The sequence below is a fragment of the Manis pentadactyla genome, chromosome 5, assembly GCF_030020395.1.
Source record: "Manis pentadactyla isolate mManPen7 chromosome 5, mManPen7.hap1, whole genome shotgun sequence".
In the NCBI taxonomy this organism is placed as follows: domain Eukaryota; kingdom Metazoa; phylum Chordata; class Mammalia; order Pholidota; family Manidae; genus Manis; species Manis pentadactyla.
Window position 1 is genome coordinate 167,741,397 of NC_080023.1, and position 108,688 is coordinate 167,850,084.

Genomic DNA, 108,688 nt, shown 5'->3' on the forward strand with positions numbered 1-108,688 from the left:
TGGTTCTAAACACTTCATGAATGTTAACTCATTTAATCAAAAAATAATACTCCGAAATACATACAGAGAAACTGAGGCACTAGGAGTGTAACTCACCCAAGATGACAGAGGTAGTAAGTGGTATTTCTAGGATTCAAACCCTTGATATCTGTCTGCAGTGCCTGGGTTCTTAGCTCCTATTCTAATGGGCCTCTCTGTCTACCCCATGACCCAAGTGAGCCAGCCACCTATGGGCTCCTCAAAGCAAGCCTACCTTCAGCTGGGGACTGAAGGTAGCAAGGTAAATATTTTTTCTTTTAAACAACATCTGGCTTAGAGTTCTTAGGTCCTAAATCCATGCAGGCTGTGCTGTGTTCTATGCTTAGGGTCTCACAGGCTAAAGTCAAGACGGCAGCCTGTTTACATCCTTATCAGGAGGCTCTAGGAAGTACCAGGTTCATTCAGGCTGTCAGAATTCAGTTCCTTGCAGTTGTAGGACTGAGGTCCTAGTTTCCTTACTTGCTGTTGGTGGAGACTTCTCTCTGCATCTAGAGGCCTCACACATTCCTTGTCCCATGGTCCCTTCCACTTTTTATTTAAGGTGACTATCTTGACTGTCCCACAGATTTTTCTTGAATAAAAACCAAAGAGACAAGGGAAAACCCCTTAAAAACAGGTGCTCAATGAGAGTTTTCTTTGTTTCAGTTTTGGTAGGGGCCCCTGTGCTGGTGTGAGATGTCTGTTTCTAGAGAGAGCTGGACCATGCCTGCTGGGCCAGGAAAGGGTAGACTTTCCCAAATTAGCCCACTAACCCTTAGCCTATCACATGCCTTGGGGGGTGCATATGGGGAGACTTGAAGATTACTGATGAAAAAGTGGAGGTTAGAGAGCATTTCCTTAGAAAGGTTTTTTTTGTGCAACTGTGCGCATAGCCATGATAGGTGCTTAATTCATATTTAATGACTTACATGGGCACTATTCTAGGTATTAGAGCTCCTGAGATCTAATAGGGATGACAGAGCATAGGGAAGTAGATTTTACAAAGAAACAGATATTATGCAAAGTGAAAGAAGCCATACAGAACACACCACATATATGATTCCATTTCCATGAGATGTTCAAAACAGGCAAATGTAAAGACAGAAAGTAGATGCGTGCTTGCCAGGGGATGTGGGGGAGGGAAGAATGACTGCTAACTGGTGCAGGGTTTCTTACTAAGGTGGTGGAAATGCTTGCGAATCAGAGTGATAGCTGTACAACATAATAAATATACTAAATGCCATTTAATCATATACTTTTAAAAGGTAAAGTTTATGATATGTGAATCATATCTCAACATTTTACATGGTGATATGTACAATGGAGATAAGAAAGTAAAGTGTTGGAAGTGATAGTAACTGGACAAGAGGGCAGGGAGGTTCCTGGAGGCAGAGGAAGTGACAATTGTAATGGGACCTGAATTATGACTAGGAGGCAGTAATATAAATATCTAGAAGAAGGTAGATGAAGAATCAGCACTTGCAAAGGTCCTGAGGTAGGGAGAGCTTGGCATGTTTAAGGAGCAGATAAGTGAATGTAAGTGGAGCCTGGTGAGTTGGGGTGTACTGGACAAGGTACAAGAGGAGGTCAGAGACCCCTGCAGGGGTAGGAAGCACAGGCCCTGCAGATCACTAAGAGGAGTTTGGGCTTTGTCCACAGTAAAATGGGGAGCCAGGGGATGGTTTGGAGCAGAAGAGTAATGTGATCTGAGAAATGCTTACAAGGGACCACTTGGACTACTGTGTAAAGTCAGTATCAGGTGAGTAAGAACAGAAGCAGAAAATATAAGCAAAGCCCTTTGACACCATGCCTGTGGCTAGCAACATTCAGTAACTGCCAGTTATCTTTCATAAAGTAGAAATATGCCAGTGTGTCATATGTATTTAAAAACAGGAAGTAAAAAGAACATGGTTATTTGACATTTCTGTCTTTGATACTGCCTCACCTCCCTATTCTGAGTCACTAAGCTCCGTCAATTCTTTCTCCCCCGCCCTCCACCCCTTCACCTTTGTATCCGTCCCAATGTCCCCATTTTGAAGCCTGGTGACAGATGGAAACGCTAGTTTCCAGGCTGCCCCTGGCTAACACCTCTTTTCTTTCTCCCTTTAAAAAACATCATATTTTTTCCTCATTTCACATTGTATATCACTTTCAGATAAAAATCACTTAAAGAATAACAAACGATCAAATGGAAAACACAAATATCCATGATCCACAATTCAGACACAACCATTAACAAAATAACATTTTAATATGCATTATTTCTGTCCTTTTTATTTTTGGTTTTAGATTTTATTTGTCCCGAGGTTATGCAGGCACATAAATTAGAGAGTGAAATTTTCTAAAAGCAGAAATCCCATTTCACTCCCTCCCCCGATTTCGTCCTCCCAAACGACGGTTACTTGGACCACTTTTAGCTGACTTTCTGATTTTTAATTCCATGTCTCTAAATAACATGCTTCTAATTTCCCTTCTAAGTGAAAACTCAATTTTCAGTATAATCTGCTTACCCACTCTAGGATTTGAGGGTTCTGCTCTCTTTCCTTCCCCAACTTGGCCCAGCACATAGACACACCCTTCCCATCCCCCCATCCTCTCAAGACAGCTATATGGTAATTTTGGTGAGATCAATATTTACTATTTACATAATTGTGACTATGTAAATGACATTTCTAGCTGAGCTCCATGGTAAACTATGATGTCCTTTGTTTTTCTGCACAGCTTTTTATTTTCCTTTGATTAATAATTATCTTGTTCTCTAACCCCTCCCCATGCCAACCTAATATTCTCAGTATTTGTTGTCAGCTCAACTTCAAACTCTTTGCCAGCGGTTCAAGTGTCCTCTCAACACCTTCAAATGCGTCAGAAATTCTATGCATTTGCCTTCTTGAAGAAATCTCCCTGGAGCCTTAAGACCTGCTGGAGTCTGGACTGGCTACCCCCTCTGGTGCACAGCTGTCATCCTGGGATCTCCAGGGGGTGCACAGCTGTCCCCCTGGGATCTTCTTCCACCATCACCGAGGGATTCTGTTTGCTTCTTTCATGTGCTGGGTTTTTGTTTCCTGGATCATCTGTCTTGTTCTTTCTTACCTGATCGTCACCACCCCCCACCCCCTACCTTTTTTCAGTAGCACAGTCTTCGTGGCTCCCTGAGAAAGGATGTGGGAAATAGACATTTGTTGGCTTTTCATGTCTGAAAACGTTTTTATTTTGTCTCCTTGAAGATTGTTTGGCTGGGTGCAGAATTCTAGGTTGGAAATCATTTCCTTCAGAATTTTGAAGGCATCACTCCATCACCTTCTCGATTCCAAGTTTGAGTGGACAAGTGGTTATTTTGCCTCTTGATGCTTTAAATGTGACCTATCTCTGCCCCTCCCACCCCCACCTCTCTGGAAGTTTGTTCTTGTTTTTTAACAATTTCAGAGGGACGTTTCTTGCACGTTCTATTTTTATCTAATGTGCTGGGCACTCAGTAACTCTTTCAATTTGGAAACACATGCCCCTTTGTTCTGGAGAATTTTAGTGAATTATTTAATCAATGATTTCTCCCCTTCTGTTTCTCTTCTTTCTTGATAAAAATGACTATTTTTCAGATGTGGGACTTTTTAGACTGGCACTTTAAACAACTTACCTTTCTCTCCTATTTTCCATCTTTGTCTTTTCATCCTGCTTTCTGACCCATTTGAGAATTTTTAAAAATTTCTACTGTTATGCTTTTCATTTCTGAGAGCCCCTCTTTGTTCTCAAAATATTCTTTTTTTTTTTAGTATCTTGTTTTGCTTCAAGTTAGCTCTCTGAAAAGTTGCTTTTGTTTTTGTTTTTTTTTCCTCTTTTATTGTCTGTTTGCTCTAGTTATTTTTCTATTTGTTTTAGTCTCAGTTTTTCATATAAAAGGGTATCCTCAGATATCTGCTATTACTTGGTTTTCTGCTCATATATAAGAGCGCAGAACTAAGAAGTTCATCACTGTGTATGTTGGGAAGGGGGCTGTTGACTTAGAGGAGGTCTGTTTTGGGGGGACTCCCTGAATCAACTTTAGGTGATTCTTCTGAGTCTAGAATTTTTCCAGTCTCTGTGATGCAGGTGTCAGTGGGACACAGGCAGATAGAGTTTCGAGGCCCCCGGTAAGTTTCAAGTTGCAGTCAGGAGGGACCTAGGGTCAAGGCTTCACAGTAAACAAGAAGCCACATCCTAGACACCTGGAAAATTCAGCCTGAAAAACAAGGGAGTTTTTCTTTTGATCTCAGCTCGGCCCTAGCAACAACACTCCTCTCCACCATCATATAAATTTCCCTGGACACTGCAGCCTTAACAGCATCCACCTTAGAGCCCCTCCTAATTAACCAGAGTATTTTTCTTTCCTTTACACTCCTAATTAAAAGCTTGGTTGGTTGCTCTGTACCCTTGTCTGCTGGCTTCATTCCTCCTCACATCCAAAACATGATCCCGGAAAGAACAGTAACTCCTCCACTGACAACATACTGCCTGGAATGGAACAGACTGCCTGCCTGGTTCTGGAGTCATGTGGGTAAGACCACAACATACAATTTGCCTGGCCATTTAAATGTGAGCAGTGGCACCAGCCCTGCAGATGTGGGAAAGGACTGGAACAGGGTATCTCAACATGCAGGCCAAAAAAATGGCCCCTGAAACATATCCATGTCAGATCCCTGGAACCTGTGAATGTTACCTCATTTGGAAAAAAAGTTCTTTGCAGCTGTGATTATCTTGAGGAGATAATCCTAGATTATCCAGGTGGGCCCTAACTGCCATCACAAGTGTCCTTTTAAGAGAGAGGCAGAGGGAGATCAGAGACACGGAGGAGAAGATGACATGAGGATGGGGCAGGAAGAGCTACGACCACTAGCCAAGTGATGCCAACAGCCACCGAAAGCTGGAAGAGATAAGGAATGGGTTCTCATCTAGAGCCTCTGGAAGGGCCACGGCCCTGCTGACACTTAAGTGTCAGATTTCTGGCTTCCAGAACCGTGAGAGAATACATTGCTATCGTTTTAAGCCACATAGTTTGGAGTAATTTGTTACAGCAATCCCAGGAAACTAATACAACAAGTGCTCTCTTAATTCTCCTGTTTCAAATTGTACCACAATCCTAAGGTATGCTGGGGTCCCCAAGGCCAGACACACTCTGTCCTACTGCCTCCAAAGAATAAACCTCCAGCCCTTGCCCAGGGTAGGTGCCCAGTTACCTAGAACTGGGTAGGGGCTGGGAAGATACAGAGATCTCACCACTGCTCAGACTCCTAATCAATTTCCTTTCTTTGTCACCCCCCTCTCTGCCACCCACCCTACTCCTCCATTTCAAAGTTACTTTCAGAGGTAGGTAGTGCCACCAATTCCTGAACCTTCTGGAGAAATCTCTGGGGGTAAATCAGGCTGGCCTTGGCTTTCCCCACTGATGCCTAAGGATTGGGTTTTCTCAGCTCTGCTTATTTACCCATTAACCTGTCTGCTTTCTGTTCGGCAAAAGGTTATTATTGTCTCCTCTCCTGGTCTCCAGTCATTGAGGGTTTGCGCTTTTAAAAAATAAAGCCCTTTATTGTCAACCTCGTGGGGCCATGGGTATAGCAAAAGCAGAAGTACATGTCTAGTCTGCCCACTTTTCCCCCAAAGTCTCAATGGGCTGATCTTAAAACGGTGCTCTCTACAGCTCCTGGAATCCCTCTTCCTCCTCCCCTAGGGGTCCATGGCTGACCCATCTCTCCATTCCCCCTCATGCCGAGAATGGGGTCTGCCACAGCGTAAGCAGCGGGATGTTTTTTACCAGTATCATCCTTAACAGTAGTTAGCAATTGTGATCACCCTGAGAAATTATCGAGGGGAGTGTCCTAGTTTGGTTTGCCCAGGTGCAGGAGCAGAGAATTAAGACAGGGAAGAAAGAGAAGTCAGTGTAAGTGTGTTGTCCATTAACTATATCTATATACACATTTATTTTAAATCTGTGAGGAGACCATAAAAAGTCTTAAATTCATGAATTCAGAGTCCTGGAATCTATATGATTATAAACTTGTTCAGAGTTTCATTTATGAACTACTTCCAGCATCCATATTTTTTATTAAAATATAATTAGAAAGAATGTTGTTTTTGGTGTTTTCTATTATACTGAATGTTAATGTTTATCAAAGGTATTGTTTCATTTCCTATGCATTCAAAGTGTGCTATAATCTAAAATACAACAAGGAAGATAGAGTTTAAATAATATACATAAGTTACTAAATAAACATCAATATACTTTAAAAAAAGATAATAAACTTTTCCATTCCTCTCTGTACTTTACAAAAATTATTCATGAGTTGCACAACAAAGTAAATCTCTATGAAGTCAAAAAAAACAAAAAAAATGTTAGTATATATTCCCTGGTAAAATGTAAAAAAATTAGAAATAAATAAAATTTTCATCAACACTCAATAAGTAAGAAATTCTAAATCACTCCCTCAGTGAATCCTGTCTCAAAGAAGAAATTATGAGAGCATCATGGGTCAAAACTCATGAGATACCCTCAAAACAGATTTTCAAAACAAAGTCAGACCCCTGGATATTTTTATCAGCCAAGAAAGAAAGTAAAACAAACAAAAAGGTGTGTTGTCAAGCAGGTCACCATACTGGGCAACTGGACCTTAGCCCCACAGAGGAGGTCTGGGAAACTGTTTAGAACACACCTCAGACTTCTCCTTCGCGAGGGGAGAGGGAGTGGGGATATGTATCCTTCCAGTCACACCCCTCACTGGCTGAGGGCCCCTCTGGGAGTATTCGCTCCCCAGCACAGCTGGCTTGTGCTGTGCTGGGAAGAAGCCCGCAGGCAGCAGTAGGATCCTCCAAGAGGTTATCAGCAGGCACTAGCAGAGCCCACTGTGCGAGAGAGCCAATTAAACACAGATTCCCAGCCACAAACCTGAGATCCAGTAGTTTTGTGATAGGACTGAAATCTGTATTTTTTTCACAAATTCTCTCAGATGTAGCTGTTGCATCTGTGTTAAATCCTACGAGCCCCACCTTTTCACTTCTGTCTAAGAATTCTAGTGCCTTCTTACTAGTGGCCAGGGCCAGATTAAAACATTAAAAAATCTTGCCCAACTCCCCCCCATATGTAAATCCATATGAAACAATAATAAATGGTAAAAATAAGTAAAGGAAAGGCCAACACAGATCTTATTTTTCCTATAGTGTTGTAGGCAGATTAATGACCCCCAAAGATGTCCACATGCTAAGCCCTGAACCCTGTAAGTATGTTATGTTACATGACAGGGGCAATTAAGGTTGCAATCAGTTAACTTTGAAATGGGGAGATCATTCTGGATTATGGAAATAAACAAAAACAAAACAAAAGAAGAGATAAAGGACAGAAGAAAGGCAGGAGAGAGAGACAAGTCCCTCACTTTCAGGGAGCTTATATCCCAGAGGGGGAAATGGATGATAAACACAGGAAGGAAGGAAAGGAGGGCGGAGGGAAGGAGGGAAAAACATATCTGAGTGTGATAAATGCCTCAGAAATACTTATGTTTGAGACTTTAGGCCAGGAGTTGGCAGCCCACAATAGGCCCAGTCCAACCTGTCACCTGCTTTCATATGTCCCATAAGCTAAGAATGGTTTCCACATTTATAAATGGTTGGAAAAAAAATCAAAAGAATATTTTGAAGTGTAAAAATGATAAGAAATTCAAATTTCAATATCCATGAAGTTTTATTGGAGCAGGGCCATGCTGATTTAAATGGTCCATGGCTGCTTTCCCACTGCAGCAGCAGAGCTGGGTGGTGACAGATATCAGAATGCCCACAAAGCCTAAGATATTTACTCTTTGGCTCTTTACACACAGTTTGCTGACCCTTGCTTTAGACTGAGTGGTCAGGAAGGGCCTCCCTGAGGAGGCAGCAGTAAGCTGAGACCTGAGTGGCAAGAAAGGAGACGGAGGGTAGGAGGGCAGAGAGAACAGAACTGAGACAAGAGCTTTCTCTTTAATACTGGTACATCCTTCCAAAGAGGAATTCTGTCAAAAATGATGATGGGGACCTGAGGCTCTGAGGGGGCCTATGGGGTCCCAGAGCCCACAGGTCCCAAGCGGGGGTAGGAAACCAAGACTGCTTGTCCCCATATCCTGTGTGCCCTTTGCCAGACATGGCACAGGGGCCCAGAAACTGCTGTTGAATGGCTTTTTTTGCCTTTCTGGGGGAATGACTAGGAGTTTTAGATTTGTACCTGGAATAAGTAAGAAGGGCCTGGGAATTTGCCCACAGGCCTGAGAGCAGGTGTTTTGTGGCCTCCTGGTCGGCAGGAGGCCCATGACCGCCACAGAGACCAGCTTCGGCCCTGGTAACAAGGGCAGTGGGTGGGATGGCAGGTAGAATGGTGTGCCCTTGGTGGTTCAGGGCCCTCCTTTCATCCTGACTGGCCCACAGCCTGCAGCCTGGTGGAGGGAGGCCTACCTAGCCCTGGGGGGTCCGACTCCAGCCAGGTGGGTTTTCTGGGCCTGAAAGAAGAGTGACAGCCTTGAGCTCTCAGAGAACCCTGCTCCGCATCCGTTCTGTGCTAGTTCATTTCTGCCAGGCTCTGTGCTACTGGAGGAAAGTAGATTGTCAGCCCCATTGTGGGGTCAGAGAAATTAAGGCAGTGAAGAGTGACAGGGGGTGCTGGTTAAAAACAGAGACTCTGTGTCTGAACTTCAGACTCAAAATTTGCCAGCTGTTATGACTTCAGGAAAGTGACTTGACTTCTCTGGGCTTCAGTTTATGGATTATGATAGTATCTGCCTCACAGAAATGTGAGGAATTAAGGAAATGATAACCTAGCACCACACCCACAGGAAGAACTCAATAAATGTTGGCTGGTCACAAACACCTTCTCTCAGTTAGTTTTGACAACAGCCCTAAGAGTCCTGGAGTGGCAGAGAACCCTGGGTGTGAGCCAGACATCTCTTCTCTGCCCAGTTCCTTCGGGGCCAAAACCTTGACATCAACCTTGATACCTCTCTTTCATATGCCACAGTCCATCAGCAAATCCAGCCTTCAATACGCTCTCAGAGTCCAACCGTTCCTGCCATCTCCATGGTATAACCTTTTCCCAAACTGCGATCAACTCTCACCCTGCTAAAGGCCTCCTAGAGGGTCTAAGGGCTTCCATCCTTGCCTCTAACCCCAGCTCTCCACAAGCAGGCAAAGGGATCTTGATAAAAGTCAGGTCCTAGCTCCTCTTTTCTGTTTCTTAACACATCTTTATTTAATCAGTAACAACACTTCCTTATTCAATGATCATTTATTATTGCATACTTACTTCGTGCCAGGTATTGTCCTAGGCACTGGAGATACAACAGGGAACAAAAAAACAAAAACCTCAGCCTTCAGGAAATTTACATTCTTGTGGAAGAAGAAGGACAATAAACAAATATGTAAATAAAACATAATATGTTAGGTGTTATGAAGAAAAATAACTCAGGGAAGGGGAGGGGGCTTGGCTTGAATTTTAAATAGGGTCATCAGGGAAGGTATAATGAACAAGGGAAGGGTTCAACAAAAAGCTGCAAAGTGGGAAAGGTGGGAGTCAGGGAGTAACCTGGGAGCAACTTATTCTGGACAAAAGTACTCAGCAAGTGCAGAGATGGAAGTGTTTCTGGTGTGTTTCAGGCGCACTGAGGAAACCACTGTGACCATCGTGGAAAGTGTGCAGGAGGTGAGAGGGGACCCACTTTAGGGGCTAAAAGGGGAGGCGTCCTGTAGGTTTTCCAAGGTTCTCTTTCTTTGACTGAGACTGGAAACCAGTGGAAGTTTAGCAGTGACTAGTTTTAAAGGGTCACTGACGCCACTGTATGGGGCCATGGCAGAGTCAGAGACGGATAAGGCAGCTATCACAGCTGTTACAAGATATGAAGGCTTGGACCAGGAAGGAGGTAGCCCCAGGGGTGCTATAGAATATAAAGCCCTTACAATAGGGTACCAGCTCTCCTGATGGGGTCCTTCCTACACCTCTAACCTTACCTTGTTCCTTCTTGAATCTCCAACACCATAGATCACCGCTAGGCGCGTATAGGCACTCTGAGTGTTTATTGACTGAATAAATTAATGAATGATCCATCCATCCATCATCATCACCTAGTGACAGGCCTATAGTCAGAACTCAAAAACTGCTCTTATAGATAGAATACTGTACAGTTCTGCAAAGCCCAGGTGGCCGGCCCTCTTTAAAGCTAAGGAAAATGAGGCTCAGGCTGGAGAAGTGGGGGCCTCTGCACAGCCTAGGGTAGAAGCTTCCTTGACAAGTTTCAACAATGGTGAAGTCCTGGACACTGGGTGGAGAGCACTTGCTCTCCGATGAGTCATAGTGATCTCGCAGGAATTTCTCCCCAAACGTCCCCAGTCTTTCGGTGGGGAAAGGCCAGAACCTCGTGCGACCAGAGGGTCACAAGGCCCAGGCCAGACAGAAGTCCTCAAAGTGCCGGGGGCGTTCCTCCCACGCGTCTCCTCCCACTTTCGGGCCACAGAGACTCAGGGACAGAAGGGCCGCCCTCGTGCTCCGAGGCCCCGCCCCCCGCTCGGCCGCCCGCGCCTCCAGCGGAAGCCGGAAGCAAAAACAGGCCTTGCTAGCCCCCAGCTCCGAGCTCGGTGGTCTCGGAGGCTCTGCAAGATGGGGCTGAAGATGGCGGAAGAGGAGTGAGTGGGCTTTTCCTGGGCGGCGGAGGCGGCAGGGCTGGGCCCCAAGCGGGTGACAGCGAGCGCCCCAGGCCGCCCCGCGGACCCGGAACGCGAAACACCTGTGCCGGTTGGCCTGGACTGACCATGCCGGGGCCTGCGAGGAGGGCGGGAGGGACCGGCCTGGGCTCAGCCCGGCCCCGCAGCCTCCTTGAGGTTGGACCTTTGGTCTGGGGATCGGCCGCCCGGCGCAGGCCTCGAAAGCCATCTTGCGGAAACCGCAAACCAAATTTCACTTTCCCAATTTTCGGTCATCTGAGGATTACGGAGCGCTCCGCCGCCCCCACCAGGAAGTGTCCCCTCCCCCTTTAGCTAGTCGCCTCCACTATACCGATCGTGTTTTCTCATTTCTCTCGCCCACTGAGTTTTATTCATTCATTAACTGTTGGTCATCTACTCTATTTCAGGCCCTGGGCACATAGTAGTGAAGGAGGCCCCTTCAGGGAGCTCCCATTCTAGTGGGAAAAGAAGACCATAACTAGACTAGGTGATTTCAGTGCTCTGAAGGAAATGGAATAGTGCTGGGAGACGTCTACTCAGGAAGAAATGAAGTGCGAGCTGAAGCTTCAATGACTAGTAGAACGGATAGGAGCAGGAACAAGCGTAAAAGGCCAGATGCAAGGAAAGCCTTTGAGGGACAGGAAGACAGATGGCTGGAGCGTGGAAAGCAAGAGGGCTAGAGGGCTAGCTGTACAGGATGAGATAGGGTCAGGGGTCCATGACTTCCAGGTATCTCTGGGAAAGGACCATTCAAGTCTATCTCCTGATCTGCTAGGTGCAGTCTGTTTCATGTTACAGATGCCTGGTGTTTGTGGAATATGTAAAAATTAACCTCATGGCTGAAATTTGAGGCCCTCACACAGCAACTTTTCAGATAAATCTTTTGGCTGGGTGGTCATATTGGGTCAGCTTATTTGTTGAGGGCCTTTGCTGTCTAGACACTAAACTGGGCTTCAGCAGCACAAAGCAGAAGGGGTGGTATGGCCCAGTGATTTTAACTTTGGTCTCAAAGCTTGATTGTGCTGCTGACTGAGATACTGGCCAACTTCTGCAACCTCTCTGAGCCTCGATTTTCCTTGGGTAAAAAAGTAGGAAAGTAATAGTACCCACATTAGGCATGTTATGCCTGTTGACCACGGTGGTATGCTACCTAGCCCCTGGAATGAAGCAGCACTCAGTAAACATTAGCTATTATAATCACAAATACAGTGGTCATCATATCAGCATTGCAGTAGTTTATAATCCACCTGAAGGGAGGAGAGAGCTGTGAGGATCATACGTGGTAGGACGGAGTGGGGTATTACAGAGGAGGTTACATCTGAGCCTCTTGAAGTCAGGATTTTGTAAAGCAGGGTAAGGCATTCCAACCAGATCAATAATCGGGAAAATTCAGGTGGCTTTTTCAACTTGTGGATGTAATCCAAGGAAAAGATGTAAACTGGAGAAATAAAGGCACCAAGTAAATAATGTTGGACTTTAGAATGTGATGAAATTCCAGTTTGCCTGTTTATATACCCTATTCGGTACCAAAGAGTAGGCAGCATTTTATTTCTGCAATGGCCTTGATTGCTGCTTGTTCCTGTCCTCTAAGTGGCTTTGTTCAGAGCACCTGAGACCATTGGTACCCTCATGCTGTGGCAGGCAGGAATCTTTTTAATGAATTTATCTCCAAGGCCTTGCAAGGCTTGTGAATCCCATAGTGCTCTGTGCCATGTTCTCTTTCTGGTTTGTGTGTGTGTTGGTACCTCGGGGCCCTTTTTCCTTTATCTAATTCTGCTGCTTTTTATGTCCAACAGGTTCCCCAATACAACTCATGAAGGTTTCAATGTCACCCTCCGCACTACCCTGGTGGTCACTGCGAAACTGGTACTCCCGACCCCTGCCAGGCCCATCCTCCCCGTGCAGACAGGGGAGCAGGCTCAGCAGGAGGAGCAGTCAAGTGGCATGACCATTTTCTTCAGCCTCCTTGTCCTAGGTGAATGCAACAACACCATCTATGATCTTGAGTATCTGTGTGCGCTGTGCATATGGTTAACCCCATGTAAACCACAGTTTACTTTGTCAAGTCTCTTCCCATCTGGTTTTCACTTCAAACACTGAAGAGTCAACGATGAGTTCATAATATTATAACAGAGTACTCCTTTTTCTTTATAAAGTCATTGCACTTAGCAATTCTGAAGAGCCCTTTATGTAGAATCTTAGATGTCCTTTGGAAGAAATAGTTGAAGAATTTTTGACCTAGCAGGAACCTTGAACATCTTCCTGCTCCTAGTTGTGCGGGTGTCAAACTCTGTTCATAAGAGCTTCTGTGTGTATGTAGCAGGTGGTAGGAGGTGGGGGGAGTCAAATGGGGTGACATCCGACTTCCTGGCCAGAGAAGCATTTTATCTCTTTACCTATTTGGCTTCCATGTAAAAATTTTACTGAGTTAAAGGTTTTGCTTCTGAGTAAAAGATCAGATCCCTTTACCCTAGTACACTGTTTTCCTTAACTTCTGTTATTCCCATTAACTATGGCCATGACTTTTGCCATATCTGTGTACTGCCTGTGCTGTTATTTACCTATGTAATATTTTTCTTAAAATGGATTTGCTCTCTCAAATTTCAAATATCCTTGTGTTCAATCTCCTCCTTTAACAAGTGAGGAAAGTTAGGCCCAGAGAGTTTAGCAATTGATACACCTGCTTTTGGGGAGACTACAGACTACTATTCAGTTTGGCAGACATCAGTCAAGAAGTTGGATAACAGGTGGCAACTTAGATACTTCTCAGAGACTACAGACAGTAGACAACTATTTCAGACAAAAAAAATTCAGTTGAAACTGCCTAAGCACTTTGGATTAGCTGACTAAGGAAGAAATAGCTCAGAATTTGACCCAAGTCCAAACTCTGCGTTTGAAAAGTGAAGTTGGCACGTTCACATTTTCTGCTCCTCTTGAATGATACTGAGTCATATTTCTAATTAGATTAGATCTTTTCAGAAGAGTGAAAGGTGCAGCTGGATTGAAAAGTGCAGACTATTTGTCTATTAGAATTTACACATTTATATTCGGTCTCTGGTAATGGTCAAATAATTTTAATAATACAGTGATTTTATGTAAATCCCAGAACTCATCTCTGTCTCTTACAGATTTTTAAAGACTTTCAAACTGAACATTGAAAAAGTATGCACTACAAGTATGCAATATCCCACGTAGATTGAATATGCCCCAGTAATTTTTTACCCTGTAAATGTAGTTGAGGATTCTATTTCTAGGAGTTACTTCAACCACCAAGGATTCTGGTTTTGTTTTGTTTTGTTTTTCTTCTTTGTTTTAGTAGTTGAATACAAAGAAGAAAAGCAGTTCTTTTCTTGATCAGGAAATCTTCAGTACCTGAATCCTTAATCCTGAAGGAAGATTATTAGTCTATTTACATTGTTGTCAGCTTGCTATGTTAGAGAATATAAATGGCAGGCCTGGAAAAGCTTGTTTTGGAATCATTTTTTTCACCGGAGGGTGAAAAGAATAAGTAAGACTTTCAAAGTAACTTTCAGGGTGTGGAGCATTGAAGTTTAGTTTGTTCTAAGACCACAAAACAGTTTTTTCTAATGTGCTTTTTAATCCAGGCAAAATCCTGCCCAGTGTTAATACATCTTTGGGGCCAGAAAGGCCTGAACTGTGTTTAATAGTGCTATATTCTCTTGGGTGGTCTTCTCTTCAGACAGATCATACACCTATACTTTAGAGTCACACTAAGGTGGGTTCCATTTTCATCTAATCAGATTATTGACAATTTATGAGTTGTTATCTCCATGTTTTATGTGTAGGTCAGCATGCATTAGCAGAATGGAGTGCTTTCTTTTTAAGAACATTTGCAGGCATTTTTTTCTTTGCTCTTGTATATTTATTCCTGATTAGATGTCCAAAGCAATGTAAATCTGTTACAGTAAGAAAACAAAAATTTACTGTTAATAGGTAACTTGCGAACTAAATACATTAATTGAGGGAAATTAGTCCATAGTTTATTCTAGACTTTAGGAACTTGTAACCTGGAATGTATTTACCATTTTTGTTTAATATTTTAGTCAAGTCAAATAAAATTTTGACTTTTGTGGCTTATATGCATGTTAAAGGATTATACTGTTTTCCTCTTTTTTTGAGAGGGGAATGCCAAAACTCTAGTTGCTTTTGACTTTCAGAAGCTTGAAATAGTTGACTTACACTTAACCCTGGCTGATCTTCCACTCCACAGAAATAATGGTGAGTCCTTTTGACTTACACTAGAGTTAACAATTAGCATGATTTGACACATGCATTTTATGGGCCTTTAAATTTAATAGTTATTAAAATTGATGTATCTGTGTTTTAATATAGTTTCCATAATAATTACTTCTGGCATGAAAAATTGGAAGCACATTAACTTATGGCATACATATCCTTCATACCACACAGAAGTTTTGGTCTCTGCTCTTTTTTTTCCAAGTATACTTGAAAACATGTATGTGCATATACATATGTACAGTAATAAGCACATACGTACAACCACATACAGCTTGAAGTTTGAATATAGGTGGCGTCCTATAACTTGCTTTTTCATCTCAGAATGTCTTAGAGACCTCTCCATGTCACTGTTTTTTGGGTCTACCTCATCCCTTAAAAAAAAAAAAAAAAAAAAAGAAGGTATATGTGGTAAAATAAACATAACATAAAATGAAAACAATTCATAGACATTAAGTACATTCACAAATGGTGCAGTCACCACCACTATCTAGTTACCTAGTCGTAAAACATTTTCATCACCCCGAAAAGAAACCCAGTACCTATTAAAAGTCACTCCCAATTTCCCCTACCCCCAGTCTCTGGTAAACACTATCTGCTTTCTGTCCTTAGGAATTTGCCTACTCAGAATATTTAATACAAATGAAATCATACAACATGTGGCCTTTTATGTTTGGCTTCTTTCACTTAGCATCATGTCTTCACGGTTCATCCATGTGGTAGCACATGTTAGAATTACAGTTCTGGCTGAAAAATATTCCATTGTATGAATAAACCACGTTTTGTTTATCCATTCATCAGTTGATGGACATTTGGGTTGTTTCCACCTTTTGTTATATAGTGCTGCTATGAACATCTGTATACACGTTTTTGTGTGGACATCCATTTTGTTTTCTCTTGGGTATATGCATCGGAGTGGAATTGCTATGCTTAGAGTTTAATAGTTACTCTATGCATGACTTTCTCAGGACCTGACAAACTTTTCCACAGAGATTGCACCGTTTTATATTCCCAACAGCAATGTAAAGGGTTGTGTTTTCTCTACATCCTCGCCAATACTTGTTATTTTCTGTTTTGTTTCATTTAAGTATAGCCATCTTGGTGTGAAGTTGTATCTCATTGTGGTTTTGATTTACTTTGTTCTGATAACGATATTGAGCATCATCTCGCACTTATGGGGCCTCCTGTATATCTTTAGAGAAATGGCTATCCAGATCCTTTGCCCACTTTTAAATTGTGTTGTCTTTTTGTTGTTGAATTGCAAGAGTTTTTAATATATTCTGGATACTAGATCCTTATCAGATACATGATTTACGTATGTTTTCTCCCATTCTGTGGATCGTCTTTTTGGACCTCGTTCTTTTTAGTGGCCTAACACCGTCCCCTGACATTGATGAGCTCTATATTTAGTTCTCTCCATTGATAGACAGTTTTCCCCTTTGCTCTTAAAGGTGCAAATATTTGATTTATGAGAATAAATTTAACTGATTTTTTCATCCAGCTTGGTGCAAAGCAAGAGCAGAAATGGATTCAATTCCCTACATCTGTTTTCTGTCTACTTTTTGTGCTCATGTGCCTGCCTTTTTAGGCAATAGATCACACTACATGTGATCACTGGTCACATGTAGTGCTTATGCATTGGAAGTTCTTTCTTGCTCTAGTATTTAATGTAGGATTTTTCTAACTAGGTTAAATATTTATAATAAAATAACACCACAGATTGATAGTTTAAAGACAGAATGAAAGGAGGACAAAATTTCTATATTTACAACTGTTCCTTTCTCTGGCCACCTGGTGCTTTTTGGTGGGACTAAAGATACCTAATTTGTTGATTCAGGCTCCAAGGGTGGCCAGTTAACAGCAATGCTGATTGTTTAAACATTTCCTTTTACAAAAAAGAAAAAAGCAACAAAATTATTTTCAGTGTCATTGAGATAACTCTGTGATTGATGAAATGGCATACCACCTAGTACTTAATACAACAAAGAGACATGCACCCTACTCTAACATTTGGACCATGAAATTACATTTAGGAATTATATGAAAGTATGCTTTTTGCAAGGGAGGGGTGTCCAGAAATACTGTTCCTTTAAAATAGATTTATATCCTTTTGCTTTCTTCCCTTTCTTTCATGACAGCACCCCTGTGAGCATTCTTATTTTGGTGATTGAGGAATGAAGACACCGGGGAAGTGGTGGGTGCCTGTGGTTAAGGGCCCAGGGTTCTATTCTAATCAGGCTGAACCCTGCAGCCCCTACCAGTGGTGTGACCTTTTGAAACCTTATTATTTACAGTCAAAGGAATAATGGTAATAATAGCTAGTTAAAAAGGATGTTGGGGGCCAAATGAGCCAGCATTTGGGAAGGGCTCACTGCAGTGCCTGGCTCATGGGGAGCCCTCAATGGGTGGGGGGCCCCCTTACCCTGCTTGGGAGCAGGTGCCCCATCTGATCTCTGATGTTCTTATTTTCAAACCAAACTATTTTCCCCTGTTTGTAAACACCCTGGCTTCCTTTTATGTTGAAGAGAACCAATCACATGGGGGCAAAATACTTTATGTCAGCATATCTATTGAAATAATATTTACATAAAAGCAACTGATTTCATTGACTTCTTCCTCCCCACTTAGAGTCGATTTCCTCCCCATTTTCTCATTGATGATTACCTCAACCAAGTTGAGAACTGTTTCTCAGAATCAGAGATATTTGAATAATTTTAAATAGTTGTATAAGGTTTAACAGCTTAGAAATAAATTAGGTGTCTGTTGCTCTTTCAATAACCACTGGAAAATGAACTAGTTCAGGCATATCAAGAAGTGTGGAGAAAATGTTTTACACACTGTGAGTGTGCCTCCTGGTTAAGAAGAAAGAGATTGAAAATACCACTGAACTTTATTATGTCATTGTCAGTTGTCTATTTCCCTGGCAACCCCCCAGAAGTAACCATTACCTTGCTCTTGGTGTTTATCATTTAAAATGGTGCTGTTTTAACAATGTCTTATTTTTCCCCACAGCTATCTGCATCATACTGGTGCATTTACTAATCCGATACAGATTACATTTCTTGCCGGAAAGCGTAGCTGTTGTTTCTTTAGGTAAGTGCTTATTGGTGATCCTATAATAAAGCAGTAACAATAACTACGATTTTTTTAGTGCCTCCCTAGTACCAGGAAGCACAGAGATGTAATACATAACTGATCTTATTTAATCCTCACTGTAACCTGCCATGAGGGTGTTAGAGTCCCATTTTCCATTTTACAAATGAGGACAAGGTGACTCAAAGAGGATCCAACTCAGCTAAGGCAAGTAATTGACACTTGATTCAAATAGTCATTGGATTTTTCAGCCAGAAAGGACTCTCACTTTATAGTGTAAGAAGGAGAAATGTCACCCTTTGATGTCAGAGCCAGATCTAAAGTCTGCAGAGAGCATGCCATTCTACCTCACTTACATTTATTTCTCTTGTTCCCTGTGGCAATTAACTGTTAAGATAATTAGCCTGTATTTCGAGGGAATGAACTGGTATAATAACATGCATGAGCTAATATGCAAGTTAATTAAAGTGGTTAGTGAAGGAAGAAGCAGGGACCTTTTTAGTAGGTATTAAAATCAAGATTAAAATGTGGGTGGAGATGCTTAAGGCATACATACTTAATAAGGTTTTACTAAGATTAACTAAAGCTTGTATCAGTTTGTAGTAGTTACTTTTACTAGTTTCCACTTGTCTACTGATGATACTTAATTTTTCCTTGTCACCACTGATGCTTTATAAGTGAATTTTCTTGGCCTTCTAGGTCTTGTTTAGGATTATTTAGTAATTCACAAAACAGTGATGGTTCAGGTTAGCTTTGGAAATGAACTTTCAGACACTATTCATTCTCCCTAGCCCATCACTACTTGTGTTCCTATTGGTCTGGTTCAGCCCCTTCTCTGTTTTCTGTGGGCTTCACAGAACTAAGTGCCAGGTTCTGGCCTCTGAGCTTTTACATTGCGACCTCATGGAATCCTCCTAACCTCCTGGTAATGCCATGTTTTAAGGAGGAGGCACCACTGGATAGTACTGATCTTCACTAAAGAGTTGGAAACCAGTTTTATTCAGAGTTCCTTCAGGCTCTTTAGCAGCACATCTGGAGGATTCTAACTGCCTTAGCTAACAAGATAACCATAGAGCCCTAAGATGACAGGATCATTCAGTAACATTCCTTTCCTGCTATTAGGCACTTTGAAAATAACCTACATAGCTAATACCTACTATTCTGGAGTATTCAGTAAAGACTTAAAAAAACACTCCAAGGAATTTACAATTTTATGGTCGGTTTTCATAGTTTCTTAAGAATAAGAAATGCAGTTGGTATATACTTAAATGTTGTGCACATGGAAATTAAAATAATGGTTCTTAAAATTTGGCTTGGATTGTCAAGTTCTTCGCTGTCTTTGAATGTTCGGGTAACTGCAGGCCAGTGAACACCAGTTCTTATATTAGGACTTGGAGCACACATTGTTGGTTGCCTGCCCAAGAGCCATATCTCCCTTCGTTGTTGAAAATAGAACCCTAATTTTGATCAGGTGTCTTGCCCCAATGCACTCAAGAACAATGGGCCCCTCCAAGTCACTGTTGGTCTTCACCATCATGACCATCTTTGCCAAGGATTGGTTGAAAGAGGTAGAGGCACAAGGCCTCACGCAGTTCAGGGAGACCAAGGAAAGGTGTGCGAGGGTGGTATGTTTGTTTTGTTTTTTTAGGGTGGTATGTTTTTGAAAAATTTTTCCTCTTTGATAAAAAGAGAAACGTCCCCTTCCGTTGGTGCTGTTATATGAGGCTGTGATTCCTGGCCCACTGTCAGTCACAGGCAAAAGTGAGAATGCCAAGGATTGCCAAGGGAACAGATGGGAAGCCCAGATTCTTGACTGCATTGTTGTGCTGTTGAATTGATAGCTCTGGAGCTACTGATCTCAGAGTTGCTTTTTATACGAGGTAATAAACATCTATTGTTACGACATTTTTAGTCAAGCATTCTTTTACTTGCAGCTAAAAACATGTAACTGATACAAGAAGCTTTCCATTCAGGGAACAAAAATCAATTCAAATTGATTCAAAGAAAAATTGATGAGGGTGGAATTGCACATGGAACTGAGAATACTACCAGTGGTGCTAGCTTCAGACTTAGCTGGAACACGTCTCCTAGACTCAGTTTTTCTCTCTTTCTCAACAGCACTTCCCTTTGTTCCAACTTAACTCTCAGGCAGGCCTTTACAGACTCAGGCTTTCTATCTTTACTGTAGCAGTCACAGCGGGAGAGATGGCCTCCTCTTCTCCCTGTTTCCACCAGATGTTGTAGGCTGAACTCTGGCCACATGGCCACCCCAGAACTGGGATGGAATGGAATGGTGCTGGGGTCTGCCAGGGCTCTCCTTCCATAAGGTTTGTGTCTTCACTGATGTTGCAGAAATTAACTACAGCCTGTATAGCCAGGTCTTGGAGGGGTGATGGAAAGTAAGTCTCCCTTTCAATACTATTTGCTAACTCAGGTGATTGGAACACTAAGAACACTTCCAGGGGGAGTACTGGGGTCCAGAAAAGATTTTTTATTATATTAGAGGACATTTGGTTAGAATTTAGAAATACCAACAAACCTATCAAAATAGTTCTGTATTTCATAAAGCTATGTCCATTAAAGGAAAACTTTTTTCTCCTACTGGAGCAAAGTGCAACAACATATTGAGATACCCACTATTTCAAGAATTTCTAACTTTTGTGCCAAAAAAGAATCTAGATGAAACTGCCAGCGAAAATGAGGTTTTCATTCTCTCAGGGATACACTCTCCCAGCCTGCCTCTCCTGGCCAGAAGTTACTTTTTAGTCTGCAGTCCTTTAGAGGCATTATTGGCCTTTTGTGTTTTAAACATTTAGAGTTTCTAAGAAATTGTTGGTATAGGGAAGAACTATCTGCATTTTAAAAGCATATTTTCCCCCTTCTATTTTATTGTCTTTTTCAAATGAATCTCCAGACTTTTTTCATTCTTTATGAAAACATAGTATCAACATTAAGTTCTAAAGGTATTTCCTTGGCTCTTGTTCAGAGCTTTCAGATACTTTCTGTACTTAGGGCATCTTGTAGTTTGAGCCTTTTTTAAAAAAAATTAATTCTTTTGCACAGTTAAATACAGAAAAAGAAAAATCCTTTTCATTGACAACTTCAGCTGTTTTTATCATGCTTCATTCTCCTCCAAACCAAGCATAAACATGAACGTATCAATAAGATGACTTGGTTTGAGTTGATGTCATTTTTTTGTGTTCTTTCCTTTTTACTCTTCTTTCCATATATTTAAGTTCACATGTTTGTTTTTTTATTGGCCATCTTGTGCTGATTCACTGTTTATATATATTTTGGGCTGAAATTTATAAGGAATAAAATGAAATAATTATACTGCCCACTATCCTGTGTGGTATATAGCAAAAAAAGGAGGTTTTCTTACTCATAATCATACTTTATGTTAGAGGGAGGAAAGGCCAGAATGGGGTTAAGTAAGGGCTGGAAATTTGACTTTCAAATGCCAAGTTTTAGCCTGAATACTGCTGATAGAAAAACCATGTTTGAACTTGTGATTGGATTTGAGTCATAACCTCCTTAAGTATGTTTGTGCTTATATTGATTCCTTGTTTTGACTCAAGGATTTTTTTTTTTTAAGTAGTGCTCTTTTAATTGATAGGGGTTTTGTGTGGAAGGTGATGAAAAAAATTGCTCATTTCCTGAGTTATCGACTGAAGGTGATTCTGGAAAAAGCAGATACAGCAATTATATTCTAATTGCACTTAAGTTCTAAAAAACAAATTTTTTAAAAGAACACTTGCAGGGAGAATTCTAACTGTAAAAGCTTTCATTGCTTTGTAGACTAGTAGAGTCTAACTAATGCTGACACAGCCTAAAATGTCTTACGGGTAACTCTCCCTGAATCTCCCAAGATGCTTTGATTTTTATTAGAGAAGAAACAGGCACTCGTTTATTGGTAGAAGAGTAGCTGTCTTAGAGGCAGAGGCTAAAATTGGTTGTCAAATTGACAAAATGATCACATTTGGCTAAGGATTTTTCAGGCTGTCACATTCTAGAGTGCTAGCACAGACTTTTAGCCTTCATGTTTCTAGAAACATGGATCAGAGGTGACATTTATTCTTGGAATGTCTTGTTGCTGTTTTGCTGCCATTAGCTAATTGTATGCTCTGTGTGTAATAATTTCCTGCTCTGACTTTCCTTGTTTTATGGTCATCGGCATTTTATCACCTTTAAGTTGTATGTTAGACTCAGGTCTTCCACAGGTGCCATAATGGTGAGGTGTAGTCTAAATTCTAAAAGAAGAAAGGCTGTTAAATAATTGTATTCTGAAGCTTGCTCTATTTGGGCTGATTCATATATGTTTCCTCTTTCACCACATAAATGGTCTGCTCTGAAGATGAGAAAAGAATAACATTCCTTTGAAAAAGTAAGCCGCTTTAACACCAAAACACAGACCCAGGCTTCCTCTAGAAAACAGACAACGCTGAGGTGTTGTCTCCCATCTTACTGCAGGTCTAATTGAAGTATCTTCACTTTAGATTAGGTAGCAGAATCAAGGACTGGATTTTCAAAATCACATTCTAACTTCTATAATTTAGAGCTGACAAAATGTGCTAACAATAAAGTATTTCGGAAAAGACATTCATCGTTAAAAAGTGCTACATAAATAATTATATTCCTTTTTGCCCCAGTACATAGCTGCAGACCTGACTCATCATGATGACAGGGCCACTCATCCCTGCCAGCGTGGTAGGCTCTTTCTAGGCTTGCTGGTCTACCAGCAAAAAAGAGCCCAAAGTGACTGGACAGCAGCCATTGTAACTTACTGTGTGAACCTTGGTGGAAATGTTCCCTCCTGGAAGCCAGGACCTTCTGACCCACCAAGCTTAAAGTATCAGACTAAGGAAGCAGAAGTTCCCCAGGTAGGAACCCCAGCTCTCAAGTGAGTCTTTGCAATAGGTGCTGAATGGGGCCACTCCTACTTGTACCCACTGTGTGCTGTAGCCATGCTTCCCTGCTGGGGCCATACTCCTTATAACGGCCATTGGTTTAAGGAGTAGACAGTATCCTGGAGGAGAGCTCCATTCCTCACAGGATGTCACTTCCAAGCTTGTGCTTCAGCTCCATATTTAAGAGCTTCTTACCATGGTAGCTGGTTGGCAACTTCTGGGTGGTGTGGTGGTTGGTTTAAGACCATGGTCACATGTCCACTGCTAAAGCGAGTCTCTTGATTATGCAGTATCCCACTTTAATGGATCAGACATCCGGGGGCCTTTGGATAGGGATGCTAGACAAAAAATGTATGTGTTAATGTCAGTCAGAATGAATTGCCACACTTTGCAGGATAGAAGGGGTTTGACATAGTCTAGTTGCCATCATGTAGCTGGCTGGTCTTCGTAGGGGATGGAACTGTGTCAGGTGATTAGTGTTGGTCTCTGTGGCTGTCCGGTTACTCATTCAGCAGTGGCAGTAGCCAGAGCAGCCTTGGTGAGAAGGAGTCATGTTGTCAGACCCCTGCATGGCTTCTGTCCCGGCCATCGTGACTGTGGTCGTACTTACATTGCATGTACACGCAAGTGGCCAAGGTCAGAGGCTAGCTGAGTCATCCATGAACCAGACTCGGATTTTTCCTGCTCCATCAGCTGGTGATAAAGCACTCCTAATTAGGCCATATGTAGGAGCTGAGGGAGAGGTGTTGATATAACTGCTGTAGAGGACATGGAGGTTGAGCCACCTGGGTGTGTCACATACTTGGGCCCTCTTGACCTGCACAAGTCTGATCTGTAATGTAACACCTTCATTTAAAGCAAATTGCTGCTGGGCCCCCTGACCTTATGACTTGGAAGGTATGGCAACCCAGCTCATGAAGGACAGTGTGGCCACATAGGCACCTGATGTCACATGCTCTGATGCTGTCTCTTCCAGGGCCCAGTAGCATGTGGGAGCTGTTTGGGTTTATTTCCCCACACGTTTTTTGAATGGTGTATAGTTCTCTGCTGCAAATGGCTTCACTTTGTTCCAGAACCCTAAGGAACTATGCTGAGCAACGCTCTTGTTGGGACTTGCCAGAGATGTCACACACCATCCCTTCCCACCAGATACATCCAGTCCCATGGGGGTTGCCAGGTGGTGGGGCAGAGACAGCAGCAGGAACTGCAGCTGAACCTGCTGCCATGGCCTTTTTTTCTTGGCCTCAGTCTAAACTGTCAGCCTGCCACAAACCCAGTAAATGGGTTGAAGTATTTTTTTTCAGGTGTGGAATATATGGCTTCCAAAACCTGGAAGAGGCCCTCCAGGCCTTTGTGATTCTTTCTCAGTGGTAGGTGGTAGAAGGTGCAAATCTCGTCCTTTACTGGAGGGAATGTTCTGGCATGATCCAGAGCACTTGACCCCTAAAAACTTCACAGATGGGCAGGGCCCTGAAACTTTTTATCCTCTGAAACATATGTGTCTTACCAAGACATCTGCTTCCTTCTGGTGATAGCAGATTAGCATGTAATCAGTGCAGTGGACCAGAGGGCTGTCCTGTGAAATGTCCATATGATCTAGGTCCTTCAGGACTGTATTATGACAGAAAGTAGGGGTTAGCATAAGACACTTTCCTCATTTGGGACTTCTATGTAGTCTTAAAAAGCCTGGGAAGCTCTATATTCCAACAGGGAGGTGGGGCCCACTTCTGTAGGCCCAAAGGTTCCACAAGAGACTGAAGGTCGAAGGTGCTCATGCATCTCCTCCAGATACCCTATCCCATGTCCCAGAGTCCCATGTCTTCCTCATCCGGGCCCTGATGGGAGAAGGCTCAGGAGACGTGCCTTCCTAGGTTCAGCTTTCTCTGAAGAGCCACCACTCTTGCAGGTAAGTCCCATGCTCATCTTCAGCTTTAGAGGCCCTCCAGCTGCGGGAGACGAGGATCTAAGTGCTGCCGCTAGAGGCCCTCTGACTCTCGCACCTTGCTTTAAGTTGGTGATTTTCTGAGCCCGTCATTTTCTCTTTTTAAAGTGTCAGTGGCTTTCAGCAACAATTCCACACAATTCCCTCGCTCTTTCTATTTCCTCCAAACCTGTCCAATACCAGAGACACTGCATGAGCCACTGCCTCCCTGCCATGTCCCGACCCAGTCCACCCACCACAAGTGAGAGTCTTTGCAGTGGTGCCACTGCCCCAGGAGGGACTGTCCGCACTTCCCAGCCAGTGCTGGGGTCCTCACTGCCCACCAGCTGCTGAGTGGTCCAACTGTAGAACCCTGTCCTGTAAGTTTGCTTCCTGCAAACACTCCACTTCCAGATCTAGTTGTCTTAAGTTGGCTCCCTAAAAGCAATCTGAGGCTGGGCTTGGGGACATGTAATTAACTTATTGAGGTGTGCTCTTGGAATAAATCTGTAAGGAAGGGCACAAACCAGACCCTGGAAAGAGAAGGAGACAAAGATGGGGTGTGATATCAGGTCAGCCTAGCTTGACCTCAGCAGGAGGGCTCTGGGGCAAGAACTCTACTCAGTTTGTCCCTCCTTTTAAGCAAGGGGGCTGGTCTCCTGTACCCCGTACCATACCCAGCTAAGAGCTGGGGTAGAGTGGGCACAACTTCCATGATGAGGTGCCCCTGGCCAGCTAAGGGCAGTCTTTTGGAGAAGGGGACAGCTGTGAGCTCTTAGCAGCCAACACTTTCAGCAGCTCCCACAGATGGATGCTGTTGGGGGACTGGGCAGGCCTCACAGCATCTACTCCAGGAGGCTGCTGGGCGCATATTCACAGAATGAAAGATGCCTGTGTGCTTGACCCAGAAATCCCTCTTTCAGGAGAGTCTCTTATGGCTACCCTCACGTGTGGAATGATGTATTTACTCAAACAGGAATGGCAGTGATAGCAAAAGCCTGGGAAATGCCCGAACGCCCGTACTGCTGGATAACCCATTACTGCAGGGGTGTAAACTGCACCATAAGCAAAACCAAAAGTGTGGGGAAAACTGAAAGTGTGGGGAAGCTCTTAATGGACTGATGTGGAATGGTTTCCAAGGTAGAGTGCTAAGTAAAAAAAGAAGAATGTGAATACTATACTACCAATTGTTTTAAAAATTAATGTACAAGCATATGTACATATATGATTTTAAATATATAGAAAACCTCAGAAGAAAAGTAGTTTATAAGACTGGTACCACTGGTGGCCTCTGGGAAGGAGGAAGGAAAAAGGGATGGAAGGAAGACTTAAGGTTCCACTGCATACTCTTCTGTGCCTTTTTAATTTTGTACCATATGCATGTTACACAACCAAAAATAAAATAATTCACTTTTAGAACAATTCTGGATCTACTATTTACTAGTAAATGATGCTAAATCCTTAGCCTTGGTTTCCTTATCTGTAAAAAAACCTTCCATAGGATTGCGATGTTAAACAGAGTAATGCATAGAAATTACCGAGTATGATGCCCACCTGTTAAGTAATCAATATTTATTAGCTTCTGCTATCAGAGTTACAATCATATATTATTATTGTTTATTACCTTGTAAGGTAATTGTGAGAATGAGCTAAAATAATACATATTTGATACATTCGCACAGTACCTGGCACACAGTTTGTGTGGGATGGGGGAGGGTTTAACTTGGCGCAAATATGTGTATGCATCTATATATCTTTATTAAAGAGAATTAGGATCATATTCTACATACTGTTTTGAAACTGATTATTGGTAGCAGTACATGTTAAGCATTTTTCCTGGAAGTTCATTATCAGGAACACTCATACCTCAGGGTGATAATGCTAGACCAGCAGTGCACTCTGGGAGGGCGCTGTGTGGCAGCAGTTCCTAGCAGCAGTGCAGAAGGACTGCAGCCTCCCTGTGTCATCAGCATGTGAGGCAGTGGGATGCCCCTGGGAGCCCGCAGTCTAGTGCTACTTGCTAGCCCTGAGTTGTCAGACAGGCTACTTAAACTGTGAGCCTTCCACCTCCAGCGTTCTCTTGAATCAGCAGTAATTTAAAGTGACAAATCTTGGGGCTGTGGGGGGGTGTTCAACAAATAAATTATTCATTACTCCCAATGTTTTGAATTAATCCGGTAGTATCCATAATGAGGTATGTGCATGAAGATCCATCAGGGGTAAAAGAGGTTAGAACTTTGTGTTTCTGTTTATCTTTAATTTCACTCTTTTCTTATCTCTATTTTTTTGTATATCTTAAAATATATTAACAGTGCCACCTTTTTGTAATAATAAGTAAAAATTTGTAACTTGAGGATGCATGCTCAAATTCTTTTTACTGAACGAAATACGCAAATTTGTATGCAGGGCATTATTTCCATCTGGTGGCTAGTTGTGTGGTAGAAATTAATTTTTCCTTCTCAGAGATTGTAGACCAATCAAATCAGTAGATTGATTTGACCTAACTTTGAACCTTAATCTCAAAAGATGGAGGAGTAGTTTGCCAATTTAATACTGTTTCACAGTTTAGTTCTAGGACATCACAAAAGGATTACTTAAGTAATCATAGTAGTAATAGTAGTAGTAATATCACATTGTGTTTTACAAAGCTTTCTAGTGCCTTATAAATAATACAGAAACGAACTGAGGCAATGGAATACTTGTGATTATAATCAATAGATATAATAATTATGAATAATGGTTTTCAAATGTAAGTGCTACATATGAGCATTAATCATGGTATTAAAGTTTGGTGTACATTTACAAGGGAAAAAGATAGTTAAGGTTTTGTAAAAGCAGAAAAACACTAGCTTTAAAAATCTAAAGAGTTTCAACCTCCCTAGTAATCAGAAGTGATTACTAAATGCAGATTAACTGCAAATGCACATTGAAAGGTTAAAGTACAATTTCTTGCCCATCATATTGGCAGAAATGTTAAAGTGTGATGATTATCCAGGGTTGGTGAGGATGTGGGGTTGCTCTGGTGCAGTGGTATAATTTGGTACATCCATTTGGGAGGCTAATTTGGCAGCATTGTCAGAGATTTAAAATGCTCATGCCATTCGGTGTCTCCCAATCTGCCGTAGGGAAACCCTCTTACACAAAGAGGCATGTACCAGCATGTTTATCGCAGAACCCATGTTAATAGCAAACAGGTGAAGAAAGCCATCAGTGGGAGAATAGTTAAAAAATTGTGACTTTAAAAAAATTAAAATATAATTCATATACCATAAAAACTTTACAATTTTTAAAGTGAAATATTCTGTGCTTGTATTCACAGGATTGTACAACCATCATCACTGCCTAATTACAGAATGTTTTCATCACCATCAAAAAGAAACCCTCTACTCATTAGCAGTCGCTTCCCATTCCCTCTTCCCCCTTCCCCTGGAAACCACTAACCTAATTCCTGTCTCTGTAGATTTGCCTCTTCTAGATGTTTCACATAAATGGAATCTTACAATCTATGGCCTTTTTTTTTTTATTAAGATATTATTGATACACTCTTATGAATGTTTCACATGAAAAACAATGTGGTCACTACATTTACCCATATTACCAAGTCCCCACCCATACCCCATTGTAGTCACTGTCCACCAGTGTAGTAAGATCTATAGCCTTTTTTAAAAATAACAGTTTTATTGAGATATAATTCACATTCCATACAAGTTACCCATTTTAAAAGTACAATTTAGTGGTTTTTAGTATGTTCACAGGGTTGTGCAGCCATCACAACAATTGATTTTAGAACATTTTCATCAACCCAGAAAGAAACCCATACCTTTCAGCTGTCACCCTCCAACCTCCAACCTCCCCATTCCTAAGCAACTATTTCCATCTCTCTAGATTTGCCTATTCTGGCCATTTCATACGATGGGTCATAATATGTCTCTTGTGTCTGGTTGCTTTCATTCAGCATATTTTCAGGATTCATCCAAGTTGCAGCATGTATCAGTGCTTCATTCTTTTTTATTGCCAGATAATATTCCATTCTGTAGATACACATTTTGTTTATCCATTCATCAATTGATGGACATTTCAGGTGTTTCCACCTTTGGACTACCATGACTAATGCTGTCAGCAGACAAGTATGTACAAGCTTCTATGTGAACATGTTCTCAGTCCTCTGGGGTAGCCTTGCTGGGTCACATGGTAGCTCCCTCCCTTTCACTCTGAGGAATCACCAAGTGTTTTCCCATAGCGACTGCACCATTTTACATTCCCACCAGCAATGTGTAGGGGTCCCAGTTTCTATCCTTGCTAACACTTGTTTACTGTACTTTTTGTCATAACCATCCTAGTGGGTGTGAAGAAGTCTCTCACTGTGGTTTTGATTCCCATTTCCCAAAAGTCTTTTCATGTGCTTATTGGCCATTTGTATATCTTTTTTGGAGAATCATCTCTTCAATCTGCAATCTGTGATGTTTTTAGGCTACACTGCAGAGCTGTTAAAAGGAATGAGGCAGATCTCTATATAATAATCCCTGACTTGATCTCCAAGACAACACTGAGCAAAATAGCATGTAGTGCAATTAGACATTACAGTATCATACGTTTATATAAATACACACAGGTGTACCACGTGTGTACATACATCCCCCCCCCATAGTGTAGGGTTAAATATAAATAACTACAGCGATAGAAAAGGATCTGGTAGAATAGTCCCCATACTTGTCAAGATTGGTTACCTTGGGGCAGGCAGAGAGAACTAAGATAGGAGTGAGGGATGGGATCTCATCAAAAGGGACTTTTGCCTTACTTATAACATTTGACAAAGTATTCATGAACTACTTGGTTAACAAAAAATTATATAAAACTCCTTGAAATATACATGCAATTTCATAAGAAAAAAGAAACAATTGGGGAATGCTAGCAGGAGAGGGGTTAGAATCTGCTTTCACGTCACCTGGCTAGTAAATGTACAACTTTTGTTCTGAAGATATGGTCATTGACTCCCTTTATAGTTCAGATTTATTTTGTCTTGGTCTCTTTTTCAAAGTAATTTTACTATTTTATATTTAATAATACCTAACGATTCAAATGGTACAGAGGTGTATACAGTTAAAATGACTTGCCTCCTCTCTTCACCTCAACCCCCTCACCCCCCACAGGAAGTAGTACTAATACAGCTCCCTTTCCTAATAAGCCTCTATATTTTGGTGGTGTCTCCTCGCACCACCCAGTAAGGTGCATTTCTTCAGCTTGCTGTTGTTGTTGATGGGGACAGGCTCCTTCCTCTGCAGGGGAAAGGGAAGTCTTTGTCCTTAAGCGTCGGTGCCAGTGGTCTGCAGGCTTGCTGTGTGTCACCCCCAACCAGAGGTTGTGATTAAGTAGCTCTGGAGTTTTGCTCAGGTGTCTTTATTTTATACAAAGCTCCCGTAATGGTTCTGATGGGCCAACAGGGTTGAGAATCATTTATCTGATGAGTAACAGAGCAATCATAAATTGTACCCATGATGCTTCTTTGAGAATTATTTTTGGTTCCTCCCGAGAGAGTAATGAGCCTGTCAACTTTATGGAAACATGCCTGAACTTAGATGGCCTGTTTTGTTCCAGGAATTTCACAGAGTTTTTACTCTCAGTTATTTTCAGCAGTGGGATTTTTTCTCTGACCAAATACATAGAGCTGCCATCTGAGTCTGAAAAAGTGATCCTGGATTCTTTTTTGAAAATGGTAGGAATAAGCAGTACAATGCAAACTTAACTCGTAAGCTTCCTGCCATTTCACATTGAAAATGAGTGGATGTAACGAAAATGGCAGGTGTTAAATCTTCTGAGCCAGACAGATGGTCCCTGGGTCTTGTTTTGTAAAGCTTTATCTTCCCCCCAGATTTTTGTAGACTTCATTATATAGTATGTTTGCCTGAGATGCAAGTGAGGCTCATGTAGGTCATGAAGCTTCACTCTTAATTTGCATTCTTATATTTTCATAAAATTTGCAGAAATCCATAAAAGCTATACAGAGACATTATAATAATCAGTTTTTCTAGGATAATAAACCCAAGTAATCTTTCTCTTATCTTAAATTTATGTTAAACTATACATTTTCTCTTCTAGGTATTCTCATGGGAGCAGTTATAAAAATTATAGAGTTTAAAAAACTGGCAAATTGGAAGGTAGGTTTGCCCAACTGTTTTTTTAAAAATTATTATTAAGCTATCATTGATATACACTCTTATGAAGGTTTCACAAGAAAAACAATGTGGTTATTACATTCACCCTTATTATTGAGTCCCCTCCAAACCCCATTGCAGTCACTGTCCGTCAGTGTAGTCCCTATTTGTCTTCTCTGAGCTACACTGTCTTCCCCGTGACCCCACTCACACCATGTGCACCAATGATGATACCCCACAATCCCCTTCTCCCTCGCTCCCCACCCACCCTTCCCTGCCCCTCCCCCTTGATAACCACTAGGCCCTTCTTGGAGTCCAGCTGTTCTTTTTTTAGCATAATTATAATTTTTATTGGTTGTTCTTTAGTTTTAATAACACCAGTGATTATGGTGGCTTTCTTACAGTTACTTTGCGTATCAGTGAAGTTTATATCATCCCATTAATTTTTTAACAATCTGTTATGATTGGGGTTGATATCTTTCTATTTGTGTTTTTTGAAACAGCATAAATCTCACACTATTTCAGGTTAACATGGGAGCTCTCAATGTTAATGTTGGTTATTCATTTGCATTTTTATAATCTTAGACTAACCTGCTGTATAATGGGGAAAAGCTAATTAGCATTAAACATTAAACTGTTTATTGCTCCCACTTCCATTCTGACAGCTGGACATAAAAAAACATACTTGTCCCGCACTGTAGAGCTTACAGGCTTACAGACTGCTTTACATGCTGTAGCTCCTGTTGTCCTCTTGACAACCACGCAAATTAGATTGACCACGCACAGTCCTCACCTTGTTTCTATAGATGAAGCAAGTGACTTCAAAGAGGTTGGAACATATCCAGCATCACAGAGTTAGAAAGTGACTGAGTTGAGTCTTGTGTACAGACGCTCTGGCCTTACGGATTCTGTATTTTCTGCGCCAAACCATGCTGTCCTCAGTTTGTGGGTTTCCCACCCTTGTTTTTACACAATGGTCATTAGAGTGGGAGCATCATCTTGTGGCATGAGAACTAATCAAAATCCAAATTTCAACTTCAACTTGAGAATCCATATTCAGTAGAGAGATTGACAAGTGTATAATAAAATTGATTTTTTGGAGGGAAGTAAGGTCCATTGCAAAATATTAAAGAATTAGATGGTTAAAATCTGTCTCCTGAGGCCCTCCTATGTTGGTGCAGCTCCTAGGTGCTGGGATTAACTTACCTGTGAAACTGTAGAGTATAAAATTTGCAAAGCACACTTCATAGTCTGACCTAAACACAACCTGAATCAGTTATAAATAATACTCAGAAGACATTGTATGTATTAAATGAAGTCTCAGATGTGTATTAAGCTCCTAATACTCTAGAACTTCCCTCATCTGAGGAAGGGGCTGGGCAGGCCCCACTGGAGCGCACTGTGAATGGTATCTCCACCTTCCTGCAACTGGCTGAATTAGACCGCCCTCACAGTGGCTCATTCTAGGGCAGGGGGCACAGTCTGCAACCCTTTCTCTACTCCTAGACTGGATATAGCCTGATGTGTAGACACTACCCGCTAACACATTTTGTTTGATTTAAAAACAATCAAACATTTTTAGTTTTATTTGAAAATGACTGATCTATGTAAAATTCTGAAAATTTCACATAAAAATCTGAACTTCTAGCTTCTCTTGAAGAGGCAGACACTCTGTTAACACCACAGACACATTCCACCCAGCAGAGATCTGAGGCAGTGAGCAGCAGCGGCTTCCTTGGGTAATGCTGAGCAGCCCTGGGAAGGCTGTGAGCTGGGACCCCTGCCCTTGAGTTGTGGGAGTAGGGGGAGGGGAAGTTATCTTGCACTATTGGTTTTATATGCATCATATTCTTCACTTTATTTTTCAATGGATGTTACTTTTCAATAAATAATAATAATATGCTTAATAGTACAGACAAGTGAACCAAAGGTGGGTTATGGATGCAGTTAACTGCCTGAAGAGCCATACAGAGCTTAACCTCAGAATCTGGCAAGGTTCTAGGCTGGGATAGTTGGGGCAGGCTTCCTGGAGTAACAGGTGTTTGTGGAAAGCCAAAGCCGTAAGCGGGACACCTGTTTGGACCTTGGGTGCCGCAGGAAGGCATGGGAGATAGGAAGAATAATGAAGGAGCTCGGTGTTTTCTTTCCATGTAGTTCTGTTTCTAAACTGTCCTGCTGGGCATACCTTCTACTTGTATTGCCATATGGTTATTCTTTAAATCAAGTTGCTTTTTTATGTATATGTATTTTTTTGTAAAAGCTTTTTTAAAAGGCTTTTATTGTGGTAAAATATACATAATCAATTATCACTTTAGCTACTTTTAAGTGTACAATTCAGCATTAAATACATTCACTATTTTGCATAATCATCACCACTATCCATTTCCAGAACTTTCATCATCCCAGACAGGAACTGCACATTAAAGAACTTCCCATTCCCTCTTCCCCACTTCCTATATTTCTGTTTTTTTTAGTAGCTATTCTACTTCCTGTCTTTGTGAAATTTACCTATTCCAGGTACTTCATATAAGTGGACTCTCCTACATTTGTGTTTTGGTGTCTGGCTTATTTCACCTAGCATGATGTTTTTAAGGTTCATCCACATTGTAGCATGTATCAGAGTTTCCTTCTTTATATAGCTGAATAATATCCCATTGCAGGTATATACACACTTTGTTTATCCATTTATCTGTTGATGGACCTTTGGGTTTTTCCACTTTTTGGCTATTTTGAATAATGCAGCTGTGAACTTCAGTACAGTATATGCATTTATTTTAAAGGGAGCAGCCTAATACTGTGTGAAGTGGGAAACTAATATTGTTTTTATAAATAGATAGGATAAAAGCAAAGTAGGACAGATGCCTGATGAAGCCTCTGAGGTCAAATCTGTTCTGTCAAAAGGCAAGATCAGTACGTTGGAGAGAGGCTTTACACCCAATAGGACTAAACTGAGGTGTCTTAGTTGGGATTGAAAAGGAATCAGAAGGGGCTGAGTTTATCAGTCTGTGGGGTCGGTGGTATTTGATGGACACTGTTCAAGTACCACCTAAAATCACCTCAGACCATTTTGGGGGAGATGTTGCCAAAAGGAACCCAGGACTTTTCTGTAACACTATTCACTATAAGGTGGTATATGCACTTCCTGTGGCCGCTGTAACAAATTACCACAGACGGGGTGGCTTAAAACAATAGAGATTTATTCTCTCATAGTTCTAGGGACCAGAAATCTGAAATCAAGGTGTTGGAAATGGATCCAGGGTCTAGGGGAGAATCCTTCGCTGCCTCTTCCAGCTTCTGGAGGCCCCAGACGTTCCTTGGCTGAGGCAGTGTAACTCATATCTCTGCCTCAGTCTGTCTTCACACGGCTGCCTTCTCTGTGTCCATTTGTCCTTTTGTCTCTTATAAGGACTCTCTTGTTAGAGCCCACCCTAACCCAGTGTGGTCTCATTCTCCCTTTAGTTGAAGCTGCAAAGACCCTGTTTCCAAATAAGGCAACATTCTGAGGTTCCAGGTAGATGTGAATTGGGGCCAGAGGACACTCTGCAGCCCACTGCAGGTGGGCTGTCCCTTTTTTCCAGGGGGTTTACGTTTCTGAAACTCCAAAAGAATCTACACAGTGGCCCACTGCACAGATCCTGAGAACAAGTTCCCCACAAAGCACAGATTGGCCCATTTCCTTTCACATGGTGCCAGTCTGAGTCATGAGCAGTTATTTTCAGACTTAATAAGGCATTTTCAGAAGTCCTCATCTGTTTCTATTTCAAGCCTTTTTGAATGTTATTTTAGTCTTTATGGTAACAGATGTACATTTGTAAGAATACATTAGTCATTCTTTTGAATAGGGATTTTGACAAGAAATCAGGCTGTCAAGATTGTGGCATGGAAATTTCATATGAAAAAGGGCCTGATTTTCACAGTATTAAATAGAGTGTATATTATATGTAGTCATTTTGGATTTGAGGACCAATATGTACTTTTAGAGAGAGGTATTAGAATTTTGGTATACTATATGTATTTGTTTTAAAGGAGCAACCTAATAATACGTGAAGTGGGAAACCAAAATTGTTGTTATAAATCAAGAGGATAAAAACAGTGTAGGACTGATGCCCGCTGAAACCTCTGAGGTGAAGCCTGTTCTCTGTCAAAAAGTGAGATCAGCACATTGGAGAGAAACTTTACACCCAGTAGCACCAAAATTAGAGAGATGTATTAACATAGAAAATGAAATTATTGTTTTTCTTTTTTTAAATTGAAATATCACTGATATGCCATCTTGTATTGGTTTCAAGTATACAACACAGTGATTCAGCAGTTACCCACATTATTAAATCCCCACTAGTGCAGTTAATATCTGTCAACATAGGAAGATGTTACAGAATCATTGGCTGTATTCTCCATGCTGTCCTACCATCACCATCACCAACTTATATTATGATAAAAAATTTTGTGCCCTTCTATCTCTCTCACCCCCCCCACCTACCCACCCCAACTGTTCCCTCATGGTAACCGCCAGTCACTTCTCAGTCAGTCACTTCTCAGTCTGTGAATCTACTGCTACTTTTGTTTTGTTTGTTTTGTTTTTAGATTCTACAAATAAGTGAAAACATATGCTATTTGTCTTTCTCCACCTGGCTTATTTCACTGAGCATAATGTCCTCTAGATCCATCCATGTTGTCACAGATGTCAGGAATTCCATTTTTTATGGCTGAATAATATTCCATTGTGTATATGTACCACATCTTTATCCATTCATCTACTGATGGACACTTTGGTTGCTTTCATATCATGGCTGCTGAAATAATGTGGCAATAAACATAGGGATACATATATCTTCTCAAATCAGTGATTTTGTTTTCTTCGGGTAAATACTGGGTTGTATGGTATTTCTTTTTTTTTTAAATTAAGGTATTGTGGTTTCAACATTCCCCCCCTGTTATCAAGTCCTCCCCCCACCTTATTTCAGGCACTGTCCATCAGCATAATAAGATGCTATAGAGTCATTACTTGTCGTCTCCATGCTGTACTGCCTTCTTTGTGACATTCCTATATTGTGATTGACACTTTGGTTGCTTCCATATCATGGCTGCTGAAATAAGTTCAATATGGTTCAATAAAAGGTTGTATGGTATTTCTATTTTTAGTTTTCTGTTTTCCGCAGTGGCTGCACCAATTTACACTCCCACCAACAGTATAGAAGGTTCCCTTTTCTCCACATCCTCTCCAGCACTTATTTCTTGTCTTTTGGAAAGTAGCCATTTTGACTCATGTGAGGTGATATCTCATTGTTGTTTTGATTTGCATTTCCCTGATGATCAGCAATGAGAGCATCTTTTCTTCATGTGCCTGTTGGCCGTCTGCATTTCTTCTTTGGAAAAATGTCTGTCCAGTTCCTCCACCCATTTTTTTAATCAGGTTATTTGTTTTTTTGGTGTTGAGGCATATGAGCTATTTTTATATTTTGGATATTAACCCCTTATTGGATAAATTGTTTATGAATATATTCACCCATATTATAGGTTGCCTTTTTGTTCTGCTGATAGTGTCCTTTGCTGTACCGCTTTTTAGTTTGATGTAGTCCCTCTTGTTCATTTTTTGTTTCCCTTGCCCCGAGGAGATGTGTCCAGGAAAAAAATTTCTCATGCTTATTATGTTCAAGAGATTTTTGCCTGTTTTCTTCTAAGAGTTTTATGGTTTTTATGTCTTACATTTAGGTCTTTGATCCATTTCAAGTTTACTTTTGTGTGTGGAATTAGAAGTAATCCAATTTCATTCTCTTGAATGTAGCTGTCCAGTTCTCCCAACAATAGTCATTGAAGAGACTATCTTTGTCCTGTTTTATATTCATGACTCCTTTATCATATATTAATTGACCATATATGCGTGGGTTTATATCTGGGCTCTCTATTTTGTTCCATTGATCTATGGGTCTGTTTTGTTCTTGTGCCAGTACCAAATTGTTTTGATTACTGTAGCTTTGTAGTATAGCTTGATGTCAGGGAGTGTAATATCCCCAGCTTTATTCTTCTTTCTCAGACTTGCTTTAGTTATTCAGGGTCTTTTGTGGTTCCATATGCATTTTAGGATTATTTGCTTTAGTTCATTGGAAAATGCTATTGGTATTTTGATAGGGGTTGTATTGAATCTAAATTGCTTTGGGCAGGATGGCCATTTTGACAATATTCTTCCTATCCATGAGCATGGACTAGATTTCCATTTATTTGTGGCTTCTTTAATTTCTCTCGTGAGTTTCTTGTAGTTTTCAGGGTATAGCTCTTTCACCTCCTTGGTTAGGTTTGTTCTTAGGTATTTTATTCTTTTTGATGCAATTGTAAATGGAAATGTGTTCCTGATTTCTCTTTCTGCTATTTCATTGTTAGTATATAGGAACACAACAGATTCCTGTAGCCTTGATGAATCCAGTTATTATAGTTCCTGTAGTTTTTTGATGGAGTCTTTAGGGTTTTCCATATATAATATGTCATCTGCAAATAGTGACAGTTTTTCTTCCTTACCAATTTAGATGCCTTTTATCTCTTTGTGTTGTCTGATTGCTGTGTCTAGGAACTCCTGTACTATGTTGAATAAAAGTGGTAAGAGTGGGCATCCTTGACTTGTTCCTGATCTTAGAGGAAAAGCTTTCGTCTTTTTGCCCTTGAGTATGATGTTGGCTCTGGTTTGTCATATTGACCTTTATTATGGTTGAGATATGTACCCTCTATACCCATTTTGTTGAAATATTTTATTGTGAGTGGATGTTGAATTTTTTCAAATGCTTTTTCAGTATCTATTGAGATGATTGTGTGATTTTTATCCTTTTTGTTAATGTTAATTAATGTTTTATTAATTATGTTGATTGATTTACTTATCTTATACCATCCTTGCATCCATGGAATAAATCCCACTTGGTCATGATGAATGATCCTTTTGATATATATTTGAATTTGGTTTGCTGATATTTTGTTGAGGATTTTTGCATCTGCATTCATGAGGAATATGGTCTAAAATTTTCTTTTTTGTAATATCTTTGTCTGCTTTTTGGTATTAGAGTGATGCTGACCTCATAGAATGAGTTTGGGATTATTCCCTTCTACTTTTTGGAATATTTCAAGGATGGATATTTGCTCTTCTTTAAATGTTTGGTAGGATTCAGCTGTGAAGCCATCTGTTTCTGGATTTTGTTTGTTGGGAGTTTTTTGATAACCAACTCAATTTCATTACTGGTAATTGGTCTGTTCAGATTTTCTGTTTTTTCCCGGGTCAGTCTTGGGAGGTTTTATGTTTCTGGGAATTTGTCTGTTTTTTCTAGGTTGTCCAATTTATTGGGATATAATTTTTCTTAGAATTCTCTAATAATTCTTTATATTTCTCTGGTATCTGTTGTGACTATTCCTTGTTTGTTTCTGATTTTATTTATGTACTCTCTTTTTATCCTGATGAGTCTGGCTAGGGGTTTGCTTATTTTGTTTATTTTCTCAAAGAACCAGCTCCTGGTTTTGTTGTTTTTTTCTATTGTTTTATTATTCTCTATTTTACTTCTGCTCTGATCTTTATAATGTCCTTCAGTAACTTTGGTTTTCATTTGTTCTTTTTTTTCTAATTTTTTTAAATTGTGAGCTTAGACTGTTTATTTGGGATGTTCTTGTTTCTTGAGGTAAGCCTGTATTGCTATGTACTTCCCTCTTAGAACTGCTTTTGCAGCATCCCACAAATTTTGGACTGTTGTATTTTTTTTTCATTTGTCTCCATGTATTGCTTGATTTGTTTTGATTTGTTCATTGATCCATTGATTATTTAGAAGCGTGTTGTTTAGCCTCCACGTTTTTGTTGACTTTTTTGTTTTTGTGTAATTTATTTCTAGTGTTATACCATTGTGGTCTGAGAAGTTGCTTGATACTATTTCAATCTTTTTAAAATTTACTGTGGCTCTTGTTGTGGACTGTTATATGTGATCTGTTCTGGAGAATATTCCATGTACCCTTGAGAAAAATGTGTATCCTGCCGCTTTTGGGTGGAATGTTCTGTCGAAATCTGTTAGTGCATCTGATCTAATGTGTTCAGTGCGTCTGTTTCCTTATTTATTTTCTGTCTGGTTGATCCATCTGTTGATGTAAATGGTGTATTAAAGTCTTATAATATGAATGAGTTTCAGTCTATTTCCCCCTTTAATTATGTTAGAATTTGTTTTACATATTTAGGTGCTCCTGTGTTGGGTGCATAGATATTTATAATGGTTATATTACCTTGTTGGACTGATCCTTTTATCATTATGTAATGTCTTTATTTATCTCTTTTTATTTTCTTTGTTTTGAAATCTATTTTGTCTGATATAAGTACTGCTACTCCTGCTTTTTTCTCCCTATTATTTGCATGAAATATTTTTTCCATTCCTTCACTTTCAATCTGCATATGTCTTTGGGTCTGAAATGAGTCTCTTGTGTAATTATGATAGGTGTGTACTTACTGCCATTTTATTGTTTTCTGGTTGTTTTTGTAGTTCCTCTGTGTTCCTTTCTTCCTCCCTTGTTACTTGATGGTTTTCTTTAGTGTTATGATTTGATTTCTCTTTCTTAATTTTTTGTGTATCTATTATAGGCTTTAGGTTACTGGTTACCATAAGGTTCATTGATAGCTTGCTAACCATGTAACAGTCTATATGAAGTTGATGATTGCTCTTTTTCAAACACAGTCTAAAAGTACTTCTTTTTTATTCTTCTTTCTCCTGCACTCTTTATGTATTAGATGTCATAATCTGCATTTTTTGTGTGTCCCTTGACTGATTTTGTGTATAGTTGGTTTTACTACTTTTGTTTTAAAACTTCATACTTGCTTGGTAAGTAATTGGCCTACTACCTTTACTGTGCATTTATTTTCACTGGTGAAAACTATTTAGGCATAAGAGTATTTCCATGTACAGAAGTCCCTCTAACATATCCTGTAATGCCAGTTTAGTGGTTATAAATTCCTTCAGCCTAAAATGAAATTATTATTTATCCCCCCTCAAAGATGGCCATATTCTAGAAATACCTTTCATAAATATTTGAGTCTGAAAGCATAGCAGGGAGCTCACTTTGTAGCCATGTCCCAAGTCACAAGGGCATCAGTGGGGACTATTTCATCACAGTCAGATAGAGGAAAACAGCACAGTTGTCTGTGACAGGCAAAGAAAAGGCAGGGCTGTGTTGAGCATGTCTAGGCCTTACTCTTCCTCCTAGCAGATTGCTTTAGGGCTTACCATTACTTTTTCCTAGAGGATTCCAACTGTGGACTTGTTTTTGAAAGTATCCTATTTGAAATGAAATGTTTTCTATGTTAAAATTAATTTTCTTTCCTTAGTAAATAATGAAAAGCCTGCTACTTCATGTTTGGAAGCAGTTCATTCTATTCCTTTGCTGGTCACCTTTTAAAAAATCACTTGTCCTACATTTTAAAATTGCAGGTCTTTTTTTTTTTTTTGGATTTTGGTTTTGTTTTTGTGGTGGTTATTTTGTCTCTCCTTAGTTTTATTATTGGGTGGTCATTTAACATTGTACATTTCCACTGGGGGTTAGGCTGTAAAAAAAACAGGTTGGACAATGGGTCCATTACTTAATTACCCAAAGTTCATGCTTCTGAAAACACTCATTTTACATTTACAGGAAGAAGAAATGTTTCGTCCAAATATGTTTTTCCTCCTCTTGCTTCCACCTATTATATTTGAGTCAGGATATTCATTACACAAGGTAAGATTCGGGCACACATTAGGGCCTTTTGTCTGGAAGGCTTCCCATGTTTGGAAGGCAGGTTCCTTGAAAGCTTGGGTGTTAATTTAGCAGTGGTGGCTCTGGGTGAACACACTTCCTGAGGGTGCATGGGAGAAGCTGGACTGTACTGCCTGACTTACGTTGAGGAGCAAAAATTGTCAAGGGCAGCTTTAATGGTTTCAAGCAATGTGGCTTATTAAACTAGTGTTTTTCATACTGCTGCTTTGCTTAGAAAGAGTGGCCGAAGTACTTTTAAGCGGTGGATGGACAATACAGTAACGCCTCTTTTTGGTCATAGATTGGCACAGAGTTTAAGAGGACAGACTTTGTCCTGGGACCACTGGGACATGTGCCCCCAGGCATTTTGATTCTCTCGGCTAGCCAAGGGGGACCTCTCTTCCTCCTTGGACCCATCCCTCCTTCAGTATCTCCTGTCTCCGTGCCCTGCCCTGGGCCACAACTCCCAACTGATACGCCCCTTCCTCCCTAGTCTTCATTTCTTCCCACCCTCTCCCTGGCTCAGCTTCTCTTTACCAGACTAGAGCCCCATCCCCCACTAGCCTTCCAGCTCCTTCTGACCTGTCCACATAGTCCCACAATTGCCGGACCATTCTCCCCGGACCTGGAATGCAGCATCCCTGGCCCCTGCCAGTTCTCTGCTTTGTGCTGGCATTCTGGTCTCTGTCCTCCAACTTCCAGTGGGACTCCTGCCTGAGGGGGCACCACTCACTTTTAAGCCAGTTCGTGTGTGAGCATGGGCTTTTTCCTTGTCTATGAGTTTTCTTTAAGTATAAATATTTTTAAGTTTTAAAATAAACAGGAGAGTCAGCTGAAAATATTAGCGATACAGCAGTTACTTTAAATGATAAGAATTGTGAAGGTTGGAAGGACTAAGGCTTGGCCTTTCCTTGGAGATAGGAAAGAGCCTGGACTTCAGTGCTGGAGAGACCTAGGTCTGATCATGTACCACCCCCTATGGGTGCCTTTTGAGTAGAACAGAAATTAAGAACAAAAACAAGAAAACCCAAAACCTACCCCCCAGGTTGCTTTGAGATTTACACTCAATGAAAGAATGTATATAAAGCACCGCCCACCACATTAATTGGTAGTGCTTCTTGTTAATATTATCTATTAATAGGACCATTATTATTACTAATAATAACTTATTAACTTGAGAGTTAAATTTGTCAGGAGAGTTTTGGTAAAGATTTAATACAAATTCTACCTCAGTACTAAAGCAAAAATATTCTAATATGTTCAGTTCAGACTTTTTTTAATTTGTCATTTGATTGTGCATCTATCCAAAGAAAACGTGGAAAGGAAGTTGAATGTAAAAAACAAAAACTTTCCCAAGTCTTACAAACCATTACTGAGAGCAGATAATTGTTGAAAAGAAAATAAGCAAGAAGAAATTAAAGGTCAATGTCTTTTATGCTCTCATTTTTGCAAAAAACTCTTAAAAGAACTATAAGCATATTATCAAAATATTTCAGAACAATGCTGAAGAAATTGATTTGCTTTTGACTTAAAAACATGTTACTTTATTATATTAAAGCATGTAAAGTTTTTATTTTCTAATTTTTTTGGAGGGAGGGGAAATAAACTTGTTCAAAATTTGAGAAAAATAATTTCTTAGAAAAACATTCCTCTGAAGATGGCTTTCCAGCAAAAAATGTGACAATTTATATGCAAGGGACTAATGTGAGTTGGAATTGTGAATTCAGAGACTTCTAGACTCCGAAGAAACTAGGAAGTCAACTTTGAATGTTTTATTTTAATCTTACTATAATTGCTGATGTAAGTTTGGACTTGGAATAAAAATTTCAGTATCAGTTGATATGGATTAGGTAGACAGCTGTTGGTTCTTTAAATTATTAAAGTAGAGTAGGACATTAATTATGTCAGAGAGAAACATAAATTTGCTTTATATAGCAAAGGGATGTTCTTGTGTGGTAACTTGAATTTGGGTAAATTTTCAGTATCCAGATTGATACTAACCAACTACATAAATTATGTCAGAATTAGATCCCTATAAACAGACCATGACTTAGTTTATAACTTTTTAAAATATATTAACAAAATAAAGTACCTTTTTGCAAAGAAAGACTCAGATGAAAGCCTTTTGTTTAGAAAAAACAATCATCGTGTTTGCCTGGAGTTATTTTAAGGGACTGGGCTCTGCATTAGATGTGGGAGTGAGGGAGGACTCCCAGGCTTCCAGCTTGCCAAGTGAGGTGGGTGATGGTGCCCTTGACAGAGAATCAGGCATGGGAGGAGGGCCAGGTGTGTGGGGCCATGCCTTCCCTAACCAGATAGCTTTTCTAATCATTTCCCTCATTTCTGCTCTTTCAAACAGGGTAACTTCTTCCAAAACATTGGTTCCATCACCCTATTTGCAGTGTTTGGCACAGCAATTTCCGCTTTTGTAGTAGGTGGAGGAATTTATTTTCTTGGTCAGGTAAGAAAAACATCTTGGGAAAACTTTGCAAAACCTTACATTCTTAGAGCTAGTGCAGGAAGGTGGGGTAGGGGCAACTCATGAGACCTGGTTTTCACATTCAAGGTAAATGCTCTCCTGGAAGGGAATCCAGCCTCATAGAGGGCACAGTAAAGGGATGCTAAAATTGTTTTTAAGTGTCCTCGAAGAGCTTTGGTGTCTGGAACTGAGTGAATCTTTTTCCATAATCCCCAAAAGCATTTTGACCTTATTTGCAAACCAATTTTGTCTTAGGTCAGAATACCTAAAGATAAAGTAGAATACATGCCATCCAGATCTTCAAATTTGTAACAGTATCAATTATGGTTTCAGATGGACTGAATCAGGATTAAGCGGTGTTTTTTGTAAAATTTGTAAATGTAAAAATTTGCATTTTAAAAAGTAAAGGTGATTCTGAATGTGTTCACTCAGTTCTGAGCTGCCCACCTATATAGACTGTATACTCTGATTTTCCACCATTGTTAAAACTATTCCCAGTATCATCAATTGAGTATTCTGCACTTGAGTTCAAATTAATTTGTATTAATTTAAACCAAACCTACCTGGAAAGGTAATAGCTGTAGTTTTACATTATGCACGTCTATGCATGTCACAGTTCTTTTCCTTATGGTCAGTGGCGGAAAGTTACCTGCCCCTGTTCAGTAAACTCAGTTTGAGACACAGGCATCTGCGTGACTGGCATATTTCTCTTACGTGTGTCACATGTATTCACTTCCTCTGACAGATATAGGCTCATGTCCATCCCACCTGATATTCACCTTTGTGCTTCCTGGGTGGCACCAGAATAAATCTGTCGTGCAACCTTCTTCATTGCTCAGCTTCTAGTATCAAATGGAAATAAAGTTTAGAAATGAAAACTCTAGTTAATTGGCTTGAAAATGTAACATTCTTTTCCATACGTTTGGTAAATGATGATCAAATGCATGCTTAAACTAAAACTTAGGAGTTTTCTTTATTTTTCAAGTGGTTTGGGGACTGAAGATTAATGTCCTTATTAGTTTATAATAAAGCACTAATGGACATTTAATCTTCTTGGCTATTCTCCAGGGGTTTTTTTGTCTGTCTGTGTGTTTATGTCTTTTATTTTACAGGCTGATGTAATCTCTAAACTCAACATGACAGACAGGTAAATCTTTCATACTGTAACACCCATGTGACTACTTTTCAGACTGGGGAAAGTTTTCTCCACATTAATACCTGGGTGTGGTTTTCCTTTATTCTGTTTTTTTTGCTGATGATTTCAGTTGTAGAGTCTATTCTGAATTAATTTGTGTCTCTGAAATGAATTGAAATTGTGTCTGAAGATATCTAGTCAGAGAGTTGCTGATTGAAATGATTGATTTCATTCAAGTTTTGGAGGGAATAGCTCTGTTTCGTTAACTGCCCTCCACACGCACACACATTCTGTCCTTTTAAGACCATCTTCAACTAATTTCTAAGTCCTTTTAATGGCCATAATAAAAAGTTGTCTTTATAGATTAGGGATATACAGGGGAGTAAGGTGTGAGTTTTTACTCTGGGATTCCTATCACTCTGGGAGTGGGGTTGGGGCGGGGGAAGCAGGCAGGACCAAGGGTTCCACTGTGGATGTCCACCTCAGCCCTGAAGCTGCTCCAGGGAGCACTCAGAGCTGCTGTCTAGGAGCCCAGTCCATGAATTTCCGTATCAGCAAGAAGCAACCTAGGCAACTGTCTCATAGAAAGTACCAGTCCAGTGCTAACAAAGTACACAAGCCAAGTGCAGCCTGGTTTCCCCTCTCTGAGAAGTCCAGCAAGTTTGCAGCCTTGCTCTGTGTTTCTGCACCATCAATGCTTGGGTTAGTCCTCTGGCATGGCTGGGGAGCTAGGAAGTGGGGCCGAGCACGCAGGTCCAGGTCTCTCCCATCAGGACAGCCAGAACTGTCCACCTGCGGCAGCAACATGGAGACTAAAATCTTGGAGCCGTTTTTCATGGGAAATGTGCCTCTAATAACATCAAGTTCAATCTCATTATTCCCCCCAGGGGCTTACATTTCACAGCTTACGTTGTAAGATAGTCTTGCTGTATAAACAATCAGCAAAAGTCCCATTTCTCTGCCATAAGGAGCTGGAAATAAAGCAGAACTGATGCCCTGCATTTTGTAGGTGTTTTGCAAGTGAAAAGAAATGCCCCAAACCCAGTCAGTGTAAAAGAGGATGTCACAGCTATCAGTCCTTCAGGTGTTTGGGGGCAGTTCATTAGAGACACAGAAAACACTTGCAAAATTCTTTTGAAATTGAATTGAAAGGGTGGTTAGGATGTTCAGAGGGAGAGCAGTGAAAGCATTGGCCCCAGGACAAGCAGAGAAGAGCCAGGGGTGAGTTTCTGCATGTGCAGACACTTGCTTTCCTTTTAGAAAGTGAGTGCCCTGCAGACTGAGAGTGCTCTGGTAAATGAGCCCGCAGCCACACCCCACACAGCTGCAGGGCCTGGGGTCACACTTAATAGAGGTCAGGTGCGTGTCTAGAGGTGGCGACAGTGGTGAACCAGTGAGCACATCCATCCGAAGGGGTTAGCCACCTCTCAGCTCCACCTGGTAATTACCACGTGGGACTGTGGGCCCAGAATTTCTAGCTGTTTAAAATTATTTTTTCAAAAGAGGCCAGGTTTCTAGATTTGAATAAGGAATTTTCTGGTTTTTAAATGTTGACAACTTCAAAACACTATGCAAGTCAAACAGACCCACAAGCTTCTGCACCTCTAGAAAACAAAACCAACTTTGTTGCACAGATTTTATTTCAGTGATACTTTCTCTAGAGAGGTATTTTGTTCATAAATACACCCTGAATTATTTCACCATCCCAGTCTGTTTCCTTTTTTTGTTGACATTGCTATCTTTTGAGATGATAAAGGAAGCACATTTTTAAGTTGGACTTCTAGCTTCTGGTCTTTTAAAAGATTGGATCCTGAAGATATGAAGTGGAACAACTGATGACAAGATTAAACCCCTTACATTCAGACTTATCAATGGTTTGGCTGTCATATATTTCAGACTTTTCATATTCATTGTCAGAAATACACTGCCCCAGTTTACATTCCCAGCCAAAGCTAAAGATGTCACCTGATTTATACAAAGCATTTCCTCCCACAAAAAATTGAAAATTTCAAACATACTGAAGAGGTAAAGCATCATACAGCTGGACACCCTCCCACGTGGCCACCGTTCAGATTCTACAATTACTGACTCGCTGAATGTACTGTACTCTGGATCTTTGCATCAATCCATGCCCCCCCTCCATTCTTCAGCTCATCTTCTAGTTCCTACTGTCTGATTTCCAGTTCAGGGTCCCACAGGGACTGGAGCAAAGAACATGAGTCAGGCCTTGTTGAGTGCATCTGAACCCAGCACAAAGTAGTTTTCGCAAAATAAGAAGTTTGTTGGCTCATAGAACTGAAGTGTCCCCAGAGTGATGGCTTCTGGCATAACAGCCTCTAGGGGTCCATGGTGTCGGGAATTTCTCTTCTCACCAGATCTCAGCTCAGCTCTTCCTTGGTGAGCTTCATCCTCAGGATGCACTCACTTCCAAGTAGCTGCACTGATGGCTCTGGGCTCATGTCACCTCCATTTCAGCCATCCCTGTCAGAGGGGCCAACCTAATGCCCAGTGACTTGGTAAAATGCCCTCTTAGACCAAGCTTGGGTCCCCTGCCCACTCCTAGAACCCCATGCAACCACATGGATAGAGAGCAGGGGAGGTGTGACTCCCCAAGGGCAAGTTGGGGTACTGTTATCAAATCCAGGTTTAGGTGCTGGGCAGGGAGAACCGTGGCTGTCCACTTGGCTGCACTGTCCTCGGGAATGGAGGGAGAGGCCAGCAGAGCTGCACAAAGTCAGCCCCCAACACACACACCAAAGGCTCCCAGGTTCCCCCTCCCCCACCTCTCTCTCTCTTTGGGATACAATTTTTAGACATTCTTCAAGGTCCCTGTGATGTTGCTGGGGGTGGTGAGAGTGAGAATAATAGGAGAGGAGGAAAGATAGGAAGCTGCATGTTGGATGGCAGCGTGAGGGCCTCCCAGGTCGGCACCCTTTGGTGGCGTTACCTTCCTTCCTCCCTCCTGGCCGCCTGCCTGCCTTCCACAGACAGCTCCAGGCCGAGCTCAGTGCAGAGCCTGGGAATACGCTCATGGCTAACACAGTGCCTGCCCCCTTGGCAATGACCATACGGGTGAGAGGCAGGTAAAGTCACAACTCATAATGCGTGTGGTGACCTCTGCGAGGACAGGCAAAGTCTGGGAACTGAGACTGCCTTTTGGGGTGCTCCTCAGCTTGGGGTCCTGGGGCTGTCCTTGAGGTGGGCAGGCTCTCCTGCATGAATGCACAGTGGTCAGACTCATGGGGAGCTACCATGGAAACCAGAATTTCAGGTTATTCATTTATGAAGAAATCTGTAACTGGCAAGTTAACCAAGCATCTCCCCTTGGAGGAACTCCTCTCCTGGGGCTGGAGCAGGTCGATCGAGGGCTGCTGGCAATGAGACGGCGCACTCAGCAGCTCCCGCTTCCCTCCCACACAAGCCTGGTGAGGCGGGAACCAGGGAATGGCCTCTCCCCAGGGCTGTCCCCTTGGGCTCCAGGGTTTTCTTGTGTTGCAGGAGGGAGCAGACCTAACCATGCTTCTGAGCCAGGAAGAAAGTGGTGCCAGGTGTAGCAGTTTGAAGGCATAGAAGGCCTGCAAGAGCCCTGAGGAGAGAAGAGGAAGGGGCTGAGGGCATAAATCATCCAGCTCTCAGGTGGCCCACAGGGCCCCAGGGGTGATGTGGCCCTGCCTCCCTGGCCAGGCTCTTAACCTCCCCTACCGCTCACCCTCACCTTTCTGTCTCTCAGGCAGCCAAGCCTGCTCCCACCCTAGAAGTAGCTTGCTGTTGTCACTGTCCCCAGATCTTGGCTTGGCTTCCTGCTTCTTGTCATTGTAGGTCCTTGTTTGAATGAGTGTCATCTCTTCAGAGAGGCGCTTCCTGACCACCCAGTTTGAGTGGCCCCCTCACCACCCCTGTCATGTTACTCTTTCTCTTGTCACCCCTTATTTCCTGCGTAAGCTTGCCATTTCCTACATTGGTCTTAGGCTCTGGGTGTTGCTGTATCCAGGCTAGTGGTTAGGACCCTGAGCCAGATGGCCTGTGGTTGGATCCTGGCTCTGCCACTTCTTAGCCACCGACCTGAGTTACTTTACCTCATTGGCCCTTGGTTTTCTGCTGTGTAGTTGGGCCAGTAGTCGTACTATCCCACACAGCTGCTCTGTGGATTATTGGGTTACTGTATGTAAAGTGCTCAGACCCGTCCGTGCCTGGGACATGGCAAGTGCCACATAAATGTTTGCTCTTAGTATTAGACTGAGTGCCTGAAACATACTAGACAGTGAACACATATTTGTTGGAGGTAATTAGACCATCACAGGTACTGTCAGTGAGCGCTGCTGGCTCGGTGGGAGGCGGCAATGGTGCTGGTGGCTTCCCACGCTGCCCATCCCCTGAAGCACACTGGAGTTGCTGCCGGCTTTGGGCCCTTTCTTAGATGTTGCAAATTTAAGTGGAGGCTGGGATCATCACAGGTGGCACTCTGGTGGCCTGGTGGCAAGGGGCAAAGCAGAGGTCAGACACTAGAGCTCATGGGCCATTTGGGGGAGCACCGCCCACACCCCCTTCCTCCCCCTCCCCCTCCCCACCATATCAAGCCATGCTTCCAGCTGCTCTGACCCAGAAACCTGGAAAGTCTGTAATATATTTTAAGCAAGTCTTCCATCCACCACTGGTCAAAATAAAGTCTCAGTACTTGTGGCGGAAAAGCAGGCTATCCCTAACCACTCCTTTTAGGGTGGGCTTTCACTGCCCCACCCACGAGGTCAATTAGCAGATGTTGTAAGTGGAAAAAAAAGACACCATCTTTTGCGGTTACTTCCGCTACAGTGTGCCCTATTAGGTTATACCAGATACCGTCTTTGAACTTTAATGTTTCACGATGTGGACCGAGTGATAAGCATTGTGGGATTGCCCCTCCCTTTTCTGTTCTTCACAGTTTTGCATTTGGCTCCCTCATTTCTGCTGTGGATCCAGTGGCTACTATTGCTATTTTCAACGCACTTCACGTGGACCCAGTGCTCAACATGCTGGTTTTCGGAGAGAGTATTCTCAATGATGCAGTCTCCATTGTCCTGACCAAGTAAGTGTGCTTTCTTCAAGTGACAGGCTAAAGGTCCTTGCAGCAAAGGGACAGTGTTTCCATGTAGCTGCATGTGCACTCGCTGGTCCTCTGGGTGACAGGTAGTTTACCTGCTTCTCCATCTTTCTGTCCTGACAAGCCTGATGTGCCCCAGGAATATTGTCAAGGCCCTGGGTGATGAGAGGAGAGTCTGATTTTTATGGCTTGCTTTTGAGCCTCAGCTTCTCCTCAGCATCCCTGGGGGTGCTTATTAAATGTAGCAATCCCAGGCCCTACCCTCAGAGTTTCTGATTCCCAGGCTCCACCTCAGGTCTGGGGTGAGTGCCAGGAACTTAGATTTTCCCTAAGTTCCCCAAATAATGAAGGTTCAGAGTTTGGGCAGCACTGTGGCAGACAAAAGCAGTAGTCAACTCAAAACGAGTAGAGCTTTCCTCGTTATGAGCTGTTTGTACATGGCCTGCATTTTCACAGCTGTAAAGTAAGGCAGCCCACCTCACAATGCTGCTGTGTGAACACAGCTTGAGAAACCACAAGTCTTTTTCAAATGTTCATTGCTTTTAACTGCCCTTGTGGAAGGATCTGAGAAATTAAAGATGAATCATAAAATGTCAAGAAGTCATTAGGAAATGGAAATGAATTTAAGATCATCTCAAATGCATTTATCTGATACAGGCCTCTTTCCTTGAACTCTGCATTTTGTGGTGTTCCTTAGCATATGTGGGCAGGAGACCCAAATAGTTTTGCCAAAAAACAGAAGGCACGGTTGGTCAGAAAAGAACCCTGGACCATGTATCCGAGATGAGTTAAGAGAATTTTAGGGGCCAATGTGTGTTCTGTAGCGATTAGAATTTCCATGATCTGAATACTGATTTGTTTCCCTTGTCTTGAGATTCCTTGCTAAGCATAACCTGGTGGATAACATTTGCTTACAAGCTTTATTTATTATACACTATATTCAGAATTCTTATGTTGGAATAAAATAGATGTTTTATAGCAGAAGGAGCACAGGTTTTGGAGTCAGGATGAGCTGGGCTCAAGTCTTGATGATGCCTCTCATAGCTGTGGGACCCTGAGTCAGCTCCACCTTCTGAGCCACAGGTTTCTCAGTAGTAAAGGGAGGGTGATAATGCCTCAGCCGAGGGCTGGACGTGAGAGCTGGACGTGAGAGCTAAATGCGGTACAGTGTGAAAGCATCTGACGTCAGTTAACGTGATACTCTTTCCTCTCCTCCTCTTGCCCCCACTTATGATTTCCCTGTATTTGCCCTGTTTTGGTCTTGCTTTTGCAGGAAAAACTTAACCAAGGTTGCTCAATTGCAAGAGGTACTCAGCAGACCTTAAACAAAGCCAACAAACCTTCCTGGAGGAAGGAAGGAAGGAAGGAAAAGATTACATGCATTGCATTCATTTGGTAGTATTACAATTTGGTAGAATTATATATATGTTTTGTTTAAATGAGCTTATAGCCCATATACTGTAACTTTTCTGTTGATAAAATAGTCTTGACAAACATCATTTACTGGTTACAGAGTATTCCTTTCTATGGATTCACTATGATTTATTTAACCAGTTCCCTATTACTGGTTTTCTCACTTGGTAAAAATTTCTATAACTTTATTAGGAAATTATCATACAGCATTCTTTAAGATCTTTATAAGACTTGTAAATGTAATCGCAATATTGTTTCTTATTTAAGATCCACTTTGAAAGATTCTTAGCTTTCTGGTTTTGACTTCTATCTCACATCCTAGCTGCACATATTGAACATTTGTGATAAAGAATTTTGCCTAAACTGGAGGTGGCATCATGAGTTATTTTTATGCATTAGGAGCTAAACTCAACTGCTCTGGGTCTATTTCATTTTTTAAAATCTGTCAGAAGTAGGAGCTTTTCTGAGCTTTTCCAGGTCGCTTTGCCACAAAAGGGCCAAAGATTAGGAGGTTTTTTTGTTTGAGTTTCTATTTTAATGAGAAATGATGGAGTCACTTTAAGTAGCCAGAGGCTCTTCCTGGTAAAGTGCTTTTGAAGGCCTAGATCACCTATAACAAGAGTTCCCGAAATTGGATCAGTGGACCGCAGGCATGTGTGGTTTCCAGACTCCACCCCCACTGCTGCTGTACACAGGCTGGGGTGGGAGTCACTGGCCCGAGCCTCAGCCAGCCTCCCTGACTCTTCAGATGTGCAAAAGGCTGGTTATCCACCATCGGCACATGGCGAGGGCCTTCTGGGTGCCAGACACTGCTCAGAGACCAGTGGGACTCTGCATACTTGGTCCGAAGTGGGAGAAAGATGCTCATGAAGAAGTGAATATGGTACCTTGTCTAATAGAGGGGGTAACAACCACTCAAGGGTTGGAGTTAAGGCTTCTCGGACAAGTTGTCTTGTGAGCCAGTAGGCATTTACATAGAGAAGATGGAGATGGGGACAAGGGACATGGAGGCCTGCTTTTTTTTTAGGTACAGGAGGGAACGATTGTCAGCATTCCTCAGTTATAAGGCAGAATCACTTATTATTTTAAAAAGGGTATATATACTTCATAAATGATCATTTTCAAAGTGATCTGACATATTTCTTTTTGCAACTGAGTATGTAAATGAATTCCCCTTTTAATGTTTTTACTTTCATAAGTGCCAGAAAGCAATCTTCTGTTTATTAATTTTAATTAAATTATTTTTAGCTTTGATTTGTTGCTATGACAATTTATTCTTACAGTTATTGCTGTAGAGGAAACCTTTTGTTCTCTCCAGCTACAGCTGAAGCTCTTGAAATGGAACCTGCAGCAGCCGTCTTTTATTGTTTAAGATGTGAGAAACACCACTGGAAAAAATAAAATGTAGGAAATTACCAGGCCAGAAAAGTACAGATGATACTCTCATTTATCTTGAGTTCAGAAACCACCTGCCTGAGCCCTGGGTTTGCTTCAGTCTTTGGTGTGACCTTACCAGTTGGTCCCTCTCTCTAGGCCCCAGCTTCATCTGTGCAATGAAACCAGTGTACCAGCCCTGGTTGCCACGTGGGGTGGAGGCTGGACTTGTTTGCATGTGGCCCACAGATCCCTTGGCAGCTGTAGTGATCTTAACCTCCAAAAGCACTTTCCCCCTAAGAACCCTGTTGGCTCCCAGAATTTCCCAAGGTGGGTTGTTAACCTGTGACGTACTGGTGAAAGGGGGGTGGGGGAGATTGTGCATCCAGGTGAGTTTGGAAAACTTTTGTGTGAAAAATGTTAGATTTCTTTTTTGTAAGACTTCTGAGCCTTTATTATGTTATGTTGTGCTGTGAATTGCCACAAAAGGCTTCCTAAGGTTCTTTGACCAAGCTACCCTTTTATCAGAGATTATCCTGTTTTAAAATTATGCCAAAACACTCATTAATGAAGCTGAATATTACCACTGACAGCTCTTTATTTTGTTTACTGATGTAGCAAAAAGTTTTGTGTGACTTTTGTATGCTCGGCCCTGCCTTAGGCCCTGGATATGTGGCAGTGAACAAGATGGGGATAGGCTTGGTCCCGTGGAATGATGCATTCGTTTTCACATGCTGTGAGGAGAAGTCAGGCACCAGGAGAACCTGTAAATGGACTGGCCTGTGTGCGGGGGTCAGGGCAGGTGACCCTGAGGAAGTGACACTGACCCTGGGTTCGGAGGCACAAACCTGGAGTTAGCTGAGGCCAGGGAAGAGCGGAAGATGACCTCCAGGGACGTGCCGTGACAGTGGGGCCAGCCCTGCGTGAGGAGGACGTAGGATCAGAGGGGAGTGGAGTCAGGACATGTTGAGAAGACTGGGCTTCTTCCCCTAAGGCAGCTGGAAACTGTCCATGGGTTTCGAATAGGCCAGGAACCTGGTCAGAGTGCATTTTAAGGGATCATTCAGGTTATGAGAAGAATGTGCTGGTCCTTGGGAAGACAAGAATGTGTAAAGGGAGATCAGTGAGGCATAAGCCTGGGGACAGGGCTTGGGGAGGGAGAGAAGTGGACAGATTTGAAGATAGTCTAAAGGTAGAATCTGAAGGACATTTAATGACAGTAACTCCATTTTAATGGCATCGTGAGTGCTGTTTGGGGATAAAACCAACAGTGGAGTTTAATGGCTTCTGACATTATGCTCTGTTACAGGGGAAGGAAGTTCTTTCAGTTCCTTGTTTTAATGCCTTCTAAATCCACCCTCACCCTGCACCCAATGGCATTTCTTTGGGGAGCTCCATTCTAATTTGACTTCAGCCCAAGCCTCAATTCCAGGGTTTTCTCACAGGACACCCTGCTCCCCCACCCCTGGAGCCACTCCCCATGCCTCCCCAGGGCCTTCAGGATGATACACCAACTCCTTAGCCTGGTCCATCCAAAGCCTTTCAAGGGTCCTGTGCCGCCTGCTGCTGTTGTCTCTTGCCACTGTCCCTGCACTAGCCTCTGTCCCCTACGTGCTGTTCCTGTGTTTTATCCATACTAATCTGCCTTAACCGAATGCTCCCAGAATGTGCTACATACTCTTGGGAACCCTGCCTCTTTCTGGGGTGTTTCCCCTCATTTCTTCCCCTGGATAACTCTTCCTTATGCAAAAACTAAACCCAGACTGTGTGTCGTGAAGAGCCTTCCTCGCCCCTCACCCAGCTAAGTGAGACGCCTGCCCTGTGTTCTACAGCCCTTTGCCCTTACCCGAGATGCCCATTCGTTTCCGTCTTGTTTTCTCCCTCATCAGGCTGTAGAGTTCCACAAGGGCAGGGACTTGGCTCTCATCTCTGAACCCTCAGAGACTAACATGGTGCCTGCAATAAAGCATGCCAACACATATATGGCAGGCTAACTGAATGGTGGCATGAATGAAGGAGAAAATAAGCAAGAAATACGTTCTGAGTTCTAGGTCAGTTTCTAATAATTTTGCCTGTAATAACATTTTAACTTCCTTCTGTTTTTCTTTTATTTCCTAGCACAGCTGAAGGTTTAACAAGAAAAAATATGTCAGATGTCAGTGGGTGGCAAACATTTTTACAAGCCCTTGGCTACTTCCTCAAAATGTTCTTTGGCTCAGCAGCACTTGGCACTCTCACTGGCTTAATCTCTGCATTAATATCCTTTTAATATGAACAAACGTGGCTGGTAAGATTATTCTTAATTACGTACATCTCTAGCCATTTCTCCAGTTCCTTAAGGGGGCCAATTTTAGTTCATGTCTGAAGATTGTGTCTGAAGGAGGAATTTTATGCTTAGTTTTGGTTTGAGGAGCACTTTAATTGAAACTCAATTTTTATATTTAATGTGAAATTTAAGATGTCACTTTTCAAAGCTCAAAAAAACAGGTACACTGGGTCAAATCCAAACAACAGTGTTCAGTCCTTGACTTATTTAGTTCTTGGCACTATCTGAGATTTTATACCAGTCTCTCCTTTTGAAAGGGTCTCTTCTCCTTTGATTTCAGCTATACTATTCTCTTTCAAATCCACTTTTCTTCTTCTATTCCTAATCAGGATTAACATCACCACCATGTATTTCTATAAGAAACCTGGAAGCCATCATTGGCCTCTCACTTCCCTCATCCCTAAGTGAATTCTAGCTCTTGAAGTATCTAAATTCTGTGTTCTTTTTCATATCACAATTTTCACCGACTAGAATGAGCTTCATGATTTGTTATCTAGTTTCTTGCAATGATCTGTTCACTTCCTGACTCCAGCCATTTGTCTGCATTTCCTTTTCCACTCTACTGCCAGAGCAATTTTTCTAACATGCAAACCTAATTATGTCACTCACTGGTTTAAAATACATTCGCATTTCTTCATTGCTTTCAGATTAGATCTGCCTATTCATATTTCTTCTCTTTTTAGATCTCCCAAACACCATAGCTTTGTGGTGACAAATGAGCATTTTGATTTAGAATGACCTATTTAATACCAATTCCAGCACATATTAGCTTCAACATAGTGGATAAGTTAGTTAACGAGCCTCAAGTTTTCATGTATAAAATGGGGATAATATAACCTAACTTGCAGAGTTGCTAAAGGATTAGATGAAGTAGTTTTTGTAAGGAGCCAAGTACAAAGCAATAGGATGCAGGTATTACTATTATTCTCTTCAGGAAATACTGGGAGCCCTGAAATGGAGCAGAAAATAGCATTTCCTTTGCTGTATTACGAGGCAGATGCAACTCTTAAAAACCTCATGCCAAGTGGCCACAGTAGTGTCAAACCAATTACAATCAAACATCATGTTTTCTAGGCATTCCTTTCTAAGCATTCTCTAAACATGTATTTATCAAGGATCTGCAATATCCTTGGCACTTTTTATACAGATAATGGCACAGTAAACAAAATACAAAACCTCTTCCTTCAGAGCTTACTTTCTAACAGAGAATATGAACAATAATAAGAGAAGTAAAAAGAACAGTGTGTTAAATAAAGATGAGCTGTAAGGGAAAAATACACAAGAGGGATTGTAAATATTGACAGAGAAAGGAGGTTAAATTTTAGATAGAATATAGACAGGGAAAGCCCTGCCCAGAGATGACTGTAGGCTAAAGATCTGAAGGACATGAGGGGTCCGGCCATTCTGTTCTCTGGGAGAGACCATGCCTAACTGAGAAGACAACCAAGTCCTGAGGTAGAATGAGCCCCATGGGCTCAAGGAACAGCAGAAAGGCCTGTATGACTGAAGCTGAAAGGCCAGGATGCGAGTGGGAGAAAAGGAAATCACAAAAATAAAGTGAGGAGGTAGATCGTGGAAGACCCCAGAGACCACAGTAGGGCCTTTGGCTTTTATCCTGAACGCTAGGAAGGCACGGCATGTTTTGACAATGGAGCATGTCCAGGTGTAGCTAATGGAATGAAGGTGTGGTAGAGAGCCTCCAAGATGATCCCAGGGATCTCGCCAACTGGAGAAGCCAGCTGCCATGACACAGAGCCTCAAGCAGTGATAGAAAGAAATCCACATGGCTTTTGCCAACCACAGCCCTAACTTTCCAGGCACATAACAGGTAATTGATGCATGATTTGAGAGGTGGAGCAGGTCCATTTATGTCATCTGAAGAAGAATGGAGATGAAGATCACCAGGGATAAGCAGGTTGAGTAACCAGTATGCCAGTTGTGGAGTCAATATACAAATAAATGCTGAACGCGCTCGGGGTGTGGAAGCACTTGGAGTGAAGAGAACAAGAGTCCAACTAGATCTGTCTTAATTTAAAAGTGGATGGAGGTATGGGTGGCTCAAATGCAAGCATTTCTAAAGAGCAGGAATTTTTTAAGAAGAATAATCACTTGGAAGCCGAACTAAGACCCAGTGAAGGAGCCAGTGGCCCCACTTGCGACCCTCAGGTACACACACACACAAGTGGGCTGGGGGGTAAATATGAGAGTACAGGAGAGATTGTGCTGCTGTCGAGGCATTCATCTCATCCTTCATATCAATTCAGCCTTGTTGCAGTAACTTAAGAGCCTTGGCCCAGAGTCTTTTCTAAGGAAAAGAACTTTTGTTTCTCACATTCTTACATTTTTTAACCAAGCATGGTTTTCTACACTACTTCCAATTTACAAAAAAAGTCACATTTCTTTATCTTTTTTGAATAAAATTACATCTAGCTTTGAGGCCTCCTCAAAAAAAAAGATACACTGTCAGATATCAGATCTGATTTGGGGGGGCTTTTCCGTTTCCAGAGTATAATACAACATTCAGATGATTTTCATTTTTCTGCTGTCTCACTTTTCATATTCATAAAATTGGAAATTAGTTTTTTTTCTTAATGTCAAACTGAGAAAATCTTCACTGTACTGGAAGTGCTTATCTGGAAGAACCAGAAAAGAGATTCTTAAGTGAGCTCCATATTGGTTATTTACACTCATTCTGTTGCTTAAAATCCCATAAGCTTTCCCAGCCAAAAGAAGGAAAGAAGCTTGTTAAGGCCAGTGACACCTTTATTCCTGCAGAAAATTCGTCATGTTTAAAATAGGAACAGGCACCAGACCATTTCTATGCGCGCCTAAGCCTGCGTCTCAGGGAGGTGGCCCCCTGGCCCTCCTCCACGAGCAGTTTGTTTCACAGATGGCCTGAAAAGCTTCTTTTGCCTGTGATAGGCGTGTTTGTCTGCCATCCTGTTGAATTTCCCCTTCAGCTCCTTTGTCCAGACGTCTAAAGGCTCTTATTGAGTTGGCCGACAGCTTCTCATATTGTACCGATAAACAGAATGGAAAAGAAGAGAAACCTCTGTCCAGTTCAGTACTTTCCAACACACTTACCTTTTTCTTAAAAGGGGGTTGGGGTGGACAGCTACTGTAATGGGTTCTTTCAGCTCCAGCATAGGCGCACAGACAATATTTGCATACATAGAAGACTCTTCTTTCCCAGGAACTGAGTTTAGAAATCTCCAGAAATAGGAAAGCAGGTCCTTCAGTGGGGCTTTGAACCCCAGTTCTGGAAACCCCATTAGTAATTTCATCTGATGTTGGAGGAGCTGAAAGCGTTACCCTGTCTGCAGCCCCAAGCTTTTGACGCCATGACCCTGGCACATTCCCAGTGTTCCAAGTCAGCATTTTTTAATGAGTTGACTTGGGTTGATTTTAGTTTTTCCCTCACATTTGTTTCAGCAATTTACATGTCTTGGTGTTTTGTCAGATAGATTCCCTTTCTCAAAACAACAGTCTCCCTGCGAAGAAAGAAAATAGTATGACAGATATTCACTAGTTACCTCGGGATGTTCCAGAATCTTGTGTCCCTTGCTTACCTTATTTTGGAAAGCAGTTTTATGACTTCTTTAGATCTACTGTTAACTGCCCCTTTTTCCTTGACATCGTCATTTACGTGCTAAAGCATATTGACTTGAGGAAAACACCTTCGTTGGAGTTTGGCATGATGATCATTTTTGCTTATCTTCCTTATGGGCTTGCAGAAGGAATCTCACTCTCAGGTAAGTGACAGCAGTGAAATGCTGGGGTTGAGGGCACATTGTCCTGCCTGGTAAAAGACAGAGTCACAACTCAGAAGAGTTTTAAGTTGCAAAGGAGATTTGCTGGCCTTCTAGGAATACATCTGGATTTAGACCTGCCTGGGTTCAGGGGCTCTGTGTTGTCACAATCGCATTTTCTTGTTACCCACCCTCCTATAGCAGAGATCCGAATGTCACTGCCAGTGTTGCCTCATTCCTAGAACAAGACCTCTGAAGGGCCTTCATTCAGAGGATGGAGTTACACTGCCATCAGCCCCCAGCCCGTCCCTGGGCCCTGGCACCCAGTCATCTACATTCTCTCACTATAGTTTTGCCTTTTCCAGAATGTCTATAAAAGAAATCTCAATAGTATATAGTCTTTTGTGTCTCATTTCTTTCAGCTATCAAAATGTTCTTGAGAGACACCCATGGTTTTGCACGTATTGGTAGTTTATACATTCTTATATGTGTCACATTTTAATCCATTCACCATTTGAAGGTCATTTGGGTTTTTCCAAATTTTACTGTGTATATCTGTGCATGTTTCCATTTATCTTGAATAAATACCAAGGAGTAAGTTGCTGGGTCATGGTAAGTATGTACTTCACTTCACTAGAAACTGCCTGTTTCTCAAAGGGCCTGCACCATTTTGCATCCCCACCAAAATGCATGAGAAAGTTCCAGCTGCTTCACATTCCCGTTGACACTTAATTTTTAAAAGTTTAGCCATTCTGATAGGTTTGTGGTGATTTGATCGTGATGTGCGTTGGTGTGATTCTCTTTACATCCCGCTTGGGGCTCATTGAGCTTCTTGGGTTTATAGTTTATCTATGTGAGTTTGCAGCGATTCATCAGATTTGGTAAATGTTTACCCATTTCTTTTAACACTTTTTTCTGCTCTCGCCTCTCCTCTCCTGTTGAGACCTCAATTACTTAAATTATGATAGTCAGTGTGCTGTCATTCCATAATATGCCTTGCTTTGCCTTTTTCCCCCCAATCTGTTTTGTCTCTCTGTGCCTTAGTTTGGTTAGTTTCTTTTGCTATGTCTTCACCTTTAGTGACCTTTTCTTCTTCACACTCAAGGTCCTGTTAATCCCACCCAGTGTATTTTTCATGTCAGATATTTTTTTATCCTTCTGCAGAAGTTTCCTTTGGGTCATTTTTATATATATCTTCCATTTGTCTCCTCCTCATGTTCATGATCGTTTCTACATTCTTGAACATGTGGAGCATATTTACAGCAGCTGTTTTAATGTCCTTGTTTGCTAATTCCATCATTTCTGTCAGTGCTATCTCTGTCAATTAAGTTTCCTTTTTATAAGTCATATTCCTGCTCTTTTCTTGCCTATTAATTTTTTGTGGGATGCCAGTCATGGTGAGCTTTATTATGTTATTGAGAACTAAATTTTATTGTATTCTTCATAGAGTTCTGCATTTTCTTCTGCCATGTATCTGAGTTTCTTGGAATCAGTTTAATCCTTTTGAGGTTTATTTTTACGCTTTGTCAGAGCAGATCCAGAGTGGCCCTCGGCACCAATACAGGGCCCTTCTGAGGACCGTGCTTCATGTCTCGTGTATTATGAGGTCGCTCCACTGGCCTGTGGGAGTGCAGACCATTCCCAGCCCTGTGTTCACTTTGGGAATTGTTCGGCCTGTCCTTTTTAGTGATTCTCTCCTTAGGCCTTTGGAATCTCGTCCCACGTGTACAGATCAGTATCAGCCTGAGATTCAAAGGGACTCTGTGGTAGCTTTTCAGAGCCCCCTTTCTGTGCAGCTCCCCCTCTCTGGTATTCCTGCAGCTTTGGCCTCCTCCACCTCTCATCTTTCTCTCTTCTCAGCAAGACTAAGACTGCTGGGCCGGTTTGGGGTTCCCCTCCCTGGTCCTCAGCCTAGAAACCTCATCCCAGCACAAGCTGGGCCGGAACCGGATCAGCAGTGGCCCCCGTGTGTTTCCCTCCCATCGGGAATCCCAGTCCTGCCCTGCCTAGTGCCCAGTGTCATAAGACAGTTTCGTTTCCTGTCCTTTATCAGGATTTCTAGTTGTTTATGGCGGGACAGCAATTTGCATGGCAGTTATTTCTTCATGGGCAAAGTGGAAGTCCCTGGTGGTTTTTAAATGTTTCTGGTAACAGAATTCTCCTTCCCACAGATCACTCTCTGGAGTCCCATGTGGGTGCTCTTGTGAGCAGACCTTGCCAAAGAGGAAGCAGAGAGGACTCTGGCCATTTTCACTGGAGAACTCTTTGTAAACTTCAGGGTTTTGTTTGTTTTTTATTTGTTTTTTTCCTAAGCCAATTCTCTTGGATAATTTCATCCCAGTAACTGTCATCAAATTCCCTCTCTAATCATTCCTGAATTTTGGCACCTACGTAAACATTCCCTGTGAGTCATGTGGCTCTGACCTAGCTATTTATACCTGTTTTTTAAAATTGTTCTCCACCCCTTTGAGCTGAACACTGAGTACCTGGTGCCAAAGATATATTCCATGCATCCACCTGAAATTTGTGATCAAAACAAGGGAGTGTTGGTTTTTTTTTTAGATAATTATTTTTTATTGAAGGGTAGTTGACACACAGTATTACATTAGTTTCAGGTGTACAACACAGTGATTCAACATTTATATACATGATAATTCTAGGTACCAGCTATCACCATACCAAGTTGTTACAATATTTTGACTATATTCCTTATGCTATACATTACATCCCGGTTACTTATTTATTTTACAATTGGAAGTGTGTGTGTGTGTGTGTGTGTGTGTGTGTGTGTGTGTGTGTGTATATATATATATATTTTTTTTTTTTTGTGAGGGCCTCTCTCATATTTATTGATCAAATGGTTGTTAACAATAAAATTCTGTATAGGGGGGTCAATGCTCAATGCACAATCATTAATCCACCCCAAGCCTAATTTTCATCAGTCTCCAATCTTCTGAAGCATAACGAACAAGTTACAAGGGAGTATTTTTATTGTCTTTTCTTCAGAGAGGCAGTGTTTTCTGTTTGTAGGGGTTTTGTTTCCCTAGGAATCTGCTGCACCCGCTGGTGGGGCCAAAGAGCACACATAAGCCAGGAGCACACTTGTCTGCCTCTGGGCAGGGGCCCAGCTCTGCCCACACTTTTTTGGGGTATTTGTCACACCACGTTTCCAGAGAAGGCTAGGATAGCCCTGGTGTTGTGAGGATCCTCCACATCCCAGTGCAAGAGTACAAACAGGAAGGTGACATCTGGGCTATTCCCTCCCTTTTTGTGCTCCACTTTTCCTGACTCACAAAGGACCAAATGAGTGATCACCAAAACCACAGAGCAAGACTCTTCCCCTTCAAATCATTTACCTGAATCACGTGTTTAGAATAGCAGTTAAGGACACCAGACACTCCTGGGCTCGAATCCCAGTGCCACCTCTCGTTAGCTCTAACCTCAGACAGCAGACGTAACCACGCAGAGCATCTACTTCCTCATCATGAAGTAGACGTATTAAAAAGGCCACCCTAAGGCTTGAAGTGAGGATTAAAGGGTGTGATGCAAGTAGGAGTCCTGACAGAGGCATTCATGTGTGTGGTTACTAGGGTGGCCTTACATCCTGGTTGTCCCCAACACCTCCAATTTTCCCCTTTTGTCCCAACATGATGAATTAATAACAAACACTCCCTTTCACTCTCAAAAATGTCCTGCTTTCAAAAGCAGATTAAATAGTTACCCTAATGATCACTCAGTAAGTGTTAGCTGTTCTTAGAATCTTTGTTCTAATTCTATCAACACTATTTCTATTCATTCAAGCCAGTTAAGAGCCACTTTGCCATCTGGCTCAAAAAGATTCAAAGGTGAATAGACCCTGCCCTTGCCAGTTTAGCCAGCTCTGGGCTGAGGTGGGTAGATTGGGACAGTGACCCTCTGTCACGGTGAGTCACGGAAGGTGAACACAGGATTAAAGGATGAGTTTGCAGGTTCAGGACTTAACATTTGCCGTAAAACGTTAGGGAGAAATTGGTTAAGGATAGAATGCTTTGAACAGCACTCACATGCACAGCTGTATAGCCAGGAAGCTTGCAGTACCACCTTGAGAAAAACTGAGAGCAGCTAAATGCTCATCAATAATGGTAAAGATTAAGTACATTTAGGCCCATTCTCACTATGGGATAGTATGCAGCCACTTAAAAAAGTATTTGACCTATTTGAAGGAACTCCAAGATATATTGTTTAATTTTAATAACAAAGTTGACAAACTACTCATTCCTCCATTCAATACATAGTCATTAAATACCAACCCTGTGCCAAGAACTGTCCTGGGTACTGGGGCTATGGTAGCAAACGAGACAAGGTCAGGTCCTGCCTGTAGAAGAAAGACAATAAGCAAGTTAGAAAACACGTAACCAAATGTCAGGTAGTAAATAACTTCAGGTAGAGAAATGATCTGAAGAAATCAGTAATTTAGAGAGCGGCACAGGGGCGGAGGCGTTATGAGATGGGGGCAGGGAGTTCCCAAAGAGGTGGCACCAGCCCTGAGACCTGTGAGAAGGAGCCTGCCACGGAGGTTCTGGGGAAGGAGCTTTCAGCAGCAGGAACAGCAGGTGCAAAGGGTCGCAGAGAGGAGTGAGGGGAGCTGGCCCACTCCAGGAAGAGCAGGAGGACCACGGTGGCTGGGACAGAGGGGCAAGGACCCTGTCACAGGGTTCTGGAGGCCCGGGAAAGAGTCGGGGTTCTGTTAACACATGCGAAGAGAAGTAAGCATCGAAGTCCTTTTAAAACATCACTCTGCTGATAATACATGGCATATATGTAATATATCCTGTTTTTTTTTTAAAGATAAACTTTATAATGACATAGTAAAGAATATTGGCAATATGCATGTTGAACTGTTAAAGAATAGTTACCTCTGGGCAGGCAGTGTGAATGGAGATTCTCTTATTTTACTCTCTACCTCTAAGTCTGGATGTTTTCTACATTTATTTTGGGGGGTAATTAACAAAGAAAGCTCATTTGGCTCAGCTTTCAAGAAGTACATCATGTTTGGCCCACAGGAGGTATAGTACAGTGGAAATTGTACCATATGGTACGATACCCTTTCAGCTTCTGCCTTTGGGGCTTGAATCCCTTTCGTCAGTATTATTCATTATTACATTTAAAACAGTATTACTCTTTATTACATTTAAGACTAGATGTGGATTTCCTCCCTCCCTTCCTTCTTTTCTTCTTTCTTTCCAAGAAGCTGACCATTTTGCAGCACTGCTATCTACTTCTATAATGATTTTGCCTTCTAAAAGAAGTACCTGTGCCAGGAATTCTTCCTTTCAGGGCATTTTTTAAAAATGCCTTTATCTCTAGAAAGGAGCCTGTGTGCACCAGGCACCCCTTTGGTGTTTTTCCCGCCTGTGAGGTGGAGGCTGCTGTGGGTGAGGGTGGTCTGGGGAGTGGAGAGCCCCCCTTTGCTCAGGGAGGGCATGTAGGGCAGACACCAGGCTTTTGCACCCACTGCTGACTCAGGCTCTTAAGCCCCAGAACTCGAGAGATGCCCCACCCCAGACTAGCCCAGGGCAGAGTTGGTGGCTGGCTGATCACCCTTTCATTGGCCAAAGAGCCTTTTGTTATGTGGTCCAAATTTAGCCCCCAGATGGGATTCGTTTATCTCTACTGAAAACTTAAACATTTGAATTGGTTGCTGTCATCAAAAGTTGGGAAATTTCCCATAAAAAACAAATTCTCCCTATTGACCTCCTTTCCCTTCTCCCATTCTGTCAGGTGTGCCTGTGGGAGGCATTGCTGGAATTTCCCTATCTAGCCTTCTTGGCAGGGAAAAGAGCAAAGGAATTCGCTGTTTCCTAAGGGGGCGAGGAGACAACGTGTTCCAGCTCCTGCTGTCACTGTTGGGCAACAGAGAGCCGGGCTTTCCTGTATCTGTTAGGGCATCGCTTACACAGCAGGCTTAGCAACTGTAGTGTCTTTGATGCAGTTCTATGATTTTCACTCTTTTATAAATGGAAAGTTAGCCGGTAATCCCTGTTCCTACAGAGTGGCAGAAGTGAGTTAAATTTTTGCTTAGAAAGTTTGACTTCAAATTCATGTATTTTGGCAACTCATTTAATGACTTTGTGAGAAACCTCAGCTTCTACATGAAACAGAGACCCGTTTGCAGCTGCCAAGACCGGGAGAGACCAAGAGGAAAGCAGTGTAAGGTGCCTCGGGAGGGATGAAGGGCCCTGGACAAATGCTGAGGCCCAAATCTTGAGTAAGAACGGAAGTTGTAGACCCTCTCCTGGAGTGCTGTAAGGAAAAGACACACTCCCTTTTCTAATAACACATCTTTCTTTCTTTTTTAATTTAATTTAATTTTGGTATCGTTAATGTACAGTTACTTGAACAACATTATGTTTACTAAAGTCCCCCTATTATCAAATCCCCTCCACATACTCCATTACAGTCACTGTCCATCAGCATAGTAGCACGTTTCTTTGTATATTATACAAGTAATTCATGGTGATAATGGGAAAATTTAAAACTAAGGAAAAGTATAAAAATGTAAATCAAAATCCACCCATCTTCATACCCAGATTCTCATGTTCCCTTTCTGCCCAAGAATGGTTCACCTACCCCCTTTATTTCCATGGATGACAGTGACAGCTCACACCTGTCAGCAGGGTCCTGTGATGGGCACTTTAAATGGCTTATCCTCATTACCCTCCTAACAGTTCCATGAGTGAGTAGTAGTAGTTCCACTGTACAGATGAGAAAACGGGGGCTCAGAGGGGGAGAGGAACTTGGCCAGTGTCACCCAGCTGGTAATGATGCTGCTGGAGGGAAGGTGCTTGTAGCATTTTTGTGCAGCCGCCGGGAAGCCTCGAGTATTACTTTCTCCTTTTTCTTAAGATACCCAATATAATAGGCTCAAGAGACTTGTAGAAAGCACGAGATATTTGTATATCACATGGCAGGTGCTTGTCTGCTCTGCTCATGTCTGCACTCTGCCCCTTTGTCCGCCTCTAGGCATCATGGCCATCCTGTTCTCAGGCATCGTGATGTCTCACTACACGCACCATAACCTGTCACCGGTCACCCAGATCCTCATGCAGCAAACCCTCCGGACCGTGGCCTTCCTGTGCGGTGAGTTCCGCCTCTGTGTGGTCCCTCCCAGGCCTACCCAGAGCTGATTGTCCTGCCTTACCCGCTTTTAGGAGTCAGCTGAGATCTTCCCTGGCGGAAGAGGCCGGAGAATTCCTCCGAGCCTATTGCACTTCCTTATCTTGTCTCTCTGGCTTTCAAATTCTGTAAAGTAAACCTAAGACCTAGTAAGTGGAACATTTGATGGCTGCAATTTTAAGACCAAAAATAATGAGAACTATCAATTATGATGAACATTAGCGATTCATGCATGTTTAATGCATTAAAATGACGTTTCCAAAAATACATTCCTTGGAACTGATCTCGATGAGGGTTATGTGAAAAAAAAGCTCCATAGTCAAAAAAGAGTTTGGAAAATCCTGAGATAAAGTTTCTGATCCGCAAGACTCAGCTAATGTGTGTTGTGAATTTCTAAGAGGGATAGTTACAGCATTTCCCAAAGTTGTCCACAGGACCCTTTGTTCACAGGAGCATCTTGAAGGACAGAACTTGGGGAGGTTTTGCATTAGAGGTGTCATTATTGGGCTGGGGTACACAAGGATAACTGTTTTAGGCAGTTTCCACCTGAACTCTTCCCCCACACTGATGTACCCACACACCTCCCCCCCAGTTTATAACTGGGAGTGAAGGAACTGCTCTCAACACTGTCCCTTTATGCTGCGCCCCACCCCCAGTGGCTGTGCCCTATCCCCATCTGCCCTGGTGTTGGTGGAGCGCTCTCATTCTGAAGCACCAGTTCCCTCAGTCATGTGCCAGGAGGCAGGGCAGGCCGTGTGGGGGCTTCATTCCACAGACAAGAAGGCTCAGGGGCCATGAGGTCAGATGACTTGCCCACAGTCTCTTAGCTAAGACACGAGTCTGAAAGCCAGGTCTGTGTCTTCCTGGTCCAGTGGGTAGTTTTTCCACAGCAGCCCTCTCACAAAGCCATAACTAAAGACTCTGACCCTGAGTCTCACAATTAAAGGAATATAAAGCAAAACATCCATCAGATTGTCTTTTGTACCCATCAGATTGGCACATCTTAAGTTTGCTGATACCCACTACTGACATGGGTATATAAAAATTATGCCCTCTGGCGGGCATGGGCATCAGTGCCATCTCTGTGCAGAGTCATCGTAGAGCCATCTGAATTTCACAGGCATGTGCTTTTTGACCCAGCGATGCTACTGTCAGGAATTTAGCCAGTGTACAGGGATGTTTGTTGTAGCTTGTAGTATGAGAAAGTCTAAATGTCCATCAACAGGCTTTGTTAAATTAGGCATGACATATCCATGTAATAGAATTTATGCTGCCGGAGAAAAACATAACATAGATCCAAATATGTTCTTAATCAACTGAGTCGGAAAGATCACAAAAATAGATTTTAAAAAATTCAAGGAAGAAAGGATAAGTATATAGCTTGTGAACTTGTTTTAAAAGGTTGTATGTATATTTGTTTGGAGAAAACACATTGCTGAAAGGTTTTTAGAACAGCCTTGCTGTTTTATGATGTTCAACTCTTAAAATACAGTCTTTGTCTCTCTGGTTATAAGGCTGTCCTGGGGGACGTCAAACATTTGAAGCAGGGAGCTGAACATTTAGAAATTTGTAAGGTTCTTTTTCTTAGGATACACAGTGACTGCCTGTACAGAGCAAGAGTAAATGTCAGACTCTCTTTTGACTTGTGGAGTGGGGCCAAGAGTTAGAAATGTCTCTCTTCCTGTAAATCCTGCAGGGAGGAAGCCCTGTCTTCTAAACTTTGTGGGGGTATCACATTGGTCAAGTCAGTGAATTGGCTTTGTCCACTCCGGCAAGGAAGTCAACAAAGGGCTCTTTCACCGTGGTCACATGGCCGGAATTTGCTGCAGTCATTTGCTCGGGATTCTTGCCACTTTGCCGCAGTTGGGATCCTCTCTAATCACAGTGTTCAGCGAAGGGGCAGCTTCATATATCATCTGTCCTGTGTGAGAGAGTATTTATTTGCATGAGTATTTGACAGTTCACTCATCAATTTAGGAGATTCTGAATGTTGTTTATGTGATAGAAAAGAATGAGAGAGAATCAAAGTTCAAATTTCACCAAGGTATTGGTAGCAAGATTTTCCAGAAAACAAGCAAGGTATTATATTGGATTCTGACTTACTTCTGGATGTTTGTTTAAAAATTCAATATCATATGAGAAAAAAATAGTAGGGGCTGAATAATCCATTCTTTGGTTTGTTTCAGAAACATGTGTGTTTGCATTTCTTGGCCTGTCCATTTTTAGTTTCCCTCACAAGTTTGAACTTTCCTTTGTCATCTGGTGCATAGTAAGTATTTTCCTTGTTTTTTATTTAATTACTTATTTGTAAATCAGTAGCCACATGTTCTGGATTCATTTATGTAACTGTTAACTGTTCAGAGTCAACAGCTACATAGATACCCCTCTGTTTAAAGTTTTTGTCAAAAAAATCACAAACATACAATCAAGGGGAAAGGGATGGGATGAAGTGAATGAATATCCCTGGAAAAGGATTTTTGCTTCTTTTTAAATTTTACCTGGCCTTGAATGTTACACTTCTCTTTAAAAAGTACATGTTTATATTTTTTATGTTAGTTGGTAAAAGCAGATTTCAGAATTGAATATGTAATCAATCATAACCATGTAAAAACATTATGTATAGAGAAAAGGAAAAGATATAAAGAAAATACAGCCAAATGTTCACAGAACTGTGTGTAATTTTTTTTTTCTTTTTCCTGGATAATTTATAATGTGTATAATTTCTTCTTACTGTGGTTTTCTTCAATTGTGTCCATTTCTAAGTATCACCTATCCATTTGTTTAAAGTAAAGATTGCCAGGTCCTTACCTCCCCTGGAGAGAGTCATCTGGGGGAATCATCCCATCTGATTCTTTCCCTCAAGAAGGTTTGGGAAAACTTAAAATTGGACTGGGGGTGGCAGTAGGATACCAATTAAAATATGCTTTTAAAAAAGGAAAATATAGAAGTTTAAACATTTGCAATAGAATCAAATCCTTTTTTGGGAGTGGAGTAGAGGGAAAATAAACATTTAGCATTTAAAAGGAAGGTCCAGCTTTCTCAGGCATCTCATCAAAGTGACATAAATGGCTCTAATGTTTGGGCAGTTAGCCTGGTGTTCCCACATCCCTTGTCTGGGTTCTTCCGTGTGTCTCTTCCCTCAGTGTGAGCTCATCTCCTGTGGGCCCTCTTGCTGATTCGTGGTTTAATCCCTAACTTGATCTCTTTGTTGTCTTTTTAGGTTTTATGTGAACTTAAGGCACTAAAGCACACCTGTTGTTGCATTATAACTCATCTTCAGTTAACTTGTATTACAAACTCCACTAAGCAAAACCCAGCCACTAAGAGGCAGTCTTCTTTTTTTAGCACCATCACCTACCATGTGCTCACCAGGGAGCCTCCCTGTTTGATATATGGGAAACTGAAACACAGAGAAGATAAAGCACCCTAAGGAGAAAAAGATGTTTCTCCTTGCAATCTGGGTGCTTCCACCCTCAGTCAGCAAGAGCTTATCGCTGTTGTCACTGTTATCTGTGCCCAAACTCAGGTTTCAGGACAAGAGAGGAGCAGCAAGTCTTCTACAGAAAGTATAATAGACTTTAGTATGATTGCTGGATAAAAAAGGCCACATTTGGCTAAACCTAAAACACAGTGTAGGAGTGTAAGGTTGGATTTCGGTGGGTAAGACAGGGAAGGGACTATCTTAGCCATGGGTTGGGAGGAAAAAGAAAATGAGAAGGTGCCCTTGAGTGACTCAGTTTTCCCCTGGGTACATAGGCTGGCCCTGCCTCTCCTGGAGGTGGCCTGTGCTATTCAGATAGAATGCCATATCTGTGGTCAAGGGCATGGACGTTGGGGACTGACCCAGGCTCGGGACTTGGCTCTACCACTTCCTACCTAGGTCAGCTTGAACTAGTTACTTAATCTGTGTCTCCATTTCCTTGTCTCTAAAATGCAGACATTAATCCCCATTCATACAACCACTATAGGGATCTAAATTTAACAAGGTGATGCATATAGAATGCTTAGCACATTGTCTGGCATATAAATGTTAGATGATGTGGAGCCATTATCGCTAACTTGACCATCCAAGGTCATGATCCAAAGCACAGTCAACTTGTGCTTCAAGAAGAAATTTGGAGTCTGCAGAATGTACACGTGTATATTAGTCTTTTCTAGGTAGTGATCATGAGAACAAACAGGGGAAAAAAAGAAAGTAAATAAGTTCTAAGTATCCACTTAGGTAAGATTTAAACTTTACACTAAAGCTGTATTTGGTTAAGACCAACCTGCCTTTGGCAATAGTTAAGAACCAAAAGCCCTGACAAGCAACGGACCAGACAGGGCGCAGGTGCCCTCCGTTGAGAGCCCGCCTGCACGTTCGTTTTGCCTGGAGAGCAGCACTTAGGAGCAGGGGCAGCCCTTCTCGGCCTCCCTCCTTCCCCGAGGAGTGGGGCGCCCACTGGAGAGGCAGGAACACCCTGCCCGTCCCTCCAGAACTAGCCCTGTGGGAAGGATTAGCACAGGCCTGTCCCGCAGTGGAGCACCTATGGAGGAGGTAGATTGCCCTTAAATTAATCTCTCGATATTTCAGCCTCTTGGCATTCGGTTTTGTTCTGCCGTCATGACTAAGGTTGTCCTAGATACCTTGTTAGTCCTCTTCGACTGAAAGCAGCGTACGAAGCTGTATCCTTTCCCAGACACACAGAAACTGGCATCTGTGGCAACACGCCCCGGCCGGGCCTCTGACTAGCATGGTGTTACTCACGTCGTCTGTGACTGCGGGAAATGCCACATTTGTAATGGGTGTGTTCCGGGGGCTGCATTCACCGCACCAAGCTTCAGCTTAGAACCAGAGGCTCCTGCCTAAGACCTGATTTGTTGCTATTAACAGGTGCTTGTACTGTTTGGCAGAGCTGTGAACATTTTCCCGCTTTCCTACCTCCTGAATTTCTTCCGTGATCATAAAATCACCCCGAAGATGATGTTCATCATGTGGTTTAGTGGTAAGTCTAATCTTGAATGAACAGTGAAGGGGAAATAGCTGTTATAAAAACACACACTGTACAGAGAGAGCATGTGGCTGTCTGCTAGAGCCCTTTAAACAGGAGGATGTGCCTCCTAAGCCAGAAAGAACACAAGCTCCCATTTAATGGGCATGTGCTCTAATCCAGGCCCTGGGCGAGGCCCGTAATGGAGAGTCCCACTCACAAGCACAGCCCTGAAAGAAGTGGGCGCTGTGTCTCCTCTACAGATGAGGAAGCTCGGGCCCAAGGGCAGAGGACTCGCTTGGGGTCGTGTAGCCGCGGGAGGCAGAGCCAGGGTTTCCTCTCCTTCAGCCACTCTGTCCTTGGCAGCCAGGGCAGCCCGGGCCAAGCTGTGCCTGGTGTACTCAGCTGTCACCCATGTCACTTAATAAGGGGCTCAAATAAAAAAGGTTGCACTTTTTTGTACCAACCGCTAGATTTGGATATTTTTTCTCTCAGTCACTAAGTCCTGATAGTTTATTTGAACTTTTGAATTGCTGTTTCAGTCATATTCCTCTGTTTTTTAAAGGATGGAAAGTATTTCATCTTTGCATACTAAAGAATTGGATTCTTAGGCACCTTTAAATTTATTTTGGGGCAATAAATCCAGTTCTTCATACTTACCATGTGGGCCGGGGTATAGCAACATGCTTTTATTAGCTGTTTTGTATCCAACAGCATATATGTAAATTTCTCACAGATTTCTCTTCTCTTTCAAAAGACCTAGTTTAAAATATATACATTTTATATATATATATATATATATATGTCTGTATGTATAGTGAGATAAATTTTTTTCTCAGCCTGCTTTGCCAAATGAGAAAATGAAAATTTGTGAAGTAGTTGATCCAAGGTCTTAATAATCTAAGAAATATACCAGGTATCTTATAGTTACGTGAGCCGTTTGGTCAAGGAGGCATGAGAAGAGACCTCGAGGGGTTACGTGGGCCGCCCCAAGTCCTGTCTCCATTTCTCCCCACCCTCTCTTGCCTGCGTCCTCGGTCTCCGTCTCAGTTGGCTTCTCCCGTCATCGCTTAAGCAGTTGAAGAGTCTCCTCTCGCCCAGCAGAAACACCCACAACCTCAGCCAGAATCTCTGCCCCACACCCCCTCAGCTGGCTCCCCGTCGCCTCCCGTCACGGCCGGACCTCTTCGAGCAGGCCGTCCTCACCCATTTTCTCTACTGCCTCGCCTGTCCGCGGGGCTGGACGGGGCCTTGCGCAGGTCACCAGCAGCCTCCTGCAGCCAGAACTGGTGGGCACTGGTCAGTCCTCGTCCCGCCCACCTGCCTCCTGACTGGAGATCCTCTTCCCCGCTCGCCCTTGGCCTCCAGGCCATGCTCCCGTTTCCCTCCTCTCGCTTTTGGGGTCCCATCTGACTCCCCCTCCTCCTCTCCTGACACCTCAGGTATTGGCTCCCTCAGAACTCATCCCCAGACCCACTTCTGTTCTTGTGTTCTCACACGCTCGCCTGTCTTGTGGCCTCGCCTTCCAGCGAGTTCCCACACTCCCAGAGCTGCTGCCTCTGAGGTCCAGGCTCGTGTGTCAAGTCCTCCTTGGGTGTCCTGGAGACATTACCATCTCACTGTCTAGGACTGAATTTTATCTTCCTTCCCAACCTGCTTCTTTGTCGGTATCTGTTCCACAGAAAACAAAATTGTGCGTTTCAGCCAAGGTGTGGCCAACTTAGTGTCTGCTCTGTGCACGTGCTGATCAGTGCTGAGGCATTTCATCCTGGCAAGCCCTGTTTCTAGTCCCTTGTGACAGGTGGAGAAGTTGGAATGAGTGACTCACCAGAGCGTGGGAAGCTCAGGAGGAAGCAGGGGGCACAGGGGTCCCAGGAGCCAGACGCCCGACCTCATGCCTGGACCATTGTGCGGCACATCCTCCTAGGAGCCCCCACCCACTGGAGACCTGGGTGTCCTCTCTGATCTTCCTGGCCACACCTCCCATTCACCCCTGGGACGTGGTGTTTCCACTGCCCACGTATCTATTAAGTCCATCCCCTTCTCTCCTCCCCGCTGTGCCCTCATCTCAGGTCGGGAGTGCCACAGTGCTCAGAGCCCGTCGTGCTGTGATGCTCCAGCCTCCGGGTCTGGGCAGACCCCGTCACTGTGTGCTCCGCCCTTCTCCCTTCTCCTTCAGCCCTCACCATCTCACAAGGGTCTCTCCTCCCTACCCTCTCTGGTAGCTCCTGAGGCAGGGCAGGACTGCCTCTTCCCCTCTGTATGGCACCAGGCAAGCCAGGAAGTTCCTTAAAAAGTGTAGTTTCCCAGCTCAGCCCAGCCCCCCAGCCCAGCCAGCAGCATCACGGGGGACCAACCCAGGAACTAAGGAAGAAGCCATGGTGCTGTTCCCAGCAGCCCTAGGCTGCCAGCAGGGCAGCTCCGAGCCTTTAGGGATGCCAGTAGCTATGCAGGGCAACATCTTCAGGCGCAGGGGGCGTTGGACTGCATTCTGTGCTGTTGCCTATAAAGCTGTGTGGCCCAGAGAGGACACCTCTTTCTCTCATTCTTGCTTCCTCATCTGTATATTGTGGAGAATAATAGGACCCGCTGTACTGGGTTTCCTGTGAAGAGTAAATGAGATTATGCCCACAGAGCACCTAGCATAGGGCCTGGCGCACACACGGAAGGCTGGGTCCACACCAGCTGTCATATTTCTGAAAATGTGAGCATCGATAAATCCTCACACACAAGCACTGGCTGCTTCATAGCCTGAACAGATCACCTCATATAATCTGCTCAACCACCCTGTGAAGTGGGAACAGGTGTGAGCTTCTGCCTGGGCCCCACTTCTCTGCAGCCTGCATTTCTTGCACCCCAGAGCCTCCTGGATGAGTCTGCACTCTCCAGGGAGGTCTCAGACTGTTCCACTGGCCGTGATCCTGGGTGGTGCCCCGATCCCCAGAGAACCAGGTCAGTGATACCACCGCCTCTTCCCTCTCCCCTCCTCTTATACTGCCCACCGTCCCCCCAGGCCTGCGGGGGGCTATCCCCTATGCCCTGAGCCTGCACCTGGACCTGGAGCCCATGGAGAAGCGGCAGCTCATCGGCACCACCACGATCATCATCGTGCTCTTCACCATCCTGTTGCTGGGCGGCAGCGCCATGCCCCTCATCCGCCTCATGGACATTGAGGACGCCAAGGCACGCCGCAGGAACAAGAAGGACATCAACCTCAGCAAGACAGAGAAGATGGTTAGTGCCCGATGGGCCAGGACTGGGCAGAGGGTGGGCCCCCACTTCCTGCCAGGAAATGGGAAGGGAGACCGAGTGGAGGATGCCAGTACCCACGCACAGGAGGTTGCCCTCATGCTCTGAAGTGTGGCTCTGAGGTGAGTTGTCTGCCCGCCTCATGGCCCAGTGATGCCAATGGAGGCGCGTACCAGACTCTCCCAGCAGCGCTCCTCCCCTGCCAGTAAGCATACCACCCCCCAGGGCCCAGGACGGGAAGGTTTCCAGATCACATCATTTCCTCAACGTGGATGTGGGGGCCTGAGGACATGGAGAGGTGCCTCCCACCGAGGACAAATGGGGGCATGGTTTGGGGCTGGAGGGGCCCGGGGCCCAACTGCAGTGAGCCTGAGGCCTCCACGCCCCCCTCCTGCCCTGATGGCTGCCCCTGTCAGCCATGGTCATGCTGTCCTTGCCCCAGGTTCACCCTCCACTCCATGGGCTGAGCCAGGCCGTCTGACAGGAGCAGAGGCCACCCTGACCTCTCCACCCACCTTCCTGTACCCCTGCACATGCACATTTTTGGAAATGCATCTTTCTCTGGTTCTCTTATTCGAGGCCATCAGTAACTTTAATCAGTAGTAGAAAGCACAGAAATCCTCAACCAAGGGATGGAAAAAGGGAACATGGCCCACTTCTCACACTAGAGAGTCCAGGTCTGGGCAAATCTTGGCCCCCAGTCTCCATGTGGGCCTCTCAGCCCTGCCGGGAGACCTTCACGTGGCCTTGGACTGGGCTGGGCTGGGCTTTGCAGGACTTTCTCACTCTGGTCTACTCCACCCTGCCCCGTCCACCAACTTTCCTGTCTGTTTTTAACAAAAGCTCTAGTCAGTGTATGTCCTCAAACATTTTAGCCATATCAGAATGGGTTCTGGGCTCCAAGGCCCTGTGGGTCTGGGGTAGGGCCAGAAGGACTTTCACTTCTGACAAGCTGTCAGGTGCTGTCGTCACCACTGCTCCTACCCCCACACCTGGCTAAGCGCCCCTCCGGAAGAACTAGGATGTTTGCCCAGAGGAAGAAGAGCTGCCGCCAGGGCGTGGTGTTTGTGGCGCTCGCACTCTTACGCCCTCTGGACTGTCTCAGTCGCCCCAGTAACCTGCAGGAAGCAGATGCTATCGGTATCCCTATTGCAGAGGAGGGCGTCGAGGCACAGAGAAGCCAGGTCACACAGACTCCACAGCCTGCACTCTTAGTCACCACTCTCTCCTCGGTGGGCCTCAAGGTGGGGAACCCAGAGCAGCGTCACTGGGGGCTTGTTAGAAATGCCAATTCCCGGGCCCCACCCCAGATCTCCTTAGTCAGAGCTGTGCTGGAGGGCTGAGCGGGCCCAGCCTCTTGTGGATTCATCCCCCCGTCCTCACTTTCTTCCACCCCTTGCACCTGCACCACTGCAGACTCCCAGGGGAGGCCCAGTTGACCGGGGCTTGAGAGCAGCAACTCTGGCAGAGCAGCAAAGACTGTTCGAATCATGTTGGCCTTTGGTGGTCCCTCCAGGGAGGGTGGGGCTGTTCTGGGCCTGGGCCCAGAGCTGGGAGCTGGGCTGACTAGATCCGTGATCCTGAGACCTGCCTCCCCTCCAGACCTGCCCTGCCACCTGTAGTGTTCTCTTCATTGCCTCTCCATGCCCACCGGGATTGTCCCCTCCCCCTCTGCGTTGACACCTGCCCAGAATGGAACCAGAGCTAGTGCAGCTGCAGGCAGAAAGGAGCCTCCCTTGATGATTCACACAGAGCGAGATAGCGTGCAGCAGCCGTTCCCCGTCCTGGGCACATCACCCAGAGAGTTTTGCAGACCCAAGTTCTAGCCAACTTCTAATTTATGCTCGATTTGATTTACTCCTGGGCAGCCATCATGTTTTTGCAAACCCTCCTGCCTCCCTACGGGCTCCCCGGAGGCCCTTTGCTGCCCGCCAACACCCTGCACTGATGTGGAAGTGCAGGGAGGGAAGGGGACACCGGGTGGTCCTGTTTTCAGGAAGGTGCCTGCTGATGACCCTCTGCCTGCCTCCCCTCCCCATGCAGGGCAACACCGTCGAGTCGGAGCACTTGTCGGAGCTCACCGAGGAGGAGTACGAAGCCCACTACATCCGGCGCCAGGACCTCAAAGGCTTTGTGTGGCTGGATGCCAAGTATCTGAACCCCTTCTTCACGCGGCGGCTGACGCAGGAGGTGGGACTCCAGTCAGAGCCACACAGCCAGGGGCCCCTTGCCTTCCCCTCAGGACCGGCAGGGGCCACGGGCGGGGTGGGCAGTGAAGGCCCATGTGCCATGTTGGGCAGTGGGGTGCAGCCAGGCCCCCTCCTTCTGCTCAGTTTTCCCTCTTCCCCAGGCTCGCAGGCTGCATGTGCTGTGGGATTCAGCATTTGCTGTTTTTCCTTTGCTGCCATATTTAGTGCCAGTTTAATAATAGACTTGTGAACACAGTTTGGTTTTCCTGGATAATAGACTCGGGACGTTGATCAGCTGCTGAATCCAGGCTGAGGAGTTTGATACGACAGGACATCCAGCAGTGGCCCAAGGTTCAGGGCTCTTGTTCCGTCCCTCTGGACAGTTAGTGGGTGACAGTGACACAGTCTCACGGGGACCAGCGTGGGCCTGCTTTGCTGAAACCGGCATCCTGCTCCATGCAGGCCTCCAGGGTGCGGGTGGGGCTCTTCCTGGCTGTTGCCCTGCTTTTGTTTCCGAGCCCCACCTCCCTCCTGCAGCAGTCATGATGGCTCTCGGTGTGTGAGCTCTTAGTGTGAGCCAGGCCCTGTGTCAAACCTTTTTGCTTCATTTCATTCCCAACAACCCACGCAGTAGATGCAGCTGTTACCTCACTTGACAGCTGAGGAGACTGTGGCTCAGAGAGGCGAAGTGACCCCCCGAGGTCACATGCCCTATATGTGGTAGAGCTGGGAGCAGGCCTGAGTGTGTCCGATTCCAGAGGCCGTATATTTTAACATCACGCCGTCCAGCCTCCTACTCCTATTTCTGAGTGACACCTCCTGTTATCTCCACCCCCACAAAGAAAAATCCCAGCTTGAGCTAAACTCTTAACACTGAAATTGCCTGTGGCCGAGCACTGTGCCTGCTGTGGCCCCCACACGAGGTACACAGCAGCTCCCCATCCCTTCCTCAGCCCCGGCCCCGACCGTGCCCCCGATCCCCTGACAAGGGCTTGATTCTGTCTGCTTCCCCAGGACCTCCACCACGGGCGCATCCAGATGAAAACCCTCACCAACAAGTGGTACGAGGAGGTGCGCCAGGGCCCTTCGGGCTCCGAGGACGATGAGCAGGAGCTGCTGTGACTGAACAGGGCACCATGGCTTCTGGGCAGGCCGGCCTGCAGCGCTGCCGGCTGGCCTCCCCAGGGCCCCCGGGATGGACACCCAGCACGGGCCCCTGGAGACACATGCTCATGGCACCCTCTTCAGGGGAGATGAAAGGGTGAAGCAAAGGCCACAGTCTTCTCAGCCCAAAACCTCCTAGGCCTTTGGAGCCACCTGGCTGCCTCTGAAACATGTCATCTCCTCACCAAGCTCCTCAGAAGCTCTCAGTGTTGCTTCTCAGCCCGCAGATTGGAAGGACTACCTGTCCAGGTAAATTTTCCTTCTGCCTCTGCATCCGGTTGAACAGTCACTGTCCAGCCAGGTACCTGAGGGGAGGAAGCCTGCAGTGGAGCCTGCCTTGACCGGGTGTGCAGGGAGCCCTGGTGCCGCTCCCGCCATTGCTGGCACTGCCTTGCCCCGAGAGGGCCTGCGGAGGGGCCGCCCTTGCTGGAACAGCTGTCTGCACGAGCAGGGCAAGTAGCTTCCGGCCTCAGCGGCAGCGATTCTGACCCCTGGCAGGCTCAGAAATCTTGGAAACCTCACACTCCCTTTGTTATGTTGCTTTCACTCCCTAAAAGAGTGACCCTCTTCTTTACCTCCACTTGGCACCTCACAGGCTGTCTCCGTGGGTGGCAGGCAGCTACAGTGTTTCTCTGGGAATACTGTGAATGTTTACACTGGTACTGAACAGGAGGGCGCAGGATCCTCTCTCGAGCCCAGTGAGAAGCTGCGACCTCGGGTTTTCCGGTGGGGTGAGTGAGCCTAGTCTGTGGAGTCAGAGCGTCCTCTGGAGGGAAAAGCTAGACGTAACAGGGTTTATGAGATGTAGCACCTGCTGCTTTTGAATTCAGTTTTAATTCATGAACTTGCACAAAGTCGTGAGAGCCTCCCAGTCTCCTCCCTGACCTCAGTTCCCTACCCAGGGGTCCTTGTTGTCCAGAGGCCCCTTTTCCTGGACTCTGGGGTCTGTCTACAATCCAGCTGCTGTCACCCTCACTGCGTGCCATCATTTCCTCTTTCCCTCTCCCAGTTCTCTACTGTCTTGGGTCCCATTTGCCCCAAGCCAGGGTCCCAACTCACCAGAGCCCTGGAGCAGGGACCTGAGCAGCAGTGCTGTGTGCCCCTCCGTGCCCCCCTCCCCTGGACTCCAGCACCCTGGAGCCAGCTGCACCCGGAGCCTCTCCTGTGATCCCCAGGCCGCCAGCCTCCAGGACTCGCTGACAGAGTGCACAGTGGTTTTCTCTCACACACACACGCCCTGCCACCGCCATGGTCCTGGCCCCACGGCCACCTCAGGGCAAGGAGCCGCCAATCACGTCCAGATGAAGTGGAGTTACTGACTTCTGCACCTGCTCCTCACCTGCCCTCTAGTGAGCCTCGTACCTGCTTGCCTTTTCCCATTTACAGGCTGTTGGCAGTTCCCATATGTGGCTCTGGGTCCCAGCCAGAGCCTTGGGACTCGGCAACCTCTGGGTAGTTTAATTCATCATGTGCATGTCCTTGATTCTCTGTGGGGATACAGTGGACCAACATGGACCCTGGGTACGCGGTCAGTATGTTTCCATCTCTTCTGCCTCAGACAGCATGGCTGGGTGACAGGAGGGGCTGACCCCGGAATCTCCAGGACTCTGTGCCCAGCCCCTGAGGCCAGGCCCCTACCCGAACCTTTTTCTTTCCCCACAGTGTTAAGTGTAAGGCCGGTCAGGCAGGAATCACATGCATCCTTTTTTATGCATGAAAGTAAATCTATACTTAATAGAGCTAAAAGATGATCATTTTTCTTTTTGTAATCTCCCACCTTAGCCCCATAATATGAGCCAAACAGGATTATTTTACTCCACCTAATACCCCCACTGGAGGAGTACTACCATCCATAATTCTGGTCTCCATTATTTCCTGTTTTCTTTCAGTGGGAAAGCAAGAAAGTCAAGGGGGGGTGCCTTTTTTCCACACCCGGGGGAGTGGCTGCGAATGTGAGACCAGATTGTTCTCTCATTCTCCAGCTCACAAGTAACCTACTTTCTACCCTGAGATTCGGGGTCTGATCTCAGAGGTGTAAATTGTATTGCAAACTCAGTAATTGGCCAGATTTTTTTTTTTTTTGGCTGTGAGTTCATACTAAGCAATGAAAACAGGATCTTCTCAATTCAGACTGCCCCTTGTCACCAGGTCCTGCCTGGCCCCCCACTTTTATCTGAGACCTGGAAACGATGCTGTAGTGGAGAAGCATGTGAGGGCTTAGGGGCACCTTTCCCGGCGGGTACCCGCACCAGCCCGGATCTCCCCTGAGCCTCTCCTGCCCCCTGCTGGCTGAGTGCGGGTGTAGCAGCCTGGGAGAGCGTCCCCTGGGGGACCAGAGTAACCGATGCTCCTCAGCGGTCTTGTCTAGTCACCTTTGGAGCAGGCAAAAGCCCATAGAGATACATTTTTCTGGTGGATTTTTTCAAATCCACCAACTTTTTTTCAAATTTTGCCTAAGAATCAAAAAGTGCTGGTTTCTACCATTAGCGTACTTAATAATTATATTATTTTGGGCAATAAATGCCTGAAAGATTAAAAAAGTAATACAGCATAACTAACTTCCCACCTATTTTCTTTAGGTCTAAGCCTTGGGACAGGAGAGCTCTAGCGTGTAAAATAGGTAATACTTTAGGGGGAGGTGAGCGCTATGACGTCAGTGAGTGCCTTTGGGAGAGCCGGCTGGTTAGCCAGTGAACTCAGGAGCCATGCCTGTCTTGGGGAGCTGGGAACCCGTGCAGCAAGCCCTACACCCCAAGGTTCCCCCTGTAGCCCTGTCTTTGCAGGATCTCTGGTAACAGCCATACTGTAGCTTAGGGTGTGAGGCTTTATAGGGAAAGGAGCTCTTCCTAGGTCCCCAGAGATCAAGTTTGGGGCTGGGCTGGGCAAAAGGAAGGTGGCTTAATGCTATAGTCTGGGGTTCAGACACTCAGCCTAGGGGCAGAACCAAAGCCCCCCAACCCAAGGCCAGCCACCTCTTTTCACAGTGGGAGTGTTGGCAAGGCCCTGGCCGATAGGAAGCCAAGAGGCAGGGCCTGGCCCACAGTGTTGGCAACCCCTGAGTATCCAGGTCAACCCAGGGAGGCCCTGGTTTGCCTGCAGATTCCTTTGTGTACAATAGAATGTGCAAAGATTGGTGAGTGGGCAAACTTTTCTCCAAAACCCACGTCAAAAAAGCCATGTCAAAGAAAGACTTGGCCTCGTGAGGGCTTAGTTCCACATTCCCACAGTGGCCCACACATGCGGCAAAGTCCTCGGGTGGCCACAGCCTGGATTCCACTTCTGCTTCGGTGGGAAGAGTGAGGGTAGGGCAGGGTGGCCGCTGGCTTTTCCTCAGCCGAGTCTTGGCCGTCAAAGGCAGGGCGGGGCTTGGGGTGGATCTGGCTTAGAACTGGGCTTTGATTCTGGTGTGAGGAAGAATCTCTCCGCAGCTGTGATCCACCTTTGATTCGGCCTTTAAATACAAAGAAAGGAGAAAAGGTGCCCTGATCCCTCCCGCATTCCCTCCAGAATGCCGGCTGTGTTTCTTATGCCGGTTGGTGGGTAGGAAATAAAGTCTGAAACATTTCTGATGCAGCAGCCAGATTCATTAAGGAGTGGCTCCACCGGAAACCCAGGCTGCGAAGCCCCAGGCAGTACGTTTAAATGAAAACACCAGTCGGAGTAAAGGCTTAAAGAGAGTGAGCGGCGGCACTAGCTCCCGTTTAGGCTCCTGCCTTTTCTCATACGAATGGAGTCAGGTATTCAGGGGCCTCATCGTCATTGGCCAGGTGACAAAACAACAAAGATGTTCTAATTTTCCCTGACCCACCCCATTTGTCACCCTTTTCCACCCCAGTGGACATAATCCCTGAGGGGAAAAAATACTTGGCTGTTCTCACCCTTGAGGTGGGCTTCTCCCGAGTCGCTCTGCAGGAGCCCTGCCTGACTAAAGGTGAGAAAGCTGCACGCTGTGATGGGACAGGGCGTGTGTGGATTGGTGGTCAAGAGAGAAAGGTCACCTTTCAGCCCTGGGGGGAACCCATGCTCCCGAGAGCTTGTCAGCCTTGTGGAAGACCACATGGTCCTGTTCCTGACACTCCCTCATCCTTGATGCCCCAGCCCTGCTCTCACCACCCTGCACGGCCCAGAGGCCCAGGAAGGCTCCCACTCCCTCAGTGACTTTAACGGTTTCTCCAATACAGCTCCTGCAGAATTTGATTTGTTTTTAAGGTTAATCAGAGGCCTACATTCTTTTGAGTACTTTTCTTTGTAAGTATGAAGGATGTTTTTTTTACATACACCTTGTTGATGTGTTTGAAGGACCATTGGGAAAGTAAGGTGTATTCTTTTGTCCTCCTGCACATATGTTAATGAGTCATCTGTCATGCCCTGGTTCCTGAGAAATGATTTCTCTTCGTGAGGAGCTTCAGGTTAGGGAGGAGAGGATGAGTGAGAGATGGCAGGACCTGTAGCTGCCGTACTGGGGCCCCTGCATCACCTCACTGGACTCTTTAAAGAATTCAGAAATGAATGGGAAACAGTAATGTCACTGGATACTTCCTTAGGAATAAAAATGAATGCTGCTGAATCAGAGCCAGTTTCTGTGTTTGTGTTCAGGTGACTTTGCAAACACATGGGCCACCCACTCCTAGACTGGGCTCTGTGTCCCCACCTACCCAACTCCCTGGGACAGCAGCAGATGTGTTGACAGTGAAGCCCACTGGTTTGTGGGTAGGAGCGTGGGCTTTGGATCAGGCAGGCCTGGGCCTGATTCCTACACCTCTGCCCCTTTGTGAGGAGCAGCTGCGGCCAAGCGGAAGGGCTCAGCACGGGCCCAGCCTCCAGCTGGCCCCAGCTGCTTTTCCTCACAGGTGCTAGGGACCCATCTTCCCCAGGGCTCGCTGGGCCACCAGGGAGTGCTCATCAGCCCGACGGGCCTTTCCGCCACCAAGAAACCAGGAACGTGTGAGACCGTTCTCCGGGCTCTGCCCGCACAGCTGCAGGACTCTGAGAGAAGGTAGTAGCATTATCTGTGGGACCTCTGGAGCATCAGTTTATACCCCCTGGCATTTCCAAAAGGCTCCCAAAGCTGCTTATAGGAACAAGTGCGAACAGAATAATACCTAGGATATAAAGCAAAAGCAAGCAGAGAACCCACTGTGACAACAGGCATGTGGCCTTCTGGCAGAGAGGCACAGACTGGACCTCTTGGTTCCTTCCAGCCCTGTGACTCATCCCCATCCACCCCTTCTCCCTTCCCCTTCCTCCCCCGCTCCAGTGAAAGAGGGGCAAGAATTAATTATACCCAGGAACCTACTTACACCTGGGCTCCCAAACCACATGCCCAAATGCCTCTGGCATCAGGCAGGGAACTGGTTGGGAGCAGAGGCTGGGTGGGAGGCACACAAGTTCCCCTTTCCCACCTTTGGGTTCAGAGAAAGATTTCTCCACTGTAATAAAACTGCAGGCAGGATGACAGGTAGCACTGGAGTGATGGGGGCTCTGGCAAGTACAGGCAGACTCATTTCAGGGAACCAGGCCTTGCCAGGGAGGCTGGGAAATGGAGTGCCGACATGGGCAAGATGGAGTCCTGGTTATAAGGGAGAGTAGGTCCTGGGAGAGGGGTAATGTCCTGCCAACGGGTTTCAGCCCCGGGCAAGTTCGCTATGGATTCAATGTGACCAAAGAAATTGACAGCAAAACGTTCTTTGGGGTGAAAGGGTTTATGACCCGGCTTGTTCTCCGGCCGTAGGTCGAGCACTAGCGTCTCTGCCTCGGCGCAGAGCACTGGGCCGAGCTCTCTGTACAGCGCAGTAATAGCTCATTGCCTAAAGGTGTGGAAGCGGCAGCCCAGCAACAGGCCAGTGACATCATCAGGTGGTTTAAGTTCAGCGAGGATCCTGGCCAGAGGAACCCCAGCTTCCCCACAGGGAATAAGGGAGTCCTGGTAATACGTGAGAGGGCCGCCTGCCGTGAGAGAACCAGGCATTTTTCATTCACACTTGAACCTTCTCAACTACTGGAAACAACGCTCGGGGCCAGGGGAAACAAGCCAGGAAGGAAGTATGTTCCTTGGGCGTCAGAAAGCTTCGGGGGCAGGCCACATATGTAGCTGGGGGCACTGTGACCCCCAAAGTGTCCCTCACAGAAGAATCCTGACACAGCCTCATGAAGGGAGACACGCAGATTCCCGAACTGTATAGCATTAGCTTCTTAAAACAATGGTGTGTGTGTATATAAAGAAATCTGGAAAGATGGGAGCCGGGTTTTAACTTTGGTTCTCTCTGTGTGGAAGGGTTATGGTAACTTGAAAAATCTTGTTGTTTGTATATATTTTCTATTTCTTTCATAACATTTTTTTTCAATAATAAGGAACTTACAACATGTTATCTTCACTTTTCAAAACGTGATTACAAATGAAACGGAAAGCAAAGGGACGGAGCATTCAGCAGAGATTCATGCGCTGTGAGGAGCGCCGGGGAACAGGACCGGTCCTCTGTCGGGCGCCCGCCTGGGAAGGGTCACTCCGAAGGGCGTGTGGCAATGCCTGATGCAGACGCCTGTCACCCCTCGGCCCAGCAATTCCTCTCCTCAGTTTATGCCCCGGCGAGCAAGGATGGTCAAACCGCTGCCCGAGGACCAGACCCAGCCTGCCTTCTGCTCCCAGAGCTAGGAATGGTTTTTAGTGTTTTCCAATTGTGAGAAAAAAAATTCAAAAGAAGATCTTATGAGGTGAAAATTATATGAAATTCAAATTTCAGTGCATTTGAATCTTTAAATAAAAATCTATGGAAATGTGTATTCTCTTTTGTTACATAGTACGTATGTAATTTTTTTTTCCTCTTAGCTCCCAAAATTGGAAATATTCATTATCTGGCCATTTACAAAAAAGTCTTGCCCACCCCTGCCCTAGAGAAATTCCCACACACTTGTGGATCAGGACACACCTACAAGAATACTTGTAATGCCAAATTAATGGAAACAAGCTAAATGTTTCTCAGTGGAGAATGCGAAAACTGCAGCACAGCAGTGCTGGGAATAGTACACAGCAGTGAGAATGGATGGGTGAGGGAATGAGACCAGAATGAACGGATCAACATGGATAAATGTCAGAATGTTGGCAGGAGGAGGGAAGCAGGCTGCAGATGAATACTTCATGCAAAGTACCTATAAAATCGAGCAAAACACAGGGGGGTCATCAGGAGAGAAATTGGGGATCAACAGAGGTGAGGCTTAGAACCTCACCCCCCCCGTTCTGAGAGAAATCTTCTGCATCCGTGGATGTTTTATTGCCCTGGTCTAGCTTGGATTAACACACAGTCTACAGGCACACACCTGATCATCTACATTTGCTCTCTTACAACACTAAACTATGTTTTCTACCTTTACCTTGTATCTACCTACCACTTCAGCATTTTATTAAAAATAATAATAATAAAGAGAGAAATGTGGTATCCACATATAAATCAAGTATAAAAATCAAATGAGTATTCATATTTGAACTGACTGTTTATAGTTCATAATGCATGAGCAAAACTGAAGGTTTCTGTGATGACTGCCCTTGTACTGTTCACTATGTAACTTATTCATTATGTAAGAATTTGTTCTCCATGTAAGAACTTGTTTGTTATGCTTCAGAAGATTGGAGACTGATGAAAATTAGGCTTGGGGTGGATTAATGATTGTGCATTGAGCATTGACTCCCCTATACAGAATTTTATTGTTGTTAACAACCATTTGATCAATAAATATGAGAGATGCCCTCACAAAAAAAAAAAAAAAGTACACACTTCCAATGGTAAAATCATAAGTAACCGGGATATAATGAATATAGTCAAGATATTGTAACAGCTTGGTATGGTGATAGCTGGTACCTAGAATTGTCATGTATATAAATGTTGAATCACTATGTTGTACACCTGAAACTAATGTAATGTAATACTGTGTGTCAACTACCCTTCAATAAAAAATAATTATCTACAAAAAAAAAAATCGAGCATAACAGGGCTGTGCACAGCAGTGCTTAGGGATGCAGGCACGTGTCATGAAAGTGTGAAGGGCTCCTCTGGGGTAGGGGAGGGAAGGTGAGGAACTTCACTGGAAGCCACACACTCTGGCTTCACCTACATCCCTGACTGTTTCTGAGCAGTAGCAGGCAGCCAGGAGTTAATCCTATGTTCCAACTTGCAAATGCTGCTCCTCCCCAGCTCTGTGGAAAATAACAGAAGCTCTTCAAAGGCCATCCCAGGCTGTGACTCCTCGTGTCAGTCAGGATTCAGTCTCATCACGATGACAAGATCAAAATGAGTAGGGCCTTCCCTGGAGTCCTTGAGAACCAGGATTCTCAGTTTGGGGAAAAACATATGAGGTTAAGTAAAAATCCTGTGGCCCTGCATTTTAAAGTACAAGCATAAATTTTTTTTTTTATTAAGGTATCACTGATACACAATCTTGTGAAGGTTTCACATGAGCAACGTTGCGGTTCCTACATTCCCCCCTATTATCAAGTCCCCACCACATACCCCATTACAGGCACTGTCCACCAGCATAGTAAGATGCTATAGAGTCACTATAAGCATGAATTTATGATGTATTTTTGTTTTTTAAAAAATGTGAATTTGTTCCTAGTTCTGCCCACTGAAAAGACCTAGAAACAGTGATCAACCCAGTGGCAGTGAGAACCCCTAGCTCTCGGGCTGTGGTCTCCAAATGTCATTTTGCAGTAAAAGGACCCGGGACTCGGAGAAATGTCTGATCCCAGGACTTGAGCAGGAAATGTACAAGATGAACCTTATCATACCAGATGATAGGACAAAGATTCCAGGGTCATGTCAGGATTCAGCAGCCAGCTTTAAGAGGTTCCTCCTGACCACAGGTGGGAATCTGAGCATCAGTAACAATAATGCAATGGATTGAAAGTCTTAAAAGATACTGGAATCAATGAGGTCATAATGACACTTTTTAAAAATTAGTCATAGCTGGGAGATTCTAAGGCATCAACTCCTTATTATAAGTAAATAAAAAGGCAAAGAATTATGCATGTATCCCACCTTTCTTAAACTGGTAGTCAAATAGTAGATGAGGGAAGTTTCTTTAATTTTTTTTTTAAGTCAGATTTGCAGGAAGTTGCAAAAAATTATACAGAAAGATCCCATGTAGCCTGCCCCAAGTTCCCCCTAGTGGTAATATCTTGAAGAACGAGACAGCAACCAGGAAATTGATATTTAGAATCCATGGACCTTGCTCAGATTACACATTTTACACACTGTGTGTGTGTGCTATGCAGTTTTATATGTGTAGATTCACACCACCTTGAAGTTACTTTTTTATAGAAGTATTCCACTGCCAAACAAAGGATTGCTGGAATTGGAATTATCTCCATTTTGTAATATGAGATGATGATTCTAAGTACAAAGTAGCAGGCTTAACGGCTGTTAGTATCCCAAAAGGAGAAAACTCAGCATCATGTGCCTTCTGACAAAAGACTCCATCTGTGAGTTATTCTCACCAAAAAAATCAAACCCAATCTGAGCAAGCCTTGAAAGTCAACTACCATGTGATATATACAGTAATAGAATCAAGGACAAAAATCCCATGATCATCTCAATTGATGCAAAAAAAGCATTTGACGGAACTCAACACACTTTCACGATAAAAACAACAAACTAGGAATAGAAGGGAATTACCTCACCATAATAGAGGCCACATATGAAAACATAAGTGCCATAGCTGACATCATATTCAATGGTGAGAGAGAGTCTTCCTCTAAGATCAGGAACAAGGCCAAGATGCTCACTATGGCCACTTCTATTCATCATAGTACCGAGTCCTAGCCAGAGCAATTAGGCAAGAAAAAAAGAAAAGGCATCCAATTTGGAAAGAAAGAAGTAACATTATATCTGCTCTCAGATGGCATTATATGTAGAACACCCTCAAGACTTCACAGAAAAACTTGTTAGAACCAATAAATTGATCCAAGTTGTAGGATACAAAATCAACACACAACAGTCAGTTGCTTCCTTTTTTTCCCCCACTCTTTAAAAAGAACTATTTAATTTCATTTTAGAAATGATACAGAGAGAATTGCATTTGGCCACTTCAGTTTGTATCTCAGTCTATGGCCACTGGGGGAAAAAACTGGCTTTAAAATAATTATGAGAAGGAATTGAATTTTGAAATCAGTTTACAGATCTTAGGTCCTTTAAATATGTAGGAAATGTACAAGATGAAAATACTAATAAAATGCCCTTTGTTGTCTAAAATTGTATTTGCAGAAAAACATGAGGGCTGCAAGGTCTGAAGAGCTCCCATGCCATCCACGGTTTTCGTGTTGCCTGGAATCTTTGCTCTGCCAAGAACGAAACATGTCAGCATGTCTCTCACAGTAAATTTTGCCTTCAGTGATGAGTTCCTCTTCTTGTGTTGCTAAAAGGTTTGTCTTATATAAATGGAAAGAAATAATCTGTTAACAACACTCTCCACATTCTATTTTTTTTTATTTTAGTAAGCTACCAGTAGCAGATCTCCTGTGATCAGTTTCAGGGGCACTAGTGTTTCAGAGTCCCATTAGATTTATCATACTCTAGACCACTGTTCCTCAAAATGCTGGGGAACCGGTGCTAGTCTGTAAACTGTTTATTAGCCCACAATTAAATAACACTTAAAAACTTTTGTAACAACTTGACACTCCCTAGATATATTCATTGCATTTTATGAAAGTATTGGTCTGCAGTGACTGGTCCTTCCCCACAGATGGTCAAGAAGCACTGGGTTCTAAAGGACGTAGCTTTGAGGAGGAAGTACTTTAATAAAACCATCTTTCTTTTTACATTCATTTTTCTCTCTCAGAGCTTTTTGTATTGGATGACATGGATCTTGTCAACGAGCTCAGCATTTATAAAAAACTTCCAGAGACTGGATTTGGTGAGACTGACAGGCCATCAGTGTGGCCTGTCAGAGAAGGCAAGTCAAAAAATCACTTGCTTTCTATACACAAAAAATGAACAATCTGAAAAGGAATACAAAAACAATTCCATTTACAATAGCATCAAAAAAATAAAATATTAGGAATAGACTTAACCATAGAAGCAAAAGACTTGTACACAAAACATTGCTGAAAGAAATTAAGACACAAATAAATGGCAAGACAGCCTGTGTTCATGGTTTGGAAGACCAACACTGTAAAAATGTTCAAAGGAACCTACTACTGATTTCAGTACAACCCCATCCCAATGGCATTTTTGCAGAAATAGAAAAAAAAAAATCCTAAAATTTGTATACCATCTCAAAGGACCCTGAATAGCCAAAACAATCTTGAAAAAGAACAATGTGAGAGGCCTCACATTTCCTGATTTCAGAACATATTACATACAAATATATATATATATATATTATACACCGGAATCAAAATAGCATGGTACTGGCATGAAGACAGACCTATAGACTAATGGAACAGACTAGAAGGCCCAGAAAAACTCCTCAAACCATCCTCAACAAGGGTGCCAAGAACACGTGGGGAAAGAATAGTCTCAACCAGTGGGAAAATGGGATATCCAAATGCAAAAGAATGAAGTTAGACCCTTACCTTACACTATATACAAAACTTAACTCAAAATGGATTAAAGGCCTAAGTGTAAGACCTTAACTATAAAACTCCTAGGAAAAAAACAGCAAAAAGTTTCATGACATTGTGTTTGGCAATAATTTCTTGGATATGACCCCAAAAGCACAGAAACAAAAGCAAAAGTAGACAAATAGGACCAAAGCAACTTAAAAATTTCTGCACATCAAAGGGATGCCCCCTCTCTGCCACTCAGGTAGCCTCACCCACACTCCCCAGTCCCTGCTCAATGCCAGCCAGTTTCCCATCCCCTCACCTGCCTCCGCAGCAGTCAGAGCTCCCACAGTCAGCTAGCAGAGGGCGGCTCCTCGGTCCTAAACTGGAGATTCTCTGGGCTCAGGGCCTTCTCAGGAACAAAGCTCTTTCCTGCAACGCAATCTCAGTTTCTCTTTCCTTCTCAGCATTTCTGGTGAAGGAACCTGTAGGTCACCCAATCTCTGATCCTCAGGCCACCTCACCACAGGGCCCCAGTCCCTGGCCCCACCCACACCTGTGTGCTCACCTGGTTCAGCGACTGGCCCCACCCACTCACGCCTTTTCACTTTACACACATATCAGCTGGGGTTGCCCAGTGAGCCTGGCTAAAAGCAGAGCCATGCAGCTGGGGAAGCTGTTGAGATCGGGCCATGGCTACAGCTTGGGTTCTGCTGCTGGTGACTGTGGTGCTGGGCTTGGCCAGAGCAGGCCCTGTCCCCACTTCCAAACCCACCACCACCAGGAGGGGCTGCCACATAGGCAGGTTCCAATCCCTGTCGCCGCGGGAACTGGAAGCCTTCAAGAAGGCCAAGGATGCCTTGGAAGAGTCACTGTCGCTGAAGAACTGGAACTGCAGCTCTCGCCTCTTCCCCAGGACCAGGGACCCGAGACACCTGCAGGCGTGGAAGCGCCCTGTGGCCTTGGAGGCTGAAGTAGGCTTGACAGTGAAGGTCCTGGGGACCTCGGCGGATTCACCCTTAGGGGTGGTCCTGGGCCAGCCGCTTCACATGCTGCGCCACATCCACTCTGAGCTCCAGGCTTGTGTCCCGGCTCAACCCACACCAAGATCCAAGGCCGCAGGGTCGCTCCACCACTGGCTGCGCGGGCTCCAGGAAGCCCCGAGGAAGGAGTCCCAGGGCCGCCTCGAGGCCTCTGTCACGTGCAACGTCTTCCGCCTCCTCACTCGGGACCTAACATGCGTTGCCAGTGGAGACCTGCGCCTCTGGTAGCAGGGACCCACCCCAACCCAGCCCACCTGGGAGCCACTTTATTTATGCGCCCAGCCCCACCTCTGTCTTAAGTTATCTCCTCGAACCCCTTATTTATGGAGCTGCAGCCCTGATCTGTACTCATAAGAAATATTTTTTTTCTACTTTTGAACAAAACTGCATGTGTAAATAAACAGTGAAGAACTAGGGGAAAAAAGAGATTTAGGAGATTGAGAGATGAGAGGAACACATCAGACAACAGCAAAGGCTGCAATATGCAAAACGTAGACGCTGGTAAAATATAAAGAATCAACAATCCAGTTTCTTCAACAAATAGATTTCAAGGAAAAAAAACAGAGAAAGATGGGCCTCTGCCCTATAGGGACATCCTTTAGGGTAAAGGTGATTTAAAGATCCATCCACTGACTGCAATGTGGAGACCTTATTTGGACCCTGTTGCAAACACAGTTATTTTAAAAACATGGATTTTTAAGACAAGTGGACATTGGAACACTGACTAGGTATCTGCTGCTACGGAGTAATTGTTATAAAAATGTAGATGTGATCACGGGATTGTGTTTTAAAAGCCTTTGCCTTGTAGACAGATGTACTGAAATGTTCACAAATGAGAGAGATGTCTGGAATTTGCTTTAGGAGTTAGGGGAGTGAAAGGACAGAGTTTGGCCACAAGCTGCTAACTGGTGAACCACTGAAGCTGGGTTCAGTGTTCATTCTACTTCTTTTATAAATAAAAAGGATTTTTAAATGAGCAAACAGAAAAAATATGGTTTAAGCAATAGTTTCTCTCCCACATAAAAGCTCTGGAGGCAGGCAGAGCAGGCCGGACAATGGCAGCACCCCCAGAATCAGGACCCCGCCCCTTCCAGCTCCTGCACCGCCCTCCTCTTTACTTGGCCGCCTCTACGGTCTCACCCAGCTGCTCCACTCCAGCCAGGAAAGAGAATCGGGGTGGAAGACAGGCTCCTTTCTTTGAAAAGACAAGTCTTAGAAGCCGCACAAAGCCCTTTTCCATCCCAGAGACCAGAGATATGAGCCTGTCTATAAGAGAGGCTGGGAAAGCAATCTATTCTGGATGACCATATGGCCAAAGAAAATTGGGGCTTCTGTTACTAAGGGAGAAGTGGTGAGTAGAGATGGGGGTAGATTCGCAGTCTGCCACAGCTCCTGTCCCTCTCTGATTGGTAATCAGGTGTGGAGAGCACCAGAGAGAAGGGAGCAGGCAGCAGGGCTAATACCGTACAACTGCTGGGCCTGATGATGTTTAAATATGCTTGTCATTTACACATACAAATTCAGCAATCTGGTCTGATGTCACCTCTGCTTTGGATGCAGGAGTGAGTGTCTGGCTTCTTTGCTCTCCCAGGCTGTTCATCTCTAGGAAGCTGCTGTTCCTGGCAGAGCACTTCCTACGCTGTAGGCAAAAAACAAACCCAGCACCTGCACCTTGGGCTGGCCCAAAGCCTGGATATTTGTTCAGCCAGTACATGAAGTGGAGAAACCTCAGTCTCTTCCCCGACAGCTAAGTCATCTAGTGGGTGGCCAACCCAGCAGCGGTAGGCATTGGGCACAGAGGCCCTGCTGGTGCCCGAAGCCAGGATGTCCCAACTATAGGTACTCTTATATCAACCTTAATATTTCTGCCTTCTAGCAAATAGTGAATCTGTGGCATCTTGCTGCACTGATGGACAGTGACTGCATTGGGATATGGGGGGGGGCTTGATAATATGGGTAAATGTAGTAACCACATTGTTTTTTCATATGAAACCTTCATAAGAGTGTATATCAATTGTGCCTTAATAAAAAAATAATATATATATTTCTGCCTTCTGTTTTGCTTTTAAGTCAACCCTCATTTTTAAAAACACCTTAATTTTAAAGTAATCTCCTCATTGCCGTAGATGGAAAAGCAGGATAGCCTGCCCTAAATAGAAGGTAACCGAACACCTAGCTGAGATTCTGCCAAAGGTTCTGAGCCTGACACCTGCTTTCTTTGTTAAAGACAAGCTAGCATTAAACTGACTTCCTTGAGACATTTAAATGAATCAAAGGAATTAAAATGGGAATTAACTTTTTTCATAAGTCCTTCAATGTTATTTAATGTCCTTCAGTCACCACCAGCCACCATTTCTCCTGGACTATGCAGTACCAGTCCTGGGAAACATGCCTGAATTCTACACACCCCAGTTTCCCAATCTGTAAGATGGGGATTATAACCCAATCTTCTTGGAACAGGATTGAGACTATATGAGATCAGGAAGGTCAAATCTCAGCATATGAAGTACCTGGCTCAGAGGATAAGCACTCAAATGCTGGTTACTACTATCTTGTCAGTTTCATGGAGGAGAAGACCTGAGTCCTCTCACTAAAGAATGAATTATGGCCTGAGCAAATAAAACACCCAAAGTTCAGAGCAACAGGGAGGGGACATAAAACCCCAAACACTTCATTTAACAATGGAAGACACTTTATTATCATTTTTTAAATCATCTCTCAACACTTCAACTCTTAGTAGAAATCAAATGCAAAACATCTGCATTTTTTAAGTTAGCATATATTTAACTATCAATCACAGCAACCTCTTACAATAAGATACACACCGAGGAGGGGCATGGTCAGAGCACAGTCTACTCCAGTCCACGAACACAGGATCTCCGTGACGATAGGTAAGCTGAACTTCCTCTCCCAGGACAAGTTATTCGTGCCTGCTTTTGTCCCCTGTATAAGTTACCTGGCATCACGGTTGGCTCAAGAGTTCTGTAGTGCTAGAGTGATCTGGAAATGGGAAACTAGAAAACTAGAGCTCTCACAAGTGGGACAGGCATCGACACTTCTGAAATGTGACAAGGAAGAACATCAAAGACGAATGCCCCAGAATGGGCTGTCAGAATAATAAAGTTGGTTCAAATTCAGCTTCTATACACATTGAGTATCTACATGTGATCTACTAGATATATATATATTTATATATATAAAAAGAGCCAGATTTGGAAAACCTTAAAATCACTCAACTGAGTTGGAAGAACATCAGCGAATTCACAGTGGCCTCAGGATTCAGCCAGATTTAAACCTGCTCAAGAGCTGACTACCTCCTTTCACCAGAAAACCCACTGCACGTAAATTCCTATGGTATTCTGTACATCACATACACTTATGGCTAAAATACATTACTAGTTCACAAGGAAGCGGTTTTATTTTCAGATTCTTGCCCCACTTTTGCTCCGCACTCTAAAAGGAAAATCCGAGGGTCGTCACTGACACGAGGAGTTTCAGGGGCCTTTGGGTTGGGAAGTACTTAGGCTCAGCTGAGTATCTCAGGAGGTGTCTGTCTGACAGGCACACGCCAACTCCTGACCACATTTAGTGCAAAAAGATCACATGTTGCAGAGGAGTCCTGGGAACAGGTGAAGAGAACTGAGATGGGGAGAATCACAAATGATTTTCTTCCTGAAACAAGACTTGAGAAGTTTGGAGTGCAAGGTTCACACTCAGCAAGTGTAAGACCAGGCTGCAGATCCTTAGGGTGAGGTTCCAGAATTGTCACTAGGTCATCACAGTCCACAGGTGCGCAGACCTCTTGGTCTGTACCAACCCCCGAAGTGCACACTGGAGGTAGGTGTATAGATTTACTGTAGGGAAGACAGTGGCTGTCCACCAACTCGGGGACGTGGTCTCTGTCCCTCCTCTGCCCCACACTCTCCACTCTACCTCGGGCTGTGGTATGTGGAGGACACAACATGGAAGGGCATGAGGCCTCCCTTGGAAGACTAAAGAACCCAGGGCGTTTGTATAAATAGCTACATAATTCACTGTTTTAACCATTTGGAAACACACTGCAAGTTGAATATTTATTTAAAAATAAATCTCAAAAATATCTATTTACAGTACAGTAAGGGGCATGTGCAAACAACAGAAAGAGCGAAAAGCCAGCCCTGCTGTGGAAGGTCCACAGTTCACGGCACTGGAGCAAAGTGCACCAACACCATGGGCTGAAGTGGGCTGTGGTGGCAACAGGATGACTAACACTGGGCTCGGTTCACCTGTGAAACCTAGAGAGGCAAGGAAATCGGGGGGCACGGAGCTCGGGTGGGGATCCTTGTATCTGGGACAGGGCAGCGAAGGGATGAGCCATTGGGAGAGGCCCAGTGTGGCAGGAGGGCTCATTTCACAAGCCAACAGGCCTCTAGCTCACCGCTCCAGGTGGGCATCTGAAAGTGACCTGGAGGGCCCTTCCCAGTCCAAGTTGGCTTTGTGGTGGGAGGGGTAGGCAGGGCAAGAGTCCCCAAGATAGAAATTCTCAATTAAAAAACAAAACAAAACAAAAAGACGGCATAGGGAGTGGAGAGATTAGCAAGAACAAATCGGAACGGAAGTGCCACTCTCACTTGTCAGGCAACAAAGCAACCATTGGTTGAAACAACTGAGTCGCTAAGAGAACTCCCACACGGTGTGGCTGGCCCGACACCTACATGGTCAAGTGCAGGGCTCTGCTTGAGATCAATGCATTAACACTTCTTCCCCGTGGAACCAGAACGGTCAGTGGTGTAGCCCTTGTCGCAGGGAGGTGCAGGGTCGAGCCTATCTATACACGATATGGGAGAGCTGGGTGGACTTGTAGTTGAGCTGGGTGTTGGGCATGAACTTGTGCAGCTCACTCTTTTTGCAGCAGGGGTCGTAATGGTAGGCGCTGAGGCAGGCATCACAGGAGACTTTTGAACACTGGGTGCAGGTGTTGGTGGCACCTGGGCGGTTACAGAAGCCACAGCGGGAGGTGGCGGTGGTAGAGGGCTTGGACTTGGAGTGGAGGTGTGGCAGCCGGTCGAAGCCCTGAGTCTGGCCAGCGTACTTCTCCCGCAGAGATGACCCGTGGGCCAGGCTGTCGTGGGTAGAGGTCTTGCTGGGGAAGACGCTGGGCTTCGGGGCCGGGGCAAGCAGGCTGTCGCAGTGCTGGCAGAGGGAGGAGCTGCAGGACAGGCCACAGTTTTGGCACTTGGACAGAACAGACTCTTTGGCAGGGGGCGAGCGCTTGTGGTAGAGGGGATGGGCATCATTTCTGACCAGCCACACATCCGGCCGCAGGGCATCCTGCCTCCGGTATGTGGCCCGAGGTTCCGAGTCTGTGTACAGATCCACATCATCCTGAGCGGAGAAGTATGTGCTACGCAGCAGGCCAAGGCCATTGCTGGGGGAGGAGGATGGAAGGTCATCTGGGCTGCCGTGGGGGGAGCTGGACATGGCTAGGAGCGAGGCAGATGGGCGGATGATCTCGTCCTTGAGGTCGTCTCCCAAATCTGCTGCCGCGGGCTCCTTCCGCAGGCTCAGCGAGGCCTTCAGCGGGGGCTTCCGGCTCTCCCAGTAGCTGTCGTAGGCATCCACTGACCTCGAGGGCTTGGTCACACGGGGCTTGTAGTAGTCCTTGGCCGCCCGCTCACTGGCTGACTTCTGGAGTGCCACACGGGCCATCGAAGCCGTTAGGTGCTCCCGGCCCTCAGCCCGGCGCCGCAGGGCGTCGGAGCAACCGCGCACGTCCTCTGTGCTGCTCTTGCGCTCGCTCACAACATCCAGCTCAGAGTAGCCCTTGTCCTTGACTTGTGAGTGGATTTCTAGCATCTGCTCACACTCCACCTTGGCCAGAAAGAGTTCAAAGGAGACCATCTTCACCTGGAGGGTCTCCACAAGCTCTCTGAGCTTGTACACAGTCCCCAACTCAGGCAAGTAGCCCATGTAATTCAGGATGGCTTGGATGTCCTCTTCCAGTAACGTGGACTTCACATAATAAACAAAGGGGCCTGTGTAGGTCTAGAAGGAACAGGGACAGAAAAGGAGAGGCAGGATTTTCTGAGACACATAACAGACCCTGTGTCAAAGTACAGTACACATCCAAGTCTGAACTGGAGGTGCAGGGAGAGGAAAGCAAAGGGAACAGTCTCAGTCGCATCTCACCGCAGAAGAGGAGAATGCTTGCCGATAGCTCAGCACACTGGTGTGAGGGAAATTACACGTCACTCCTTGCTAAAGCTTAGGAGACAAAGCCACGCGCTTTCTACAGGGGAACACTGGCTCTGCTCCATATGAGGAAACAGGGCAAACATGGGTGAAGAAAAGGAATCGGGTTAGAGGCAAAATGCCCAATGAGCAATGAGAATACTCCTTTCTGGCATTTCTATGAAGGTCTGAAGAATATGTCGGCCTTAAGAGCTCGACTTAGTGGAAACTCCTCTGAGCCATCACTGCCTTTGGAAAGACTCAGAATTCTTCTCTCAAATGCATCCTCCTCTCTCCTCTCTGTTACCACTCAGTCCAAACCACCTCTCAGCGTCCCCAGGCATCTGCGGCAGGCTCCGAACTAGTCTTTCCACCCCACTCTTGCCCTTTACAGTCCCCCCTCCACAACTTCAGAGTCTATTTCCCAACTCTTCAAATGTAAACTGACCCTGAGGCTGCTTTGCTTCACAACCCATTTAGCTGAAGTTCAAGTCCTTTGCCCTAGGCTTCAAGGCCCACATACACGGGGCCCTGCCCGCCTTTCTAGCCTCACAGCTTCAAACGTGAGCTGCCAGGGACGGGGATCCAGTTAAGAGATGACACTAGACAGACAGGCACGGTGGGAGCCATGGGGGTAATTCTGGGGGACACAGGGGAGTCTGCAGGGAGAGGACGTGTGTGACCACACCGGCACAAGCCCTTTCAAGATGGACTGGAGGGGGAAGGGAGAAGGGAGGCCAGTGTGGCCACCGCTTCTCTAGACCTTACCTTGATGCTTCTGAATTCCTTCTTCCAAGGATAGAGGAAGAGGTTGACGCCCACTGTTTCCAGCACGCTGAAGGCGCAATGCAAAGACCGCAGGCTGGCGGAGCTCCGTGAGCGCAGGGAGCTCTCCACCACCTCATAGAACTGGATCAGCCGGAATCGATAAAAGGGATCCACCTTGTGCAGGCTGAGCAGGGTCGAGGCGGCCACCCGCAGGTACTCATCACTGCCGGGCCGCTGCTTGCCGGGGGTGGTGTCCACTTTGCCCTCATGGAACTGCACGTACTTCCGAAATAAGTCATCCTTGTATTTTGTATCCATTGAACTGGGCTTCCCCATCTGATACAGGGATGGGGGCTACCTTATCTCCTCCATGGCTTCTGGGTCAGAGGCAAGGACATCTCAGAAAGCACCGGCCTGTCACACGCCCGGACCAGTGGAGTGTTCTGGAAGGGTAAGAACAAGAAGCAAATGGTCCACAACAACGTGGCTGCTGAAGCAAAACAAAAAACAGAATTGGCCTGAGCTGCACTGGGCACCAACACACTGAGCCCCTTCCTGCCTTTTCATCCAACACATTTACCGAACACAAACTACATGCAAAGTTGTGGTGGAAACAAGACAGAGCAGGTCTTTGACTTTGTTGAGCTCACAAATGAAAAATATAATGAGGGGCACTTAATCAGGTTTTGTGGCAAGGAGGAGTTTTAGAAAGATCCCCTGAAGCAGTGATGAGCAGACCTGAAGGATGAGGAGTTTGCCAGGCAAAGAAGCGGGTGAAGGATGGAAAAGCAGAGCGCCGCAGGGAGAAAGGCCCTGAGTAACGCCATCAATGCTTATGATATTCCAGGTGCTCATATGTACTAGAGCATTCCATCGTCTTAAAAAACCCCAGGAGATAGGTACTGTTGTGGGTTTTTTTAATTGGAAGTAGATGATATACAATATTAACAGGTACTATTGTTATTCCCCAACCGAGACATGAGACCTTAAGAAACATGCCCACAATTACAGAACTATTCAGAGGCAGAGCTGAGACCAGAGCCCTGGCAGTCTGGCTCCAAGGTCCATGCCCTGAACACCACACCCTGCTTCCTGAGGCCGGAAGGGTCTCAGCATGTGAACAGAAAAGGCAAGCCAGTGCAGCCGGGGCAGGGGATAGAGGGGGTAAGAAGCCATGAAGCTCAGGCATGAGCAGGTTCAGACTGTTACATGTTATTCAAAGAGCCAAGTGGAGGGCAAGGGGGAGAGGCACAGGGTCCTATCTGCAATTTTGAAAAAGACCATGAGAGCTGCGACTCCTGGAGAACGCTTTTATCTGCCTTTGATGGCCTTCATTCCCCTTTATCTTAAGAGTGGTATCCATTGAACAGACCCACTAGGAGAAGAAAGAACTTTCTGAAGTGATACACACAAGATTTATACAATCTTGATGTCTGTTTGGTCACTTGTTAGTAAACACAGACAGATCCAGCAATATTCTTGGTGCCACAATCCTGGGAGCCAATCTGGAGTGGAGGGAATAGTACCAGGGCCAGGGAAGGCAAAAGCATAGGGGTTACTAACTCCAAAGCCAGACAGCCTGGGTGTGAAGCCTGGGTCTACTTCTCTAGCTTACCTGGGCAAATTACACAACCTTTCTGAGCCTCAGTTTTCTCATTTGGAAAGGGCCTTAGTGATAGTACCTAACAGTACCTAATAACAGATGGTCAGTGGAAGGATTATGTGCTGTCAGTATACAGAGCTCTCCACAGAGCGCCAGCTCAAAGTAAGCCCTTGATACATACAAACCAATCCTGGCATCTCAAAGTACTATACCCACCAAGATGCCAGGCAATTTCAAGAAGGGATAAGCAGAGTGGGGCAAATATCTTGGAGTGGACGGTGGGTATACATTTTCACACTCACCTGTCCTGCCTCTCCTGGCCACAAGCTCCACGGTGCAGGGATCAGGACTGAATTACGCAGTAAGGGAACCTCAGCACGGTGCCAGCGGCAGGGCCTGCGTTTCAAAAATACCTGCCACCTGAGGGCAGAGGGCTCCTGCTCGCAGTGGGACATGGCAAGGGACCAAGAAAGAAACCACAGTGGTATGGGGTGGGCCCAGAATCCCTTAGCAGATCTGAGATCAGCTTGGCACATCTTAAAGGCCAACAAGGCTGTCAACTGACATGAGGTCAATAAAGTCATCCATGTCTCTATGAGCTACTCATCTGGCTTCTCCACAGTTCCCAAGGACTCTCAGGAGTCTTAATTGTGAGGTGAGGGGTGAGCTGTGCAGACCTAGGGACAGAGAGAGGCTCCCTTCTCTTCCACAACCCTGCTAAGGAACCCAATGCTTCCAGAACAAATATGGCTGAGGAGCACCCAAAGCAAACATAAGTCCTCTTAGTGCAAAACTCTACTTCCTGACCAAGGTCAAAGGCTCTCCATGGTCAGGCCTTTCCGACTGTTCTTTAAAACACACATCAAGCACATTTCTGTCTCAGGACCTTTGTACATGTTGTTCCTTTTACATGTTCCCTCTGAATCTTCCTATAGTTGCCTCGATCTCATCATTCCAGCCTCAGCTCCAACATCGTCCCTCACAGGCCCTTCCTGATAACCTCAGCTCAGTAACTTCAATATTCCCAGTCCCTAGTTATCCTGTTATCCTGGGATAATCACAATCTGTAATTATTAACTTTATTCATTTACTGGCTTCCTCTATTTCCATCCCCCCCACTAACTGTATGTGCCACAAAGGTACGGACTACATCTGTGCTGTTCACCATGATGCCTAACACAGAGCCTGGCACATAGCAGGGGTTTGATAAAACAGGTAAAATGAATGACACAATGGACGTAAGCATTCATGATCACACTCCTTTGGTTTCTCATTTAGCTTTCCCAAGAATCCTGGAGACCAGCCACAGAGAGAAGGAACAGAGACTCCGTAACATGTCACGCTGTAAGTAGCTGTGACCCAAGATTCCAAGCCTGCCCTTCTGACTTGGCACCTGTGTTCCTCCCACCACCCCAAGATTCCTGAAGCCGACATTCACACAGCACCTCCCTGACGCCACGCCCTGGGATGGCTGCCATGGAGGGGATACGGGACGGGTAGTAGCAGCAGGGGGACGACAGTTGAGAAGACATGGCCCTGCCCTCGACTGTAGTCAAAAGAGCTTATTATCTAGAGTCAGAGTATGTATCTTCTTTTGAAAAATAAAATCACATTGCAGCCTGAGAGAAGTCCTTGCAAATAAAAACCCACATGCATTTACCATGTTTTATTTATCTAAGAGAAGGTTTCGTTCTGCCTCTGGCCTCAGGGACTGTTGTCTGGTACATGTGAGAACAATTTGGAGGGACATGAAGACTCCCAAACACTGCTGGGATTTTTCTCGAAAGAAGTCAGCCTTGAGCCTATAGTGGCTTTTTTTTTTTTTTTACAAAATCAACCACCCTCAAGCTCAGTGTCTGCTGTGCTGCTCTGTAATCACATCCAATCCACACCCTTGTTGCTGACAAACAATAAACAAGGAAAAGGGATCCAGACAGCCCAGCTGGTGTTCAAAATCCTAGTCAAGGATAGGAAACCCATCCAAGAAGAATCCTGAACCAACCTAGGGAGGTGAGGAAAAAAGTGGAAGAAAATGAATGCTAAAAGACAATTAAGGAAAGAGAGAAGGAAACTAACAATTATTGAAGCCCTACTGTGTAGCGGGCATTGGGATTTCTGCTTTAACTGCATCTTACTGTTTAATCCTTACAACTAAGGAAACCAAGTCTCAGTTATTAAACAACCTACCAAAAGAGCTTCAAAGGGTCAGAGGTGGAACTGAACTTGGGTTGGTAGGCCCTGAGGCCATTTATCTCACTCATTTGTTGCTACAATTGGTATGATTCACCAACTGGAGGGCCTGCTAAATGCTGCAGGAAAACCAATGAAATCCACACACAGCCCCAAGGTTAAACAAGAGGAAACTGAGGCTCATTGAAGCCAAGTTGTTTGTCCTAAGTCACAAGACTAGGAAGGAGTGGATCTGAAGTCTGAACCTAAGTCTGATGCCAAAACCGTCAAGGTCTGAGCTGCCCTGCTTTTAAAAACAAAGCCACCCTGCCGCATCTGCTGGACAGCTCTACTTGGAAGGACTGAGCTAGGTTAGGATGCCTGATGGCAAGGCGAGCAGAGTTGAGTTCTAAAAATTCCCGTAGTAGCAAAATTTCCATCTTCCCACACAGAATGGGGCGTGAAGAGCCACAAATCTCTTTATGATGTAAGCTCAAGGGCCAAAGGAAGAGACTGGCCAGTGGTGAAGCAGCTGACATCATCCCTCCTGAATACATGTTCTGAGAATACAGGCTGCACAGTAGCTGGTCAAAGCTAGTGTCTGTTCCTGAGCATAGAGCCAGCAATTTATCCCCAGCATTCTTGAAGAACAACAAAAAACATGGTCTCTGCAAAAACAGCGTGCTTCAGGAAACCAAGATAGCACAGACACAGAAGCCGTTAATTTCTCCAAGCAACCCAAGGATCGGAACGCCAGACATGTCAGTTTGGAAATGGCACTGGAAACATCCCTAAAAGAGCCAGGCGGGCACCCCGAGCCAAAAGGCCTGGGCAGCACTGCCTACACCCACAATCCAGGCCCCTTTTCAAAAGCAAATTGATGAATAGAAGAGAGATTGCAGTCAGGGAGGCGATGGCTTCTTAGTTATTATTTTTTAAATATCTCAAAGGAAAGCTGTATCTCTTTAAAACCCCACTGAATGTAACTGAAATGATTCTTGGGAACAAAGCATTAGCTTGGCTTTACCTCAGTTGGCCCATTCAAGCAGAAACGTTCCCCAAGCAGCACTTGAAGGCGCCCCCTCCAAAATAGCAGAAGCTATTTTGGTCCCAGCACTGCCCCAGTCCACAGGTTTACAGATCCCTGGTCTCGTTTCAGCCGGCTTAGAGTTCCCCCAGCCTCCAAACAACAGCAAGGAGAGAGCCATTTCAACCCCCTCCACCCCCGCACTCCACTCCTTTGCACTCATTCCAAACTCGAGGCTCCTGAGACACATCCAAGGTACCTTCCACTGGCTGGGAAACACCTGAGGGTCCCCACACCCCAACCAGATACAGAGAAATTCAGGAGGAGGCCTTGAAAACCTCTGCAAATAACCTCAGCGGTGCTGAAAGCGGGCTTCCCTAGTGGCAGTTGCCTCTCTCAGAGGGGCTCTGAAGGAAGCAGTCTGCCCTCCCTCCAAGGGACAGAAGCTAGCGCCTGCTATCCCCCAGCCTGGTTAATTCCTACAACCTCGTAGGCCCACATCAGTTGTGAAAAACACTCTAGTCCCAAACTTGGGCCTTCCCCACAGGTTTGTGGATGAACTAGCAGCAGCTCTCATTTATTGGACGCCTGCTGTATGCCAGAAATCGTGCGTCACAGGCACTATTTCATTTCATCCCCATTAAGGCCCTAGCAGGCAGGTTCACTCCCATTTAACTATTAGGCAACTGAGGCTCTTTAGATGAAGTGACTTGTCCAAGGTCACACAGTGAGCCCAAACCCAGCTCTGCCGCCAGAGACCGGGCTGGGGACAACTGCACGGTCACTGCCTTACGGTGGAATCGGGGTGTCCTCCTGCTTGATTAGTCGCCGAAGAGGGGTGTTCCTCCTGAGCTGCCCTAAGCCATCCATGGCCAGTCCCGAGTCTGCAAGGCAGCCCTCAGGGCGGGTAGAGATCCTGAAGACAAGCTGGGTCCCCGGAGCGCTGAAAAGGCAGATGCAACCGTCGCCGCCGCTGGCCGCGAGGGCACCCTGCTCCCGGGCTGGCGGAGCCCCGCCGAGTCGGACGCCCCCTCCGCCCGGGAAAGCCCCGGAGATTGTTTCCGCCAGCGACCGCTCTGCACTTACCCCGGCACTGCCGCCGGAGTCGCCCCAGCCAAAGGAAGCGAAGAGCCAAGGCCGCCGCCGGAGCCGGGCCCGGCTGGGCTCTCGCCGCCCCGGCCGGCTGCAGGGAACCGAGACCAGCTCCCCGGGGCCAGCGGCGACCCGGAAACACTCGGCCAGGAAGTGACGTCCCTCATAGGCGGACCCAAGGGAGGCTGGGCCACGGCTGCGCGCTTAGCAGAATTGGGGCGGACGCCTGCGGGCGGCGGAGGAAGAAGCGGGAGTTAGCGAGCTGCGAAGTCGCAGGATCCCGCTTTGGGGACCTAAAGAGCCCTTGCCGCGGCTGGGGCTAGGACCCGAAAATAAACAAGCCGGATATGACGCACGCCTCCTCCCAGGATGGCGGCTGGCCGGGTTGTCATGGGAACCGGTCGGAGCCGAGCTGGAAGAGGCTCGGATTCGCGAGCGCCAATGGAGCGACTCTCTGACTTCGTTTCCAGGACTTGGATCTTGTGAGACAATCCGTGAGTTGCGCTTCCGACTGCGCCTGAGCAGAAGCTGACATTTGGACCCCTTGCCCCCATTTTACAGGCGGAAATACCAAGGCTTAAAGAGAGCGAGATGCCCAAGATCACGCGTGACGGAATCCAGCTTTGAGAGGACTGTAGATATAACAGACTGTCGTTAGGAACGGAGGTCCCACTTTACCTTTGCCACTTACTAGCTGCGTGACTTTGGGCAAGTTAATTAGCCTCTCTGAGTCTCTGGTTTTACACTTGTAAAATAATAATAATAATAATACTGCCTCCTGGGATTCAGGTAAGAATTAAGTGAATTAATATATGGAAACTGCTTACTGCAGTAGTTGCGTATAGTAAAGATCTAAATATATTTTGTTTTACACGGTCATGACAAAATATATGTTCTGCTTGTTTTTTAAATCCGGTTAAGTCCAAGGAAATGACCTTTTTTTTGCCTACAAATTCCCTCAATGGAAGCCAGTGTTGAGAAAGACCAAACCAAAATATGGCCTCCTTGCTTTGGGACTTTTTACTTGGTACCTGCCATACCTGCGTGGCCTTACACTGGCATCAATCCTGGTGGCTTGTCACTTCACTTCATGGATTTGTCTCTATTTCCACCCACCACATTGACCGGGAGCTCCTGGAAGACTCTGCTCACTAAATCCCTCATGCTTGCAAAGTGCCAAGCACATACTCAAGACTTTGGTGAACATACTGCAATTGAACCATTCATTTTGTTTCTCTACCTTAGCCACTAGACATTCACTGAAGACTTAGAGCCCACAAGTGCCAAGCCCTCTTTCTCCAACATGCTCTTAGCTCCCTGCACTTAAACATGCTCTTCCACCCTTCTGTCCTCTGTGCCTCTATATGCTGTTCCCTCAGTGTGAATGTTCTTCCCCTCACCTCTTCCCTTCCTCTTTTTCTTGGCTTCCAGCTCCAGCTCAATCCTAGCATCCTTTCTGAAGCTTTCTCTGATTTATAGGTAAACACCCAACTTCCTCTAATTCCATACAACACTGTTTCCAAATTTTATCTCAGCTCTTACCACAGTAGATTTTATATATATATTTTAAACCTAACACCCCCACAAGACCTGGAGCTCCTTACTTATCTGTTTCTCCTGAGCTCTGTACATATCTATCAGGAGGTGCCCAACAGATGTTCCTTGATTGCAGGATTCTCTCTTTCAGCCTTGGTGTCTCCAGCTAAAGCTGGCAGGTCTTGTCTCAGGACTTAAAGACATAATACATGGGGAAGCATTTGGAGAACCAGCAACTTGCTATTCACACAACAGCAATTACTGTATTTATCTGAGCTGGTCTGAACACAACTCAAGGTCTTTGTTTATGTCAGCCTTTATCAGCTCATGTTTAATCTCCTCTCTTAATTACCTGCAAGGTGATGGTGTTTACAGGAATTCCAGCAAAAAAAAACAACTGTCCCACTTAAACTCACTTTCTTTGAACAACTCAAAACTGTCCTTTGGAAACAGTTACATGACTGCATGAGACTGCTAAGCTAATAAGTTCCTCCCAACTCTGTGGTTCCGTGACAGCCAAAGTCTCTGAAGGCAGCCACATTTCTCGTCTTTTAGACAGGGTTGAAGACCTGAGATTTCTCTACTTGGTGACATAGAATTACAGGAGCATCCTTTTCATTTTTTATTACATAATGATTAGCAGATTGTATAACAGTCCTGTGACAATGACTAGGCACTTCTACTTCCTAAGGGCTGATAACACCAACACGAATAATCTACCTACTTCTTTCTATTTTTTAATTTTTTTTAATCACATGAATTTCAATGATGCCAACGTGTATAGAACAAAAAGTGTAAAAGAAAAAGCAACGCTCTCACCCAGCAGTTTGGTTCCTTGGAATCTACCAGAGAAACAAGCACCAGTGCACAGAGACCTGTTGCATCACTGTCTGTAATGCAAAAACCAAAACCAGAAACATGCTCAATGTCCATCCACAGGAGAATGGTGTACATGCTAATGACTACTATGTATCACTTGAAGAGGATGAGATGTAAACCTGCAAGGCATACTGAGGAATGAAAAAAAGAAAGACATATCCTGGGAAAACAAAACACCAATACTATGTATTTTCTAAGGATACATATATATGTATAAAGTCAAGACAATAATGCAAATATAGATCATTTGTTCTTTATATCATTCTGCATGCACATATTATGTGGTTTTCACTACTTTCACAGAATCAGTAAACTCCATAAGAATATAACTATATCTATTTTGCTCACAATCATATCACTTCTGTCTGCTATATATATATATATATACTACCCTACACACAATAGGGGATTCAACAGTGTTTGTTTCTAATGAAAATTTTCCTTGAATGCCAGGTTTGATGTTAGTTTTAAGGGGCATAACTGTGAGCACAACAGAGAACCTGACCTCAAGGAGTATACAGTCTCCTTATCAGAAAGAATATTAATAAAATAGAAGTAGGAAGAACTAAAAACCTATAATTCAGGATAAAAGGTGGTAATTGTTAATGAGGAGAGTATAGAACTTAGAGAAAGGGGAAGTGATCTCTGATAAATCAGACGGGACAGCCTCAAGGAACTGGGATTTGAGTGAGTTGAACATGTGAGGATGTCAGCTTTCTTTCCAGATGGAGAGAAGAAAGCAACCAAAAGCAGGACTAGAAATTGAAACTCAACTGCCTACGTGTATACAAGGTGGGCATGGTTAGGAATAGAGTACTATAGTCTCATACTATGTAATACCAGAAAGTAGTAGTAATGTAGTCTAACACAGTACCTGGCTCAAAGAAGGCATTCAGTAAATACTGAGGAAATAAATATTGTTGAATCCCTGCCATGCTCTAGATGATTGTTGCCAATTTCCCAGCTGATTGTGATCAGATATGCAGGTTTCTGAAGAGGAGCTAAAAGTCCAGATTTTTAATGGAAATTTCTCAATTCATAAACTCTATGTATAAATATACTTCCTAAGTTCTGTCCACTGAGAGACCTACAAGAAATTACACGCCTGTAGCAACAAGCCCCTAGCACCCAGATCTTTCTTTCTAAATACCATTCTCCACTAAAAGGAACCAAGGCCTCTTGCAGAAATGATTGATTCTCAGAGTTGGGGCAGGGAAATTACAAGGTGAGCCTGGAGCATCTTACTGAACCAGAAAGGAAATGCCAAAAGAATGAAAGGATATACCAAACAGACACAAAAGCCAGGCGGAAGAGTTTCTGTGAGCCAAATCTGGGACATTTGAACATGAAAATGAATAATGATACTAATGGATTATAATACCTTTGGGGGGAGAAACCCTGATTCCGTACTGACACTAAACATAAAGTAAAAACATAAAACGCTGTGTTTGCTGAAGGAACATGTTTAAGGGCTATATGTAGCCCTGGGTACCAGGGCTGATCCCTGCACTAAGGATGGACGAGAAACAAGTAGTTCATCTGTGTAGGGATATGGGTGCAAAAGGCAGGCTGAGAAATTTAGGTAGTGTGAGATCTGTTCAGTGTCAGAATTTTGAATGTCAGACCAAGCGTCTGGATTTGAAAAGTCTTCATGTCTGTCGTGGAAGCCACCCACAAGTCCAAAGGTAACCTAGACGACTTTGAGAGCCGTTTAGTAGAAGGACCTGCACCTGGCTGCTCCCTCTCTCTGGAGGCAGCCATTTTCTCTTGCAAATAATAAAATATCTTGCGAGGGCCAGTGTCTCCTGAGTCGTCCTGGGTGAGGAGGGTCGCGGCGAGATACCCTTTCATTGGTGCCGTGACTTTGGATGAGGCTCTCCCATTGACTTTGCTCTTCCTCCAGGAATCTGAGCTGCTCTGGGAACCCTCACTGCCCGATTTCCCCGGTCGCTTGTCTTCTCACGCAACACCGGCCTTCAGTCTGTTACTCCTCCAGGACTATCAAGGCCCTCTCATGAAGAAAAACGAAACCAGCTAGATGACGTCATGAATCATCTCAAGATGCCTGCCCTTCCCCAACTCTACAGCAATGGCCTTGCTAACCCCAGACTCTGTGCCCCCTTCCAGCAGGAAGTAGCTGGAGAATGAGATTCTATGCCCAGTTCCCCAGAGGCCCAATTAAGAAAATAAAAAGATGGGAATGAAGGCAAATTCTGGCGTGCTAAGACTCCCACCCCTTAAGATCCAATCACCACCGAACAGATGGTTGCCCACCCCTTAAGATCTGTGGATAAAATGAGAGTTCCTGTGGCCAGGATTCTCACCTGGCCCTGGTTGACGAGCTCACTGCACACCAGTGGGCAATACATGGCTGTTGACTCTAAAAGAGCTCCGCCCAGTGCTCTGCACGCAACATGGTGGCAGGGCTGCAAGGCTGCAGGAGAGCAGAGGCTGGAGTGGTGGCAGCGCCAAGGACAGAGGCCCAGAGGACGGCTGTGCGGGACGACTGTGCAGAGAGGCCCGGAGGACGGCTGTGCGGGACGACTGTGCAGAGAGGCCCGGAGGACGGCTGTGCGGGACGACTGTGCAGAGAGGCCCGGAGGACGGCTGTGCGGGACGACTGTGCAGAGAGGCCGACTGTGCAGAGAGGCCCGGAGGACGGCTGTGCGGGACGACTGTGCAGAGAGGCCCAGAGGACGGCTGTGCGGTACGACTGTGCGGACAGAGGGGCCCAGAAGCAGAGACCAGCTTGCTGCCTGCAGACTCACTCTGAGTGAATGGGATCTTAGTGACTGACCTGCCACCTGGAAATCAAGTTGGGTATATAACCCTTTCACCCTGAGAACGTTTTGCTGTCATTTTCTTTGGTCACACTGAATCCATAGTGAACTTGCCCAGGGCTGAAACCCCCCTACTCCTTAAAAACGTACTTCCTCACCCACGAGCTGCTGCTTCCTCTCTCTGGGGGCAGCCATTTTCTCTTTCAGATAATAAAACCTCTTGCGTGGGGAAAAAAAAAAGAAGGCCCTGCACCTATGCTAGCCCATCTCTAAGAAAACAGACTCATGGGGTTGGGTATGGACAACTCAGCCCGCACCTTGTCTAAATTGCTCCTGAAAACAGTAATTCAGAGGTTATGAGCTTCTGGTATATACTGTACCAGTCTCTTAAAGTAATGGGTTTCAAAGGACTGTTTGCTGGAAACTGCCATCTTTGTCCTTTCCTTGAAGCAGGCCAGGGAGAGCTGCAAACAGGTTCATCTTTGTTACATAGCAATGTTATCCCAGGGCATAAAAGTGAAGTGGACTCTAAAGCCAAAGGCCTGAGTTCGGATCCCAGTTCTGCCACTTTCCAGCTGTGTGACTTTGGACAAGCTAACCTCTCTTGGCCTGTTCCCTTATCAGTAAAATGGGGTTAGCAGAAGTAACTACCCCCAAGGTTAAGAGATTAAGTGATCTAATACATAGTCTCTGAGCAGAATGAGTGTTCAGCACAAGCTAGCTATGATTATTCTTGACTCAGAGTCATGGGGCTTGTCAGGCTGGGGTGTACAATAGACCTCAGATGGGGAACATGATTGAGCTTGATGTCATTCTGCTCAGTCCTGGGCACCTTCCATTTATGCTGCTCAAAAGAATCAAATCTTATAATATCCAGAATATGTAAAGAACTCCTACACTTAACAACAAAAAGACAACCCAATTAAAAATAGGCAAAAGACTTGAATAGACATTTTTCCAAAAAAAAGATATACAAATGGCCAATAA

General features: G+C 44.5%; 3 protein-coding genes and 1 long non-coding RNA gene across 16 annotated transcripts; 3 read left to right on the forward strand and 1 right to left on the reverse strand.

The window, feature by feature from the left end:
- Window positions 1–10,383: 10,383 nt before the first annotated feature.
- Window positions 10,384–87,482, forward strand: SLC9A8 (solute carrier family 9 member A8). 10 transcript variants are annotated; one of them, XM_036902003.2, is made up of 17 exons: window positions 10,388–10,674; window positions 12,510–12,688; window positions 17,983–18,063; window positions 30,988–31,046; window positions 40,680–40,763; window positions 43,141–43,242; window positions 44,373–44,407; window positions 49,314–49,457; window positions 54,378–54,516; window positions 58,232–58,337; window positions 60,506–60,601; window positions 65,337–65,453; window positions 67,676–67,758; window positions 70,363–70,474; window positions 73,473–73,693; window positions 75,752–75,898; window positions 76,912–81,628. In XM_036902003.2, exons 1-17 carry the CDS (start codon window positions 10,649–10,651, stop codon window positions 77,017–77,019), a joined length of 1,839 nt encoding a protein of 612 aa, XP_036757898.1. In that variant the 5' UTR covers window positions 10,388–10,648; the 3' UTR covers window positions 77,020–81,628. The 10 variants fall into 10 exon arrangements, 3 of the variants coding, with proteins under 3 accessions (XP_036757904.2, XP_036757898.1, XP_036757901.1); XM_036902006.2 differs by lacking the exon at window positions 60,506–60,601 and having other exon boundaries at window positions 10,390–10,674; XR_008998005.1 differs by lacking the exons at window positions 10,388–10,674; window positions 60,506–60,601 and adding an exon at window positions 87,315–87,482 and having other exon boundaries at window positions 12,484–12,688; window positions 76,912–77,792.
- Window positions 87,483–89,243: 1,761 nt separating this feature from the next.
- LOC118920717 (interferon lambda-1-like) lies at window positions 89,244–91,484 on the forward strand. The gene has a single exon (XM_036902016.2). It carries the CDS (start codon window positions 89,287–89,289, stop codon window positions 89,863–89,865), a length of 579 nt encoding a protein of 192 aa, XP_036757911.2. The 5' UTR covers window positions 89,244–89,286; the 3' UTR covers window positions 89,866–91,484.
- Window positions 91,485–92,307: 823 nt separating this feature from the next.
- Window positions 92,308–102,647, reverse strand: SPATA2 (spermatogenesis associated 2). 3 transcript variants are annotated; one of them, XM_036902014.2, is made up of 4 exons: window positions 102,501–102,630; window positions 102,208–102,357; window positions 96,616–97,058; window positions 92,308–95,661 (listed from the first exon to the last, which is right to left on the reverse strand). In XM_036902014.2, the coding sequence occupies exons 3-4, from the start codon at window positions 96,949–96,951 to the stop codon at window positions 94,441–94,443; spliced, it is 1,557 nt and encodes a 518-aa protein (XP_036757909.2). In that variant the 5' UTR covers window positions 96,952–97,058; window positions 102,208–102,357; window positions 102,501–102,630; the 3' UTR covers window positions 92,308–94,440. The 3 variants fall into 3 exon arrangements, with proteins under 3 accessions (XP_036757909.2, XP_036757907.2, XP_036757910.2); XM_036902012.2 differs by lacking the exon at window positions 102,208–102,357 and having other exon boundaries at window positions 102,501–102,647; XM_036902015.2 differs by lacking the exon at window positions 102,208–102,357 and having other exon boundaries at window positions 96,616–97,105; window positions 102,501–102,628.
- A 161-nt stretch (window positions 102,648–102,808) lies between these two features.
- LOC130683905 (uncharacterized) lies at window positions 102,809–105,158 on the forward strand. Of its 2 annotated transcripts, none has more exons than XR_008998010.1 (2): window positions 102,809–103,295; window positions 103,475–105,158. It is a non-coding gene; the product is annotated as an uncharacterized LOC130683905 (long non-coding RNA). The 2 variants fall into 2 exon arrangements; XR_008998011.1 differs by having other exon boundaries at window positions 103,479–105,158.
- Window positions 105,159–108,688: the final 3,530 nt, after the last annotated feature.

Excerpts from the sequence above, each read along its gene's own strand:
- SLC9A8 (XM_036902003.2), top strand. The coding sequence starts at position 10,649 with ATGGGGCTGAAGATGGCGGAAGAGGA. Across the intron at positions 44,408-49,313 it reads AAACTCAACATGACAGACAG|TTTTGCATTTGGCTCCCTCA; the intron begins GTAAATCTTTCA and ends TGTTCTTCACAG. Across the intron at positions 65,454-67,675 it reads GACCGTGGCCTTCCTGTGCG|AAACATGTGTGTTTGCATTT; the intron begins GTGAGTTCCGCC and ends GGTTTGTTTCAG.
- LOC118920717 (XM_036902016.2), top strand. The coding sequence starts at position 89,287 with ATGGCTACAGCTTGGGTTCTGCTGCTGGTGACTGTGGTGCTGGGCTTG.
- SPATA2 (XM_036902012.2), bottom strand. The coding sequence starts at position 96,951 with ATGGGGAAGCCCAGTTCAATGGATACAAAATACAAGGATGACTTATTT. Across the intron at positions 95,662-96,615 it reads AGGAATTCAGAAGCATCAAG|ACCTACACAGGCCCCTTTGT; the intron begins GTAAGGTCTAGA and ends TGTTCCTTCTAG.